Source organism: Rhinolophus hipposideros (genome assembly GCF_964194185.1).
Source record: "Rhinolophus hipposideros genome assembly, chromosome: 23".
NCBI lineage: Eukaryota > Metazoa > Chordata > Mammalia > Chiroptera > Rhinolophidae > Rhinolophus > Rhinolophus hipposideros.
This window is the reverse complement of record NC_138069.1, coordinates 26,533,831-26,642,971: the sequence shown is the minus strand read 5'-3', so window position 1 is coordinate 26,642,971 and position 109,141 is coordinate 26,533,831. Positions and strand designations below refer to the sequence as shown.

The 109,141-nt window shown below is 45.8% G+C and overlaps 3 protein-coding genes across 12 annotated transcripts; 1 reads left to right on the top strand and 2 right to left on the bottom strand.

Annotated features, from left to right (window-relative positions):
* Nucleotides 1-2,400: 2,400 nt before the first annotated feature.
* Nucleotides 2,401-19,694, bottom strand: CNOT8 (CCR4-NOT transcription complex subunit 8). Of its 3 annotated transcripts, none has more exons than XM_081035229.1 (8): nt 19,263-19,694; nt 18,527-18,645; nt 12,708-12,891; nt 10,329-10,522; nt 7,291-7,452; nt 6,290-6,434; nt 5,496-5,606; nt 2,401-3,945 (listed from the first exon to the last, which is right to left on the bottom strand). In XM_081035229.1, the coding sequence occupies exons 3-8, from the start codon at nt 12,822-12,824 to the stop codon at nt 3,796-3,798; spliced, it is 879 nt and encodes a 292-aa protein (XP_080891355.1). In that variant the 5' UTR covers nt 12,825-12,891; nt 18,527-18,645; nt 19,263-19,694; the 3' UTR covers nt 2,401-3,795. The 3 variants fall into 3 exon arrangements, with proteins under 3 accessions (XP_080891355.1, XP_080891353.1, XP_080891354.1); XM_081035227.1 differs by lacking the exon at nt 19,263-19,694 and adding an exon at nt 18,729-19,035; XM_081035228.1 differs by lacking the exon at nt 19,263-19,694 and adding an exon at nt 18,759-19,035.
* A 5,184-nt stretch (nt 19,695-24,878) lies between these two features.
* On the top strand, nt 24,879-48,453 carry FAXDC2 (fatty acid hydroxylase domain containing 2). 2 transcript variants are annotated; one of them, XM_081035203.1, is made up of 9 exons: nt 24,879-25,153; nt 35,724-35,771; nt 37,816-37,907; nt 38,039-38,142; nt 40,867-40,988; nt 44,249-44,454; nt 44,913-45,018; nt 45,442-45,608; nt 46,298-48,453. In XM_081035203.1, exons 2-9 carry the CDS (start codon nt 35,724-35,726, stop codon nt 46,449-46,451), a joined length of 999 nt encoding a protein of 332 aa, XP_080891329.1. In that variant the 5' UTR covers nt 24,879-25,153; the 3' UTR covers nt 46,452-48,453. The 2 variants fall into 2 exon arrangements, with proteins under 2 accessions (XP_080891329.1, XP_080891328.1); XM_081035202.1 differs by having other exon boundaries at nt 24,885-25,053.
* A 781-nt stretch (nt 48,454-49,234) lies between these two features.
* On the bottom strand, nt 49,235-102,946 carry LARP1 (La ribonucleoprotein 1, translational regulator). 7 transcript variants are annotated; one of them, XM_081035194.1, is made up of 21 exons: nt 102,188-102,946; nt 87,513-87,647; nt 74,187-74,267; nt 71,753-71,814; nt 71,435-71,500; nt 70,369-70,543; nt 69,361-69,489; nt 69,081-69,287; nt 68,818-68,980; nt 67,766-67,910; nt 64,200-64,374; nt 63,906-64,075; nt 61,554-61,946; nt 60,657-60,780; nt 60,348-60,469; nt 59,779-59,885; nt 58,760-58,911; nt 56,460-56,604; nt 54,832-54,941; nt 54,532-54,659; nt 49,235-52,942 (listed from the first exon to the last, which is right to left on the bottom strand). In XM_081035194.1, exons 1-21 carry the CDS (start codon nt 102,624-102,626, stop codon nt 52,733-52,735), a joined length of 3,438 nt encoding a protein of 1,145 aa, XP_080891320.1. In that variant the 5' UTR covers nt 102,627-102,946; the 3' UTR covers nt 49,235-52,732. The 7 variants fall into 7 exon arrangements, with proteins under 7 accessions (XP_080891320.1, XP_080891321.1, XP_080891318.1 ...); XM_081035195.1 differs by having other exon boundaries at nt 60,348-60,553; nt 69,180-69,287; nt 102,188-102,945; XM_081035192.1 differs by having other exon boundaries at nt 60,348-60,553; nt 102,188-102,944.
* Nucleotides 102,947-109,141: the final 6,195 nt, after the last annotated feature.

The window sequence follows — 109,141 nt, the reverse complement described above, 5'->3', positions numbered from 1 at the left end:
TATCCCTAATAAGTAACTGTATCACTAATACAAATCACCATCTCCTTACCCAAATGACTGTACTCACCTCTCAATATGTATCTCTAAATCTATGCTTTCTTTCCAGTCTTCATTTTTCACATACCAATGACTATTCTAAATTGCACATCAAATCTTGTCAAAACCCTGTTTAAAAAAAAAATCTTTGAGGGGCCGGCCCGATGGCTCAGGCGGTTGGAGCTCCGTGCTCCTCACTCCAAGGGCTGCCAGTTCGATTCCCACATGGGCCAGTGGGCTCTCAACCACAAGGTTGCCTGTTCGACTCCTCAAGTCCCACGAGGGATAGTGGGCTCCGACCCCTGCAACTAAGATTGAGCTGAGCTGCCTCCCAGATGGCTCAGTTGGTTGGAGTGCATCCTCTCAACCACAAGGTTGCCAGTTAGACTCCTGCAAGGGATGGTGGGCTGCGCCCCCTGCAACTAACAACGGCCACTGGACCTGGAGCTGAGCTGCGCCCTCCACAACTAAGACTGAAAGGACAACAACTCGACTGGAAAATAGTCCTGGAAATACAGTGTTCCCCAGTAAAGTCCTGTTCCCCCTCCCCGATAAAAATCTTAAAAAGAAAAACAAATGTTTGAGTAGTTTCCCCTTGTTACTGGAAAAAAGATCCTCTTGGACATGCCTTACAAGGCCCTGCTCGATCCCAGGCTTTCCTTTGCCTTTGGGTCTCCTGTCAAGACACTCATCCTTGCTGCTAGATTCCAGCCACACAGGTCCCTCAGCGGCTGGAACCCAGCAAGGACGCGCTCGTCACGTCCGGGTTCTGCCCACTGGTCCCTCTGCCTGGCCCACTTGTCTTCATCTCTTAGATCTCGGCTTCGATGTCCTTTCTCTAAACAGTCCCTGAACTTCAACCCCGAGGACATCAGTGTCCTACACTTTACAGCTCACAAACTGTATTCTTGGTAATTACCATCTGGCAACACAAGTAGCTTATCAACTCCAGTGCGGGCACATTGTCTTCCACGTGCTGGCTCCTCCCTAGCATTTACTTACAGTGTCTAGTAGGTGCTTAACGGGAACTAAGAGGAGCAGTATTTCCTTTTTGGGGTTTAGCATTTTTTAAATTCTAAAGCTAGGTCTCTAAAAATATAATAAAGCTAGGTCTAAAAACAACCAGTAAGTCACATCTTTGAAAATTAATTCTCAAACTCTTTCCTTCCTAGAGAGTTAACTGAATAAAGTATGAAATTGAAAGAATACTCATTAATAGCTTAGAATAATTAAAGGACTCTAAACTGAGCTCATTCACACCAGCACTAGCAGACAGCTAGGCTGTGCTTGGTATCCGACCTTCCCGGGTCAGCAGAACCCTGGAATTCAGGAACATGTGGCAGGACGTGTGGAGGGGCGGTCACCCCAGTTAGCCTTCTCTTGGTTACTCTCCAGAAGCGTCACTGAGTATAACCACACACTGTCCTACCCACTCTTATTTACACGAGGCCGAGTTCGTGACTGGGGCCTTCCTTTAGCACCATTTTATAAGCTCTTTCTCTCCAATGCAATGACCAGACCCCACTCAACACTTCATTCCTCAACCCTTCATCTCAACATTTCTCCTTACAAGTAAGTCTGTCGTCGATTGTAGCAAAGATAAATCCCTATTTTAATCCAAATTTGGAAGGACACCTGTGCAGGGTGTTAAGAACCACTGACCTACCTGTGTTTTGACTGCAAACCTTAGTGATAAATCTCTCTCTTCCTGTATGTGAACACCCCAGTCAAAATCCTAGCTAGACCTGCTACTATACCTGACGTATAACGCCCCTTTTTTGTGCCAACAGAGGTAGAAACAAAGCTCTGGGCTAAGTCCAAGATATTAGAAGTTTAATTTGTCTAAAAGAATTCCACTAATCAAGTTAATTCACCAGAGGGTGCCAAAAAAAAAAAAAAGACACATTTTAAGAAAGGAAAACTGTATTAAAATTGTAATACTCAGTATATATCGATAACAAAAGATGAATACAAGTCACGTTTGACTTCTGCAATGGCAAGAGATGCTCAAAGTGGTTACCATCAGCATCCAGACACTTCTGATTACGGCAAACTACTGCTTGAGCAACATTGACCAAAGTGTCCACTTGTATACATTTATTTGGCACCCCCGGTATAATGAAGTAGCCTCAGGAAATGCAATTAAAACTGGTTTCCTAGTAGGGACCAACAATCAGTGACAGGCGTGAAGTAAAGAGACGGTTCCATTTACACAGCTGCTTATTCAGAGACATTCTGTATGCAAGCCAACTTGTGGAAAATGGAGACAAAGAGTTTGCCGATAGTCAAGATGCTTGTATACCAACGGCAAACAACCATTTCTAGAGCCAGAAATTCACAGCTATGAAAGACCAAACCTTCATGCCAGTGGTTAAAAAGAAATCTTTATTATACAAAATTAAAAACATAAATATATTTACAAGCATCTTAAATACCAGCTTATAATACTTGACATTTTTTAATCATTTCAAATTGAGTTTTTCCATAAGCTTTTAAAATGCAAAACTATTCATCCACTTCAATGAGTTACCAGTTTTCATTTTCACCATTCCAAAAGAGTTTTTGCTTTTCAAAATTATCCACACTGTAGTTATTAATTTAAAAAAACAAAAAACGAAAATACAGTGTGCTTCTTAAATGACTAGTTTGAAGGGGAAAAAAAAAAAATCAGTCCTGAGCTTCCTATCCCAGTTGTGGGATATTACTCCAAGAGAACTCTATGAACCAAATTTCTCACTACCATTTATATGAACCACTAAAACTTTTTAAAGACTCACATTCCTGGTACTCACATTAATCCATTTCCCAAACTCCTCCTCACATTTCCAGAGAGGAAAAGCAGGAATAACAGAAGAGAGGTGGGGGAATACAGACGACCATCTGAAATCACAATAGACTTAGGACCCAAAAATCTGCTGTTACTAATTTCCTTCAGGACCAAATGCAGAGTATTATATTATATGAAAACAAAGTGATTTCAAATGACGCACGTGTGACAGCAAACAGTGGTACAATGGAACACAGAGACTGACAGACATTCGAGTGGTTAACTTAATACCCACTCTGGAGGTCCCTCCTGAATAAAGGGTAGACAGATTCCATAGAGTTTTGTTTTGAAGAAAAGTTTTCATTATCTGGTCTTCAAATGTCAGCACTGAGTACATAATTCATTTCCACATAATAGTACATAAAAAGACTAGCAAAGTGTGAGGAAAGCAAATGTCCTTGAGAAGGGTTCACTCCCTCTGCAACAACAAAAAAATTTAAAAAAAGAAAAAAAAAGGAAAAGACTCAACACCTATAACCCACACTTAACAAGAACACCATTTTGTTCCACTTTCCCTGGAAGCCCTCAGCTCAGCTGAGAAGCACAGCAATCAGTAAGTCTTCATCCTCAGAGATTAGCAACAAATTTAAAAGAAAAAGAATGACAACAGGTAAGAGTTATATACATTTTACTAGTTTGTTTCTCACTTGCCCTTGATATTTAAAAAGGTGTCAAATGAGCCATGGATGCTGGTGGCAGGAGGCAACTGGAGAGGAGAGGCCTGGGGAGGAGGAACAGGGTAGACTTGTTTATCGGTTCAGAGCAAACTCCCCTCTTCCAGATCTAAAATAAAGACATCTTTTGTCTTCAGTAAAACAAAAGTCTTTCTGCTCAATGCAGATGGTGGGTACAGTTTGCTCAAAAGCAGCGTTTTCCCTCGGGGAGGAAGGCAGTCAGTGCCGCCCCGGTCGGGCCCCCGTGCAGCCCCACTGTCACTGCTGCATGTTGTTGATGATGGCCAGGATGCTCATCTTCTCCTGGGCAGAGTCCACATCCTCGTTCTGCTTCTGGGCCACTCCTGTGCCCAGGCCATAGAGCCGCCCACAGTACTTGGCATCATCAATACTGTCCTCAAAAAACAACTGCAGAACAGGACAGAGAACCCATGGTGAGAATGACGCCAAGAGTCACGCCACGTCTCCACACTACCACATCAGCACCTCCCAGCTCTCTTAGAGCCCTGAAAATCTAGCCAACCAGAAGCTAATTCCAGAAAGAAAGGCTCCAAACCTTTTCATGCTCCTTTCTGAAGAGATGTCTACTTTCCATGGGTTCTTTTACTGCCAGGATCCCTGTGCTGCTGATACCGCTGCTGCTGCTGCTGCTTCTGCTATTTAGCACAGACGCCCCATCTCCTCCTCCCTTCTCTTTAATGGACAGTGCAATGATTAGGAGCTTGGGCTCCACATTCAGCCTGACTCACTGTGTGACCTTAGTCACTTCAACTCTCCTTAAGTCATTGTTCCCTATCTATAAAATGGAGTGACATAATAATAGGTTGTCAAGAGTGAGATAATGGACATTAAGTACGTATAGCAGGGTGTTATCGCCTCAGCCTTGGCACTGTCGAGCGGGATAATTCTGTGATGGGGGGGCCGGCACTGTCCAGTGCACTGTAGTAGTGTAGGTTTAGCAGCATCCCTGGCCAGCAGCACATTCCCCCCACAAGCCCTCACCCCCCAGGTTGTGACAACCAAAAGTATCCGCAGACATCGCCAAAGGCACCTTGGAGGGCAAAACCAGGGAGCATGATGCCGCCAGCTTTGTTCTTCTTTCTCCAGATTGCTTTGGCTACTTGGAGCCTTTTGTGGTTTCATACAAATTTTAGGATTGTTTGTTCTATTTCTGCAAAAAATGCCATTGGAATTTTATATTGATTGCACTGAATCTGTAGATCTCTTTGGGTAGTATGGACATTTCAACAATGTTAATTCTTTCAACCCATGAGCACAAAATATCTTGCCATTTATTTGTGTCATCTTCAATTTCCTTCATCAATGTCTTACAGTTTTCAATGCACAGGTCTTTCATTTCTTTGTATCCTGCAACTTTACTGAATTTGTTTATTAGTCCTAACAGGTTTTTGGTTGAGTCTTTAGGGTTTTCCATATACATTATGTCATCTGCACATAGTGACAGTTTGACTTCCTCCTTTTTGATTTGGATGCCTTTTATTTCTATTTTCTTTTTATTGCTCTGGCTAGGATTTCCAATACCATGTTGAATAAAAATGGCGAGAGTGGCCATCCTTGTCTTGTTCCTGATCTCAGACGAAAAGCTTTCAGCTTTTCACCGTAGAGTATGTTTGCTGTGGGATATGTGATAATTAACAGAACTTAGCATAAAATAAGTGGGTGGTCTAAAAAATGTGTTCGCATTACAGAATCAGAAGAAAAGCAAGTAATTACAAGGATTAGAGCTGTCAGGGACATGAAATACATGTCTAGACTTGGGCACGCTGAGTGGCCTCCATTTCAGAATGCTTCTCTGCTGCCCAAACTACATTTCATATATTGAACATCATAAAAAACAAACCACACACACACACACAACTGCTTTCAAAGCAGTCATCAACTTCCACCAACAGAAACTATAAATTTCCAACAAACCTCAGTCATCCCATCAGACTTACCTCTTTCATCCTGAAGAATGCCATTCCCGTCAGCAGTGAGTCTGAGCCTGCCTGGTGCTGCCTTCCAATTCTCTGCAAATCCAACTGATCAGCAACTTCCTGAAGACCTCCCTGGAAGTGTAAGGGAAGCAAACAGTAGTATTATAGACCCAACACTCTTCTACTAGTCAACTACCTCCATTCTTGAGTTTACTTCATTTGGTGAGGAGAAGTGGGAACAGGCCATTTACTTAACAAGCCTTACCCCAGCCCTCCAACTGATACACTGTGTTTTATTCCACTATGCACTCCTTTCTTTTCTATATTATTAACTTTGTCAAATCTCTGCCTCTTAAAAGTCCTAATGGCTGTAAAACAAGGTTGAGGAAATAGTAAATAAATGCCAATCCAATTCAAGACAGCAAACCTCTTATCACCAATTTATTAGGGCAGTGAGTTCTTAAATTGTCAAGAGTTAAGAACCCCTTTGAGAGTCTGGTACACAATAAGCCCCACTCCTAACAAATTGCACATATGCCTCAGGTTACCAACTGTTCCACTAGGTTCATGGGTCTTAAGCGAAGAACATCTGCCTCAGGATAAGAGAAGCAGAGGGCTCCCTCCATGCTCAGGTTAAAGACAGTTACACACGAGCCCCTGTGCTAATCTCTTCTATACACAACCTGTCAAGCACACTGCGGGCACCTAGCAGGCACTCCAGAACATACGCTAGACAAATACCAACAGAGCAAATTGACAAGTCTGCCTGTTTGGCTTTTGTGGTTGTTAGCAGTATTAAGAAAAACATTGTGTACCTTGAGATTTTTGCAACTCTTCATCAGGTATTTCACATCATAAATGGATGGGAAGAAAAGGTTCAGAATATGAAAGAATTCATGTTCCTCTTCTGGCAAACGAGAATCCGTAAGTAACTTGACCATGTAGCCAAAATCATAGCCACTACAAGGAGAGAAGGAAGCAATGGGGTGAAGAAGCAGCAGTTATCAGGCCCCAGCATTCAATTGCTTTATTTCTCAACATCTTATGTTCCTACCTCGGGTTAGGGATTTTCAGTCTTCCCAAGTAGTTTATCCTACTGTAATCTGAACTTTCCATTAAAAAACAACATCACTCAAATATATGGTGATGGAAGGAGATCTGACTCTGGGTGGTGAACACACAATGGGATTTATAGACGATGTAATACAGAATTGTACACCTGAAATCTATGTAAATTTACTAACAATTGTCACCCCAATAAATTTAATTTAAAAAAACAAAACAAAAACATCACAGACTAAAAGGTACTGAAAAGCACTGAAAAGGTAAAACATCTCCTAAGGGCAATCTCGCTTTCGGGTACATAGGAAACTCCAGGCCAGTCACGTAAAAGACGAGAAAAAGACAACCAAGTGGGTCAACTCTCCCCACCCTCCATCTTTCCACCTGGCATTTCCTCCTGACAGCCACGTGACAGAGCCTTATACTATGTGAGACAAACTAGTACAAACTCCAAAGGGTTTTGTTTTGTTTTGTTTTAACTTTTTCATTTATTTAAGTGTGTTTTTCCAGGACCCATCAGCTCCAAGTCAAGTCGTTTCAATCCAGTTGTGGCCTTGTTGTTCAGAGCACCGCGCTCTAACCAACTGAGCTAACCGGCTGTCCCAAAGTATTTTTTAAAAAACTGAAAGATGAGTAACAGTTTCAACTCCATAACTGCTAGTGACCAGCAGAACAGACAACAGGACTGTAAAAACAACGTAAGAATTCAATTTCCCGCTCCCCAATTGAGAGATACACATTCTCTGGGACTGACCTGTGAAATGAAAGCCATTTGACATTGTCACAGAGAACCACCCCTGATGTCATGAGCAGCTCCGCAAAGTGCAATGTGTCAATCCCTTCCTCTTCATGCTTCTGAAACTGCAGTCCTGAGTTAGCAAGGAGATCTATGGAATCCTGAGAGTACATGTCCTCGCTAAAAAAGAAGGTATTCGCTTCTTAACTGATGGATACTGTACAGAAGTAGTAGGCGACAATACATTACTATCACCTTATCATTATAGAACTGTTCTCGAAACACTTTCATAATTTAAGAATAGACCAATTAATTCTTTCCAGTATTCCAGCAAGCATACAAAGCAGATGACTTTATCTCTGTAACATACAGAAAAATGGGATTACCCCCCATAAAATGTCCTGATTATAAAAGATCCACATTTTCTCACTGTTTAAAGAAAAACAGAATCAACCAATACAAAAATGTTTCAGATAGCAGAAAATGAAAACAACTTCATGCTCTTATCATAATGCTAACCCACAGAAATAACTGTTAACACCTGGTTAGTATATGCTTGCAGACTATTTTCTCTGCCTAAACATACACACTTCCATCCCTACATCTACATACCATAGACCTCCTTCCGTATCAATACTCATAGATATACCAGTCTTTGTATCTCTGGCATAATATTCCACTGTAAAGATATACTCATTAACTTAAACACAGGAATATTTAGAATACTACATAAGTTATAACATAAATAAGTTATTTAGGGAAATAACTCATTTTCCACTAAATTTCACTATTTTCCTTTCCTTTGTTTTTCACATAAATTTAGGATAAACAACTGGAAAGAAAACCACCATAATCTTAATTTTTTCCACTAAATTAGAACCAGTGTTGAATCACTGTCTTTTGTTCTACTTCAAATAAACATTGTTTTAAACACATATACAAACCCTGCCAATAGAAATATTTCATTATTTTGTGTATTATATTATCATTATAGTACAAATAACAGGCTTTTGCAATGGAGTTAAAAAATGGAGTTAAAGGAAAAATCCAGATAATCTCCCAAAAATGTTCTTTGACCCTCTAAGATAACTCCAAAACACATCAAAAACAATCAAAAAATTGTTCCTGAGCTCTCAAATACTCCTGGTGCCCAGTTAAAGAAAGTAGTATTAAAGAATGGGGGCCCAATAAGAAGCACACTAATACCACCTCAAACAATCAGCAAAATGACAGTCTCCCCCCAACTTTCCCCTTAAAAATTACATCATCCTCAAAAACTTAAAAATAGAATTACCACATGATTGAGCAACCCCATTTCTAGGTATATACCCAAAAGAATTGAAAACAGGATCTCAAAGAGGTATTTGCACACCCATGTTCATAGTAGCATTATTCACAATAGCCAAGAGGTGAAAACAACCCAAATGTCCATCAACGGATGAATGGATAAAGAAATGTGGCATATACATACGATAGAATATCATTCAACCTTAAAAAGGAAGGAAATTCTGCCACATGCTACAACATGAATGAACCCTGAGGACATTATGCTCAGTGAAATAAACCAGTCACAAAACAACCGATACTGTACTATTCCACTTATACGAGGTATCTAAAGTAGTCAAATTCATAGAAAACAGAAAGTAGAATAGTGGTTAACAAGAGCTGGGGGAGAGGAAAAAGGAAAATGTTATTTAATGGGTACAGAGTTTCAGATATGCAAGATGAAAACGTTCTGGAGGTCTGTTTCACAACAATGCAAAGACAGTAAGTTTTGGTTTTCTACCACAAATTTTTGAAAATTGCGTCAAAATTTGCCCTCTACCAGATAAATAGGCTTCAGTGACAACTACCTTTGATTAGCACCCGCTCTATACCTTATCTCTATTATGAAAGATACTAAGAACCCTCTTTTACAGATAAAGAAACTAAATTACAGAAGGGAAAATAACTAACCCAAAGTCACCCAACTAAGAAATGGCAGAAGTGCAATTCAAACACTGATCTCTTAACTGGGAAATTGCTTTACTTTTTTCATTTTAAATAGCCTTATTCACATACTAAAAAATTCACTCACTTAAAATATACAATTTGGTAGATTTTAGTATATTATAGAATTGCAAACACCACCACAATCAACTATAAACTATTTTATCACCTCACAAAGAAACCCTGTACCCATTAAGCAGTCACTCCCCATTATCCGATAACCTCCCAACCCTCTCCCCACTAGCTCTAGAAACTACTAATCTATTTTCTGGCGCTATAGATGGGCTTATTTTGGACATCTCAAATAAACAGAATCATATATGTGACCTTTGGTGTCTGGCTTCTTTCCCTTAGCATGTTTTCAAAGTTCATGCATACATAGCTTGTATCAGTATTTCATTCTTTGTACTGTCCAATAACATTCCATTCCATAGATATACTGCATTTAATTTATCCATTTATCAGCTCACAGACATTTGGATTGCTTCTACCTTTGGGCCTTTACAAATAAAGCTGCTGTGCACATTCATCTATAAGTTTTTTTCATGGATGTATGTCTTCATTTCTCTTGCGTGTATGTCTAGGAATTGCTGGGTCATATGGTAACTCTACGTTTAACCAACAGCCATGTACGAGTGTTCTAATTTCTCCACATCCTCACCAATAGTTTTTATTATTTGTTACTTGTGTTTTTTATTAGAACCACCTAGTGGGTGTGAAGTGATACACACTGTGGTTTTGATTTGCATTTCTCACATGATGTGAGTATCTTTTCATGGGCTTATGAGCCATTTGTGTATCTCCTTTGGAGAAATGTCTATTCTGATATTTTGCCCATTTTTAATTGAATTACTTGTCTTTTTAATGTTGACTTATAAGAGTTCTTTATGAGTAGCTTTATTTTCTGAGATTCCTTAGTCCATGCTCTGCTTGACGCTCCTTCCAACGCTTCCTTACCTAGGTTCGATGGAAACCAAACTTAAAATGAATAAAATCAGTTAGAAATGACAGTCAGCACAAATGTAGCAGATATAAGAATAACACTGACAAATGTCTCTGACACTTACGTAAGGTTGAATTTGAAATTGAACTGCCAAGTGTTGATTCCAGAAGGATATTCTCCCTTCTCGTTCGTGAATGTAAGGCCAAGCTGGATAATTTTTAAAAGGTCAACATTGCACCGTAAAAGCTGATACTGGTAATCTATGGAACTACGAAATTCACCAATTGGTCGTACCACAACACCTGGAAATTCTGTGTCCTGGAAAAGGAAAAAAATCTCTCATCATAAGGTTTCACAAACCAGTGGATGCTGAATTGATCATTCATAAAACAAAATTTCTACCTCAATTTATAAAAGTTATGTGACAAGCCCCAAGCTTGGGCACAAAAATCTACCTTAAAATACTGATCTTGTTCACATCTACAGAAGCACTAAGATCATGAAGCTCTGCACAACACCTGAGAGATTCTACGCAGGATGTGAATAGAAGTGGGTAACGATAGGTAGATATATAGTCAATTAAGAACATTCTAGGGCAGTCGGATGGCTTAGTTGGTAGAGTGTAAGCTTTCAACATCAAGGTTGCTGGTTCAATTCCCTCATGGGATGGTGGACTGTGCCCCCTGCAACTAAAGATTGAAAACGACAACTGGACTTGGGGCTGAGCTGCACTTTCCACAAGTAGATTGGGGGACAATGACTTGGAGCTGATGGGCCCTGGAAGGGTGCACTGTTCCCCAATATTCCCTGATAAAATTAAAAAAAAAAATTCTAGGTTGAGAACAACATATGAATAAAAATACAAAAATAGGGAAGTGAAACAGCCATTCAGAAAACAACAACAAACAGCCATATTTAGCTTGAGTAAAGAACAAGATCAGAGAGAGTACTAAAAGCCAGGCCAAAGACAGAATTCTATAATCTCTACAGCAAGAGTCACAAGCTCCAGGCAGCTCATGTAAAGGAGTAAGGCAAACTGGGTATGAAAATGATTATGAGTAACAGGGACGGAAGGGAGTGAACTAGAGTACATGCCCCCTCTAAAAGAGGCTCCTGGGCCGGGCAGGTGGCTCAGGCGGTTAGAGCACCGTGCTCCTAACTCCGAAGGCTGCTGGTTCGATTCCCACATGGGCCAGTGGGCTCTCAACCACAAGGCTGCCAGTTCGATTCCCACATGGGCCAGTGGGCTCTCAACCACAAGGCTGCCAGTTCGATTCCTTGAGTCCCGCAAGGGATGGTGGGCAGCGCCCCCTGCAACTAAGATTGAACACGGCACCTTGAGCTGAGCTGCCGCTGAGCTCCTGGATGGCTCAGTTGGTTGGAGGGTGTCCTCTCAACCACAAGGTTGCCGGTTCGACTCCCACAAGGGATGGTGGGCTGTGCCCCTGCAACTAGAAACGGCAACTGGACCTGGAGCTGCGCCCTCCACAACTAAGACTGAAAGGACAACAACTTGAAGCTGAACGGCACCCTCCACAACTAAGATTGAAAGGACAAACAACTTGACTTGGAAAAAAAAGTCCTGGAAGTACACACTGTTCCCAAATAAAGTCCTGTACCCCTTCCCCAATGAAAAATGGAACAAAAAAAAAAAAAAAAAAAAAAGAGGGTCCTATGTCACCATGATACACAACTCCCTCTCTAGCCACTCAGTCAGGCAGGAATGCGGACCCTCTAATTGCCAGATTGCCCCAATTTTTCCAGAGATGGCAAAAATCTGGAATTTAAGTGAGTTCTTGATTTTTAAATGCTGGCAACAAATTTTCCCCCCCTTTCTTCCGCTTTCCCACCCCACTCCAGTTCAAGCCGTTGTTTCTCAGTCTAGTTGTATAGGACACAGCTCCCCTGCCCATGCTGGTATTGAGCCTTGCTCTCCCCCACGCTGAGGCAGTTGGTCACTGGTAATGGGTCAGCAGCTCACAGCAGCTCTCACCAGCTGCCAGCCACTCACACCAGCCGCCAGCCACTCACACCAGCCACCGACCGCTCATGGCAGCCCAGAGCCAGGGAAAGCTGTTGTTCACAATCTTAGCTGTAGAGGGAGCAGCTCACTGGCCCATGTGGGAATCAAATCTGCCACCTCGGCCGAGCGTGGTGCTCCAACCACCTGAGCCACCAGGCTGGCCCCTGGCAACAAATTTTTAAATTATTTTAAACACTATACATATTCACCATATCTCTGGGACAGATGTGCCCTATGGGTTGACATACTTCTGCTTTAAAGACTTTCGAACACAGAGTAACAGTACAAAAAAATCTAAGACATTAGAGGTTACATCCTTCTCAGACATTCGGGCTACCTTGAGGTTTCATAAAAGCCATGTAACTTTCCATCATGTCTAATTTACCGTCACTTTAGTATAATCATTTATTTCAAGATCTCACATTAAGTACTCCCTAAGTCCATACCAGAAGGTGAGTCAAATAGAGTAGAGCTCTTTACCATGGCAATGTAACTGTAACTGAGCACGATTTCTCGAATCTTCCTCATCTCTTCTTCTAGGTTGCTGGCCCAGACTTCACAGATAACCTGGCTGTTCTCTACAAGGGCTGCAGGCATCCTGAATCAACTTGACGTGTCGGTTTCAGCTGAGTATGTTAGAGGGCAAGCCAATGGTTGATCTGATCTAGATTCAAAAACACATTTTGCAATCACATAAACTTACACAGTGGTATAATATGTCAATAAAGCAAAGGCATCGAAACAATATTTTACCATCACTTCACCCATTTAAGCTAAAACATTAAAACTATTATATTTATTCTACACACACACTCTCAGTTCTTTAACCTAAAGAAATTAAAATTATTAAGAAACTTAATTTTTGAATGGCACCCAAATTAAAATAAGCAAGGGGGGAAAAAAGAAAAAAAAAACACCTAAAGAAACTTTCGCTCAAGTTTCCCTTTAGCACAGAAGTAAAATCACTACCTTACCCCAGTTTTCAACCCTCTCCAGATTACCTAAACTGAAGACTAAAATAGTCCCTGTGACCGCAAATATGTCCTTATCCATAACTTTCATAGCACTCTGTTCATACACCAAATCATGGAACTATTTCTAAAGAAAACACTCTGGCCAGTTTAAATGCACATGGGATTTCTGAAAGCCTGAAGGCTTAGTCTTTATACCTATATGATGAATATGAGCATGGGACTCCCCCCACCACCTTCCAAAAAAGGAAATTCTTTTTTCCTACAATTCAAAAGTCAAATAAAAATAGAGGCAATTCACAAACTTAACATAGTGCCTCTTTAGATTTGTGCAAATAGGGATTTAAGTGGTAAAACACAATCCCACTTGCTAATTTCAACCTTCACAACCATAAGAAAAATTTAAATTTGTTATAAATGCCTACTTTAAACACATAAATTGTAAAGAAACCAAGCAGCAATTCAACAATAAAGATAGAGAAGATGGCAGGTATCAACAGTTCAACCCAAATCAGGATGGTTTATAGTGTACACTGCGGGAGGAAATGGGAGGGAACAGTATTCTGTAAGACAAACCTCAGCATGGGGCAGCCTCAGAGCAATGCTATTATTACAATAAATTCAACGTGAGACGCTTACGCAGCTATGAAGAGCCGAAAAGGAGGTTATCATAAGGGCATTTACTTAAAAGACCACCCCACCAAATGGATCCTCAACACAATGTTGAATGGGCCCCAGTGTCTCCATTCACAGGGGAAATTCCTAGAAACAGTAAAACGAACGTGAGCGATTTCCAAAGGACAGAGGCAAGGAAAATCTTGGCTTTCTATCGTCAACATAGGCAGACACAGTAAGAATCTGGAAAACAAAACTAGCATTCTCAAGTGTCTTCAATTCTCTGAGAAACTGCTAAGAAATCAATCTGCCGGTTTGTCAGCAAACCCTCAAAGATTCCATTTATTCAGGGCAGGTTACACTTCAATGTATGTTTCCCTGAAGTTACCGCAGACTTACTATAATTACTCTGAAATTTAAATGGGCTGTGGTATCTTCCTAACAAATATAGGTGTACACTTCTTAAAGGCAGAATTTGTTTCTTATTTTCATTCTGTACGCAATGGGCATGAACGAAAGGCTTGAATGAACAAATAATGAACATCAGAAAAGGGCAGAAGTTCTGAATGAATGTAGAATTTGCTATCTGACCATGGTTAAAAAAATGTTGGGACTCAGAATTTTAGATTCTAAACCGTGCTTAAGGTTTTTAAATCATTTCTATGCCCATTAATAATGTTAAATTTGTACCACTTCACTTCCTTAGTTCCCTAACTGAAACAAAGCACTTCCTTTTTGATGTCATTTTGAACATCACCATAAATTACTTTAGGGGAAGTGAGTATATCACTCCTGGAGACATTTCCATAAGAGCAAAAGTAACAAAAGGGACGCAAGCAAAAATGCCTCTGGCCTCCACGCAGCAAAGAGCAGGCTTAAAAAGAGGACAATTCGGTATTTACACTAAACTCTTAGAACCAGGGTCTCCAGCTAAGATACTCTTAAGGTTGTGTCAAAAGAACTCAGGAAACAATCTGAAGAGGGTCCCGCTGATCAAAGACAGACAATATGAAGTTCATTATGGATAATTACTACAGTGTATTAAAACTTTCCAGATAGGTTTAAATTCATGAGTCCATCATGAACTAAGAAAATACACTTCATTGGTCACCGCTGGAGAATGCTAGTGAATCAACTTATTTTTAAAATACGTATCTTGCCTTTCCTATATAAACTGTACCTAGAAGTAACCAAAAGCTGAGGAAAAGTTTTTCTTTATAGAAGTTATACAGTTAACAAATGAACACAAAATGACAGACTATCACCATTTTGTGTCTCCTAATGAATTTATAGATTTGGGCAATAATCATATGGCGCTTATATGGAGTAAGCAGAAAAGGCAAACCTAGAAAGACAGAAAGTAGACTACAGTGATGGGATGGGGATAGGAATGGGTTAAATGAAAATGGGCATGAGGTATCTTACTGAGGTGATGGAAATGTTTCTAAACTCAATTACAGTAATGACTGCCCAACTCAGTAAATTTAGTAAGAATCACTGAATGCTACATTAAGACAGCCAAGTTTTACAATATGCAAATTATACATAAAGTTGTTAAAATAATCACAATAGCTGTCATCAGAAAAAGAGACAAGCAGGTATTATGTGTCTCTTAGACAGAACACAGGGATACGTCCTGAGAAAGAGAAATGTATCATGTGCGGACATCACAGAGTGCGTGTCCACAAACCTGGATGGCATACCCTACTACACACCTATTGCTCTTAGGCTACAAACCTGCATGTTACTGCACAAAACAAGATTAAATCAAGCACAAGAGAAAAGGATGCAATCAAGAGAAGCAGAAAACACCAGAAGTGTGAGGCTGCTGCAGGTGTAACATAACACACTGTTTTACAGCAAACGTTTTTTTTTAAAGTTGAAAGAGTACACTCTAAAATAACGAGGAAAAGTACGGCAGTCAGTACATAAACCAGTAACAGTCATTTATTATCATTATCCAGTATAATGTACCGTACATAACCATATGTGCTACGGCTGGCAGTGCAGTAGGTTTGCTTACACCAGCATCATAAGCATGTAACGCACTGCCCTACAATGTTAGGACAGCAATGACGCCTCTAGGCAGTAGGGATATTCCAGCTCCCTGACAATCTTATGGGACCACCGTTATATGTGGTCCATCGGTGACCAAAACATTGTTATGCAGCACATGACTGTAGTCTTGCCAAAAGAAAATCTAACTTGAATCTAACCACCCCTCTAGATTTAACTACCAATTTACAAGAAACAAAGAGGACAAAAGGACATGTTAAATGATACCACTGAAATGCAATCAGCAAAATCCAGAAACTATTGTGGAAAAAAAACCACAGAACCACCCAGCTTCTTCAGCAAATTGCAGGAAATTAAAGTAAAAGATTCTCAGGAGACATGTCAACCAATCAAAATGTATAGGCCTTAGCTGGATCTTGGTTTAAACAAACTGTTAGGGGGGGATAAAAACTATTTTATTTTTGAAACAATTAGAAGATTTTTGAGACAATTAGAAGTCTGAACAATGACTGGCTAGTTTTAAAGTTATTTTCTTTTTTGTTCTGAGGTTTTGTGGGTGGGGTTTTATTTTGTTTGCTTTTTTGGTGTTATACTGTAGTTATGGTTTTTAAAAGAGAGTCCTTATCTTTTAGAGATAACGTAAAATATGTATAGGTGATATGATACACAATGTAAGGTTTTGCCTCAAAGTAACAGTGGAGAAAAAAACTCCTCACAACTTTGTGCAATGCTATCTTTCTCTACATTTTACAAGAAACTGAAATTCAGAGACATTTTGAAACGCAGTATCACTTCCACTTTCAAGAGAATGTTTTATAAAAAGCTTAACACAGTTAAAAAAGTAACCATTGTTATACACATCTGACAAATGGGAAAGTCAAAAAGCAGACCACTGGCAAAAATAGGTTAAGATTTTTGCACCAAACCCTTATCTAGGAAAACTGTGGGGAAATAGGCAATAGCTTGCAAACCCCTAAATGCAGTGCCATTCAAAAACTGAAAAGGAATACTATGCACATTTAACTTAGCATAAATTACGGGATATGCTAGCCAAAAAAAGAGAAATAATAATAATAAACAATGCCAGCAATTCTGCCTGCCACTTTCCATTCAGTGAGCGCATGCTGCACAATAAGCCTGTGATGGAAACCATATACTGTTCCCTATTAGTCTTCCTCTTTTGAAACCTAGCAGGGCCCGCATTTCAGTGCACCTCACAGGGCAGAATGACTATCCATTCACGTTTGTGTATTTGTGAAATACAGCCCCTAGAGGTAACCTAATCACTTCGTCTGAGTTGCAACCAAAGAAACAGAAACAAGTTTCAAAGCTGAAGGAAAAACCAACTCTCCTGGATTTACTGGGAAACAGGTCAGCCATCTCCAACTTCCTAAGGAATTTCTGAGGATAAATTTGATCTCATGCAATGTTTGCCTCACAGGCTGATTTCAAATAACTCCACATGGGCTACTCCACTCCCTATGAAAGCGAAACACAAGCACTGATTGATACCTGTTGTTTCCCAGCACTAACCTGTGCAAGAAGGCCTCTCTCTCACACTCACTCACACACACACACACACACACACACACCAATTACTGAGGTGCTGATCTATAGTACAAACTGTTTCAGATCGTTCCTGACCACCTATAATGTAACACTACTCCAAAACAAAGGTCCTTATTTACCCAGGAGAGCTCTGAAGGGCAACTAATGATACAACCACCTGAAAGCTTTCTCCACAAGCAATCCAGACAGAGTACCAGGCTTTGCTTGGGGAAAAGAATGTCTGGTTTTCCTGGTTGGTTCCTAAGCGTGCAAGAAGACAGTAATTGCATCCTCTTTCTAGAGGACTGGACAAAGGCTTTGCAGCGCGTGGACAAGATGCAAAAGGAAGCAGCAGCACCTTACAAGTTAGAACTGGCAGCAACTTGGAAGAGGGTCCTCTATACACGGCCGCGGTGATCGCCGCGGCCGCTGTGTTCTCCTCCCCACAAAAACACTTTGCAAAAGGCACCACCCTGGACTGAACTGCAGTTCAAACAGTTCTTAAAACCACCCATGGGGCCTACGCCCGTGAGCTGGCTCCTCCAGAGCACCGGCTCAGGTTCGTTAAACCATAGAACAGCAGGGAAAAGTGGCAGAGCCACCAAGAAGGGAGAAGTCTGCAAGGTTCCAAACTCACGTACTCCTCCCTAGTTTCCCGTCATCATTCTCTTCCCATTCTGGATCTCCCTCCCACCTCACAGCCATCCCTCCCCTTCTCCTCCCCACCACCCCCCTTTTGTGTGCAAAGCGAAAATATTAAAATTACAGGCCTTACGGCCAGAGAGACCTAAATTCGAAGTCTGGCTGCCGGCTAGCTATGAGGCTTTGCATGTATTACTTACCCTCCCTCGTGCCTCAGTTTTCCTATCGTGTGAAATGGGTTTAATAGCAGACCCCTCGGAGGCCTGCAGTAGAGGTTAAACAGAATGAAGCATACTTAAGTTGCTTTGTAAAGTCTTGGCGCGCATGACTACAATATTATTATTGTGTGGTGGTGGTGGTGATTATTACTCCTATTCTATGGGCCTCCTTCTCGTCTCGCACAGCCTTCTCAACACGTCCCCACTCCCCTTCCTCCCACAGGCCCGGATGGCCTCCCACCCTCGCTCATCTCACGCTGCTCTCTTTGGTAAGCGCGGGCCTGCTTACCTGACTAGCAGGGCCCGCGAAGCGCGGGCTGGCCGGCTGGTAGGCGGACTCCGCGGCAGCGGCGGCGGCGGCAACGGCCCCTGACCCGGTTCTCTCCTCCCTTTGCCCCGGATCCGCTCCTAGGATACAGCGGGACAGTGAGATGAGCTCCCTCGTGCCCAGAACGGCTTTACGCACCGGCCACCAAATAACGTGACCGTACCACTCTAGCCACCCGATCCTCCCGACTCGCCGGCTCCTTGGCGTCACTCCCGACGCGCGCGCGCCTGACCGTGCACGCTCCGCCCCTTCTGCGCGCCCCGGCGATTCCGTGCGTTCTCCCAGCCCGTGAACTCGCGGGAGCAAGCACGCAGGCGCAAAACCAAGAAGGCCCCGCGAAAAAGGCAGGGCGGGGTGGCCTCGGAGGACGCAGGCGAAACGCGGCCAGCCCTAGGCCTGCGCGAGATTAGTTGCGTTGACTCAATTCAATCTTGATCCCTACTCCATTTCGCTTCTCCTTCCGCGAGCCCAGGGAAGGGGCGTGTTCGAGAACTAGCTCCCTTCCCGGGTGGGCGTGGCCCGTCTGACCAAATCCCAAATTACAACGCCCCCTCCTCCCTGCTTTGAAGAAGTTTAGACTCTCTAGTAGGAGCGGGCTTGGGGGAGGGTTGGTGGAGAGACATCCTAACCCAACCCCTCACTCTGTCCTAACGCGGCCCCCTGAACCCCTCACTTACAAACCTCACAGCTCCCTTACCGGCAAACAGTTAGGGATGGGGGCAGCACCCCCAAACTGAGCCTGGGTGACGTCCGCCAAGGCTTGCTTCCATCCTCCAGGCCTCGAAGCCGGGCGAGCGGCGTTACCATAGCAACCGGCCTGCCGGGGCCTTGCTCGAGTCACAAAGAAGACGCGGCCTCCTGTGGGGGAAGCACGCCTTCCGTGAAGCTCCGAGACCTGACGGACGCCAAGCGAGCTCGACAGATTTTCGTTCCAAGAGCTTTGGGGCCCAGACCTAGCCTAGGAGGTCCCTAAGGCCCTTAATTCCCTGTTTGGAAAAAGGGCTCTGCCTACGCCTGCCCTTTGTAGCGATTGCTCAGGCTCGAATGCAAGGCTGCCTCGTGGTCTCCAGCAGTGGGGAAGAAGACAAAGCACTGGCTTCCTGCACGCGGCTACCAATTCCCTGCGGTCCTCATTGTCACTCTCACTCCCCCCCCGACCCCCCCCCCCGGCCCTGAGAAGGTGCAGACGCCCCAAAGCAAGCTGCATGGCATAGTCCTGAATGCTTTCACCCCAAGGCACTGTGCCTTCCTACTTTTAAGCATTTCCCCCTAAGGGGATTCCTACTTCCATTTCCGAGCTGGTCTTCAGCGGAAGTTTAAAAGTGGATTCTTGAAAGCTGTTCTTCGAGGAGCTGGACCCCCACCCCAGCCCTCAGGGTAGAACATCAAATGCACTTCCTGAACTCCTCCCCTCCAAATGAGTGTCTTTCTCCTTATCTGTAACATAGGGATATGAATAACTATTTCACAAGGTGGTTGTATTAATAAATGGGAAAAACACACCCTCACTGAGGAAAATATATGTGTGTTCAATACGTAATTGTTTCTGGCCGTCTCTGTTATCTGTGAGATATTCAAAGTTTGTTAGCTCTGCGGCCCACTTAAAGAGTGATTCTGCTGAGCAATACTGGGATGACAAAAGCAGGCAAGACATTCCCTTCCCCGGGCCCCGTGGGGTTTCTAGTATCCTTTCACCCAATTGTAATTAGGTTCAGGAAAGGACAGCATTATCAGGAACTAGTCCATGAAGAGCAGCCTTCACAACCCCTTCTTGGAATTTTGTTTTTTTCCTCCGCAGCACTCGGGCCTGGTGTGCAGGGAAACAAACAGGAAACTCACCATCTCCATCCCCTCAACCCTTTCACCCAGAACAGAATGTTTATTTCTCAGATTATTGAAGATAAATGTAAAACAAACAAACAGCTTGTAGTTCAGGAGGTGTTGAAATGTTTGTCATAAACAGTGGATTTTATGCTGCACTTAGGCTATTGCAAAATTAGAACAATCACTGATTCACAATGGAAGGAATGCCCCAAATGAATGAAAGGGCAGTTGGAGAAAAATATATTCAATAATATAATTTCATACTTGAAAACAAACTATTGTGTTTGAACTACAAAGTATAGAAAGTAAGGCTTAAACATATCTTCTACGCTGGGAGGGTATAGGTTAAAAAAAAAAAATTGAGAAACACTGGTTATAAAATGAGTCTCTTTAAGAACCAGACAGGATGACATCCTTAGCCAGCCAAGCCTATTATTCCCAATTCTAAATAAATCTAGCAAGATTCATTTCTTAAAGTATAACATGGTTAGGAAGATAAAATTTAATATAAATATTTGGGTTTGAAATATTTTGAAAATGGGGAAAAAGGTAAACGCCTCCAGGTATATTTAGTACCACTCTAAAAGCACCCTCTGACCCCAAGTCTCAAAAACCTTTATATCCCTTAGAGTGCTGACACACTTATGTACCTGTCAATTAATTCCATTTTTAGAAAGCTCTCCCCATTCCTGCAGAAGTAGCCAAGGTCTGTCAATTGTATAGTGTTGTCTTTTATCAGATTATATATTTATCTTTACATTCAACTGAAGAATGCACCCAGCTGACTTCTTTTCTTGGTATAGTTTGGGGTAACTTCCTGCTTTCGCAGTGTGTTGCCTCTGCTTTTCCCACATAATAGATAAGCCTTCTGATTCTTGAAAATTATCAATAGATGATCAAACATCCCCTAACTATAAAGAAGTATCATGTTTCGTGACTATGCATTTGAGTATTATTTTGATTTGTTGATTACAACCTGAAAACCTTCTGATTGCTAATGAGATCAGAGTTCAATTTTTAAAATCCAGAAAGACATCAAATCTATTTTATTCGTCTCATTTTATTTTCTTTGATGTTCCTTCTCCCTTAGAGTCTACTAAAGTCACATTTCAATGTCTACCAATAATAATCATAGACCATCAAACTTCCAAAGCTGAGAGGATCCATAAAGATGTTCTAATGAATGCCTTCCCCTAATTTCACAGAAAAGTAAAGAATTTAAAGTCACCTAGCTCCCAGAGATTGGACCAGGACTTGAGGCTTCTGATTCCTAGCTCAATATGAGATTAGGTGTTCATAGAGTTTTGTTTATGGGCCATTTGCTGTGCGCAGGGCCACATGCTGGCACTAGAGGATGCTCTGGTGAATGAAATTGACAGTTCCTGGCTTTGTGGAGCTTAACATTTGGTGGCAGGGACTGACAATCAAACAAGTAAACGAACGCAAGTAAGAAATAAAAGGATAATGAGAAACCTTGATAATTATCATGAGGGTAATTCATGGAGTAAAGTGACAGAATAACTGGATTGGGGGAAGATAGGGGAAACTACTTAGATGTCAAAGAAGGCTTCTCTAAAAAGGTGCATTTAGGCAGAGCTGAAAAGGACAAGAAGGAGCCAACGGGGGAGGAGGGCGGGGGAGGGGGGGAGAGAGAGAGAAGGAATTGGGAGCAGTACATTTCATGCAGAGGGTAACTCATGAGTTTTGGGTGTTAGAGGTACTGAAAGGAGGCCAGGGCAGCTTTGGAGAGGTGGAGAGAAGGCACAGTAGAAAGGCTGCAGAGAAAAGCAGAGGCCAGGTCAGCCAAGGTCTAGGAGGCTTTAAAACTGTACTCTTTTCAAAGTGCATTGGGAAACCAGAAGATTTTACTCATAAGATGACCTGATCTATGTTTTAAAAGATTATTTTGACTTCTATGGACAGAGAATGGAGTAAAGGCAGAGACATTTTACTTTTTAAATTTGAATTACACTAAATTTGGTAAGAAAAGAAAGCAAGCTTCTCTTAGGCATGGTAAATATGTTGCCTATGGAAGGAAATATTAGGTGACAATTTAGGTAATTTTACTAGGTGATTCTGATGGAGTATTAATTGCATATATATATATATATAGACACACATATGTATATATATACACATGTGTATATATATATTTTTTTCCTCTTCCGCCATTTTGGAACTCTATCTGTAGCCACTACATCTTTTGATTATTGTTATTGTGAAACTCTCTGAGGCTGCTAAGTAAATATTCAGTACTTTACAAAGAAAGTTGATCTCTGCTATATAGATCTCTGCCTATAGGTGGGCAAATAAAAATATAGGCCAATGGAAAGAGAACCGATAAGTACATTAATAGAGATAGAAGTAAACCTTGTCCTTTGGGACTCTCTAGTCAGTTCTAAACTTCTCTTGCTTTCTCTCCCTCTCCCTAGTGTTACATACGACAAACCCAGCGTCCTGATGTTACAGCGTGATCTCAAAACCTTGGTGATTTTTTTTTTATATATGACCAGTATTGAGCATCTTCTTTTGAACTTCAGTAACATTCTGTAATATTCTAGAAGCAATGTGACCCAAAGGCTTTAGAATATCTCGGAAGTCTCTAACCAGATGTGTTCGTTTTGGGGTATGGGATAAGGGTTATATTCCAGACAAATTTAAACACAGTTATAAATCTCAACTCCAGATGATCAGACATTAAAACTGGGAGGGGCCTCAGAGATCTACTAATCCATCTCAGTCCATTTTACAAACTGAGACGCAGAGAGGCTGAGATCACAGAGCTGGGGGGTGGCAGTTCTCAGGCTGAACTATGACCTGCCTCCTTCCAGGATCCCAGGATCTCTCAAGAGTACTTTCTTTAAAGGAGATCAGCCAGGAAGGAGGTCTTACACAACTTTGAAATAGCAAGAAGGCTGTGCAATTCCTCAAAGAGAGGATGGAGAGAAAACCCAGGAGGAGTGGGGAGAGATTCTCATTTATGCGACTCTACTGAGGACTTGCATATGCCAGTTATTAGTGCCATGGAGATACATAAAGCTTCTATTTGATCTCATTGTAGAAAATATTACCCATTACTCTAGGGAGTGCTGACCACGTAAGCGAAAAACAGTTCAGTAAAAGAAAAGAACAAAAAAAAAGTGGCAGAATAGTGAACAGGACCAGGAAGGAAATTTGGGGTGGGAGCATCATGATAAGCAATGAGATGGAGGTAGAGATAACAGAAAATAGGGGGGAAAGTCTGCACGTGGCAAATGATCCTTAGAGCATTAAAAAGCAGGAAGTACTGAGGGTCAATTTCACTGGAGAGCAACTAGATTAAGGTGGGCCTTGGGAATTAGGTAGCGAGGTTTGATCAGTACACAGAGAAACTTGGTCCACCGGGGAATACATACATTATCTAAATACCTGGAATATTGAAAAAAATAATTGGTACCTCTGAAAGCAGAGATGAGGAAAAACATGAACAAGTTGTACAAAATGTAATTTGCTTGTGAGCAAGCATTAAATGTTTATTGAGCACTTGCACTGTGCAAGGAATAGGCAGGGAAAAATAATTAAGACATGGTCCTTTGTTGGCTAAGTAAGGTATGGCACATCTATACAATGGGGTAGCCTGCAACCATTAAAAAGAATGTGGTATCACTTAAAGGTACTATGTGAAACAATCTCAACTTCTGAGTGTTAAGTGACAAAAGCAAGGAACAGAATAAGCACATATGGGGTGCTGCTTCTAAAGGGAGAGACATATGTGTTTGTATTTATATAAACAAGCTCACTGGGGAGGAATGAAAAAAGACTTTTTACTGTACACTTTTTTTACCCTCATGTATTTTATATCAGATACCCATATTGCCTATTCAAAAATAATTTTTAGAAATTTAAAAATAAAAACTCAGTTCTTTTTCAAAGGAGCTCACCAGTTCATATCATAGAGATCACAGAGCTGGGGGGTGATCTAATTTCCTAATTTCATCTACTTCAATCGAAGTGTAAACTTAACCTCTGCAGATGTCCCTTTCCTGCATCTAGACTCACTAGTTTAGTTGATGCATCTCTCTTTCCTTGCCTGCCCGCCTCAGCAACAGAAGCAATAAAAAATAAAAAATAAAAATAGAGAGAGAAAATGAGGTCCTCTTGTCAGTGTAAACTTTTTATCCATTTGGAGTGCCTGCCTCCTGCCTTCCACATTATCTGATAACCACATCTCTTATTGAACCTGCCTCCTATAGGAAAAGCGACATTTTCTTAAGTTGAGGAAGATGAAGGAAGTTTTTTAAAAGAAGAAAAAAAGCCCAGAGTTTGGCCAAATGTGCTCTTTCAAGCTCCTGCTTAAACTGCCTATTTCCTCTCCGCTGTAAGGAGATGTCCTTTGGCAAGAAGGGTGTTTTTGTCTGCAGGCCACACAGGCTCATACTTTTTCTCTCATCACGTGCCTGGCTGAGCCAGTGGGCTGCTCTGTAAAACGATCACCAAGGCCAGTCTCCCCACCCACCCGAGTAACCACAGGGTTAGGCGTCAGCACAGCCACAGCGGCTGCCAAGGTAGGTGCTGACCGGGAAGAGAAAGCAGGCTTCAACTGTGGCCGGGACCTTGGAGGAGCCAGGAAACAGCCCGCTGCGGAGGTGAACTGGAGCTGCTGCGAAGGAGAGCTGTTTGCCAAGGTCAGGACAAGTCCAAGTTCACTTAAAGTTCGCTTAAAGAAGGGCAAAGTATATTATTTTCACCTCTGCCACTTCCTTGTCCTCTCCACTTCTAATAGAGGTGAGATCTGCTTCTGAACAATGTCCCAGAACGGTTCCTTCCTCCCTCCCTCTCTCCTTCCCTCTCTTTCTTCCTCCTTCCCTCCCTTCTTTCCTTCCTTCCTAATTAAACAATTTAAAATTTTTTGATTGCGGTAAGATTGCTTTATAACATATGTTTCAGCTGTGCAACATTATAATTTGACAACTGTATATATTATCACATGCTCACCACCAGAAGTCTAGTTTCTATCCATCACCATACAATTGACCCCCTTACCTGTTTTGCCCTCCCTCCACCCCCTTCCTCTCTGGCCACCACTGATCTGTTGTCTGCCTCTGTAAGTTTGCTTTGTGTTTATTTTGTTGTTCTTTGCTCATTTTTGTGTTTATGTTCCACATGTGAATGAAGTCATACGGTATTAGTCTTTTTCCATCTGACTTACTTAACTTAGTATAATACCCTAAAGTTCCATCCATGTTGTCACAAATGACAGCAGTTTACTTTTTTATGGCTGAGTAGTATTCCATTGTGTGTGTGGGTACACACACCACATCTTTATCCATTCATTTGTCAATGGACACGTTATTTCCATATCTTGACTAATGTAAATAATGCTGCAATGAACATAGGTATGCATGTATCTTTATGAACTGGTATTTCATATTCTTCAGATAAATACTCGGAAGTGAAATAGCTGGATCTTATTGTAGTTTGAGGAGTCTCCACGCTGTTTTCCATAGTGGCTACACCAATTTACAATCCCACCGACAGTGCACAAGTGTTCTCTTTTCTCTGCGTCCTCTCCAGCACTTGTTGTTTCTTGTCCTTTAGCTGACAGCCATTCTAACAGGTGTGAGATGGTATCTCATTATGGTTTTGATTTGCATTTCCTTAATAATTAGTGATGTTGCACATCTTTTCATGGGCCTGTTGGCCATCTGTTTTGTCTTCTTTGGAAAAATGCCTACTCAGATCCCCTGCCCATATGTTGATTGGGTTGTTTATTTTTTGTTGTTGACATGTATGAGTTCTTTATATATTTTCGATATTAACCCCTTAGCAGATATATGATTTACAAATATCTTCTCCCATTCAATAGGTTGCCTTTTCATTCTCTTGATGGTTTCCTTTGCTGTGCAAAAGGTGTTTAGTTTGATATATTCCCATTTATTTATTTTTGCTTTTGTTTCCCTTGCCATTGGAGTTGAATCCACAAAAACATTGCTAAGACTGATATCTCAAAGCTTAGCATCTGTATTTTATGGTTTCAGGTCTTACATTGAAGTCTTTAATCCATTTTGAGTTAATTTTTGATTGTGGCTGTAAGATAGTCATCTAGTTTCATTCTTTTGCATGTTGTTGCTGGGATGTTTTCTTAGTGCCGAGAGTCCCCTGCATGTCACTCACTAATGTCTGCATTCTCTGCGTGTGTTTGGACCTCCTCCCATCTACTTCCTCTGTAGTCTTATTTTTCTAGCAATTGACAGGTAATTCTGTCATATGGACTGGTTTTGGCTTCAAAATCATGTGAAGAAGAAACTCCCAAGTCAGAACTGGAAGAGGAAAATCTAACTGGAAGAGACTGGCGGAAAACAACTATGGTTGAATTGCTTCTACTCTAACCTGCCAGAGTCACCTGGAAGGGATGGGGCCAATTACCAAAGTCTTATAATGGTAAAGGCCCAGGATAGATGTGTGGCCTAGCAGCTGGACAACCAGGTCAAAGCTGTTTTGATGAACCATATTGGGATTCATCAATAATGGCTCTGGTTTTAGAATTGCTAGTGGCCTGGTGGGACCTATGGAAGATACTACCTATTTATGCTATTCCAAAAAGCACGTATAGCACCAGGCAAAGTGTTAGTTAGGAAGCTCAGATTTTGCCAGAAACTGTGTGGAGTTCAGAACAAGTCAGTTCTGTTATTTTGTCCTAACAAAAGTTACTGGGTGAGAGGAATATTCAGTCAGTGTGTATAAATGGGAGTGAACAGTAGGCCAGGGGTTTTGAGTGTGTTCATACAGGTCCTTTGGGGTTTACGGCAAGCAAGATAACATACAGACTTGTGGCTGCTTCAGTTTCGTGTGCAATTCCAACTAAATTTCTTTGATAGAAATATAAAGATTCAATTCAATTTGGTGTAACAGAAATGCCCTGAGCATCAGCTTTTGACCTTAGAATGGAAAATCGTTAGTACAGGGAAAGGTGCTAAAAGGTTCAATAGCAAATGTTGGGCAAAACACAACGTTTTTTTATTCATTTCCCCTTCTTTCATTTATTCAACCAATACTTCCTGAGTACGTGCTCTGTGCAGGGCTTGTGTTTGGTGCTGTGAATACAGTAAACAAGATTGGCACATAGTCAAGGGAGGCTGTAGGCTCTTAAGGGTTCAAGTACCCGGCAGTGAAAGCAGTGAAGGGAGCATGGCTAAAACAGTGCAAGGGGAGTCATTCTTGTCTCAGAGTTTAACCTTTCCCTTCGTGCATTTCATCTTCTTGAATGAATATCCTTTCCCGTAAAAGCGTCCCTTATTCACAGAGCTTGGTCAGAGCAGCTCCTCAAAACCCCTTTCACCAGAGGCGCTAAGCTGTGTGATTGCATTTCAGGTTAGTCTCAGCCTTGGAGGCTTTTTCTAAGAGTACAAACAGCTCAGAGTTCCAGTCCTCATGTCAGCAGCCCTCTCTCCCTGTATCATTTCCCATTTATGAAACAGATGTTCATAATGTTCCAAATGTTTTGTACATCTGTTCCAAAAACAGATGTAGCACCAGGCAAAGTGTTAGGAAGCCTGAGTTTTGCCAGAAAGTGTGTGGAGTTCGGAACATGTCAGTTCTGCTATCTAGACCTATCTCCTTAGCTATTACATGGAAGGAGTAGACCAGATGACCCATGAGGTCTCTTTTTTTTTCTTTTCCTTTTTCCCTCTCCTCTAAAAGTAAATAATTCTAATAATTTCACAAGATGTTTACAAAGAAACCCTGCACATTCACATAAAGATGATATGTCTTATACATATAAAATGGGAACATCCATCAACCATGCAAAATATCTAGGAACCTAGAATCTGAAAGGATCAGGCTCCAGACAAACAACATTTAAAATTAAACTCTCCCTACGCCTCTCACCCTCACCACATTTCCCTGTCCTGTATTCAGATCCTAGAAATCATGAATATCAGCTGTAGCCTCCCTGTGTCACTTACCTAGATTTGGGGATTCTGCAGTAAAAAGCTTATACTGTCAGAATCTTCTGCTTTCGAAAGAACCGCACTAAAAAAGTATCTAATTTCGATAATCTCACAATATACATCAAATTGCCTTTAAGGGGGAATCAGTTCATTGTTATAAAGTATTAGAATATTTACTTTTAGGTGTGTTTCACTTCTTTCTCTTCCCTGAATGCATTCCCATCATTAATGCCATTTCATGTTCTCCTCCTATATACTTTCTCACTTGGAAAATCAAAGGTACATAGCATTACTTTATTAAATAGAGCAAGAAGCTTGTCTTATTCATCTTCACATCCCCTGTGCCTCACGTTGTATCGGGCACACGATAAATGTTTCTTAAATGGATGATTAATATTTTAGAGAAACATGTTCTATTTTTCCTTTGGTATTAAACACACACACGCACACACACAATCGAGTCCATTATTTATGGCTAATAGAGACTGATGTCATTCCTTTGTGTCCCTTTACAGTCCTCATGCCTCCCCTGCATTCATCAACATCAGTACATTCTTTACTTTTTGCAGACTCAGTTAGTATAATGAGCACTGGATTCAAGTTCCTCCAATAAACAGCCGTGTAATTTGATTATCTCCAGCCTCCCATTTCTTCAGATGGATAATGGGGGAATAAAAGACCCCAAAAGGTAGAGAAAAAGTCAGAGAGAGGAAGCACAACAAAAATGTAGTGATTATAGTACCTTCACATGTTAAATATTTAATAATTATTGTTTTTTAAAACATTTCTTTTAAGTTTTCAATTACAGTCGAATACACTATTATATTAACTTCAGGTGTACAGCATAATGATTAGACATTTATACAACTTACGAAATGATCACCCCAATAAATCTAGTGCCCATCTGACACCATACAGTTATTACAATATTATTGACTATATTCCCTATGCTACACCCTACATCCCCATGACTATTCATAACCAATTTGTATTTCTTAATCCCTTCTCCTTTTTCACCCATGTCCCCTACCTCCCCCTCCCCCCACCCCATCATCTACCAACCATCAAAATGTTCTCTGTATCTACCAGTTTGTTTCTATTTTGTTTGTTCATTTACTTTGTTCTTTAGATTCCACATCTAAGTGAAATCATGGGTCATTTAGTTTTCTCTGTCGGACTTACTCCACTCAGTTGTGGATTTTCTTTGCCCACATGTCTAACTTGAGCACTATCATTGGCAAACAATGTTAAGGAACTTCTCTGGGTGAAGACACATCTGCCCACTATTCTCCCCTAGGACCTTTCTGACTGCCTCTGTTCACTAAAACTGAAAACATGTCTGCAGGCAGGTAGAGAGGCACAGCAAACAAGCTGCTTTGGCATAAAATATTCAGCAGAAGGATACAGTGCAGAATGACACGGTGTGTCTCTTAGAAGAGTCAGCTACCTAGATAAGTATCTTGGGAGAAGCAAATGGGAGAATTGGCTTAGCCAAGGAACAAATGGCATGTTAGGAAATACTTGGTTGCTTCTAATAAAATCAGATGTCAACAGATAAATGCTGTGACTTCTGCAGGTAAAGGGGCCTTTTCACCTTCAGAAGATAAACAGTCCCTTTCCTTTGGCCAGAAGGTTTACGTGGAGCAGAGGGTTCCAAGGTCAAATTTACATGCTGTTTCCATAACATGGACACAGCGAGCATCAGCACCCTACCTTGTGAAATCAACCAGAGTTGCCTCCTCCCAGGGTCAAGGTCTTACTGTACTGGTGTCACCCTAGTCTCCCTTACATTTTGTTCTTTTCTTTTTTTTTTTTCTAATTGCAATATTTATTTTGAGAAAATTGTACTTTCACATGGAGTCGCACAATAATACCAAGATCCCATGGTTATATCTTACAAAACATTTTGTTCTTAATTTTAATATCTGCTTCTGTTTATGTATAGTCTATCCCCAGCCTCCATCTCACAAGAGTTTGAGATAGCTTCCAATAAAAGGACATATACGATGTAACAGCTGCAAATAAATAAAAACTGATTAGAAGCCATCAGGCACTCAATAACTATCTTTCACACTATTTTGATGGGATGGGAAGGCTTGTGATCCATAGAGAAAAGAACCAAGTGCTTTACTGCTATTGCTTTGCTTTCAGACCACGTAAAATTGCTAACAAAACTGAAGGAAGGGGAGGGAGAGGAGAAGAAGAAAAAACAGGGTATTGGGCTAGCCAGGTGGTTGTAGCGCCGTGCTCCTATCGCCTAGGTCACGGGTTCGATTCCCATATGGGCCAGTGAGCTGTGCCCTCTACGGCTAAGACTGTGAACAATGGTTCTCCCTGGAGCTGGGCTGCCATGAGCAGCCAGAGGTCAGCGTGAGCTGCTATGTGCTGCCATGGGCTACCGTGTCCTGCCACGAGTGGCCGGTGGCCAGCGAGAGTGGCCAGCAGACAGCATGAGTGGCCGGCAGCCGGCGAGAGCTGCCATGAGCTGCTGTGAGCGGCGACTGACCGGCTGGGGCGGGGTGGGGGGAGCGCAAGGCTCATAATACCAACATGGGCCAGGGAGCTGTGTCCTACACAACTAGACTGAGAAACAACGCCTTGAACTGGAGTGCGGGGGGGTAGGGAGGAGGAAGAAGGGGAAAAAAAAGAAAAAGAAAAAACAGAGTACTGGTTCTTAATCATTATAGTTACCTTTAACAATCCAATGAAAGCCATGGATCTTTCTACCCTGAACAATGACCATGGAAAAACTGGCATACAATTTCAGCAGCAACAAAGACTTCTCAAAGCCCTTCAGGAATTGAAATTAATTCCATTTAGAGTAAAAGGAGAGCTAATAACTCTATGACTCTTCAATAGAATGTTTCCTGTGAATGGGCATTGACTTATAGTTAACATTTTTTTAATGTTTCTGAATAGGTAAAATATGCTCACGGTACAAAATTTAAAAGGGACAAAAGGCACATGGTAAAAAGATAGTCTTCCTTCTGTCCTGTCCCTCAGTTGCCCAGTTCACCTCACCAGAAGCCACCATTGTAACTATGGTTTCATAGCTATTCTTCCAGCAATATTCTAATATTCTATATTATTTTATGCATACATAAACAGCATACACATACACACACGCACAGTTGCATATGTTCCACACATAGCTTTTTTCACACAGTACTTCTGGAGAGTACACACAAAGCTGCCTTATCCCTTTAAGGGCTGCAGAATGTTTCATTACTGGATGTACTATAATATAGTTAACCAATTGTTTCTTAATGGAGTTTAGGTGGTTTCCAATCTCTAGCTATTAAAAACAATTTCACAATGAACATCCTTTTACATACCTAATTTTTTATATACGTACAGTGTTATATAATAGAAAAAAAACCTCAGGAAGTGCAATTGAGCTTTAAATTTAACTCCGAACTTACTGGCAGCCAAAGCAAAAGGGGTGGGGGGTGCAGGCCAAAATGGATTGCCTATTTCTTTTTTGCATTTCACAAGAAAGCACACACTGTAACTTCTTCCAAAGAGGAAAACTTCCATGCACTAAATTCTTCGTAGGAATTTTTCATCTGTATTCTCATAAAAAGTGCACTGCTTCTTTGGGAGAATTAAATAATGGAGTAAGGAGTATCTTCAAGGGCAGTTTTGGTATTCATATGGGAGATGCTACATCTATCTCATTTTTTTTTTGTTTTTTAAATACTGTACCTAAAACCCAGCATTCCTTGGGTAAGCTAAAACACAATCTGGGAGGGAAAGGTTCAGTTCTGAAGTTGGAGACCAGGAATCCAAGAACACAGAGAAAGCCTGGGCATTGTCCTCCTTTAAAGAGTTCTTGGGCATGCCAGATCTTCTGCCCTACTAAGTACTTTTTAGCTTTGGCCCAGATCTCAAGACCAGTACTTTCTATATAGATTTTGAAATGATGGGTGTATGTTATCTAGACATAGTTTCTCCTTCATCTTTGTATCTCCAGGGTTATCTGCACATAATAAGTTCTTTATCAATGTTTCTGGATGGCATGGGCAAGCTTCTAAAGATCAAAGACCATGTTTCATTTTGCTTCTTGAGCTTGTAGCAACGATAGTGATGATGATAAGCCACTGAGTAAGGCTGGGATGAGACTTTGACTTGTAAGTGAAGTTCCTGTGGCGTGACATAGCAAAAAGAGTCCTGGAAGCTTAACAAACAAACAAACAATCCCCTCAGCTTCCTTCCCAAACAGGCTGGTTATCTCAACAGAGCTTTTCACATTTCCTAACAGCACTGAGGAGGGAAATCCATGGTGATATGAAGGTCCTACCTGTCTGCAAATGGTTTGCAGACATTTAGACCTCAGTCTTTCCCAACTTGCAGTGTTTCCTTTAATATTTGCTTCCTTGTCGTGAAGACACTTGACAGACTTAGGCCCAAAGGTACCTAGCACCACTGTCTTCCTCATGCGTAATGATCTGTGCTTCTGGAGGCTCCAGGCAGCAGGCAAACTGCAGGACTGAACATGACCCTGCCTCATCCGAGAATCCTATCCCTGTGTGAGGGTGGCTTCTCTGATGGGGCCTTATGCGCCTTGATAATGTGGGTCTAACTCAGGATTGGGCCAACTGGAATTGCTCCGGACAAGGAAGGTGGAGAAAATTATTGTTTAAAAAAGAATTCTTTGGAGTCCTTACAAACCCAGATTAGTAAGGAATATGCGTTGTCCTCAGTGTGGGGCAGGGGTGTTTCCCATCCGTTTGAACTGAGATTTCCCATCCTGAAATGCTTGCTGAAGCCTTAGGTGGTACAGAACATGCCTATGGAGCACACAAGGGAACCTGATCGCCATACTGGGTCAGAACAAGGAGTGGGTGCCTGCAGCCTCACGCTATTACTTCTCTTTCATTGGTTTTCATGAAACCCACAGTGAGGCAGAACTCCACACCCACAAGCCACAACAGGTACCCCTGCTTCAGCCAGGCAATAGAGGGAGCCGGAAGAGGGAGCACGGATAGCAAAGCAGGTCCAGGTGGGGCTTGGGGTTTGGGGGGGGGGGTGGCAATAGAGTGGCTGAAATCCATTCCCTGCCTCCAGGTGAGGGCTGGGCAAACAACTCACCAAACATTCTGGTGCATTTCTGGTGCCTCTCTCCCTGACTGGGTATCAAGTGTCCCAGGACTTCTCCCGGACAGGCTCTTTCTGGAAGCTAACTGCACGCCTCCTGCTGTAACGTAATTCAGTGGATATGGTAAGCAGCTGGCGTATCACCTCCTTCTGCTGTGCGGACTCCTCAAGCCGCTGAAGGCACTTTCTAGGTCACCGTTCTCCCTTCTTTCAGCCTAAGTAACCCATAAGAAATGTGGGTCAAGGGAAGCAGTATTTCGTAAGGTAATTAGCTGGTAAACAGGCACTTAGAATAATAAAACCAGTACAATCATACCAAAAAAGAATAAAATGTCCTTAGAGATATGGGAAGCTGGGCCCTGATCCTGGCTTCGCCATCTATAAACGCTGGGAAGTCACCTGGCCTCCTTTGTCTAGGTTCCTTCATTCTGGTCACATTGCAGGACCAAATGATCTGTTATGCTCCTCTTCAGCCAAGTTATGACACTATTCAGTAGGGACAGTAACACATGCTGATGAGTATGTGGAAAAATCAGAACCCTTATATATTGCTGTGGAGAATGTAAGATGGTGCAACCACTTGGAAAACAGTTTGGCAGTTCCTCAAAAGGTTAAATATAGTTACCATAGGACCCAGAAACTTCACTCCTAGGCATATATCTTGGAGAAATAAAAATAAATGTATGTATGTCTACACAAAAACTTGTACATGAATGCTCATAGCATTTCTCATATTTACCACAAAGTGACAACCCAAATGTCCATCCACAGATGAATGGATGAACAAAACATGATCTATCCATATAATAGAATGTTATTTGGTAATAAAAAGGAAGTACTGACACATGCTACAACATGGATGAACCTTGATAACATTGGGCTAAAATGAAAGAAACCAGTCACACAGGATCACATATTGTATGATTCCATTTATATGAAATGTCCAGAATAGGCAAGTCCATAGAAATGGAAAGTGGATTAATGGTTGCCTAGGGCTAGAGAAGGGGATGGGAGGAAAGAAGGATTGGAAATGATAGCTGAGAGGGTGCAGGGTTTCTCTCATGGGTGATGAAAATATTCTAAAATCAATCGTGAGGAGTGCATAACTGTGTAAAATACATTAAAAGCCATGTAAATGTACACTTTTAAATGGGTATGTTGTATGGCATGTGACTTATATATCAATAAAGATTATTTTTAAAAAGTGTACGAACAAATACAAATAAGTCCCCCTAGCTTCACTAGCAGAGCACGTGGTCAAAATTTTGGATGTTTGCCATGCTGATGGATGAGAATATTTTATTGTAGTTTTAATTCACATTTCTTTTTATGGAGGAGGTTCAACATCTATTAAATTGAAAGTCCATTTATATTGATTTCTTTTCACCATATACTAAATTCCCATATATACTTTTAGGTGTATGTCTGGACTTTCTAATCTGTAATATATGTCTGCCTATTCATGTGCTAGCCGCACACTTTTAATTATTAAAGATTTGTAATAAAATGTGTAGTGGGATACTCAACAAAGTCAACTGTCCAGCAACTCAAGTGCCTGCCCACCAAACCCAGCCACTGTCCCAGGCTGTCACCTTCCCAGAAAAGTCATTCATTATTTCAAATATGTAGAAACACTTTAAGTTTGTTGCAAAAACACTTGAAAAGAATACCAAGAAATGTGATAAAGAAGAGACTGAAAAAGTCCTAGGTCACAAAACCGGTAAGTGACAGACACGACGGAGAGATGGCTTTGAGAAAGGTATCAGATTTTGAGGCTCACTGTCTTAATGATTTCTACCTGTAAATATACCTGTTGTTTGCATCACATCGAATAGCTTGCAAAATGCTTCGATTTCAGTCAGCATGACAAATCCAGCCCATGTGTGGTAACCTGACTTCACAGAGGTTAAGGAAGCTGTCTAAGTAAGTCAGGGGCAGAGCCCTGGCTTCCACCCTGGTTTCCTGGGACCACGGGTCATAGGCAGTTAGGGGACAGTGGGGGTTACAGGGACAGAGATTTCTTCTGAATGAGACAGGTTGTTCTGGGGCAGAGTGAAGCTATTAAAAAATAAAATAGATCTGTCACAGACCATACCTGAGAAAGCCAATTCCAGGCAAAGTCCCCTTGCCAACCCCGATTCAGAGTAGCGATGCCCAGAGCAATTCAGTCTCTGGAGGTGGGGCCCAGGTGGTTTTAATGAGTCGCCAGCATTAAAAATTACAGCTAGCCATTCCCCTTGACTTTCCTATTCCCTTGGTTGCGTGTGAAAATGACATCCAGACTCAACTGTGCTTTCTTTTTCCAGATGAAGGGAGAAGCTGGAATTAAGCTACATGATGAGAAGCCTAAGCAGGTAAATGCCAGCACAGCACCCACTAAATTGGTGAGAAATGTAGCCAGTGACTCTTTCCATGTGTGTGCTTGCTGCTTTTGCTGCATATCTGACATGTCCCCCAGGGTTTAGGGGTAACTGACACTTTGGTGATTTGCTCACTAAAGTAGCTGAGCTGAGACCACTTGACCCCAGGCTGCTTTATAACCAAAGCCCCTTTCCCCGCACCAGGGAGCAGCCCTGCATGAGGGTAGTTGAAAAACCCAATATCTGTCCTGTCACAGTCTCTTGGCCCTTGGAATGTCCCGCGCCTTGGGCCTTTGGAACCACACCTTTCTAGCACTGCCCTGGGGACAAGAGAAGCCCACTGGGGTCTGGGAACCAACTCCTGATCTCAGCTCGGCTGCCTTCTGCATTGTGAGCTCCCGCACCTCACAGAGGTCTTTGTCCTGTGGATAGTCCTTTCATTTGGGGTGCCGGAGGGAGAGAAAACACCAAAATCCCTGAAAAAAATCTAATCCTGTATGTGAAATGGAGGATTTCAACTTGACTTAGCTTGATGTGATTAAACTCAAATGAAAACTTCCTAGTGAGTTTGGAAAAGTTCATGAAAAGGGTCCTCTGAATCCTAGAAAAGGAATAATTTCAAAACCCCAAGGTAACCTGCCTGACAAGCTTGGGGTGGTGACCTTTGAATGGCCTGTGTAAGAGAACAAGTTCCTATCCGCCTGTGGATCCAGCCCTGAGGGAGAGGGAAGGAGGAAGGGGGAGGGGTATAGGGAGAGGGAGAGGGAGAGGGAGAGGGAAAGGGAGCGGGAGAGAGAGAAGCTCATTTCTAGAGCTCAAGACCCCGATGAACACCAGCCCTTTAAAAACTTTTCACAGGCCATGGAAAATGACCTACTTCTTTTTGGTCTTTTGATCAAGAGTAGAATAGGGTAGGCCAAGAAGAAATGATTCAGTGCAGATTAAGGTTGCTCTGAATGGGTCAATCAAAACAATCTGCTCCTTCAGACCTCAAAAGTCTGGATTAAAACGTAGTGTCTATGCCGTTTGATCAGCTCCCCCAACACCATCCTGACCCCTCGAAAGTGGCCCAGCTCTCTAAGTGTACGTCAGCCCACCACAGAGCTATAGGGACCACCACCTCCAGTTCTCTCCCATGGAAGAATCTGAGCAGGATGGCTTCCTCTGGGCTTAGAAACAGGATGGGAGGGCCATTTGTAGTTCCTGTCCACAGCACAATGAAAACCGGTGACTCACCTGGAGGCCAGTGTTTTCCTTCTCCAAGTCTGGGAGCTCATTTGAGCATCACACTTGCAATAACCTCTACTTTAGGCTCTTGGAGAAGAACAGAGAAGGACCTCCCAGCAACTGCCAGTGGTCTGTTCTTTGTCCTTAGAACCGCTTATCATCCTGTCCAGTTGGCTGATCTTGCTGGAAGGCAGAGGAATCATTAAAAGTCAGAACATGTGTTCATTCACTCTTTTCTTCAAGGGCAAGAGGGTGACAGGGATGGGAAAATAGGCCAGGCTCATGAATACAATGAAGTCCCTCTGTCCTCATGACGGATTCTGCAGGTTCTCTGTGATGGCTGTCTCAGCCTTGCCCGCTCATTGGAATTAGCTGGGGTGCTTTTAAAAACCTGGAGGCCCAGGCTCCACCCCAAACACTCTTATGTCATTGGGCTGGGGAGGGACCTGGACGCCTGGATTTTTAAAAAGCTCCAGGTGATTCCAATGTGTACATGAATGAGTATCTCAGTTCAACAAGAAGACAGATGTTGGAAGGCTCGCCTGCCTTCCTCTGGGTGACAGAATTACCTGCCAGTGTCTCTGGAGTCAGGTTGGTTCCTTTCCCTCTCCCAACCTTGACCTCTCATTTTCATAAACACACCCATGTACAGCCCTAGAGCTCTTGATAAGGACGAGCCTCCCACAGAAACTGGGAAAAGGTCGCTGATGTGCAATGCTGGCGTGCTTATCACACCTGTCAGGCCTCAGCTGTGAGCTGCGAGAGACGGCAGGAGGCTAGCTGGGACCTGACACTTTCTTATCCTCCCCAGGAGGGACATATCTGGGGCTCCATGAGGAAGACTGCTTTCATCCTGGGCTCTGGCCTTCTCTTGCTTGTGGCCTTCTGGAACTCAGTCACATGGTGAGTCTGCTCGACCAGCTTGAATTCAGCACCTGGGGACAGTGTGGTGGTGGTCTGGAGGCAAAGCGTGAAGTAAGGGGCTGTCCGCCCATCAATCTTCACCCAGAAACCTGATTGATTTCCCTTTCAAGGCATCTTCAGAGATTTTGGGGTGCTTCTGGCCACTTCTGGCAAGCTGAGTGGGAGAGGCTGCTGTCTACATTTGAAGGAAAGGAGTGGATCCTTTTCATAATAGGTGAGCCTCCCAGACCACCAGGGCTTAGGGTTTGCGTACGTGATCCTAGTGTAACTTTTTCTATTGTTCTCTACCTTGGGACTCTCAGCTCATTACAAGGAATAAGGATTTAAAGTTTAAGACAGTGTAACTCCCAAACTGCTAAGCTTGTGGGCAATCTAGAAAAGATGCAGAAGGCTATCCAAGAAAGAAGTTGAGAAATGGAGATCGCCCTCTCCCCAAAAATAGAAAAACGAAAACAAGAAATAGTTTGTGTGAAAATGAAGGCATGTTTCAAGCAGTAATGCTGCTTCTAGATGTCAGGTGCACAAGCGCAGAGAGCCGTTGTATGTCATGTGAGGCTGTGTCCTTGTACCTGGTGCCATCTAGCTTTGGAGGCTGGACAGCAAGTGGTCACTCAGGATTTACTGACAGCGTGAATGGCTTGAAACAAGCCTAAGAAAACAGAAAAGCAAAAGCCATTTCAACATATTTATAATAGCATTATCTACAATATTGACTGTCCTCAATCATACATTTATTCATTCAAAAGGTATTTATTAATGTTACTCTGTGCCAAATTTGTACCAAGGATAGAGAAATGTTTTAAGATAAAGTGTTGGTCTACCCCATCAAAAAAACCATGTCACAATCTAAACGGGAGATAAAAAAGGGTTAGTTGTCACAAAGCAAAAGTACAAATAAAATGTCCCTGACGATTGTTTTCAGCTGGAAGGACAACTCTGAAAATTAAATACAAATAGGTTCCACGGAATCTTAAGTAGCCATTGAAAAGAATAATGCCGACTGCAAATGTATATAGGGAAAGTGGCAGGAAAACATTCTATATACTCCTGTTACAGTGAAGGGAAAACTATCTGTCACCAAGATGATAAGAAAATTTCAGAGAGAGAAAATATTTGCAATTTTAAGTGTTAGAGCTTGAAGAAAGTTCAAGGCCATTTTTTGTGGTTTTCATTTTGTGTTCCTCAAGGAACCCTTGGATTTCCTAGTAGGCAACCACCAACCTAACAATTTTTTTAAAGTGTGTTATGTCTGAACATAAAAGTAAATGCGTGCTCACTGTTAAAATAAAAACCAGAAAATTCAAATAAGCATAAAGCTGAAAAAGTACCCCTTCTCTCACATCCAAGAAATAAGCACTGTTAATATATTAGTACAGATCTTAAACTGGATATATGGTTGAACTTATAAGACACCAAATTTTTTAAAACTTTTTTTCATTAAATAGATTGTGCACCTTTTCCATGTCAATTAATATAGATTTACTTAACATTTTAAGCTGCCCAGTCCATTCCAATGTACGCAATTACTCTCATCTATTTAGTTCATTTCCTACTAGTAACCTCCAGGATATTTGTGCCAATCATATTTCCCCACAGTGCTGGCCAAGTATTTTTCAGGTATCAACTGCCACAAGGCAGTGTGGTTGATGGAGGAGGGACACAGAGACACAGAGTTGTCAAATGTCCTTGTCCCTTGGATATTGAATTTAGAGGAGGAGGGAAAACATGGACAAAGAAAGTTAATAGATCAAATATATGGTGATGGAAGGAGAACTGATTCTGGGTGGTGAACACACAATGGGATTTATAGATGATGTAATACAGAATTGTACACCTGAAATCTATGTAATTTTACTAACAAATGTCACCCCAATAAATTAAAAAATAAAATAAAATAAAAAAAGAAAGTTAGTACAAGAGTTACGTAACATTGTGTTGTCACTTGATTAACTGCCAGTTGGGGTGGACAAAGTGCTTGTTTGTTCACAGTAGGACATCAGCGATACTTGGAATGACTTCATGGGAAGATGGGATGTGAGGCAAAAAGCTCTCTAAATGTTAAGTCTTGATCGGCATTTGCTGACATATCCTGCAGAACACGGTGCTGTGGGATGACTATATATTATCCAAATAGGGACATTTGTGAGAGTAAATGACGTGTTAATAATTATACTGGAAAGACAGATGTCAATCGAAATAGTCCTGGGCAAACAGAGATGCATGGCCATCCTATTCTTAGAAGGTGTTCTGAGAAAAAGAGTTCTGGGGTTAAAAAAAAAAAAAAAAAAAAGCCTGGGAAAGGTTGAGTTTAACAAAGTCAGTTTCTTTGCTGCAGGAATTCTCAGAGCTGTTAACACACTAGTCCCGACCATGACTCTGCAAGACAGTACAGTAGAAAGGCTGTTTAACCAAGAAGCCCCTTGAGAGAGAGTTTCCTGCTTTGGGAAATGCTGACTGGACACCTGAAGTCACACTGCTCAGTTAGTAGGATAACAGGCATTAGGTTCCCCGACTGACTCCTAGTTCAGTGCTCATTGTGAACCATAACATACAAAGCACTTCCTTTGCTTTTCCCTTCCTTGGAAATTCATAAAGGATTCAGTGGGCACGGACTTCCAACTGTCAACCTAAATTCGTTTATATTTTAGAGCATATACTTTTTTGGGGGGGTCTCCAACCATCGAGAAGATTCTTGTCCCCCTTTTACAACTAAGAAAATAAGTAGAGACACTCCTTAAGTGACTGTCCAAGTTTCCTCAGCTAGTTTGTCATCTAAGACTAAAAGTAGATCCCCTGGCCCTGTGCACTAAGACCTCCGTGGCAAGGGACTGTCTCCAGTGTCGCCTCAGTTACCATCAAGTGTGTGTCCAGTTAATCCATATGCTGAGAACCTGAAGTCACCCCGATTAAACAACCTTCTTCTCCTTTCTAACCTTAGCTGCCACCCAGGTGCCCAGTATGTGCTTCTGGGGCTTAAATGGGCTTCTACTGGTGGTTGACACAACTGGAAAACCCAACTTCATCGCCCGCTACCGAATTCAGGTTGGCAAGAATGAACCGGTAAGTTGCTGCAGTTCCTCCTGGTCAAAGCCCAGAAAGCAGGAACTAAAGCCACATTCAAAATTGTCATCACTGGCCCCGGAGAGACCATGGCCAGGGTGAGCCAAGTTATGTGTACAAGGCTCCCCCGCTTTAGAAGGTTAGGGAGCAAGTAATTGGGCCCAAATCTCAGAGCCAACCAGCCAAGACTACTGTTGTGGTCTTCTTCTGATACCCAGCCCCCCTCGGTCGCTGCCTGGCTACCCCCCAGCACTCTGGTCAGCATTATAGGAACAGAAATGATCGGCTCAGCCTGGCAGTGGGCTGAGTCCCGAAGATGTCAGGCAGCTCCACTCTCATCCATGGGAGCAGGGACAGCAATGGCCGGATGCTGAAACCATGGTGACAGCTGTCATGAGTGACGGAGATAGCTGTGAAAACAATGGTGGATCCCCTATGCCAGATGGACAGTACGGATTCGGAATGTGTGAGTGGTGGTTGTTTTCCAAGCAGGTCCTCCTCCCCAGTTACTCAATTCAACCAATCGTACTTAGTTTATCCCTGATAAACAAGGCCTGGACACTGCTGGCGATGAACTCCTTCCTGGCCCAGGAGTGGCCCCCGGAAGGGAGCCCCAGAGCTTCCGGAGCCTGCCTTACCTGCTTGGTGCTCTGACAACCTCCAGGAGACTTTTCTTATCCAACAAGGAAGAAGTTGATTCTTCAACCCACGTTCTTTGCCAGCTCCACCCAAATCACATCCTGGCTTCTTGCCCAGAGAAGAACATCTCTCAATGATCTGCCCAGGTGCCGGGGTGAATCACCTCAGTTCTCAGGGCATTCTGCCCCAGCCCAGCATTCCAGAAAGCAGAATGGGCGAAACATAGTGCCCTTGACCCACGCTTTCGCAAAGCCCCTTCTTGAACCAGAACTGTTGCTCTGGTTCAGAGTCCCCCTCACGTGGGACGAGTGGCCGGCCAGGGGGCTTCCTCCAGGTCCAGCTTGGCAGGCGTGGAATGGATCCTAAGTGTCGAAGCCAATGCTTGGCCGTTAGAGCCCTTGATCTGTCAGACCAAGGCAGTCTCCTTCCCAGAACCACTGACAGATGTTTACATCTGCAAGGCCAAGTACTGTAATAACCTTCATGGTTCACATGAGGAAATGGAGGCTTTGAGCTGTGACATAGGCAGAACCGTGCTTCACACTCAAGCTTTGTGATGCCAGGGCTCATGCTCTTAACCACGAGGCCACATCAGCTCTCCAGATACGCACCTAGCACAACAACACTTCACAGTCTACGACTGGAGAGCCACACAGGGAAGGTGTTGCATTCTGCAGAAGCTGAGGTTCAGGAAGGAGCAGTGACTCACTCAAGGTCAGACTGTGACTAGGAAACTGAGTAAGAGCTCGTCTCCCCTGACTCCAGATCCGGTGCTCCTACACTGGCTGCATCCTCAGGTGGACATACAACTAAGATGGAACCCCCGGAGGCCATTTAGTCTTTGGCCAATTCCAGGAAGGACTGAGCCCTAACCTAAGACATCAGAAACAGATCCTCTATTGGGACCTGAATGCTGCAGCAGATGTAGTATCTGTGCCTGCTCTGTTGACTCGCCCTCTCCTGGAGAGCTAGGTCACACCTCCTCCCCTAACCAACTCCAACAGGATGGCCTTGTTTCCTCTTCACTACATTGTAACAAGAAGAGAACTTCCACCGCTTTTCACCACATCGGCCTCTGAGCCTGAGCCGCAGCTGCACACACACGTTCTGCCTTCCCGCCTGATCCAACAGGTGAATTCTTGCTGCTGTTACAGCCATCACTCCACTCTCTGTGTACTACACCTCATTACCTCGTTTACTCCTTTTACTCCGGGGAAGTGCTCCACCAATTCTCCCTTCTCTTTCATGTATCTTTTTTTTTCAATTTTTTTCTCCCTCCCCTAGATTATTACTCTGGATTACCAACATGCAATAATTTTTCCCATCTTAAAGCCAAACCAAACAAAAACCCTTGCCTCCATCTCCCGTACTCAACTACCACTCACATTGTTGCTCTTTTCAGCAAAGCCCTTTGAAAGAGTTGTCTATACAGTTTCCAATTCCTCTCTGTCTACTCTCTTTTCCCCAATATTTTGTAATTATAAATAATTGTAAACATATACACAGTTGAAAAAGTAGTCTAATGCTCACTCATTTACACATCACCTAGATTCAATTTTAAATATTTTACATTTGCTTCATCAGTATACAAAAATATAACTATCTATGCCTCTATAATTGTTTTGCTTAAACATTTGAAAGTTCCAGATATCATACAAGTTCACCCTAATTCCTTCAGCCTGCATTTCCTAAAATAATCACAAAACCATCATCTCTGAGCCAGTCAATACAGGTGGTACCTAGAAAAGACAGAGGAAGAAGACGGCTTGAATGAAGTCCAAGGACCACCATGAACCCAGGCTCATCTTGGGACAGAAACCCCTCCAGCTTGCAGAAAACTCGGAGGAATCCCTTCTGACCAATCCTAAACGTCATCGTCCCAGGAAGTGGTCATGGGGCTATTCCCGGGACGCTCAGCACTCTGATGAAAGCGTCAGGGGATTACTGATTCTTGGGGAAATACTGGCTGCAGCATGGAGATTCAATGGGGTGTGGGCATTTGGGGCCAGCTCTTCAGTGACCCTGGAGAGAATGCTCAGGCAGGCCCCTGTCCTGACAGCCTCACTGTGAAAACCAGAAGACCAGGTCACAGGAAGTTAGGAGGGCAGATAGGCAGCTACCTGGCTCACGTCCTCCTGTGCTCTGGGCCTAGTCCAGTGAGGCTGGACCACATGAGGAGGCAGATGGCCTTATGTCCACATCTGACCATGGTCACGGTCCTCTGGATGAGGAGGGGCTAACAGGCTGAAGAAGGATATCACCCTTGGAAAAGGTGCCTTTTCCAAGCACCCTAGAGGCTCCCCAAGGGGCCTCTCAGGAATACGTTGGGTTTGGCCAGAGAAATGGGGCAGTGATGATAGTTGCAGAACCAGGAAGGATCAAGCAGGCTCAGGCAGAGACTGAAGGCCGCGGGATGGGACTTTCCAAAGGCAAGGGCATCAGCAGATGTCCCACCCCAGGGCTGGGCAGCACTCAAGGACTGCCGGCTACGGCCAGGCATCAATCCTAGCATCCACCCCGGAGTGAGGGCTTCCTGTGAGCACGTCACAGTGGAGCCTAGTTTCTAGAAAGGAAAGACCTATTTCTCGCCTCTTGTCCGTCTCCCTCCTTCTCTCGGGCAGGTGGACCCTGTGAAACTACGCCAGTCCATCCGTACAGTTCTCTTCAACCAGTTCACGATCTCTCTCCCCATCGTGGTCTTCCTCTACTTCCTCCTCAAGTTGTGGGGAGACCCCTGCCGCCGAGAGCTGCCCACTTTCCACTGGTTCCTCCTGGAGCTGGCCATCTTCACGCTGATCGAGGAGGTCATGTTCTACTACTCACACCGGTGAGCGGGCCCTGCCTGAACACAGCCGGCTCCTCACACCCCCACGGCTCTTACAAAAGAGAAAACTGAGGCTGCTCCAGCCCGTCCTCAAAAGCCTCCCAGGGAGACAGCTGTCCCCCAGCTGACAACGGAGACAACCGAGGAATGCCCAGAAAAGTCTTTTCCATTCACGTGTGTAGCAGGGCTTTTCCCATTCACTTCCTTAGTGAAGCCTTTCTGGGCATCATACCCATTTTATAGCTCATACAACTGAGGTGGAGAGAGGCAAAGTAACCCGCCCCACATTATGCAGCCTAAGAGGTGGGCTTAGAACTCGATGGCAGGTCTGTCTGAATGCTGATGTGTTTTTAACTTCGCTCCGGAGATGTAACCCCCGGTCCCCACCTTTGGTTTCTTGTGGTCTGGTGGGGGAGAGAGGAAAGGAGCTTGGCAGATTTTAACTATTAACTCTTTTCTAGGCTCCTTCACCACCCAGCATTCTATAAGAAAATCCATAAGAAACACCACGAGTGGACAGCTCCCATTGGCGTGATCTCTCTCTACGCCCACCCTGTCGAGCACGTGGTGAGTAGAGCTCCACCCCAGAGGCAAAGGGTGCGGGGCCAACCACCGTCCCGTGGTCTCCTGCAGAGAATGACCCCACTGGCCCCTTCCTTCTTTCTGTCAAACAGCTACCTACCACTTACTGTTGTTGACTTAGCATATACCAGGCTATGCTAGATGTCCAATGTAAATTATCTTGTTTAATCTTCCCAGCAACCTTTTTAATCCTCATGTTACTAATGAGCAAGTGGAGGCTCAAACCATCAAAATGTGTCCCAGGTCACAAAGGTGACCAATTTCAGCAAATTAAGGTCCTGAAACTCTTCCAGCTTCTCCCAATCTGAGTCAAGGAAGTCTCCCTGGTACCATGCTGGGCGAAGGGAGCACCCACCGGGTCCTGCCCGCCTCTCTGAGGCGCCCCTTCTAACAGCCTTTTCCATGCAGGTCTCCAACATGCTGCCGGTGATAGTGGGTCCCATAGTAATGGGCTCCCATTTATCCTCCATCACCATGTGGTTTTCCTTGGCCCTCGTCGTCACCTCCATCTCCCACTGCGGCTACCACCTGCCCTTCCTGCCCTCACCTGAATTCCATGACTACCACCATCTCAAGTAAGGTGCCTCCCCGCGGTGGGTCCTTGGGCAGTAACCTCCACCTTCACTCCTGGGGCTTCTGCTAGCAGACACTGGTGTCTGTTTCAACGTGGGCGCTAGTGGAGGAAGTCTGGAGGTGGGGAAAAGAACGACCACACTTCCAGACTACCTTGCCATTTTCCTTCTTTCTGATACTGGATCTCCTGGCAGCTGGGTTTTTAACCTTTATTTAGGTCCAATGTATATGTATATAAAAATCCTGCATGCAGTTCAAGGGGAGTTGTGCGCTCTCTGAAAGCCTCCAGGCTTTCTCAAGTGTGGTCTGTGAAACTGCACCAGAACCAACCTGAGATGTGCTTCTCAGATGCAGGCTCGTGGGTTCCACTCCAAGTATGCGGAACCCGAGTGTCTGTGGAGGGGGGAACAGGGCCTGGAAACCTGCATTTTAGTAAGTGTTCCAGGGGATCCTGATGCAGATGGTCCCTGAACCTGCCAAGCTCTGCCGCAGGTTCTGACTTGTGTGCACTGCAATCACACAGAGCTTTCCAAAGGAAGATGGCAAAGGTTTTCAGTCTGGAGCAGCTCCAGGAATGCGCAACAATTCCGAGTTATTCTGATGCATGCGGTCAGCACGGTGGGCGCAGGTATGGGGTAGGAGAGGCCTGAGAGCAGCATGCCTGCCTTCACCACCCTCCTCTCTCCTCCAGGTTCAACCAGTGCTATGGGGTGCTGGGAGTACTGGACCACCTCCACGGGACTGACACTTTGTTTAAGCAGACCAAGGCCTATGAGAGACACATCCTCCTGTTAGGCTTCACCCCACTGTCCGAGAGCATCCCCGACCCGCCGAAGATGGAATGAGGGAGGGTCGGAGTGCCATCCTGGCTGTCCCCTCAGCAGGGGACTGCTAAGGTAGCCTGAGGCTTCCTGTTCGCTCTTAACGACTTGCTCCTTCAGCCACGCACTCTAATGACAGCACCTCTAATGACAACACCGAGGGCAGGGGGGAGGTCGGCTTCCAGGAAATTCAGGGCCAAGGATGGGGCCAGGGCTCCCCCAACTTTCCCTGTTGTCCCTCAAGGGGACCATAAGTTAGCTTAAGGAAGAGGAAACAAACAGCTCCCCAGAATGGAGGCCAGAGGGAAGAAACCTCCTGGCAAGTCCCCATGGTCCTCTGCTGTAAAAGGGAGGGGGGACCCCAGGTGACTCCTTGTGGAGGCAAGATGTAGAGAATGACAGAAGTGGCAGCGAGACTAGAGGTTACATGGCTCCCGAGAGCTCCTTCGGGTGCCGGGTGAGGGGTAGGGGGGAAGACCACAACACATCACTTTACAAACCCTTCCTGTTCCAAAAGGCTTTTCTCATACCCTACACTCAGGCCAAGGCCTGGACACCTGGGTAATAGTTATGGGGGCCAAGTCCCCATTGCCCACCCACCACACAGAGACAGAGGCTCCATTTTAATTAGTATGACCCACTGCAAACATCACCCCTCTGAAAAAACACCAATTACAGGAGTTATTACCTATATTACAACTGAGATACTAAAGAAGTGCAGACTTTCATACGTGGGAACCTAAGGCCAAACCCTGTGGGCCTGCTAAGCTGGGAGCCCTTTTATCCAGAGGAAAGAAGGGTCAGAGCTGTTGACCTTTGGGGACACTCAACTGAGGCCCCCAACTAGCCTCTGAAACAAGACTAGAGGCTAGCACCCTCTTCCTCCTATGAGAAGGCAAGGAAAACTTGGCTGAACAAAGGGCCAAATCCTCATTTCCCCCCAAATGATTAGCCAATTGTTTCAACACCCTTTATTCAGGATGATTATAGCAATGCTGCCTTTTCAAATGAAAGCTCATGAGGAATCTTACCTAAAACAAAACCAGAGCTGCTAGGGTTGAAGCAGTCCCCACCCTGGCCTTCCCTCAGCTGCCACTGGCATTGCCAGGATCCCTGTGGCTCCCGAGGACAATTTGAAGGCCACCCTCATCAGATACTAAATTCTTATGTATACTTGGGCCTATTCCTGAGCTTTCAGCTTCCTTATGTCATAAGAATCCACTGTAGTTTGAACGTACTACTTTAACGTTTGATATTGCCAAGTCTCCAGGTAGAACCATCAAAAAGTACTTCTTCCCATTAGCCCTAGGACCACAGAGGACCTGCCCAATAGGCCGACTGGGTGCTTACCAGGCAGTGTCCTCCCTGGCCTTCCAAACCCCACCTTTGGTGTTGGTGGACCTGGCCCCTCCCTAGGACGGCCTGTGCCCTTAGCTTGAAGTACAAGGTCCAGTATATCGATGCTCTAATTTATGACAGCTGCTGGCTTGCACCCACAACCTGTTCCTACAAATACATTTGGACAATAGCCCATCTTCAGTACACTTAAGGGTAGAAAATGAGGGGCTCAGAGAAAGAGGAGGAATGACAACACTTTCCCTTTAAGGTCTTTAGATGTTGAAGTTACTGCAGAGAACCTAGGGGGATAAGAGGCTGTCCTCTCACCTCTTCTAGCAGGTGGGTGGTGGGGCCCTGGCAGAGAGGCCCATTCCTACCCTCTTCTGCATCAAACAGAATTGTTCTGAGTTTGGTAAACAAGTAAGGCCTAGAAAAGGTTGAGATCTCAAATCCCCAGCAGAAGGAAATGCGCATGTCAAGGGAGGAAGCATGGAAAATAAAATGGCCTCCTTTTAACTCCATTAGACATCCCCCCCCCCCCGCACTACATGACTTGTTCAACATTCCCTATCATGCGGCACCTGGGAGCTATGGCAGCACAATTGCAACAAATCAGGGGCCTCTTTCACAAGCATTCCTAACAGATTGTGGAAGTAAAGTTGAATAAACTGTCTTCCTGTACAAATCAGTCTGCAGAGGCCCTGGCCACTATCTTCTAAACTTTTCTTTGGCCTGTGCAAGCCATTGGAAGTATCTAAGTATCTGCTCACCTGATGCAAGGTGGAATTCTCTGGAAAACCATTTCTGATGAGATGCCTGGGAGACAAACAGTTGTCCGATAAATGAGTAAATAAGGCAACACCTAATGTTTGGCTTTGTAATTAAACATCTAGGCCAGACTGGCATTTGGAATGTTACTACTGCCAGCACCTGGCCTCATGGGCTAGGCCAGTCATAGGGGAGGGGGCACAGTGCTCACTATTCCCCCGGACCCCCTCACCCCCCAGCCCAACCCTCAGGGCTCTGTGGCTGACCTGGATTCCAGAAGGCCAGTGTTGAACTGTTGTCTGTTCAGTGAGAGGCTGTGCCGACCCTCTTGTGACAATCACAGCAACTTCCATCTTCTTGGCTGTCTCTTCCCACAATGCTAGGCCTCCCGGCAGCGCAGGACACCCTGGAATTCTAATAGGTGAACGGGGTCTGCTCTGTGGCACTGGCTGTAGCTCCCACATCTCAACACATGAGGCGAACACGAGTTCAAGGCTGGCAGCTCTCCAGACCCCTGAGGAATTCACCTAGCTGCACGAGCAGCGGCTAAGGAGCCCCTGCCTCCAGCAGACTCCCCAGAAGCCCAGTGGCAGAGTCCTGCAAACGGTTCCAGGGCTTCCATGTGCGGGGCAAGGTTCCTCCCTGTCAGGCTCCATCCCTCACACCCAACAGCTGTACCCCAAATGGGAGACCAGCCAGGATTGTGCCTTTTCAAGTTTTTATTTTTATACATTTTTTTTGTATTAAAAAGAAAAGCATAATTACCACAAATTACAAAGGACTAAAGCAGGACTAGAATAATGAATGAAATCACTTCAGCCTGAAAAGCAGATACTCTCAATAATATTAATGGTATAATACAAGCTCATTCAAGTATTTTACATTTTATTTTTGTCCTTTTAAATGTGATATCCTAGCACATGGTAAAGATAATGTACTATGAGCATAAGGTAGAACCTTCTCCACAAAAGCCAGATGACAAGTTTTCCTCTCCAGTGAGAAATGGGCTGTAAGTTCCAATCTTCTCTGCCTCTGCCATCAACATGGCTGAAGGAGAGGGTGGGGCTGGGGCAAATCCAGGGACCCTTCCACACAGGAGGTACTTTGGAATCCCACTCAGGAGGGCGCCAGATGAACCAGACCAGTCTACCCAGGATTTTGGCAAAAAAACCACCCCACCCCTCCTTAGCTAGCTGTCTTCCTTGCCCCTCCTCCCCACCTCCCCGGGCCTTCTGAGCAGCTTACTTTCTTTTGTATAATCAATTAGGAAAGGGGAAAAAGAGCTACAATGGAACAAAACAAAACGTAACAACTTTGACATGGGGGACTCAGCAACTGGATCTGAGCCCCAGGGGTCCAGGATGCGGCAGGGTTGGGCAGACCCTCTCTACTGGTAGTGCATTTGCTCCCAGGTTTAGGAGAGGGAGAAAGAGAAACTTGCCCCTTGGCAGGGTCGAGGCACACAGACCTGATGTTTGATGCCCAAAGGTTGTGTTGGCATGGGCCAATCCTGGAAGGGTACAGGTTGAACAGGATTTTGGGCAGGCTGTTGCTTTGTCTCAGATCTTGGATCTCCATGGGAGGATGATGGGTGTAAAGTGGCAATCCCTGATGGCCCCTGCCACTCCTGGCATGTTTGTCACAGATACATCGGTCCTAAATTCAAGTGTCTTCAGAAAGTGAAGATGTAAACTACTCTTTGCAACATCAACTCCTAACATGTTACAAAAAAATAAAAGAAAAAAAGTCTCCTTCCTCCCCATCGTCAGTCTATGCTGAGATGAAGTCCTCACCTCTTCACCCCAAAGGGGCTTCCTCTTTCTGGGATGTCTATGGGAGGATCAGGGAGAAGATGGCAGCCCCCTGGCCTGGTAGTAAACTCTAGATTATAACAGCCTTTCCCCACACCCCCAAGGCTTCCTTGTGCCCCCAAACCCAGCAGAGGACAAACACTGAGGTTTCTGTGGTGCTGGATACAGTACAGGGCCGAGCGACCTGAAGGAAAGAAAGGGGGAAACAAAGCAAGGATGAGGCTGGGGTGCAGGAGTTCAGTGTCTGACACGATGTGGGCAGGCACCAGACTGGGCAGGGAAAGGCCTCAGCTCCCAATGTCAGAGCGGAGATCAGACACTCGTTCTTGGCTTTGGAGACAACTGGGTCACAGGAACTGAGATGGGCTTCCCACATACTAATCACCGGGAGGGCAGAGATGGGGAGGGTGTAGGCCAAAAGCAGTAAGGTGGCTAAGACAGACGCAAGCCCTTGCCAGCCTGGGACACCATCTCCTACTCGCCCCCCTTTGAACAGTTCAGAAAGAGGGCCAAGGAAGTGTCCGCGATGGAGCGCCACCACCATGAACTTCTCTGTGCTTCCTGGTCCCCACTGGGGGTGAATGCACCGTCACGCCCGCACCTGACACACAGCCCAGTCTGTGTGGGTCAGTCCTTCGTCACCCTCCCACGCTTTAGGTGCCTAAAGACTCCAGCCATCCATTGTCATTCACAGCCCAACTCAAGCAGTCCATGGCTGGAGAAGAGAAGTCAGGTATACTCTATGTCCACATATACCTTCCTGCCGTGGGGCTTCTCCCACCGGCAGGGTTCCCCCCAGCCCCCACCTCCTCCTCATCCCTCGTTCCCAGGCAGGGTCAACTGGAGGATGGGCAGAGATGACTCGCAGAGGGGGTGCAATATGGGGAGACCCCACCAGGGGAAAAGAATGGCATTTTCCTCCATCTTTTATGAGACAAAGCCTCCTTGAAGTCTCAAAGATCTTTCAGGGCAACACAAGAAACATTTCCAAGCCTCCGTCCGCAGCCAGGTGTTCACCTTTCCCCTGAGGTGGGGAGATGGTCAAGCTGAGGACAAGTGTGCCCCAGATCCAGGCCAATACTCTTCTCCAACAGTTTGAAGCAAACTTGGCCGTGGGGTTCCGAGGGTAGGATGAACGGTGTCACGGCAGGACAGGGCCTGGCGTGAGGCGACAGCAAGCAGAGTGACGACACGACAGTGGCAGCAGTGTACAGACACAGGACGTCAGCTTCAAACGATGCAACAGCAGGGATATTTTGGGCACGGCTCTCACCCAAGCCGCCCCTAACTCTCTTGCCTCCAGGCAGGAGGCACTGTACATGCAACTCAGTCCAGAGAAAGATTCTAGCCCATCCAGCCCAGGCACATCCAGAGAAGGTGGGGGCTCTTCAAGTTGACTCCACCGAGGAAAACAGGCATTTGGGTATTTCAGATTCCCGCTCCACAATAAGGCAACTTTTAAAAAAATATTATTTCCAAGAACAAACAAAACAAAACGAATTCCAAGGGTAGGGGAAAGACATCACTTTCTGTAGATTAGGTGGGGGTTTCGGATTTTTTTTTTTTTTTTTGGTCTTTTATGGTCGATTTTGTGGTTTTTTTTTTCTTTCTCCAAGGATGAAAAGGTCAGAGAAAAATAAAATAAATCATCTTTCAATAGTCTTTTCTGGTATAAGCAGCGTCTCTCTGGGCTGGGGAATAAGGGGCGTGGAGAGAGGAGAGTGGGGCAAGGCCCAAACCTTCCCCCGCCTCCACTTTTAGATCCTTTGGTTTCCTTCTCCCGGTGATGGCAGAAGGGCATGGTGGGGACAGCAGAGAGAGAACAGAACACCGTGATGGCAAGCCCCAGGTGACAAAGGAGCTGGTGCTCATGGGGCCCAGGGGCGCTGCCAGAGCCTTCCACGGGACAGTACTGGGCAATGGGGCCCACAGGGCCTTCTTGTGGGCTGCATAGTTGGCTTGAGGGGGAGCAGGAGGCTGTGGGGTGGGAATCAGGGTTGCGGCCTACCAGCCGCGGGCAGGGCTGCAGAGTGATTTTGGTAATCCAGACAAACTATCAATAATTTAAAACTTGATATATATATATGTATATGTATATATATATATATATATATATATATAAAAATCTCTCCCATTTCCCTCCCCCCTTAGAAGAAGCTAGGATGTGAAGAAGAGTCATGGAGAGAGGAGGGGGAAGAAGATACATGGCGGCTCCTGCCCAGGCTCCCTCTGATAACCCAGATGGTGTACACATTGCTACTCAGCACAAAGGCCCGTCCTAATGACTTGAGGCCTGGCCCTTCTCTGTCCGCTCTCCTGGGACTGGGCACCCCCATGGACTCTTGCCCACCCCCTTCCCCCGAAACCCCCCTAGGGCTAAGGGGTTTTTCACTTTCCCAAAGTCTGTGTGTCCGAGTGCTGGTTTGTCCATTTGGCATCGTCCTGGATGGGCTGGCCAGTGGATGGTGTGGGGGGTTGGCTGATCACGGTGGTGGGCCGGCTGGAAGACTGGGAGGGGCATCGTTTCCTGCCCTCACCTCCACCACCTCCTGCTGCCACTGGGTGTCGCTTGTGGATGCCCTCTTCACCCATGGGCGGCTGTAACAGAGAAGGGAGTCATAGGTGACTACACCCACCCTTGCCAGGGCTGTCTAGCAACCTCTTACTTCTCACCTCCAAATGTAATGCAGATAATAAGTTTAACCTTAAAAACGAACTACTAGTTTTATTGAGCATTTCTCTATGCTAAGATACCAAGCACCGCATTATTTATGCATTCACTCATGGCATTTACCCCACCCCCCCTGGATGCAGACGTAATCAGCTGATATTATAGATGAGGAAACTGAGGCACAGAGAAGTAATTTGCCCAGGGTCCCATAGCTGGTAATTGGAGTGGGCCCACCTATAGCTGAAGCCATGCCTTAATTCCTACGAGTTTCTGTTTCCATTATGAGAAAGGATCACTGCTCAGGAGATACATGGGAATGTGGCACCAACATGCTGCGAACACTCAGCTTACAAGGCCCACAGGCTCCTGGGGACTGCCTCATGCTCTTAGGCCCTAAACAGATACTGATCTAAGAGCCAGACCAGGAGCCAGTCTGGCCACACCACTACCAAAGGTCCTGTAACCTCGAGAACATTTCCTTTCTTTTCTGGGCACCAAAGCTGAGCCTATCTTGTTCCACCCTAACTGGTCTTCCTATTACAAGGGTTCTCTGCACGTGTACCCCACTCCAACCTCTGAAGGAAGGAGTGCTTAAAGAAGAAAAAAACCGTCTCATCTTTATATGGGAGACCTGGGCAGTGTGGCCACTGTCTTACTGGGTGGCTATGGGCTTTAGTTTACCCAGTGGTCCAGCAATGATGATAAGCCCTGCCCACTTCACCACTTTATAAAGGTTAAATGTGTATAATGTAAAGTGCCTAACACATACTAAACATTTAATCAATGACATTTTTTAACATAAATGTGGACTATTATTGCTATTTACTTGTACGTCTTTTTGCTAAAAAGTTTCAAGGGAATAAGATAATTGGCATATCCCTACTACACTATAAACTCTTTGAAGGAAAAAGAGTCTCACTCATCTCTGGAGTCCCTGAAGCATCTAGCAAAGACAAGTCCAATTACTCAAACACTTCCCTTGAAACAGCCAGTGGCAATAACCCCAATCCACCACTGGATGTCACTGTGGAGCCACTGCTCCACGAAGCAGGGAAGGCGGTCGGGGGTGGGGGTGGTGGGAGGGGGGCAGCACCGGTGAGGTGCAGGGTCGTGGTCACAGGGGTGGAGGAAGAATTGAATATAATTTATAAACTTCTGGGGTTGGAACTGGCCTCTTCCAGAAAGCAAATACATTTTACCTTGGGTACCCATCCTGATCAACTAGGAGAGGTTAACCAGGGCACAGAAACAAAGAGGGTTATAAGGTAAGAAGAACATTATGAAGGTTTAGCCATTTCTACCATGGGAAGGGGAGTCAGACACAACCATGTAACACCTTCCAATTAGCCTTTACTGTCCACTTCTCACCCCCTATTTTATATAAGAAACCAGGCCCAAATGGGGGGAATGGTTCAGGTGCTAGTGGCACAGATGGGGCCAGAACCCAGGTTTTCTGATGTCTGGTCCAATTTTCCTTCTAAGACAACTAGGGTGAGAAAGAGAGACTTTCACTTACATCCACTCGGAAGTCTTCGAGACGTCGGAATTTGCCGAGGTATTCTTGAAGTTTGGGGTCAATGTCCAAATTTTTGGCTTTGGAATATTTCAAGAAGGCCCAGAATTTCTCCAGCCCATAAAGTTGACCTGTAGGGAAAGAGGAGAAAGAGGTAGAGAAGCTGGGCCGGTGAGGATAGGTTGAGAATAAAGAGCTTCAAGGGAAAGAGGAGTGGTGTGATAGCCAGACACAGTCCAACTGGGGAGTGAGGGAAGAAGTCCTACAAGACCAAGGTTCTCAGAGCTCCAACTCGACTCTCACCGGCTTCATAGTCCTTCACGGTTTCCTCCTGAAAATCCTTGAATATATCCAGCCGGAACTTCTTTTCCAGGCCATAACTGTAGTATCGAAAAAGGCACTCCAAACCATATCTGTAGGAGAACACAAGTCAGTGAAATCAGGACCGTTTCTTCACCTGTAAAACGGAAATGTACCTGCATAACGATGAGCTGCAAAACAGATTAAACACAATAGATTATCAAGGAAATGGCAAATATTATTTAAGAAAGCTACCATTTAATGCTAGTCTAAGTGGGTCCAACATTACATGTTTATAGTTTGCCAGGGGTCAGCAAACTCTGGCCAATTGAATACTGGGCCTCTGCCCTATTCACCATTTGTTTACTACAATTTATTTGCGAGGTGTCATTGGCTGCTTTCTGTTACAGAGCCGAGTTGAGCAGAGACCACAAAGCGTAAAATATTTATTGCCTGTCCTTTTACAGAAAACGCTTGCCAATTCCTGGCATAGGCTCTCTGCTAAGCCATCTGACCATGCCAATGAATATCTGACTCAGAAATTTCACTTCTAAGAAGATGTCAGGAAAATGGCCAAAAATACAGATTTAGATTTTATAGATGTACCAAAACTGTTCATAGCAGAATTATTAAACAAAATCTAAACGTCTGAGAATAGAGAAGCAGTTAAGAAAACCATGATAAATCTGTTCAGAGTAATATTAAGCTATTAAAAATTATAATGTAAATACTCACTGATGGAAACGGATAGATGTTTATGATATATTACCAAGTAAAAAAGATGTTTCAAAGTGTTATATGTAGAATAGGCCCATTTTTGTAAACAAGTATGCAAATTTTACATCTACACATGCAAAATTTGGAAAGGCAAACACTTAAAAATTATTTTAACAACATGGAAAAATGTTCACACTTATAAATGATAAGAGTGAACAAAAAGGCATTCATAGGATGATCCAAAAAACATGAAATATAGCAGAACATCAACACTGGTTGTCTGTGACCTGAAGGATGTTTTCCTCCAGCTTCTTTAGGCATTTCTGTACATTTCAAGTTACTTACAGAGAGCACAGTTTACTGGAGAAAAAAAAGAGAAGTTTTTACAAGTGTCTATAATAGGAGACAGGTTAAATAAATTACAGTACATCCATATAGTGTTAGATCATACAGACTATAAAAAGGAACAAGAAAGTTATTTATGAATGGATATGGAATGATCTTTAAAATACAGCATTACATTAAAAAGCAAGGTGCAAAAGCATATGAGAAGCCATCTTTTGTGTAAATAAAAAGGGTGCGGGAGACTACTTAGGTGTATGTCCTTGCTTACATGGGCAAATGTTTTCACAAAGGACCCACAAGATTCCAACAAAACAGGATGTCTCTGGAAAAATGAACTAGATGGGAGGGGACAGAGATGAGACTTCTCACTATATATATATAAAATCTTTGAACTCTTTGAATCTTGAACCATGTGAATATACTACTCATTCAAAAACAATAAATTTTTAATAAAGCATATGAAGTATATACACAAGAGACTTCCAGTTAACAGTTGTGGAAGGAGAACCACCAGGGACCCTTCACCACCTGCCAAACACCAGCCAGAGCCCTCAGCCCAACCAGCTCACCTGTAGCCTTCTTTAGCATCCTCCAGAGCTAGCTGCTTGAACTCCTCATACATCTTTTTGTTGAAGTGATCTCGGAGGAAGAAGGACCAAAAGCGGAAGAGAGTGTTCATCTCCTGAGACTGGCCAATGCCTAAGCGTTTCCGCTCTGATGGGGGAAGAAGAAGGAACGACATGTGTAAGCTGCCTGTGCTTTGGGGAACAAATGATCCTGGAACTCAAGGGTCTTGGTCTTTTCTCCACCACCTCCCAATTCCCTTATCCATCACCTGCCTCTTCAGTCTTTTAGGAAATGTTTACTGAGCACTTAACAACTCTGTGTCAGGCCCTGCTACCGGGCACTGCCTAAGCCTCACCAGAAACAGGTGGTATCACCTTCTGAACCAGGCCATCCTGGTCTAGCTCTTCACCTCAAAGTGTATCGCTCTTAAGTGTATTAGAACAAAGAAAAGCATGAACAAATAATTTGTGCATTCTAACAAATGATTCTTTCATTATTCATTATCAATTATTTCAGGAGTCCTACAATGTTGACAAGTACAAAATTGTAAAAACAAAACAATACACAACACCAAAGTGCAAATAATTGAAGAAAAGATAGATTTGAACATTAAAACATTAAAAAAATTAAAAACCTTTGTGCTTCAAAGGACACTCAACAAAGGAAAAAGACAACCCACAGAATGGGGGAAACATTTGCAAAAAAATTGTATCTGATAAGAAAATATAAAGAACTCTTACAACTTGATAATAAAGACAAATAATCCAGTTAAATAATAGGCAAAGGACCTGAACAGGCACTTCTCCAGAGGTGGCAGACAAATGGCCAACATAGAAAATTGCTCAACACTAGTAACTATCAGGAAAATGCAAACCAAAGCCATAAGGAGGTATCACTTCATACTTTCCAAAAGGCTATCATCACAAAGATAGGCAATAATAAGTGCTGGGAGGGTGTGGAGAAATCAGAACCCTCATACACTGCTATTAGGAAAATAAAATGGTGCCACCACTTTTGAAAATGATGTAGTTCTTCAAAAGGTTAAACATATTGACCATATGACCCAGCAATTCCACACTTCCACCCAAGATAAATGAAAACCCATACACACACAAAAACTTATACACCAATGTTCATAGCAACATTATTCATGACAGACAAAAAGTGGAAACCTAAATGCCCATCAGTTAATGAACGGACAGACAAAATGTGGTCTATCTATATAATGGAATGCTATTTGGCAATAAAAGGAATTAAGTGCTAATACACGCTACCTTGAAAATATTATGTTAAGGGAGAGAAACCAGTCACAAGGAACCACATATTGTGTAATTCCATTTATACGGAAAGTGCAGAAAAGGCAAATCCATAGAGGTAGAGAGCAGTATAAGCCTGGGAGGAGTTGGGGGAGTGACTGGTAGGGGCACAGGGTTTCTCTTTGTGGTAATGAAAATGTTCTAAAATGGATTCGGGTGATTGCTTTGTACACTTGAAATGGGTGAATTATATGGTATGTGAACTGTTATCTCAATAAAGCAGCTATTACACACAGAGAACGAGGGAAAAGGGAAGGTGCTGGACCAGCATTTAGAAGCCATGTTTTGCTAAATGAAAGGGGATGGGGTGAGTTAACAGCAACAAATGAGTATTAAGATTGGTTTTGAGCATCTTTACAGTCAACCTGACATAAACCCACAGTTAAAAGGCGTCTCATTTTATGATAGAAGGAAATGGGTGAGAGCAGCTAGAGAGGTTCTTTCCTTCCACTTTCTAGAGCAGGGGTGAGCAAACTGTTTTCAGTAAAGGGTCAGAGAGTAATTATTTTAGGTGTTGCAGGACACAATGGACTCTGTCATAAATTCTTTTTATCTCTCCACAACCCCTTAAAAATGCTTAAGGCTGTACGAGAATAGGCTGCTGGCTAGATGTGGCCCACAGGTCATAGTTAGGTGACCCCTGTTCTAGACAATATATGCTATCTCATGCATACCTTTTGTGATGAACAGTGGACCAAATGGACAATGGCTGAGTTGGTGGTCTTCCAGAACTAGGAAAACTCTTGGTATTTTTTATATCAATAGAGGAATATCAAGGAACAGGAATGTTCTGATTACCAGATTCTTTCAGCCTCCTGTATTCCAAAACTACCTGGCCTAGTCTAACTTCATTCCTTCCGGCTATAATGTTACATCGCCTTCTTGTTCTGAGGTCAGAGGAAATAGTCACCTACTCCACCAGCACTTACACTCTGGATCTAAGTGTTGGCCCCAGAGGCTCTGTCCCTTCCCCCTGTGCTTCTTACCATTAAGGCAGCGCCTACGATACTTGTGGTAGACGTGTTGCGTGAAGCCATTTTCCTTGAGCAGCTCATGGGAAGGATGCTGGAACTTGGGCAGCGACTGAGGGGTACAGCCATAGCTGCCAACCGTAGGTGTCCCTTCTGAGGGGCTGGAGCTAGAAGCCATGAAAGACACAGTGTCACCAGGTTCCCCAGAGAAGCTGGCCATCAGGTTAGCAGGGGCCCCTCTGATCCCTTCCATCAGCCAAGAACTAGCCTCTCACAGGGCAACAAACCAGGAGACCCATGTACTGTGCCAGGCCCTTCACTTATATCCACAGGTCTGGTCTGACCGGCTCTTTGCATTAACCTCCGGAGGGTTTTACAAAGAGGCGAATCAGATTCACAGAGATTGGGAGACTCATCCCGGGTAACGGAGCTATTTAAAGGCCGAGAGCTGTACAAGGCCCAAACTTGAGTTTTAACCATTTATTTATCACGAGTTAACACTGACCTTTCCTAAATAAGCTATTATGGGTTAATCTATCTATGTTTTCCTTAAATCATGCCTCTTTTCAGTCTGTACCATCCCTGCAGGGAGAATACACAGGTCAGTGGCACTCAAACCTTGCTCTGGAATGGGAAACACTGGGGCCATTTTATTGAAAATAAAAATAAGGGAATCTGGGTCCTACCCCCAGACGCTGAGTTTGTAGATCTAGAGTGGGGCCCAGGAATCTGCATTTTTATTCAACTACCTAGCTATCCTGAAGTAGGCAGCAAGTATCTTCAATAAAAATCAACTCAAGGATACTTTCTGAGAATCTGGACCCATTCAGCTTTGACACTACTAATTCATAAAGAAGTCTTCCTCTTCCCAGGCCCTGGATTAAGCTTTCTAGGCTACTCCTATTTTTTTAGATTTAGATGAAGGTCCCTTTCTTTAATTTTCTTACCAGAGTTTGTTCTTCTTGGTTCCATCGATTTCATGGCTCTCCCACCTACCCCACAGCCAGCCTGACAGCCTCCCCACAGCCCCTCACCTGATGGAAGCAGTCCGGGGCCTGTGTTCTCGGGAATCCATCACCCAGCCCACGTGACTCTCTAAGGGCGGGTTGGAGCTGTGTCTTGTTTTCCTTTTCCGAGGCATCTACAAAGGTCAGTCCAGGATTTATTTATTGTGCTCATACAATGTGAGGAGCATCGAGCATTTTGAAGGCCTAAGATCCACTCACGTGTGTGTCTCATTTTACAAGTTATTTTCATCTCTATTCTCTCACAATGTCCACAGCTGTAAGCTAGGACCTGGTATGCCTATTTCAGAGATGAAGAAATCGAGGCCTGGGAGTGAAGGATTTGCCCAACAACCTACACCTGGTAAGTCCTCCTTAGGCCTCATCGTGGCTACATGGGGCCATCACTCCCTCAACCAGTCCATTTTGTACATGTGGTCACTCAATCTCAATCTCAGGTGGGCCCACCAGCCTAGGAACACAGAACAGGTGGGGCACCTGGCACCTTCTTGGCTTAGACAAGGCAAAAGAGAGCGGCACAGCACTGGGATGCAGCGACGTGGTCCAAGACTCCCACCCGCCCGGCAGGAGGGCCTCACCTTGGCATCTAGTGTCCGTCCTTCCTTCACCACCGGGTAAAACCGTGATGTCTGGCTTGAGTCTTTGAGCTGCGGGGTCCGGGGAGTGCGGGGGGTCCTGGCATTGCGGTAGTTTGGCGACTCTGGAACAGTGGTTGGTAGAGAGCGGGCGATAGCAGAGGGCTCAGGAGCACCAAACAACTTGTTGGCCAGGGCATCAGTGGGAACTGCAGAGGCAGAGCGGGGTCAGCAAGTAGGGGGAGGCCCGTGACTGTCTTTCTTTGGGAGGCCCCTCCCACCCAGGCCAGGGTCCCCAGTGTCACCCCTCACCTTGTTGGAATCGGGGTGGACCAGGAGGGACCTCCTGGTTGGGATCCACTGGGGGCTCAGGGGTTAGTGTGTCAAACTGCTCCCGGCTGATCATGTTGACTTTCTTGAAGTTCTCGACTTCTTGCTGCAGAGGATACAAGATGGGTGGGGAAAGATGTCACAAGACTGCCCTAGCCTGTTTAGAAATCAAGATGTGCAGGAAGTTGGAGAGGGCAGCTCCCACGTCCACATACATGGAATTCTGGTCCCCAGGCTCTCGGCTGCCCCATCACCATTCCTCAACCCCAGTTATCGGGCACAAGTGTGCTAACATAGAAGGGGTTAGTATGTGCCCAGCCCTCTGTGAAACAGGACTGAGATCAGGACTCCAGTTCCCCAGGAATTCACTGCAGACTCCCCCTGAATCACTTCCTGTCACTCTCCTCCCCTCCAAACACACTACTTACTACACAGGCTTGCCAAAGGCCCACCCACCATTACATATATCCACTCCGTGAAAACCTACAACAGTGGTTTGACTGTTTCCAAGCATCAGTGATTTTCTAAATAGACCTATCTTTTCCCCATCTCCCATGCTCCAAGCAAGCTTTTTAAAAGGCTTTCCAACTTTCAGATATGCCCTAGTATTTAAGACTAGAAATCCTTATTCTATGCCTACAGAAGTGTCTAGCTTACTGTTATGACGTTAAACGTGGGTGCTCAGGTTGCACAATAACCACCCTGTACACTGCCAAGTTTTACAAAGTGTTGACACAGCGCTTCCCACTCTTGTCACCCCCTTTTATACTGCGGACACCGAGGCTCCGCGCCCAAGCCCACACCGCTCGTCAGCCCTCCTCTTCCCCACTCGCTCGAAGCACGCCAGGCCCCATGCTCACTGCTATGGCGGAAGCTCACCTTGATCTGGGAGTACTCAGGTTCAAACTTCGCAGTCCACAGGTCCTGCTCATAGTAGAAGAGCCCGTCGTTAATGACCTTGGCCAGCTCAGCACTCATCTTGGCACGCGAGGTGTGGTTGCCTGTGCGGTCTCCCCCTGGGTGCCGGCGCATGTATGGCGGCGTCTGAGTGACAATAAGGATCTTGTTGACGTCCCGGTCATCAATCTCATAGTCAGAGTCCTCATCAGACCAGGCGGTGAAGGTGTTTTTCCGCCCATCCATCTGCTCCATCTCCTCGTCAAACAGGAAATCCAGTTCCTCTTGCTCATCCTGATCCTTGGACATCAGCTGTTGAGAGGGCAGCTGCTGAGGCAGAGCGGTCTGGTGGAGGAACCTGGGCTCCTCTGACTTCTAAACCGGGACAAACGAAGGGGAGAGAGAATCACCAGGGGGTCCTTAGCCCAGTTTCCACAGCTATCCTCCTACAGAGGCCTCAGCCCCTCGACATGAGATTGTCGCAATGGTGGCCCCTTGTCACGCCAGAAAGTCACATGTGTCAGCCCTGGAGGCAGCTTCATGGACAAAGGATGTTCCATAGGATCCCAGGTTTCTCTACACACAGCTCACATGACAGCCATTCACAATGAGATGACAAGTTCTCTACACGTAGAGCTGTGCTCCATTAACCTTTATACTCTACACAGCCCTAGCCTGGGCACACAGCGGTTCAGTAGGTTGAATCATCTATTTATCCATCTATCCAACATTTCCAAAGAAAGCTTCTTGAGGCCAAGGAGCACAGCTGCCTTGCTTTCTATTAATATTATATCCACAGTACCTAGACTGGGACCTAGCAATAGAAAATGTGTAACTATTTGATGAACGAGCAAGTACTCACTGGTATCAGACCCTGTGTGAACAATCTAAAAGCAGAGTAATGAATAAGACAAAGTCCTTGAACTTAAGAAGCTGTTTAGCGGGAGAAAAAGTCTACCAACCAGCCAGCCAAGTGCAAGGTGGTATGGGAAAGACTATAAATAGGACCTGTGGGAGTACATAGGCAGAGGGGCACTACACCAACAGAGGCAGGAATGAGGACAATCAGGGAAGACTTCTTGGAAGAAGCGACTACTAAAAAATGAGCATAAGGCAGCTAAAGGGAGGGACACAGGGTGTGCTAAGCAGAAAGAATTTTATGTCCCAAAGGCAAGAGAAACACGGGGTTTTCAGCAAAAAGAAAAACTTTCAGAGTGTCGATAGGCTGAATTAATTTGAGATTTTGGGAAGAAGCATTTGTCAATTCTCTCATGTACATAGAGCTTTCCATATAAACTCCACACCTATTCTCTTTTAAGGTTCCAGATGTGATGGTGGGAGTGGCAGCTAAGCCGGGCTCCGGCCTTTACAAAGCCTTTGTAGTCTGCAAGCCTGGACCTAATAGGCCCTTGTTCACCCACTACCGTTCTCCTCCTGACTCTGGCCTCATCTCTGACACTTCTTAGAGGACCGCAGCCAAAACAGACGGGGAAGTTGGGGTCAAAGCAGGGAAAAGGAAGGAGACAGAGATGAGGGATGTGGTCACAGTGGTACAATGGAAAAGGGAGCACAGAATTCCAAAGACCCAAAGTCAAAGGTCATCTCTGAGGCCTCCTCACAAGCTCCAGACCAAAGAGGGTATGGAGAGTGAAGACATAAATGGAGCAAAAGTCCGCTCCTAGACAAGGGGGCAGTAATTTCACTTTGAGAGTGAAATGCTTTTCTAACAGTGGACTCAATTTGTAGATTGCTTTACTATTTCTACATCAGTCGGACTCCTCTTTCCTTCCATCTGAAGAGAGGGAAACTGAGGCCCTGAGATGGAAAAAAAGCCAGTGTCCCAAGGTCACCAGCCATCGGTGACAGGAGACCTGTGTTCTGGCGTACAGACTCTAACTCTATATCCAGGCTGTGCATCTGTTCCCCCTTCCTTCCCTCTTCTGAAGACCTGAGGGGTTGATACAGGTGCAATGAGCAAACTCAGGGGAAAGGCACTTAAAATACAGCCCTAGGGATTAGATGGGGCAAAAAGAACAGCCAAGCATTGAGAAATTTGGGACACCACTGCCAGAGGCTGCGTGATCTCCTCCTGTGAAAAATGCCACTCAGGAACTCATGCAGCTAGGGTTGTCCTGAGGGGTGGTCACCACTGAAAATGGAAACGGGCCACACCAAGCCCCCTACAGTCACTGGTGATCTTAGCTCACAATACGAGCCCGAGCCATGGGCTTGCCCGCCAGCCCCTCAGAGCCCAGAGCTCTGTGTCTGTGATGTCCCCTCCAAGCACTCAGCCTGCAACCCTAGAACCCAGGGCGAGGGACAAACCTCACCCACCTTGGGTCGTGCTGGAGAAGGCCGAGGCCTCTTCTTCACTTCGATCCAGTTCTCGGAATCCAGGTCAGGCAGGCTGGCAGACAGGCCCTTGGGCAGTGTCTTTAGGTTGCTGACCTCCTCTGTTTTGGTTGGCACTGGGGTGACTGCACGAGGAGAGCCAGGCGCCGACTCTGAAGGGAGGAAAGGTGACAGCCTTATCCCTCCAGCCCTCCTCCTGATGCCAGCCCCGAGGAGGACTTCTGGCCACAGCACAAGGACAAGTGGTCGGCATCCACATGCTGACAGGCTACGTACCTGTCTCCTTCTGGTAGTGCTGGCGGGGCACAAACTCAGGGCAGTTGAGAAGCTGGGAGAAATCGGTCTGGGAGTAATCTACTATCGGGGGACCAGGAAGAGGCCACTTCTCCGGTTCCTCCCTCCTGCGGACTTTCTCATCAACGATCTCCACCACTTTGCTGTCTTTTAGGGCCTGCAGGGGAGAAAGAAGGAGAGGATTTAGAAAAAAAGATTTGGACAGACTACGATTTCGAAGCTGGTAAACGACCGGGCCCCCACAAGCTCACGTATGAGTCCAGAGCTAGAATGAGTAGTAGAACATGGGTACCATCTTCCACGACTGGTGGACAAGAGAGATGTTCAAACGTGTAGGAGGCACCTGCCCTTTGACCTTGCCATTCTACATCCAATAATCTGTCCCAGAGAAATAATGCACAAACAGGTGACAATATGTATAAGATCTGCACAAGACTATTCATAACATTGTCTGTAATAGGAAAAGCTCCAGAAAGTTCCTAACTTTCCACCACATAAGCAATTTAAATAAATTATAGCACATCCATGCAATGGAATACCACTCAAAAGTTTTAAGTTTCACACATGCTGAGGTGGAAAGAGTCACAAACACACACACACACACACAACAAAAAAACAGGTCTATATCCATGAGTGTAAGATCCCATTGGTGTTTGATTTTTAAGTAAAAACACTATAATACAAATTTTTCTAGAATTCACAGGTAAACTATTATAGGTGTTTGTCTCTAGGAAAAAAGGGTGAAGAGTGGCAACAAAGTTTTCTTTTAGAAGTCTTTTAAATGGAATAGGACATTTCAACATATCAAAACATCCTCTGTTGGTGAGGCTGGGGAAAGCGGCACTGTCATATTCTGGTACAAATGCAAAAGGCACAACCCATAGAAAGAGAATTAGGCAATAGCTAGAAAAATAATCTATGCATTTTCCCTTTAGTTCAAACATCCCTCTTCTAGACGTTTACACCAAAGATACACTGGCAAAAATATGAAAAGATATATATGCAACTGTAAATATGAATGAGGAATATTTATTACATACTACTAGGTTGGTGCAAAAGTAATTGTGGTTTTTCCAATTATTTTTAACCTGTTAAACCGCAATTACTTTTGCACCAACCTAATACTATGCTCCCAGATATATTAAGTAAAAACACAAAGCAGGTGAAGAAAGAGGAAAGAGACAAATATGTAGAGGCATGTGCTTATTTTTTAATGGAAGAATTCAAAAAAGGCTACCTATAGGGAAAAAGGTAGAAATGAGAGAATTTTAAGTTGGACTTCTGTGAATATACCATGTTGACTTGAACCATGTAGATGTTTTACATAATGTAAACTAGAAAGTAGGAGGAAAAAAGTAATCCCTAAAACTTCAGAGAAAAATTAAACTAATGTAACTAACATATATCCAGTTAAAGACCTAACCACCTAAAGATTATTTCAAATAAGTTTAAAAAGCAGTCAAAAATAGTACGGGGGTGCGGATGAGGGAGAAGGTGAGTGGATTAGAAAGCATAAATGGGTAAACCACAATATTGCCACGAGGATATGAAAGACAGTTTGGATGAATATAATCAATAATGTTGTAAAGATTTTGTAGGGTGTCAGATGGGCACTTGTCTCATTAGGGAGCCCACTTCATGGACGGTGTAGATGTCTGACCACTGCGCTGTACATCTGAAGCTGAAGCTGGATAACACTGAACGTCAACTATAATTTTATATATATATATATATATATACATATATATATATATATACATATATATATATATATATATAGTCACGGGATGTGGAGTACAGCATAAGGAATAGTGTCAATGGAATTGTAACAGCTATATAGGATGTCAGAGGAGTATACATTGAGGGAGGGTGGTTATCACTTTGTGAGGGGTGAAATGTGTAACGATTACATTGTTTTGTACACCTGAAACTAAAATAAATAAATAAAATACAGTAAAATGACTGTATGAATACAAAAAAGCACCTGTTTTACTCGTAGAGATATAAAACTGTGTATAAAATGTAGAGTAAAATATATGAATAATTATATCGATATCATTAGGAATTAGGACTTTTGGCATGGGAGAAAGAAGTAGTTATAAATAAAAGATCATTTAAGTTAAAGTAAAGACCCTATAGTCCTGAATTTTAATAGAAAATATCAGTATAACCTCACAATGTATTTATTAAAAGAAACAAAAAACAAAAAGCTCTAGAAACAATCATCAATCAAGTATCAATGAACACTCTTGTAACTCAAATGTGTGCTATCTAAATAACATTTCCCCAAAATAGAGGGAACTAGAGCTCCTTAAAGAAATGGCCAATTACAGATCTTGGGCAGGAAATGCACAAGATGAACTAGGGTCCCACTGATCAAAATACAGCACAATTTGATTGAGCCTATCAACTGCAATGGGTTGAAATAAAATACGTTTGAATCCTTAAGTTGGTGATGACACTAAAACAAACAAAAAACAAGCCCAAACCTCACCAGTCACCTTTGAAGATTTGGGATCAACTCATAATTCTAAAAAACTGGTTAATAAAGGAAAAGATCAAGCATTTATCTACCCTTCAAACTAAATACAAACTAAATGCCTCTTGGTAACTGAATAGTTGATTTAACAAAGATCCTCCTAAAAGAGGTATTCCTGCTAACAAATGAAGACAAATTGTCAGAATTAGAGTATCACTATTTTGCAATCCCCAATGAAATAATAGGCACTGTCAATAGAAGCTTATTATCACAAGAGGGAGAATCAAATGAAACACTATGTGCCACCTGAGAGAATATATCATTATCTATATTCTTGATAAGGAGGGGGGATCCAAAACCCGAATCTGGTTTTGGGCCTCTAAATCACCAATTTACAAAAAATTTGGAGTACAGAACGTGTTAAATGACACCACTGTGTCCTACAACATATACAACCCAGTTTATTCAAATAATAAAATGCAAGGAAGCCCGGGGTGGGGTGGGGTGGGGGGGAGAGTTAAGACAACACATGCATCTTATTTGGACCCTGATTCTCAAACCACTGAAACAAATTTCTGACTATTTGGTGAGCTTAAGCAATTAATATTTTTACATGTGATAATGATATTGTGATTATGTTTTTTAATAGGTCTTTTTTAGAGGTAGATACTGAAACATGGATGAAATGTCAGGTTACCTGATCTTTTCTTCAAAGTAATCTGGGAGAAGAAACAGATGAGGGGGAAGATGGAATAGATAGGCTATAAACTGAAAATTGCTTAAGGCTGGGTGATAGGTTCATTTTACTATTGTCTACTTTTGTAAATGTCTTGAGACTTTTCCATAACAAAAGGGGGGGGGGCAGAGAGAGACCAAGAGAGAGAACAAAAACAGAAGGTAGAAGAGGGAGGAATGGAGGAAGAGCGGGAGAGGCTGGCCTAGCCTTGGAACTTTAGCAGAGGTAATCAAATGGGGGCTCTTCCAAGGTTTCCTGCCTTGGCTCAAACTCCAGCTCCGTGAGTAGGACATTTCTTTTCCCTGCACCCCAGTCCCAGGGAGGGAGACATACCGCAAAGATGAGTGAAATGTCAGTGGTAAGGGCCTGCACTCGGTGGAAAGAAGCAATAAGAGTGATGGGAAGGAAACCGTCGGCATCCATTTTCCGTCGCAGGAAGAAGTCTCGCTCTAAATTGTCCACGCTGAAGTAGTACTCACTAGGTGAAGGGGAGAACAGGTATAATTGCTGCATCACTTACAAATATGCCTTCCCTTTTCTACTGTACACCCCAGCAACCTCACATAGCCTCTTACCCCATCTCTTTTGCATAAACAGTTTTAAGGGTTGAAAGAAATGATGTTACTTACCCTCTCGTAGCTCCCTAACCTTGGGGTCAAACCATTCCCTCTGCCCTTCAGCCCCTCTGCAGCTCTGACAAGCTCTCCTTTGGGTCAAACCATTCCCTCTGCCCTTCAGCCTCTCTGCAGGCCTTACAATCTCTTCACTTCCTTTTCCAGTCCGAAAACATTTAGCACACACTGCTGCCATGATCTACCTCCTTATATGGCTCCCCCACTGCACTGACAGACAATGTATTGGCATGGTTAGGAGCCAAGGGTCTGCAATCAGACAGAAATGAATTCAACTATGTGCCTTGTCACTTACTAGTTGTGAGACTGGGCAAGTTACTGGGCCTGTATGCTCATCTATAAAATGGGGATAAGACCCAGTTCAGAGGAATTAAGTGGGTAACTGCAGGATTAAATAAGAGAATGCCTATCAAGCACATAGCACTGAGCCTCACCAATAGTGAGGAGTCCATGTTTGCTAGCATCCTGACAATGCAGCCATTACAAACAGGAGCACACAATGGAGCAGAGTCTAGACATTTTCTCCCCATCTTGTTGGTGGTAATTTATAATTTTCTTAAGGTAAATATGGTATTACTTCTGTAATAAACAATAATTTATGAAAAATTAGCTTAAAAGATGAGAGGAAGTTATTTTTCTCAGCTCCAGCCAGGGCAGCAACTGCTGCCAGCACCAGAAGGGCCCGTCTGCCCTCCTCTGGCGGCTACCAACCCCTCACCGGTCTCTCTAGGAGGAAGGCTCCCGCCTACTCACATCTGGCGCTTAATGTAGTCTTTGAGCAACTCCTGGTCCACGCTGTAAAGCTCGGTGCTGCTAACATTGTCAAAGTAGTAGGTGATGTTGTTCATGTACTTGGGGGTTCGAGGCCCCTCTGCACCATCGAACTTCCGGTAGCCAAACTGGTAGTCAAAATGGGCTGCAGGGAAAACGGATGCCATGACGGAGGTGATACCTGCCTGCCACCCCCGCCGCACTCCCTTGGACATCCCGGAGCCCAAAGGGGCCTCCTCACGTACTTCGAGTGCCACCCCGGCCGCGTCCCCGGCCGCGACCACGCCCCCGTCCACGGCCGCGGAAGGAAGCCCGTGCCCCACCAGCCCCATCACTCTTCACACTCGATGTCTCATCCTGATCGTGCCAGGCAGGTTCCTGTTTGGTCTCTGGTTGCCAGGCTGGGGTGGGGGGTGCCACAGGCACAGGCACGTAGGTGGCAGGCTCAGAGCCTATGGGGAGAGAGGGCACTGGGTCAGGCCTGAGCGTGACCCTCATCGCCCAGGCCCTCCACAGTAGGCGTACCTTTGATCTCCGCGCGATTGGCAGGGGTGTGTCGTGGCTCTGGCGGACGAGCAGGGCGGGAGGCCAGTTTCTCTCTGGACACTTCAGGCTTCATGTCTATTTGCAAGGGGACCCACTTGTGTTTGTTCCCTGGAGGGCAGCATGAGCACATGAGAAAGGCTTGAAGGAGTGGTCCCTCCCAGCCATCCCTACCCTGACTGTCTTTCCCCCTACCCAGGGCTTTAGGCCTGAATCACAATCTGGTAACCTTGGGCCAATTCCTTTCCCTCACTGGACCTCATTGTCATCTCTACAATAAGGAGGCCAGAGACCTCAGTGTGACTATCAACATCGATTTTTCCGTGGTCAGAGAACCCGCTCCTGGAGCCACACATGGCTGCCCAGAATCCACACTGTATTCTCCAGGCTCCTGTGAGTCTCATGCCAAAGTGCTGGCTCTGAGAGCTGAGTCAAAGTGGTCAATTCCAGGCCGAGTCCCTAAAAGGCAGGGAGCCACTCTCCCTCTCTGCCCTTCCTGCTAGCTGAAATGAGAAGCCAACAGCAAGTCATCTTGGATGAGAAGAGCCAATGCACGACAGCAAGATGAGAGGAATCAAAGGGTTGCCATTCTGGGCCTGGCTTACGTACACTGAGCTGTCAGGTGGGAGAAATAAACTTCCATCTTGTTTAAACCACTGTTACTTTCTATCTCTATTAGAGCAGCTGAACTTGTAACCCTAACCGTTTCAGCCAGAGCAATGGGAACTCTTGTCTTTAAATGAAATCTTTCACGGGATAGCTGAGGTGGGGACCTCACCTGTCTCATGCATTGCTGGAGCCCCACTGCTGAGAAAAGGGCTGACCAAACGCTTGTTCAATAAGAAACTAACGGACAGGACAGACCTGGCCCAGAGGCCTTCACGAAGCAGCCTCCCAAGGACTTGGCAGGGGCTCCTGAAATGCCTCCACAGCCCTTGTGTGCTGACCATTTCAGTTCTGCCCTGCCACTTTCTCCCCCAAGTCACTCACCTTTCTTCTTCTGCCCCCCTCGCTGGCAGTCCTCGTCCCCATTCTTCTCCTCCCCCGATTCATCCGATTTGGTTTTTGGGCTCTCCTTACTATCGCTCCCCTCTCCTTTCTCCTGTTCCTTCATGTCCTTTTTGGGTGGCAGCTTACGGGCAGGTTGAGACTTGTGGGACTGCGGCTGCAGTGGGGAGTAAAGTAACAGTGAGGTGTGGTGAGTCTGAGAGCCTCTTGGGATAGGACGGAAGGGAACTCCCTGTCACTAGAAAGACCGGGCAGAAGGAGCTGGAGCATGCGATGGCAGGTCGGGCTTGATATATTCTAAGGTCCTGTTTTCATGTCTGAGATGTTTCAATAAGAAGCGTGGCCACACAGCAGGAGGTAGGAGACAACCTGTCTCTCCAGCTTCCTCAAGTCTAAGTGAGAGAGACAACCCCAAGACAGGGGGGCTGGGGCCAAATCCAGGTAGTCTGTAGGATGGAGGAGAGGCTGGCCCTCGGCCGTCCGCACTAACCCCGTCTGCAACCTGAAGGACAGTGGCCACAGCCAGGGAGAGACCTAGACCGTCAGCCCAGAACAAAAGCACCGGAAAAAAGAGGACTGGCCAGGAGCCCTTCCGCTGCTGGGACTAAGCAGAGCTGTAAAAGCTTCCCCGAGACATGTGCTCTAGAGGTGGGGACCTGGCCCATGACCACTCTCCTGCTTCACTCACTGGCAATTCAAGTGTAGTGACCGAAAACACTGGCTCTGGAAAATACAACAAACTGACTTCCAATCCTCACTTGGCTATCAAGGAAGGGCTAATAATTAACTTCTCCCAGCCTCAGCGGCCTCATCTGTAAAATAGGTATTAAAGGACCTACCTTGGAGTCACTGTGAGGATTAGATGAAACGATGAATAGACAGCACTTGGCAGTCCCTGACACACGGTAAGGGCTCAAATGGTGATTCTTAACTATTTCAATGTTGCGCATACTTCTTAAGGTAAGACCTGAGGCTCTGAAGGCTTGAGAAGCCAAATGTACACATGTAGACAGAGGTCAGTCTTGCCCTTTCCTCCCCCCAGACTCACCTGCACACTCTTGTGGGCTATCTCTCCAGGTGTGGGCCAGTTGATTGCATCTCCAAAATCACCAACCTGCAAGGCACATTCTATAAGGGCCCCGGGGTGACACTGCCTCTGCCATTCACTCAAAATATAGCTCCACCAAGAGATCAGAGGACAAAATCAGGCTGTCCACTAGGACCATCCATATTGGAGGCCCAGAAGGGGCTCCCCTGCTATTCAGAGGATCCAGAACTACCTGGCAGCTCAGAAGCACTCACTAGAACAGGAAAAAGGCCACCACCTCCAGGAAGTCCCCTTGGATTGCCCACTCCTATTCCTTACCTTGCTGCCTTTGCGCTGTTTAGGAACTGCTGCTCTTACCACCTTGGCTGGAGCAGAATGTTCTGTGGGAACAAGGGAGAGAGGGTTATGCAGAGCTCGTCGGAGGGGGCCACCACCAGCTCCCCACCCTCATCACCACTCCCACTCCAGCAAGTATCCTGCAGTTTCCCAAGGGAGGATGACGAGGTGGACAGTTAAAGAACATGTGCTCAAACACCAATAACAATTTTATCAGCCTCTTTCTTAAGAAATCATGGAAAGCGAGCTCATGGAAACAATCGGCTGCTACAACTCCAGGAACTTGACTCTGAGGTGGGAAGGCTCTCATAGCCTTATACCCTCTTCTAAAAAGGGCAAAGAGGCTGGAGAGGGTAAGTCCATGGCAGACTGAGTCCATGCCAGTGTTAGTTTTGTAACTTATGGCTCCCGAATCACAGCAGATTCCATAAAGGTCTAAAAGATCCTCTTTGGCTCTAAAAATCTAGAAGTCTGTGTGTGAGCAGACCTGGACTAGTTATCACGGGGAAGGCAAGATAAAAACCCTAACTGGGAAGTCTAGAGACCTCTTCTGGGTCCTCACACAGTAGGGCCAGCTCGGTCCTCAGTGACCTGTGGTCCATAGGAGACTTAGCCACTCAGGAGAAATTCCGTTTGCCTTCCAAGTTTCCAAAGAAAAGGTGAGACTCCATTTGATTCAATGGGTCCACCTTTAGGAATTTATCCTAATGACACAAATTAGACAAGTGTTTAGAATTATGCACAAAGTGCTATTTGTAACTTCAAAATACTGAAAACAACATACATGTCCAACAGTAGAAAACTGGCTAAATAAAGCTTAACAACTTTTAGAGCAGTCATTAAAAAGATAATGATCTCTATTCATATGAAAAGATAAACACAATAAACAAGAAAAGTTACACTCCTATTTTTGTAAAATAAAAATGTATATATGCACATATACATAGTAGAAACTGTGGAAGGACATAAAGCTAAGTGTTATCAGGAATTAAGTAGTACGTTTATAGTGATTTAATTTTGTTTGGAATTTTCCAGCAGTTTCAAAAAAAGATAAGACATGGGCTTTTAAAAAGAAAACAGAGTGTGTGTGTGTGTGTGTGTGTGTGTGTGTGTGTGTGTGTGTGTGTGTGTGTGTGTGTGTGTGTGTGTGTTTAAAAAGTGGCTCTAACAGATCTGGTCCCTTCTATATCTACACTTGTTTTCTCAACAGTTCTGAAGACCAAGGGCCTCAGAAACCCATGGGAAAAGATACATCCTGGGGCTCTGCTCACCCACTTCTCTCCCATCACTTTGTCTCCACTGTTGGCAGCCAGGCCAGGGCAAGAGTCTCTAAGCAGAGAAATTTGAAAGGCTGGTCCCAAAAAGGAATGTTCTACTCCTGATCAGACCCGTGTTCCCTTACTGAATAGAGTCCTTGCCTGACTCCTAATGGTGAAGCTACTGCATTATTCACTTCAGCTCCATGCCCCCAAGACACCCCACATGCTTGAGAGGAAAAGCTGCAGAATCTAGCCCACAGCACCCGCAGGCCCATTGAGCTGCTTACCCCAGACTGACTTCCTTGCTAATCTTGGGTTGGCCCAGAGAAGCCTGATACCAACCCAGCACCCTGATCAGGACCCCAGCCAGCCATCACAGGATCATCTCCCCCATGAGACCTGAGCTATGGTGGTCATCACTTATCCTAGACCCATCCTCCAGGAGGAGCACAGGCAAAGGGCCTGCAACATCAAGTTCATTAACAAGAAGCTAGCAAAGGGAATCAGGTTCAGTAGATGAGGTGTTCCTAAAGACTGTCCTTGAAAAGGTAAAGCGAAGTTTTTCAGGTCATTGTGTTTCTTCTAATAAAAGCTTTTTTAAAATTGGGAAGAGTCAGCTCCTATGATCACCCTGCCTGACAGTTTATTCACTGAGATCACAGAGGGACATGGTAAAGTCCCGAAAGTTCAGTCTTCAATTAATGGGAGAGCCCTCCTGCTACTAAAAGATCCCTGCACCCTGCTTTTGCTCTGCTTCCAGCTAGGGCCTCAGGCTGCCCCTGCCCCAAGGAAGAACAAAGTCCCCTGGACAGAAAAAAAAGACCACTAAGGAGAGAGAACTATTTCTGCCTTTAAGCAATATTCCTAGATCGGTTAAAATCCTAGAAACCCAGGAAGTCTCAGATGAGCTGTTACTAGGTCATGTGGGAGGCTGGGGAAAAAGCTATAGGGTTTCTGACTTCAATTACACACCCCTTTGTGGGTCCCCTCCCAGCCACCCCCCTTTATCAGGCACCCCATCCCACCCCTGTCTCCACAATATACAGGGCATGGCATCTGAAAAAGATCCCAATGAAAACCAATCCTTTGCGCAATTGTCAGTCCCCACATCCAAAACCATCCTAACCAAATAGGGAAACAAGCCCCCTTCCTCTGACCTCTGAATTCTGAAAGTTGCTCCAGCTGCCCCTGACCCAAGTCCAGCTCAGGAACCACATAAGTCACCACCCTGTACCTGCCTAAGAAAACAGAAAATGTTAGAGCAGCAAAAAGGACCATGGTTCTAATGTCCTATTTGCTGGTAGGGACCTGAGGCCCCCAAATGGGAATCCCCCAGGAAAAACCAGGACGGCAGTCGGAAGTCTCAGCCCCCTGTGTCTAGTACTCACTCCTCCAACACTCCAGAAATCCCATGTCCACTGGTGGGAGACTGGGTCCCAAACCTTCCTGGTACAATCTTAGCACACTTCTCTGGTGTTTCCCTGGTGAACAGTTACTGATAGCAGGGAGAGGTTCTCAGGTAAAGAGGAAGGGAGAAACAGGATGAGGCAGGCCCTGAATGGGGCCCCCATTCTCTGTGGGGAGCAGGGTGGCAGACAGAGGCCCTCAGAGTGTTTTGCTCAAGTCAGGGGCTAATGGGTAGCCAGAAAAGGTGAAAAGCCACTTTTTGTCCCCCAGAACCACAGCCAGGAGCCAGCACTGACTCCAATTCCAGGGGGTCAAGGAGCGTTCTAAATGATCCCACATGCATTTTTGTATTACATGCAGCACACCTGAATCTGTGTGGTGGGAGAGGCGTGTGTGTGTGTGTGGGGGCACCAGGAGACTTTCCGTGATCCCGTGTCTGCACGGCTAACTCACCATTTGTACTTAAGATTATTGAGAGCGGTGGGAACAGGCGAGTTAAACCATTGCAGCTAATGCGAGATGGCAGGAAACAAGGAGCTGGGCGTGGAGGGGCAACAAGGGATTCAGGAGTGGGGTGGAAGGAGCAGAGAAGGCAGCTCCCCAGTAAAGTGGGCTAGCTGACCAATGTCTAACCTCTGAGATTCTGTCTCTCTGTGCCTCAACTTTCAAATGTGTGACACCCTTCATTTGAACACCAACTAGGAAAGCAGGACAGCCTGTCCTTAAGCACACAGACTTTGTTATCTAATGCACTTGGGTTGGAGTTCCTGTATACTCTGCCCCTTTGAACTTCAGTTTCATCTGTAAAACTGAAGTCTTAATTATCTCATAGGGCTGCTGTGACAGTTAAATGAACAGAGCATAATAAGAGTGCCTATCACACAACAACTGCTAAATGCAGTTGACCCTTGAACAACACAGGGGTTAGGAGCACTGATCCCCGTGGAGTAGGAAGTCTGCATGTAACTTCTGACTTCCCGAAAAACTTAGTCATCCCTCAGAATCCACGGGGATTGGTTCCAGGTCCCCCACAAATAAAATCCACGGTTGTTCAAGTCCCTGTATAAAATGGCACAGATCAATGCATACAGCCGGCCCTCTGCATCTGTAGATTGAAGCAGTACAGGTATTTTTGAGAGAAAAAAATCCATGTATAAATGGATCTGTGCAGTTCAAACCCATGTTGTTCAAGGGTCAGCTGTAAATGCTAAATATTACAATTCAGATGCACAAAGGAAGCTTAATATTTCCAAGTAATCCCATCCTCATCGTTAAAGAGAGAATGAAACCATCGAAAATCTCTCAACGTGAAAAGAATCAGACTGTGTGGGAAAAAAAACCTCTTGGGGATCAATTGGTTCAATTCACTGATACAGATAACAAATGAGTCCCCTCCCAAACCTGGCTCTTCTTTTGGACACTGCCCTCCAGACACAGCCTGGGCAATAGGGTAGGTTTGCCCAGGAAAGAGGAAAAGAAGGGGAATTTACCACTGGTACCCAGAGAAACTTTGGCAGAAACCTCGACCATGCTAGAGGAAGGAGAAGCATAGGGAAAACCGAAGTTCCCTGGAATTGAGGGACCAGTGTGGGTGAATGGCAAGACAGGGCTGGACTAAGGAGAAAGGGGAAGCTGGCACCAGCTCCTAGAGATTGTCATCTGAAAAGGCTGAGTTTACCCTGATTGCAAAGAACTTCTAGAAACCTTGGAGACCAAGGCGATTTGTTAGGCTTTTACTCAAGTTCACACTCATCCACCTGCAGTCCTGTCCCTGGCCATCTGGTTGACCTCCTTGGGGGCGGCCTTCCCAGATGGCAGGTGAGGTGCCCCTGCTAGGTGCTGTCACAGCCTTCAGGACATTAACTGCCTGGTTACATGCTCCTTGAGGGCAGCAACCAGGCTGCTTTCACAGCAATAATCCCAGTGTCTAGCTCAGGGCCTGGTAACACAGCTAACATTTGTTTAATGAATAGCAAGTTCACACACCAATCTCCTCTTTGATTTCACACCAGAAAAAAGACTTTGCTTTCCAAGTGCTAATTCCCGGGGCTATAGCCTCAATGCCCAGGCCCAGGAGCCTTCCCCAGCCACCCCAGGCCAGAGAAACAAGGGTCCTCGCTAGGTACTACTAGTTCCCAGAGGAACCCATGCCCCTGTCCTGCCTTAACTAAGAGGCAACCAGTTACCTGAAATCAGTGCTGGGTCCTAGTCCAGACTCCACTCATCAGTTGTATCGCCGTTGGGACACTATCTACGCCCCTCCCAAGACTCACCTTCCTCAATGGAACAAAAGGTGGTAATATTCAGTCTAGAGGTATGAGGGGAAAGAAGGCAAGATCTCAACCACGGAGGTGTCTCATCAAAGCAGGAGAGATGCTAGCAACAAACTGTAGTTGTGAGAATATTAACAAGGGCAGGTAATATATAGAGAGCACCTACCAGATGGCATGCCATGTACTGTTCTAATGTTGAGTTCGTTCCTCTAATTGGTCTCATTTTACAAATAAGGAAATCAAGGCACACGGTATAAAGGTTTTTTGCCAAGATCACAGCCAGCAAGCAGTAGAACAGGATCTGAAGCCAAGCAGTCTGACTCTAAAACCTGTGCTCTTGACTGCTGGGGGGCGGGGGTCCAAGTTACATCCTGATCATGGCCAACAGGGCAGGCCCTCAATGGCAGGGCTGCAGGGGTATCATTCTACACTGGGAAAACCAGGGCCCAGTGCAGGGAAACCTAAGGTCACAGGGCAGAATGACTGACACTTCTAGGACTGGATGACAGCAACATTTCTTCCCTACCCAGAAAGCCGCAAGGGAAACAACCACTAAGCACACCCAGCTGAAGTCCCCAGCAGAAAAAAGGCGAAAGACAAAAGGCATTGCGTCCAGCCCACCTGACATGGATTCTGCCCCCACCATCTGCCTGAACTGCAGTCCAAACCCCATCTGTGGAAGGCAGCGAAACCATCTAAGGGGATGGAAGGCAGGCAGGAGAGGGAGTCTGGATTATCACCCACCTGTGCCTGTTCCTTCCAGGACAACTTGGGGCAGAGTCTGAAAAGCCGGGTGTAGTCTCGGCTGTCACCCAGCGGGGAGGAGGAGGGGGAAGCCACAGAGAACAAGCTTGGGGACCAGAGGCCTTTCACCCCATCCCCGACTCTAACACCTCTAGGCAGGAACATTCTTCTACAGAGTAAAAGGAATGTCGGTTAACAGTTCTCACCTTGTCCACCAGTCGTCCCTGGTGCCCTGTGCCCCCGTTGCTGTTAGCTACCACCTCTCAGAGGCCTCTCTCTCTGTCCAGCCCTCCTGCCCCAAATTCCCCCCAACTTGAAGATGAAACACAGGAGGGGGCCTGAGGGCGCCCCTGTGGGGAGGGTGGGCAGAGAGGGGAAAACCTTCAGAAGGTCAGACCATCTTGAGGCTCCAGTAAAACGAAGCTGCCAGCCAGCAGCCAGGTCAGCAGTGCAGTCTGTGCCCCTTGGCTTGGGAGGAGGGGCAGCTTGGGTCACATGATAACCCAGCCCGGCTCAGGCCCAGCCCCAGTCAACTATCTTTAGCCTGTAGTGACTCAAGCAGCCAGGTGGCCACACTCTCCCGGCAGACATGGACCCTGCTGCCCTCGGGTGGCTGTGGCCACCTCCACTCCTAGCACAGGTCCCTAAAGTCCTGCCCCAAAGCTAACTGTCACCACAGCTGAAACACATCAACAGCTAGTGAATTCCCTGGCCTGCAAGTGCCAGCTCCCTAACCCAACATTTCTGAACAGCACATTCGGTTCTATTTAGAACAGTAATAATTATGACCACCTCTTACTGAGTGCTGAGTAGGTACCAAAAACTGGTCTAAGTTGCTTTCTGTGTGTGAGTTAATTTATTGCCTCAAAAATACTATTATTCCAGTAGTTTGGAAAATGAAACTGAGGGAATGGACTTGCCCGAGGTCACACAGTATATATTCTGTGTGATATTATTCACAGATCTCAGCATAAGTTCTTCCAAGCCGGCGCTCCCTGACTGCCTAATGTAAAGTGCTGCCCAACTAGCAACTCTGAACTCTGGAGCAAGTTCTAATTCAGTCCATGATTTGGAGTCTTTGGAACATTTATCACACCCCTGAAATGACTGCATTTGTGTGTATCTCAACCCACCAGGCCAATCAATTACTGAACCCATACTATGTCTTTGCAAGGTGCCCAAGTTTTTTACATGCAGTAGCTATGATTTTTCACAACCCCTCTAGGAGACAGGTGTGATAATTCCCAGATTACAGATGAGGAAACTGAGGCTCAGAAGATAGGCTAAGTGACGTTCTGAAAGTCACCATGCTAGTAGTGGGTAGCAGAGCTGGGACTGTAACCCAAGTTCAGCATGACCCCACCCCTAGGCTCGATTAGCCCATACCATGTCCTGTGTAGAGACCGACTGGGAGCTCCATGAGGGTAGGTCTACCTTGCCACTGGCCCCGGGGACCCAGGATTGAAGCTTGTGTATGGCAGCCGCACAGCAATATTTACTGAATGAAGGAGTTTACACAGGTCTGGGTGCTTCCAAAGGAATTTCCAGAGCATTCTCTTCTGGGAAGAGAGAGAGGTTAATTGTCCCTTTGCATTACAACTGAACAGCTGTGCAGTCTGGCAGCTGCAACCTCATTGGAGACCAGACCTATGCCCTGTTCTCCTCAGAGATGGAATCAGCGTGCTTCAGTCCAAACACCAGGGGCCAGCTGTGGGAAACAAGAGGTCACAGAAGGTGTGCAGACAGAACAGCAGAGCGACTCCCCAGAGGTCCCAAACCTAAGCCCCTAGGCCCCAGGCTGTACCATCAATCACAAGACCTGACAACCGTGGAGCTGGGAAACAGGCCCCAGCTAAGGGGACAGCACCCACTCAGGAGAAGTGGAGGCTCCAGCCTCAGACCCAGGCTTAGTGCTATCAGGGCTCCTGCGTTTTCAAGAGAAGTAGAGAAACAAAGTGGATATCAGAGAAATCTCCTGCTTTCTAAATACTGTTCATCAATTCACATGTTATAAACCCCTTCTACAAGCCACATTCACCCTGGGGGCTCTCGTGGGCTCTCCTAGGCCTGAGAAACAGGCCAGGCAGTCCTCAGGCAGCTGGGCCCTGGCTTTCAATAGCCGCTCCTCTCAGGAAGGTTCCAAGGCACAGGGAATGCACTATTGCCCGCCTGACTCCACTGTCCTGCTACAGGACGCCCCCCAACTCAAACCTGGTTTCCCTGGTCCCTGTGGTCACTCACTGCCTCGGGGAAGGCACTCATTCTTCTCGTCCTAAATGCATTCTTAGTTGGAAGAGACTGCTGACTCCCTAAGAAATGACTTTGGATTAGCTCTGTTATTGAAGAAGAGAGGCTGGAAGGGACTTGCGAACTCATCCCATTGTACAAACAGGAAAGCTGAGGCCCAGGAGGGCTCCGGCCGTGCCCAAAGTGACCAGTGAATTGCTGTGGAGCTAGCACTGAACATCCAGTTCCTGCCTCCAGATCCAGCTTTTCCTGGAGGTGGGAAAGCCAACTTCCCCCCTCAACAAATATGCTCGGTGCACCATGACACCCACTCCCAGCGTGAGAGGCAAGGCCTCAGGGACCCAAGCATTACGGGAACCGTCCCTGTTTTTAAGAAAATGACTTCTCACATGGAACTGGACATGACGGAAAAGAAGGGGTGCTCTGGATGCAGTGGACCTGGGAGGGGTACCCACTTCCACCCCCAATTTGATTTCTTCACACTTCTCCAAGGAAGGCCGAACCTTAGATCTCTGGAAGACGTGGGGGAGGCAGGCCTGACCAGCCATCTACCCAGTGTGGCAGGTGGGGCACCCTCACTAACCATTTCCTGCTGTCTGAAATGACCAAGACCTAATGGCTCCAATCCTGCAGGCTGGGAACACTTGATAGCTGAAAATACCACAGAAAATGGGAAGGGCTTGCCAGGTGTCCTAGAAGCAGATGAGGAGCTGGAGTTCTGGGGTGGAGACCAATACCCCCAATCCAATTCAGCCAGGTTGGCCTTGCTCCCCTGAAGGAGCTGATTTGCCTCTCAGTGAATACGGACCAGCCTTGGAGGCCCCTTCAGCGCCTCATGGTGCTCCCCAACTGGGAAAGAGCAGAGCCCCGAGATACCGTGGGTGTGGAGACAGGACCTGCCCCACCTGTAGACTCCCCAATCCTGCTCACACACCAAAAGCACCCTTCCCCCTTCAGTAAATGTAGAGGGCGATCTGACCCCTACCCCCAAACCCACCCCACCAATTTCTGAGGCTGCTGGGCTAAGAGCCAGGACAGAGGAGTTAACAGCATGGCCTTCACAGCCCACTCCAGGAAGTTCTAAACACCATCTGCCATCAAATAAGTAACTCACAAGGCCAGGGGAAATGGTCAAATCGGACCAACCGCTCATGTAGCCTGTAACTTGATAGGCATTAACTGGGCCACACAGGAATGAGGACCAAGCTAGCAGCTTCATAAGGAGGCAGAAAGGCACCTTACTTACATGGAAGCTCCTAGAAGAATCAGACTTAACCTCTGGTTTTCTGAAACTATGAAAGGGGCTCAGAACAGCTGCTACTAGCTCACAGGATTTAAGCAGCTGAAATGAAGTCATAGTTAAACACAGAACTACCATAAACTCATGATAGTTATTAAGATTGTTAATCTCTTTGAGGCAATTCTTGAACCTGGTGCTAACAAAAAAGTGGAGAAGTATGGTGGCTAGATTTAGCAAATAACGCAGGACACCTAGTTAAATGTGAATTTCAAATAAACAACAATTTTTAAAACTACACATGTCCCAGGCCATATTTGGGACACATTCTACTAAAATATTATTCACTGTTTATCTGAAATTCAAATGTAACTGGGCTTTTTGTATTTACTAAATATGGCCACCACAGGATGGAAGGACCATTGCCTCGTGCTCCCTGACAGTGGGGTAGTGAGAACCTACCATCTGCCAGTCCTAACATTCTTTGATTTAATCCTTATGCTCACTGACCACCAGAACCACAACTTTAGATGAAGCCAGCTTTCTAGGCTGCACTTCTTAAGCCAGTAGTGGGCACATGGGTTCTCCTTTTTATATTTTTCTTTTATTTAACATTTATGTTCTGTTGTATTGACTATTTAATAGTTTCTTGAAAAATAAATGGCAGAGCTCTTCTGATGGAAATGGAACTCAAGCCCCTTTCCCACTTTATCTCCCATTCATCTGGAGTTCCTGTGCAGAAGCCAATTATGAAAAACCCTCACTTTACAGCTGTGGAAACTGGGACCAGTGAGCTAGCAGGCTTGCAATACCACTTCTGTAATCTGGGGCACCTGGGGCGGGGGTGGGCAGCCGGTTAAAATGCACCTTGTAAAGCAAGGTGCTTGCTTTCCCCCATGCTCCAGAAATCAGGTTGGGGGTAGGGGGCAGAGCTAGGGCATCTGCAGCTTTAAGGGCAATGCTGATGCCAACTGATGTTTGAGGACTGAGCTGCCAATGAGTGAGACTACCAGGAAGGGATCCTGGTCTCCAGCGCCCAGTCCAGGGTCTCATGCTTGCAGACAGGAATTAAATGGCTCACCAGAGCAAGAAGTAAAACGTTTTAATCACACACACAAAAAGCAGCTAGACGGATGCATGAGGAGCCCACCCCCTCCATTCACCCACCAGTCCAAACTCCAGCATCAGGTACCAAGATTGGTCAGGTCACGAAGCCACAAGCTAAGAACTGACTCTGGGTGCTGAACACACATTGTGATGTATAGAAGATGTATTGCAGAGTACACCTGAAACCTATGTAACTTTACTAACAATTGTCACCCCAATAAACTTAAAAAAAAAAAAAGAAGCCACAAGCTGAGTGTCTTAACAGACGTGAGGTCACAAAGGATCCCTCTGGGCTAGCTAGGCTCAGGGTTTAGTTTCACAACAAGCTCCAAACTATGGTCTTGCCAGAGGGAGAAGAATGAAGGCTCTAAAGACAACTGTCTGCCTGCCTCCTCCTCACAGCCAAAGAGCCTCTACTCTTACCCTAATCCAGTTTGCTCACCCAATGCTCTGAGGTCTGGGTCAGTTAAATAATAATGGCTCAATTTACTAAGCACTTACATCAGGCCTCCTGCTGTGGGCCTTTTGTGCATTAGGTTTTTCAATCCTCACAACTGCTACCCGTGTTGTAGAGGAGACTCAGAGGCTAAGTGGTTAGCCAAAGGTTACACAGCGAGAAGGTATCCATCTGACTCCAAGGATCTGAAATCCCAAGCTACCCCAGGCCTCTCAGCAATACTGGAAACAAACACTAGGTTCTTTGGGTCCCCAAAGGGGTCCAGCTCAAGCCTGCAGGTCCTACAGGAGACTGAGGCCACTGGCCCCAGAATCCACTTCTCTGAGCCTGTTAGTTCACCTCCCAGGTGGGGATAACGCCACTCAGCAAAAGGAAGAAAGGCAACACAGAGCCAGGAACCAAAGCACTGCTTATGGCAAAGGCAATGCTCCAGGGCCTCCTGCAACCCAAATGCCCAGGCTGTGGCCAGTACCAAGCCCAGGAGAATTGTGAAGCCTCAAGCAGATCAAAAGGAGAGGATGGAGTACAGAGCAGAGCCTCTGGGACAAAGGACAGGCAGGAGAGGGGTACAGGAGGTGGAAAAGCCAGGATTTTGTACAGGCCCCGTTCCAAGGAACAGGAGAGAGCTGAACAGAGAGCATCAACCACCCACCCAGGTAAATTACCTTTCCTTACCCTTGGTGACCAGGGCTAATCAGCTCCTAAGGTACTTCCTCACCCACCATAGCACCTGTCTCAAAAACAATGTCTGATACAGGAAGGGTTGACGTGGTTCTCCACGTCAGAGCACAGAGTGTAGAAATGAGACACAGTGAGCTTCCGGACTTGTCCCCAAAATACCAACTTATTTTATGAGATCTCAGCCCTGCCACTCCATCATGAAACTTCACCATAGGTGAACTTGGCTACTGAGGGGTCTGTGTGCCAGGCACTGGGGAAGTAACAGTGAACAAGCCAGTACCTATCCTCTGAGGTTGTTTATATAAGAGCTTAATCTTCAACTCCACCTGTGACTGGCTGAGGATCAATTTGCAATGTTGTTGTGGGCAGAAGGGACAGCAGCCACGAACGTATTTGTATTTCCAGTCTGGCAATGACTGAAAACTGCTCTTCATCTCAACAACTATTTAGCCCATATTATGTACTGTGGATACAGAAAGTGGGTAAGATTGCCAAGGGTCCAGCCATGAAACTCGTAGCTGACGTGAGAGCTGACATGGGTGGTGTTAGGTTCAACATTCTGTCCCTCCAGGGGCTACTATGTCCTCACCTCAAGCAAGCCTAGAATGCTGAGGTCCAGATGGTACTAGAGGGATTGAGGCAAGGCCCAAAGAGGAGCAAAATGCAGAAACACAGGTGAGAATTAAGAATGGATGCCTCTGTGGAAAGCGCACTGGACGAGGAGTCTGGAAAACTGCCTACTTCACTAAGGTCAGCCCGGATCATCCAACTGTACCACCAGCAACTGGGTGGTGCTTCTACGGCCAGGGCTTAGAGTCCAGGCTCTGCTACTTCTACCTTGGTGACTCTGGGTTTCTGTAAATAGGAATAGTTTCCAACCTGATGGGACTGTGTGGATTAAATCAGTGGATATTTGTAAAGTGCTTGGGAAAGTGCCTAGCACATAGGAAGCACCCAACACTTGTTAGCTATTATTGTGGAAATTTATTGATGACTGAGTACCTGATTAGGACCACTGACAAACTGTTCCACGCTACCCCAAGCTCAGTGGTGAACCCCCCGTTAGGTATCTAGTCCGGGATGTCTGCTCCATGGCTCCCACCCCTCCCAGAACCACTCTGAAGAGCTCATCAGTAAGACAGAGTGGACGGGTGGGCCTGTTTTCAAGAAATGTAGAGCATTTCTGGGCAACACCTCCTCCATTTGGCCAGGCCATCCCTGGCCTTCTCAGGGTGTGTCGAAGGCTGGCCCAGTGTGGGGGAGGGAAGGGAGCTGAAGGCTTGTGTCTGCAGGACCAGGAGCAACAGCATTTGCTCTGGATCTGCCTTGATGCTTGTGCTGCCAGGCCTAGTCTTCTAATATGCAGTCGTGCAGCACTAACTATTCAAAGGGGCTCCTGTTTCTCCTTGAAGGGACATGGCAGAATGAAGCAAGACCTAACATGGACACTGTGATCCCCTTGGTGCCACGTGGGATACGCTGGCCAAGAGACAACCTCAGTTTTCTATAAAATGAGAAGGAACCAGATGGTTTCCAAAGCCCCTCGGGACTTTGGCCTTCCTCAAGTCTAGGATCTCCAAAGAGCTGTCACCTCAGAGGGGCAATGGTAGTGATGATACAAGTCAGGAGGAGAGACAGGGAAGGCCTGGAAGGCCAGAGAATATCCCAGAGCAACTACAAACCCAGCTGCAGCCAATAGGGAACTTCAGCAGCCTCTCTACTCCCAGCCAGCAGTCTGGTATTCTCAGGCTGCCAATGCCCTCACACCCCTTTCCCCATGCTTGGCAAGAGGGCCTCCCACTCAATGGACATACTGCTGTGCCCACAGGTCATGGAGAGAAAAAGCCAACAGAATCAAATTTAACTTTTTAAAAAATGTTTATGGAGCTATTTATTATTGAGCCCTTAGTATGATTTGTCACTGTGCTAAGTGCCTCCCTTGCAATCTTACCTAATAGGAAGACTGATGCTTATCTTCTTTTTACTCTGCTGATTTTTTTCCCTTATTAGTTATACTTTAAAGGGTGGGCGTGGGGTGGGGGGGATAAACTGGCTTTGCCAGTTCTTAATTCTGACCCTGGGCTGGTCCCTTAATCTCTGTAGGTCTATGGAGAAGGAATTTCTCCATAAAAGGGAGCCAACTACTACCCACTTGAAGGGCACTAGTGAGGTATGAATAAGTCCCAAGGGCTATCCCAAGGCAGTACCAACCCTTTCAACAGAGGGCTTAATGAGTAAGACTAGACCCCAGGAGAAATCAGAATGGTGGCTTAGAATGCTCAGCTCTGGCAGGTGCCATCTTGGACAGTGTCCCATCTCAAGGCAACAGAGCTCCCGGAGGAGCACAAAAACCAAGGCACCATCTCATTCCCTGGAGCAGCCCCCTCCCAGCCTGTGGAAACTGTTGCTGGGCGCTACAGGGACAGGGAGGAAGACCCATCCCTGGATCCCCCCAGCCTTCCAAACCCCAGTCATCCAAAATCTGGTCCTCTTTACCTGAACACTAATTCAAGGTCTGCCGCTCACCCCCAACCCTCATATGAAGGGGCTGGGGGTGGTCAGCAGCAAGCTACTGACACATACACCTAGAAGGCAACTACATTTTACAGGCTACAAAACTAAGGCACAGACTTGGGTGTGGGGGGAAAGAAACAAGGCTCCTACAAATCTCAGACCTGCTAAGGAATGAGGTTCTTGCCACAAAAGTGGCCTGGTGTGAAGCACACATATTCCTGCACTCGGGGGGCAGGACTGTTTGACAAACTAATCAATTATGTAGAGATTTCTAAGTCCTGACCTGATGCAGGCCAACCCATGACCCTTCTGACACCCACTCCGGCCCTGCTGGTCTTTCCCCCTCTGCTGGCCAGCCCCCACCAGGGATGTGGGGCACCCCAGGGCAAACCCATGTGGGGTACTTTGCCCACCCCCAGTGGTTTCCTCTTTGTACCTGGGCTAGTTTCAAAGCCGAGACTAAGTTCTTAGAAGGCAGCTGAGTGCGGCGCACGCAGTGAGCACAGAACTGGGGCTCAGAGCGCTTGTTTTCCACACCGCATCCATGTCCAGGTGCCTCGTCAGGCGCTTTCCCGTGGGCCTGCGACCCTTGGCAAAGCAGTGCGTCTGGGCCTGGCACCTGGTCCATGCGGATTCTGGACTGGGCTGGGTGGTCTCGGATCAACTGCAGGGGCCGCGGGGGCAGTGACGAAGCAGCAGCCTCACAGGACCAGCGCTGGCCAGCTCTGAAACCTTCGTGGGAAAATGCTGCCTTCCTCACCAAGGCTGCTTTGAGGGTTACAAGCTACGTGCCCTTGAAAGCTTATGTTTCTTAGTGGGGGGGGAAAAATACAGCTCACAAAATATGATCCCATTTTTAAAAGGTGTGTGTGTGTATACTGCGGGTGCCAAAAAAATATATACACAGTTTAAGCGATGTTATCTGTGTGTTACTTAGTAGTTCGCCACAATCACAAGTGTCTGGACGCTAATGGTGACCACTTTGAGCACCTCTTGTCATTGCAGAAGTCAAACGTGACTTGTATTCATCTTTTGTTATCGGTACATATTGAGTATTACAATTTTAATCCAGTCTTCCTTTCTGAAAACGTATATACATTTTTTTGGCCCCTTCTGTCCGTGCACAGACACACACAGTCTAATATAATAGTCAGTAGCCACATGTGGATACTGAGCACTTGGAATGTGGCTAGTCCAAACTGAGGCGTGCTTTTAAGTGGAAAAGACACCTAGGTTTCAAAGACTTATTTCAAAGAAATGAACTATTCACTAATGATTTTTATACTGATATATGTTGAAGCAACATCTTGGGTTATATTATTTAAATTGATCTCACCTGTCCTAACTTTTTGAACTATGGCGACTAGAAAACTTAAAATTGTATATGTGGCTCGCATTGTGTTTCTATCAGGCAGCACTGGTCTAAAAAGATAGGGTTGCTTTGTAGTATTTATGGTGGTTGGTGGGACGAGTTATGAAAAGGATTTGTTTTCTCTTTGCTAAAACATATTTGGACATTTTTCTACAATGAATTACACGTGTTGTTTGATAAGTTGAAAAGATTTCCCCTTCAAAGGAAGTTAAAAGGCCCCAACACATAATAGTGTTTCCCATCCCCCTTTGGTAACCCAAGCTACCCCCCACCCCCACCCCTCCCACTGGCCAGGAGGCCGTGCCTGAGAAACCACAAGGTCAGCACAGCTCTTTCCAGCAGGCTGCACGTGGCCTAACAGAGCTAAAGAGGAACATCTCTGGGGCAAGAGGGGCCAGGCCTCTCCAGAAGGATCACAAGTTCCAGGGCCTGGCTCATACTCACTCAGGGTGGCCAGAGGGGCAGAGCTGGGACCTCCAGGCTGGGCCACCAGGCTCCCGTAGAGATTCCTGCTGTCTAAAGATTGGTGTGGGTCCTCTCCCAGAAAGTTTTCCGGTTGGGTATATATACTTCTGTGGTCTGGGAGAAGGCAAAGCCAGATGATAAGTAAGGAGAACTCAAGTCAATATGCCATCTACTGGAATCCCAGCTACTTACTAACTACTGCACAGCCCCAAGCAACTTCCTGAACCTCTTAGAACTTGTTTTCCCACCTGTAAATTGAGGATCCTAACTGTAGCGAGATCCCATACAGCTGTTTTGAACCAAGATAATGAGTAAGATGCAGGTGGTGGCTCCGAAGTTTGAGAATCACACAAGAAGTGGAAGGTCTGGCACAGTCTGGCCTGGCTCTCCTGGGCATCTGTCCTCACCAGGCAAGCTACCCACGAGGCAGATTCTAGGGTACGTGGCTAAGCCAGGGACATGATAACGGCCCATCAGTTGATAGATGAGCAACTGCATGCATGTGCATGGGATCCAATCCCTTCATAGAAGTTGTGAAAAATGAAGGTCCAGCCAGGGGAAATGAAAGAGCAGGACTGAAATCAGCACTTGGATCCCCAGACTTTCACCTAAGGCAGCTTGTTCTGACCCCACCCTGAAGATCTTACCTGAAATAAAAAAAGTCACCGCAGTTTCTGACAAGAAGTCAGGAACAGAAAAGCCAGATCAGGCTCACCCCGCCCCTCCAGGCCCCAACACCCATGCCTCAGCTCCTGCTGGTGTCCCCAGGACATTCACCCACCTCCATTTTAGGGCATGGAGCATGGCACAGACCAAGGGAAACTGGTCCAGACAATGAAACACAAACACTTCTGGCTCTGGGGCCAAGAGACCCAGAGCCCAGGGAAAAAACACCTGCCTGCCCCAGTCCACCCTTCGGATTAATGGGCACAGTGCAACTAACCTGATTTCTGGACAGTTTGAGAAGAGAGGAAGAAGAAATGGCAATCAGAAAAGTTCCTCTTTAGGTGGCCTAGTCTTGGGGAAAACAGCTTAAATAAATAAATAAATAAATAAATAAATAAATAAATCAGGCCAAAGCCACTATGCCTTCATCCATTCCTTCCCATCTTTTTCCTGGACTACTGAAGAAGTCTCCAAAGCAGTCTCCCTTCTTCCAGCCTGGTTTCTTCCTGTCCCCACCCCAGTCCATTCTCCACAGAACGAAGAAATCCTGAAGCAGAAATAAGATCATGCCACTTCTTTCATTGTTTTCAGAACAGAATCCAAAGTTCCTAAACTGGACTTCAAATGCCTCTTGCTTTTCTGATTTTTTGAGCCCCTCACCTCTCACTCATACAAACCTCAGTAGGTTCCTCGGAGAATGCTAAATTCAAGTACTCACCAAGTAGTACTTGATGTTCCTCCGGGCTAGAATGCTCGTCACCAAGCTTCTTATCAATCTCACCATAGAGGCATTTCCTGACATCTTGACTAAAGCTGCCCCAAGCCACACACCCCAACACTTGTCTGTTACATTGCCTCACTTTGTTTCTTTCACAGCACTTAGCACTATCAGCAACTGCCCTGTAGTTTTCAAGATGATTGAAAATCGATCCTCTTCTCATTGAAAGGGGCCTGTGTCCCCTTCCCGCCATTCTCTGCAGGATCTGTGGCCTCTATCAACACAATATGGTGCCTGTCGCTGTGCTAGCGCTCAGGCCCAGAACCGTGAAATACTGACAGCATCCACTCCGTCTCCTGGAACACTCTCTCTGGGATCCCTAAGCCACTGAGGAGTAAAACCTACTACTCCGAAACCACCACGCTGGAGGGGGCATCTGAAGGCACTCACTCCAGTTCCAGCCATCACTACCAAACATGTGACTGAAACTGTGGTGGCCCTTCCCAACCAGAACACGTGCCACCTCTATCACTGCCACGTAGAAAAGAAGAACTGCTGGGCTGAGACCTGTCCAAATATTGACCAACAAATCAGCGACTCAAACGGTTGTATTAAGTTCTGGGATGATAAGCAGAACTACACTGTTGGCTTACTATTTCTCCCCAGGAGAAGGGAAACTATGAGGGCAGGTCCCTTCAGTCTTGTTCCCACCAGGACTCCATGGTCTAACATTTAGTAGGTTACTCAAATGAACGTTTGAAATGAATGGCTTTCACTCTGGTAGCAGCTAAGCGAGTTCCTCTCACACGAAGCTTAGTCTCACGCCCTGGTGCTTCTCTAGACACACCTGGGGACTCAGAATCCTGTCTCTTGAGATGGTCAGCTTCCCTTCTACGCAGCCAGTTGGTTGATACTTTGACCCTGGCCTGCCCCCAGACCAAGGTTCTATTTTAGGGCCAGAAGGGGGTTTCTCAGGAAACACCTAATCAAACCAGGTACAGGATGTCAGAATCTTCTCAATAATGTTCCTGCCAAGAGATGGGCCACCAGTGTTTCCACACCGCTCCTCAGCACTCACCCCCTTCTGGGGCAGCCCATTTTAGTCAGAGTTTCCCAGCAGGCTAGGGCAGAACGCGCCATCCTTGGGTAGAAGTATCCCACAGCCTTGGCCAAGCTCTTGGGGATGACTCACTGGAAAGCCGGTCCAATCAGGGGGGGAAAACAATCCCAATTAGATGACATCTTTCTTGCAAACTGCAGCCTTGACCTCCAATCTGATATATAGAACTTAATCTTAGTGGGAAAGGATCTTGAAAGGTCTTCAAACTCAATCACACCTTCATTTTCAGAAGAGGGAAAGGGAGTCCAGAGGTTCGGTAAGTTGCCCGAGGTGTCTTAGCAAGTGAGCCAAAGAGCTGGGACTAGAAAGCTGGTCTCCAGTTTTCCTGCCCTGACTGTCTACTCTACCCTTACACAGGGCTCACACCAACAACTGTGTGAGGAGCAGGCCTGCCTTGGACGAGTCTCTCTCCAGTGTCTGTGGCCCCCAGAGAGAATTTAATGTTCCAGTGAGTTCCAATGCCCAAAGAGCACGGCCACGATACACAAGGCCTCTAGCCAGAACCTTTCCCCTTTCCACCCCAAGATATAAAATCTGCCTTAGCCAGGCTGATGCCTAACAGAGTATTTGAGCTGGAAGGGGCCTTAAAGACAGATGCTATACCCATTTTACAGATGGAAGAAGTGGAGAAAGGCTCACTGGGGCCTAACATAGCCCAGTTTCCCTAGCAGCCCCATCCCTTAGCTCTCAGTTCTCTACTGCCGCTCTGGGGCCTGAGGGTACAATGCCCAGAGGTGTCCTATCTCCCCATCATACTCATTCTCCCCTCTAGGAGTTGCAATTCCTGCCCTAGGCCTTCAAGTCTTCCCCACCCTCTCCTCTCAAACTCTTCTCCCACAGGATGCTGCTCAGTTTGTAGTCAGGTTAGATGCTGTCCCCTCCCTTTGTACGATATAAAACATACCAAGTTTGAGCCTGTAGGCCTCATGCTGGTGTCATGTCTAAAGGAGGACTAGGTTTCGCTACTGAAGAGCAGTCATAAAGAAACAGAGGCTCAGTTTGGCCAGGTCGTCTCATTCTTTTCCCATAACAGTTATATTATTTCACATACTGTCCTACTCACCCATTTTAAAGTATGCAATTCAATTGCCTTTTTTTTTTTTTTGCATATTCAGAGTATTGCTTTTTAAAGAAAAGCTGCAGATCTCTAAGTCTCCAGATAAATTTTCTTGATTTAAAAATATAGGTGATTGAATTGTTTTTAATGCAAGGCCAATCAAAACCTGTCAGTAGTAGACTGGACTGGGCCTGAGGAGGCAGGTGGAGGGTGCCCACTTGTGACTTCTGTCTTTTAGGATATAAGCCCCATCATGGCAGCAATGTGTCTTGTTTACCCCTGAATTACGGGGCCTGACACCTAACAAGTATGCAAAATTTTCTGAATGAACAAATCTAGCAAAGTACTCTGCAAATTTGCAGCTGCAGAGCCCAAAAGCAAATCGCTACCCAAACTGTTTAAATATCATCACGTCCAAGAATTCAGTTCCTCCTGTAGCAACTGAATCCATTTAGGGGCACTGCTGCAAGTTACTACTTGACCAGAGCCAAAACCTACTGACCCTCCACCTCTCCCCTCCCACCTACCATCAGTTTTACCCAGAGGGCCACATGAAGGGTCACATTCAAATGCTTTATTTGAGAACAACCAGTATCCACCCACCTCCAGCTTTGATTCTCTGGCAAAACAATCCTAGTTCCTTCAACCATTCCCTCCTCACAGAAAGGTGCATGAGTCCCGGTGAGCCACCTCGTCTGTGTGTTCCTGATTTCCTGTGTCCCTCCCACATTCCCTAGAAGCAGCACCCAGCTGCTCACCGCCAAACCTTGCTGTCACCATATCCAAACTCCACCTCCCATACTCTGCTCTATTTCAGGCTACTATTCCCAAATCAGGCTACTATTCCATCCACATAATTGGTTTATCTTCCTCATATTGCTGTTTATACACAGAACAGGAAAAGCAAAGAGACCTCCACACCCCCAAAGACACCCAAAGCTGCAGAAAGACACCAAAGATGGAGTGGGAGGGTTTCCATGCAAAGCCATAAGCCCATCTCTCACTGACATTCTATCACCAGGACCTTCCCAAACACCACGTGGGCTTCTCACTGCAAGATTATATCCCCAAGTGATTCCTTAAATTCCCCTCCTCTATGGAGGTGCATGACAGCCCATGGCAGGGTCAGAAGAGTTGGCCCTAAGAAGTGGCATGGGCTGCATTCCCATGTAGGCTCAGGACCAAACAGAGGGGATGGAGGGGCAAGGGCCCAGGCCAATAGGAAAGCTGGCTTTGGCACCTGATGTCTGTAAGCCAACTGAAGACCCGGGACAAATTCAGGTCTCAAAAAGAATCATCAATACTCTTACAATTATCATTTATTGTTCATTATTCGCCAGACTCAGGCTGAGCACTCATATTTATCCAGCTCACTTTCAACACCTGTATGTGGGCATTCTACATGTAACTCCATTTACTGAGGCCCAGAAGTTTCCAACCTGTCCAAGGATACTTAGTTGGTAAGTGCCATGTTTCCCTGAAAATAACACCTCACTGGAAAATAAGCCCTAGCATGATTTTTCAGGATGACGTCCCCTGAACATAAGCCCTAATGTGTCTTTTGGATAAAAAAAATCAATGTAAGACCTGGTCTTATTTTCGGAGAAACACGGTGGCTGAGTTAACTCAAACTGGTTGGCTGACCCCAAAGTTCCCGTATAACCACCCCACTCTACTTCTCCGGAGGTGGAGTGAAAACCGAATTGGAATGGGTGCCAAGAGACGGGGGACCAAGTCTCAGCCCTGCTTTGAACTGACCGGTTTTGAGCAGTTACTCCCTTTCTGGGCCTTTCGTACCTAACTTGCTACATTCAGGGTTTACAAGGACTTCTGGGGTCCCTTCCAGCTCTACACTCCTTCTCTGAAAGGATGGAAAGAAAATTCAAGCCCCTGAGGGCACAGCAAGGGGACAGAGTTGACAACTGGGCGTTGGGCTGCAGCAGCCTGACTCTATAGCCCAGAATTCTCAGGAACTCACTATAAAAGCCAATATAAGGGCAACTGCAAAACCCCTGTCCTCAGCACAGGTGTAAAGCAGCTGAATTCAGCAGAGGGAGGCGGCTCTGATGGGAGTGACACCTTGTACATACGGTTATCTATGCAAGAACCCGCAAAGCCCAGCTGAAGAGTAGCTGGTAGCAGGCAGCCTCGAAGTGGCCCTCCCCTAGTGGAAAGGGGGACTGTCACCTGGAAGCCTGTCCCCCTGCCACTACTTCCCGGCCCTCCTCCTCGTCCCACCTAGCAAGCTGCAGCAGGGACAAGCAAGCTGGTGGCTCTAAGCGTAAGCGTGAGCTCAGCCTAGGCCAATCCTTCAGTAATTGTGCTTTTTCTGGCCAATGAGATGCATTCCAGCTCACCTGGCGTTCGGAAAGGTCAGAGAAATCCCATAAACCAGAGCCGCTCCCTACCCCTCAAGGGTGACAGCTGATAATTGCCCAAGACCTACAATTCAGGAATGACTTGGAAGTCTGTTCCCAAAATGGGAACAATGTCCCAAAGAGTCACGACAGGAAACCCTAAACCATCTATTCTTAAGCTAAGAGGTTCTGCCACAAGGCCCGAGTAATCTTTCAAAAGGAAAAATCTGACCACGCAACTCCCTCACTTAAAATCTTCAATGGCTCTCAAGTGCCTTCCTGTTAAAACCAGAATTTACTTTTCCAGTCAGCTAAACTACAGCCACAGGGAATTATTGTTCGCTGAACCCTAGGCCTTTTCTCAGGTAACTCCTACCTATCGCTCCCATTTCAGCTTAGCCATAACTTCTTCCAGAAAGACTTCTCTGACCTAGACTGAATTGGGTACCTTGCCACATTCCCAAAGAACCCCATCCCACACTTTTCTTACATAGCACCATCCGTACAGGATTGTATGTGTGCCCTTTGCCAACATGGATTTTTATTATTCACTGTGGTATCCTGTATGCCAGATTAAAAATATGCTGAAATGTTGCTGTTAAAGTGTGAGATTCATCCATTTCTTCACTAACTACTCACTAAGCTGCCTACTATGTGCCAAGTGTGTTGTAAGTGCTGGGAACACAGCAGTGGTCAAATAGCAAAGCTTCCGACCCAATGATGGTAAGAGCTAAGAACAAAAATGAAACAAGCTAAGAGAGATGGGGCTGCAGAGTATGGGTGCTGGCTTACTATTTCATGCAGGGTGGTCTGGGAAGGCCTCTCCATCAGTGTTATTTGAACAGGAACCTGAAGAAAGTGAGGGTGTGAGCCATGTGGCTGGGGGTGGAGAATTCCAGAACAAAAGCCATGAAGCAGGAGAGTGCATAATGTGCTCCAGAAAAAGCAAGGACCGATGTTGTTGGTAGGGAAAAGTGGTGAAAGGTGTCGGAGCTTGTGGGGAACCAGATCAAGCAGTGTTAGAGGGCACGCTAAGGGCTCCGGATTTCACTCCCCTCTGAGAAGCCAGGAGAGGGTTTGCAGCAGGAGTGAGAGGAGACCAGTGAGGAGGGTGCTGCAACAATCCAGGTGAGAAGCAACGGTGCACGGCCCAGGCTGGCAACAGAAGAGGTGGTAAGAATCATTTAGCTTTGGATGTAGTTTTTAGGAGTCAAAAGGGTGTAAACTACAGAGAAACAGGCAAGGATGAGCCCAAGATTTTTAGTCTGAGCAATGAGAAGGACAGAGTTGCTTATTAACCCTCTCCTGAGTCTTCACTTTCCTCACCTGTGAAGTGGGGATAAGCGCACCTGCTGAGCTGATTAAATGGGACAGAACTCGGAAAGCATCCAATAAATGGTAATTACTGTGTTTCCCCGAAAATAAGACCTAACTAGACCATCAACTCTACTGTGTCTTTTGGAGCAAAAATTAATATTAAAGCAGGGAAGACAAAAGGCTACCTCAAGGTGCAGTATACCCGGAGGGTAAGGCAGCTGCCACTACAAGTTTGGACGGTTAATACAAAGCACCCTATGAATAAGGCTTCTGATGGAGTTATCTGGGTTTACCAATAGTACCCCAAACTGAGATGGGGAAGCCCCTCACCACACATGACAGATTTATATGGCTGGCTTTACAAGATTCATCAATCTAGACCCACACTCTTCATCCCCAACACCGAAGGCTTTGCCAGTCCAAAGGCACAGCCAAAAGAAAGGTACTACATCAAGACTGTCTTGGTTCTGGGAAAATCCCACAGGGAGACTCTCCCTAAGCTATCGCCATGAGAAGTTGGCCAGTTGACCCTGGTAACTACTACAAATAGAGCTACTTGAAAACGAAGCTACCTACCTCCTGATTACCAATCTTCACTTAGAAAAGGAATAGATAACCCCTCAGAATAGGTGACTACCTCAAACTACACACATCTAGCTTTGGAAAACATCTTCTGGAATATAAACCCCTTAACCATGTGTTGGGCTACCCCATACTCGGTATCAATTTGATTCTCAAAACCACCTCAGCATGGGTTAGTCCCATTCTGTGAATAAGAAAAAGAGGTTATGAAAGCTGTTTAAGGTCACAAAGTGAGAGCAGAGAGAAGCACTTTGCCCATGTTCTGATTTTAATCCCATTACCTATCCCCTTTGCTCCTTCACCCCATTGTTTCCTATCCTTTCATTAGCCAGGTGCCAAAACTTATTTTCTATCATGAACCCCCAGCAAAGTAAGGCCATCCTCTCTCCTGGCCACTCCCTAAGGTCACTATGGACCAGCCAGAGAGGCTTGTGAGCCCAGACTGAGGCACCTGTGAGCCCTCTGGAGGCCCCAACACTCTAATTACCCCCTTTAAGCTTGTCTTGGATTTTGCAAACGAGGGAACTCCCATCTGCCAAGCTCTCCATTTTAAAGGTTTTTGTGGTTTCAGGCTCGGCTGCTCCTCCTCTTCCTACCCACCTCCCAAAGGGAGGAAACCAGTGCCGGGTAACAGCTATGAAGTTTACTCTAGCTTAGGTCCCATTGCAGAGGGGTCGGTTAGCTGAGATACTCTGTCCCTCAGGGAGGGCCAGGGTTCAAGACAGCTGAGACTACCCTCCACCTCCCACAGGCCTGGAACCACCTCCTAACCACCCCAGAACCTCTCCCTCTCAAGCAGACACTCACTCCAACACCCTGCCTAGAAGAAGGGGCGGGGGAGTTGAAGGTTCGTGGTGAAGGCCTTCCTCACTTGGCCCCTTCAGAGGGTGTCCAATTGTGTGCATTCTTCACAAGAAGAGAAAGTGATCTGAACTATACAGGAAAAGAGCTTTAAGCCCTAATTAGGCAAACCTAGCAGTTCTTAGCCAAGGTGCATAATATAACCAGTTATGGAGTTTAAAACAAACAAAAACAATCATAATTCCTTTATCAGCCCTGACAAATTCCTTAATAAAGCGATCAGATTTCCTCAACTGCCACCCAAATATCGTCTTATAACTCGTTTGTTTGAATCAGGATCCAAACAAGATTCACACAATTCATTTGATTGATGCCTCAACTCTTTTCATCTACACCGCGTTTCCCAAAAATAAGACCTAGCTGGACAATCAGCTCTAATGCGTCTTTTGGAGCAAAAATTAATATAAGACCCTGTCTTATTTTACTATAAGACTGGATATAATATGTAATATAAATATAATTAATATAATTAATATAATAAAAATACCGGGTCTTATATAATTTTTTGCTCCAAAAGATGCATCAGAGCTGATTGTCTAGCTAGGTCTTATTTTTGGGGAAACATGGTAACAGTTCCCTTTTTCAAATATGCCATTTATTGACTGATAACATAATCTGTCCTACAGAATTTCTCATGTTCAAAAACTGGAAAACTGCTACCTCACAGTCAGTCAATTTGTTCCTCTATCCCCAGAGGTCTATGATTCTATTAGGTTTGGGTTCCATTTTTATTTGGTGGGGAGAACTTTTCCAACAGTGCTGTGTATTTCCCATTATCACATTATAAGGCACATAATGTAGTTGCTCCATAGTGTCTGACAAGGACCCTCAAGTGAACAGCCTAAGTTCCTGAAGCCAGAAGAGTCTCTCCAGCCCTCACAGAGCTTGGGTTCAAAACTGGAATTCTTACCCACTACGGGAGATATAAACATACATATAACAACCTCTGCTTTCGTTCCTTTTTATGGGGAAGGGGTTTATTGGAAAAAGTGTTTTTGATACTAAAAAAAACTTTGACAACATTTAGACTGAATCCAATTCCATTGTTTCACAGATGAAGAAACAGAGGTACAGAGTAAGCGTGGGGGTTGCTGGTGTCCACGATGCTGGTCATGAGCAGAATCAGAAGTGGAACTAACAAATTCTAACAATGGTGATAATTTTATTATAAAGTTAGAAACGGGGCGGCCCCGTGGCTCAGGCGGTTGGAGCTCCGTGCTCCTAACGCCGAAGGCTGCCAGTTCGATCCCCACATGGGCCAGTGGCAGATGGCTCAGTTGGCTGGAACACGGGCTCTCAGCAACGGATGGTGGGCTGCGCCCCCTGCAAGTAACAACGGCAAGTGGACCTGGAGCTAAGCTGCACCCTCCACAACTAAAACTGAAAGGACAACATGACTCGGAAAAGTCCTGGAAGTACACACTGTTCCCCAATAAAGTCCTGTACCCCTTCCCCCAATAAAATCTTTAAAAAAACAAAACAAAAAAAAGTTAAAAACAGCAACTGTTAAGTAGATTGTTAAATAGGTAGCATGTAACAGATGCTCTGTGCCAGGCATTATGGTAAGGGCTTTATAAATATTATCTTCTTTAATTCCCACAACCTTCTGAAATAGTAACTCTCATTATTCTCATTTTGAGAGCAACGGTGGCTCAGCGGGGCTGAGTAATTCACCCAAGATTGCACAAGTTATAGATGCAAAACTGTATATATACAAATACAGAATTATTACGTTGTACACCTAAAACTAATATTATATGGCAATTATACCTCAATTTTTAAAAAAGCAGCAGCAGCAAAAGAAACAAAGCTGAGGCTCAAAAGTACAGCCTATATGATTCCAGGGCAGAGTTCTTACTTCCATCCAGTCTACTTTCTTGTGGTAGGGGAGGTGCCAGGGCCTGAAGTAGCTCTGAGGTCCTCACACAGTGAAGACTGAGGCTCAGATCCACACAGATGCCCCACCTAGTACAAGGTTGTGTGTGTGTGAGGGGGAGGGGGGCGACCTGAGGAAGGAGAGTGGAGGTTTACTTGAGGCCAGTTCAATGGGGCAGAGAATCCCCGGGGGTTGCCATGGGTTAGGTGAGATTATAACCCCCTTTTTTTTGTTTTGTCTTGTGCCATCAGTTAGCTACACTTCAAAGGTAAAGAAAGAGCGATGCCCAGAACATAAACACTCAAGTCTCAGACCCTGCCCCCGACTTTCCTTTAAAAAGAAATCTGCTCTCTTGCAAGAGAAGTTTTTGTCCTTGCTAGGCTTCTCCACACTTGGACTCAGCAGTCTCTCTCATAAGTTTTCACCCTACATAAAAACTTTCAGTTTCAAATAATAAAGACTCAAAAAAAAAAAAAAAGAAAAAGAAAAAAAATCAAGGAAAAGACTACAGCACTGGTTGGTTGGTTTTCTTACTATACATAAGTTAATTTCTACACAATCAACCCACTGATTCCCCCTGCTGGGGTGGGTGGAAGCTTGTGATGATACACTCTCAAATCTCAACCCACTGCTAGTGCGCCAGCCACAGCAAACTTTTAGTTCAGTTAAACTAGCCTTTCCCCACAGCCCTGAAAGCACCTGTGCACTCTCCCGAAAGGTAATCTTAATGAAAGGCACATAAACTAATTAAAACATTTTAAAAACATTCATCATACCACATTCCACAGCAAAAATAGCCAATTCTTTGGGTTACCAACTTTTAGGATTATCCATAACATGCCTTTTATGCCTGTGGATAAGCAAGTCCATTTTTAAGGAGATGATCCCATATATTTCATGGAGTATTGATACAACACCAACAATACCACAAAAGGAAAGGAGCACTGCATTCCCCAACCCCTCAAAAGACAGGTGGGGAAAACAAAGACCCAGAAAAAGTTCCGGAAAGTCCCAGTCTCAGTCTCCAAGACTTGGTATAACAGCTAGCTACCACATGGCCGGCACTCGGCTATAAAGATTTACACATATCACAATAAATGCTCACAACAGCCTCACGTGGCAGATAAATCATAATTTAATCCCCAGTATACAAATGGAGAAGCTGAGGCACAGAACAGTTAAGGAACTTGCCCAAGGAGGCACAGTCAGCAAGTGGTAAGAGCTGGCATTTGAACCCATGCAGTTTTGACCCCAAAACTTCTGCTATATATACACAAATTTTTCTTTTAACAAAAACATCTTGTGTCTCTCCCATTACACTTAGAGTTGTGGCTAGGATAAGGAAAAAATTTTAAGCGTTTTCAAAATATTCTAGGGGAAGCAAATACAACAAGCCAAAATGCAAATCCCATGATTTGCAACTACAAAGGTAAGACGTGGAAGCTTAAACCAGAATAGAGAACCCTACAAGGGTGGATTATCGAAAAACATCTTTTATTACTAGTTACTGCATGTGTCCCTTACAGAAGTAAAACACTAGCATCTGAGCCAAAAGGAGGGCTAAAAATAGGCATTTGCAACAAGCTTTGGAAAGGTTTTCGCTTGCTTATGAGGCACTCATTTTTGTAGACTCTCAAAAACATATGCATTACAGAACACAAAAATTCCCAAGACCACATTGCCACTCACTCCATTGGTGTCACATTTAAACTCCTCCAAGCTGCAAATAAAACCAGGGCTAGAAAAGGGCCTTAGCTATCCATGTAGACTCCAAAGATAGGGCCCCCATCGAACCCTATCAGACAGACAGACAAGTCAATCACAGAATTCTCCCTCAAAAAGCATCCAAGCCCTAACTACAGGCTTAAAAAGAGAAGCTACTGGACTAATTCAGTTAGTCTGTCAAAGACTATTCCAAAGGTTCAAAACCAATGAATAGAGAAGACACTTTCTTGCCTTAAGATTCCAGAAAAAACAACAGAACAAACCTACCAGACTCAGAATTTTGCTTTGGGCACTTAATGCAAGGTGGCATCTCCACTAGAAGCAAAGGTGAGATGCCAGCCCAGCTTTCTTATTCATCAATAACCCCAGTGACGCACCCTATCAAGGGTCCCTGCATTTGCACAAAATGCCAGCTCAGGCACCCAATACCACCTGATGTCATGGCTGATTTAAAACCCACAAGGCAGGCTCACCATTGGCTAAGCAGCAGCAGCCAGGGTGAGTAGCCCCATTTAAACTTCTGAGGAGTGCTCTCTCCTGGGGATGATTATACCCCTTTGAGTTTTAAGATGGGGGAAGGACCAAAGAGTGTCTTAAAGTTGCTTTCCCTCCTTCAGTGGGTGGATCAAGAGGAATATGCAAGAAAATGGAGGTTTCAGCAATGCCCTTTGCATAAGAGGGCTCTGGAAGGGAAAGGGGGGAAGGGCAGAAGGAAGAGAACACGGTTTGAGGTACTATTAGTAAACCCCAAGTGTCTCCTCCTCCAAATGAAGCAACCTTAAAAGAAATAAAAATTGCAACACGCCATTTTCAGAATTGGCTGTTCTGGTTTTCCTACGATTACGAATGATTCTACTCCCTTGAATGTGAAGGTATTAAGCACCCCCCTTCAACTTTCCCCATTTCAATGGTTTAAACCAGTCAGCTTCAACCAGCGACTGCAGAAGGGGAGGAGTTTTGCAAAAAGCATTAGGGCTATGGCCACAAGCCATCATTCTAGCTTCAAACGGGTTTTGGTATTGGTCCACTTCAAAAGGACCCCAAACCGAAGAATCCAGAACCACTTTGCCCTGACGCGCCGGCAAACCGAGGAGAGAGGGCGCGCCCCTAACCCAAGGCGACGGTCTATTCTCCGCAAAGGGAGACCCAGACGAGCCTCCATGTTTTTCACCGCCTGTCTCCCCACGCTGACACGGCTCCGCTACGACTTCCTGCACCCCCACCTCCCCAAAAGACCAGGCCCAAAAACACCAAAAAAAAAAAAAAAAAAAAATCACAAAACAAAAAAAAAAAAAAAAAAAACGAGGGAGAAGGCGTGGAGAGCGCGGCCGTGCGGTCACATGCCGCTCCCCGCGCGGGGAGGCACCACGTTGTCCCGGCTGCGGAGGAATGCCGGGAAGGGGGGCCGCGCACTCACACTCGCGCACACGCACACTCCGGGCCGCGCCGCCAGCCCGCACCCGCCTTCCACCCCCAGCGCCGCGGCGGGCGCGGAATGTACAGGCCGAGCGGCCGCGAGCAGTCTGCCGGCGCGGCGCATGGCGCCCAACTGTCACCCGCCCGCCCAGCCCGGCCACTCCCTCCCCCGCCGCCACACGCCCCTCGCGCCGCCGCAAGACCCCTCGCTCGCTTCGTCTTTTCCGCCAAGCCCTTCACTGGATTCCCCGCACACTCGCCATCTGGCTCCCTCTCAAGGCGGAAGGTCCCCGGGATCGGGGAGGGAAAGCACCGAATTCAATGACACGTTGGGTTTCCTCTCCTCCCCATTCTCTTCGTAACCGACCCCTCAACGCGTCGTCAATGGCGATTCTACCGCCTACTACCATATACTTGAGAACAAAACTTGTTAACTTCTAAACGTCGAACCCGTGTAGTTGATATGAACTCATCGCTGGGCGCTTCGCTGCCCGTGACATATGCTCATTAAACATTTACAACATGGGGACGATCGCAACGCTCCCGAAACGAGGAGCGCGGGGCGGGGTGGGAAGAGGGGGCTTCCCGAAGGTTTGGGCCAGGAACCGTCTCTCCCCCCGACACGCGGCGGGGGAGAGCATTCTTTTCACCGATTGCAGCGCCCGCCCGCTCCCGGCGAGGTAGGCCCGGACCACGCCGTTGCCCACTAACCGCTGCGGCCCAGGCGGTGGCCATGGCCTCCTGGAGGCCGGGCACTCGGGCAGGGACGGGTTCCCGAGTGTGTCGGTGGGGAGGGCACAGCGACCCGAATTAGCCAGGAAGCAATAAAAAAATAAAAAAAAAATCCCGAGTCACCACCACCAGCGGCGGACCCCAGGCCCTGGAGGCCGCTGGGGGAGGGGACGCCTGTGTCCCCGGAAAAGGCCCCCGGACCCTGCAGAGCAAGCAGGAAGACCCACCTGGAGGGGACTGTCCGTTCACGGTGGCCAGGACCGGCGGCAGAGCGTTCTTAGTCCACGGGTTCACCTTGGGCGGAGGGGCCTCCACGAAGTCTCGGCGCCCGGCACCCGCGGCTCCGGCCGCTCCTCCACCAGCGCCCGGCTCGCCGCCGCCGCCCTCCTCCCCGTCGCTGAAGGCCAGGCCCTCGGCGCCGGGTGGCTGCGGAGGCCGCGGGCTCTCGCGCTCCAGGTGCCCGGTAGCCTCCTTGTGTGGCTTGGCGCAGGGCGGCCGAGGTCTCCGGGCGCCGCCGTCCGACTCCCCCCCTCCGACGTCGTTCGCCCCGGGCTCGCCCTTGCCTTCGGGCGGCGGCGGCAGCTTCTTCCTCACCAGCCCCCCATGCTCTTCGGCCTGCAAGAGCGGGGCGCCCCCCGGCAGCAGCGGCTCCACCTGAGTGGCCATCTGCGCGCCCGCCCCCCCGGAGAAGCCGGGCGCGCCCGAGGCGGCCTCCCCCGCCTCGAACTTGGCTCTCAGAGCGCCCGCGACGCCTTCCTCCGGAGAGCTGGGCCCCAGTCCCTGCGGAGAAGGGTCGGGGTTCACGCTAGGCGCGGTCCCACTCCCGGCTGGATGCAGCCGCCTTAGATCCCAGGCCGCTGGCGGGGCGGGGGGGGGAGGAAGGCCCCCCACTCTGCGGTCCAGGCCTCCTTGGAGCGCGTCCCCCCCCGCCCGTTCCTCGCAAGGCACCCCCACCCCGAGCCTGGCAGGCTTCTCGTCCCGTACCTCCCTCCCCCCCGCCGCCGGGGCGGCCCGGGCTTCCCGGCTCGGGGGCTGCAGCAATATGGACGGACGGGGGAGAGGCGCGGCGAGCCGAGCCGACCACGCGATCCGCGGCAGGCGGCGGGCGGGCGCGCGCCTCACGACGCGGCGAGCGAGGGGAGGGGCGGAGAAGCGGGGGCGCGCCCGCTCGGGCCGACCCTTGGCGACAGGCGGGCGGGAGGAGGCGGGAGCGCGCGCGCACGGTCTCGCTGCCCCGCCCATCGCCCCGCCCCTAGCCTCCGATTCCTCAGTGCACCTCCCAGGCTAGGGGGCGAGAGGGTGCTCGGACCGGACGGGGGCGAGCACGTGCCTGATGCAATTCGGTAGGGGGGGGCAATGAAGGAGGCAGGAGAGATGTGGGAGGGGGGGGGTAAAAAAGGGGAGGTGTCTTAAAGGACCAGCGCTAAAGAGCGGCCGCAGGTGGAGCACATGGAGCGGGCCACGCGGCCGGCAGGGCCTGCTCGCGCTCTTTAGGTTGGATGCGCCAGGTTCGGGAGAAGGAACCATTAATGTCACCTTCGTCTTACATCCACCCCGAAGTAGCGCGGAGGCCGCCGGTTCCCTGGTGCCCTGCGGGCCTGGCCCTCCCGAGCACCGTCCGGGTGACCTTGGGCGGGCTGCCCTCACCTCTGCTGACTGTGCTCGGCTCCTCCCCGCGGCCTCGGGAATACTGCCTGGAGAAGGGTTCGACGCCCGGCCGGGAAGTCGGGCCCTTAACCCTTGGGGGCAGTGGGCGCCTAGGAAGTGGGAACCGAATTAACAACAGATCCCACGTCGGCCAAGCCCCAGAAACTGGGCATTTATGGGCAGGAAATGTCTTTTATTTCAAGTGGATTTCATTTTTTCTAAAGAATTGCTTTGGTCGGAGTTGAACCAACGCCCAATTGAGACTTGAGGTCTGAGATTTTATCCTAGCCCTGGCGTTGCCCCTTATCAACTCTGCAGCAGTCATTTCCTCAGTGGGCCTCAGTTTCCCTATTGTAAAGCGAAAGAGTGGTGTATGACTGGTTTCAAAACTTAGTGCACAATTCAATAAATATTTACTGACCTCGTACTGTGGGGGCCTTTGGGTTCTAGGAAACCGGGTTTGGCAATAAACCAGGCAAACAAAGTCCCTATCCTCGAGAAATTTACATTCTAAGATAGACAAAATTAAGTGATTAACAAGTCCTTGTCTAGTATCTATGAAGACAATAATGACTACAGTAATAGGTTAGATTAGATCAGTTACTTTAGTTTGAATGATGAAAACTGAACGCATATTCCAAAGCATTTGGAATCAGGTCTGTCTGGGATTAGACCCAGAAATCTGCATGTCTAACAAGACCTCTTGGGTACTTAACCCACCAAGTGGTTCCACATTTTACTTGGAGAAGTCCGGGTTTCTGGTGGTGATCCCACCTGCTCAAGACATAACAGCCCAGAAATCTGGCCATCTCCAAGACAATGATTAGAACCCACAACCTGCTGGATAGAGAAGGTTTATTGAAAAGCCTCTTGGAATTGCCCCATAGGACAAGGCTAGTTGTAGGGTTGTTGTAATCAGGACAACTGGAGAGAGATGATGGCAATGTGATGTCTACGCCCAACTCTTCCAGAACTCGGACACTGTACTGTGTGGCCAACTCTCCACACTTCCCTGGGCCTTCTTTGCTGGTGGAAAAATGGGGGTAAATTATGCCTGACTTGCTTCTACCTTGAGCTATTGTGAGGAGTCAAGTGAGATAATGTGCGAGTCAAAGAGCTGTGTAAATTATAAAAACTGAGGCCAGTGCTTCAAAAGAGGTATCAAGAAAGATAATGAATAAAGGGATCTCAGTGAATTTAAGCAGGATTTTCCATAATTGCTTAGTATATAACTTTAATCAGATGATAAATTATTGCACATTGCCACTGGAATGCATTCTTTTTTTTTGTATTTATCGATAAATAGTTCCTGAACTAGCCTCTCTCTAAACTTTGTTAATAGGGAACATAATAGTCATTTGTTGATCATTCTTTTCTACATTCCTGTAATGGAGGCAGAAGGAAAAGTGCCCCTATACAACTTATGACGGCATCAGGGCTCTGTGTGTTCAAGTAACCAATTTACACCACTCAGCAGTCAGTCTGAGCTGAACAAGTGCTGCCAGGCCCTGCTGTATGGAGGCTGGAGGGGCACTGGCATTTGCACACCCTGGGCATGCCCTGCCCCAGGGAGGGACTCAGCTCCTAAACACCTGTGTGCGCTGGGTAAACTGGGGCCAGAGAAGATAAGAAACCCAGCAAACTGGGGCCAAAGAAGATAAGAGACAGGTGTGAGACTACATCTTACAATGAGCTGTTAGAGCAAGAAAAAAAGAATCTTGATGATTCCTTAATCTCCTTGTTTTGCAGATGAGAACACTGAAATTCAGAGAAGTAAAGTTATTTATCAGATGTCACACAGCTAATCCATGGTAGAGCCAGGTCCATCACCTGAGTCTCCTGATCCTAAATCCAATAGCTTTTTCTACATAAAATGATGGAATTGGGATTTGAAATCCAGGGTTGTGTTTTTTTATTCCTAACCCACCATGGCGTTCTATTTGCATGGGTTCAGTTCTAAATACTAATAATGACCAGATAGTTAAAAGTAGCTTTTATTGTATAGCTACTGTATGCTAGATTCTGAGAAATACTTGACATCCATTATCCCATTTAATCCTCACAACAACCCAATGAGATAGGTATTAATTCTTCCCACGAATATTTATTGAGTTCCTACTATGTGACAGGCACTAGGCTAGGCCCTAAGGTATCTTCAACTACAAACAATTACAAAGTTCAAAAAGGAATGTAAGGTGGATGCCTGGGTCCCAGGCAGCAGCTAAATATCAGAGTGGGCTTTTTCAGGGCAGCCTAATCCCACAGGACTTGTTCTTACCCACCACACCACACAGTAAGACCTGTCTCTCTTCCCTCCATTGCCATCAAATACATAGGCCTGGGGAAGATAATTAAAAGTGTTGAGTCCTGTCTCTCCCAAAGGTAAACTCTTGGGGGGTGGGGGTGGGGGGCAAGTAATTAAGCAATAGGTGACCTCAGGCCGAAAAGAGATAAGACAAGATAGGCTTTAGGCAGAAAGGGACAAGGATCAGACTAACTTGTGCTGTGCCCAAGACCTCCACACGTCATGTACTGAAAACATGCAGAAACAGTGAGAAAAATCAAACTTAAAAAATAAAAATTATAAAGTGGGTCCAAACACCTCTTTGTAATTAATTATGCATTTGTTTGTTCCTGGTGCTGATAATGTCCTAAAAAGAGACAGAGGAGGCCACACGAGGGACTAGAGAGCCAGGAGACCTGGTTTATAACCTTGGTCTCATCTCTGACTTTGATGAATGACTTTGGGCAGCCTCCTTCCTGAGCTTCCATTTCCCCATCCACAAAATGGGAAGCATAATAGCTGCCCATCTGGCTTATGAGTGTGAAAAATAATACAGTTTCCATGAAACTTTATTCTGTCTTTTCCGGGGCACAGGTAAAAGCAGGGTGGGGGGAGGGTGATTGCTTGAGTTGTCTATGCTTATTAGGAAGGAAAATTTAACACACTTGGATGTACAGTTTTATTCCTTTTTGAGTTTGATTTTCCAAAGGACCTTGTGATTCTGGGAGAACTTGGGCTGTACCACTTATCTGCTTGTGATATCAGGGGCCTCTTTATACCGACATGAAGGAGTGGGTGGGGTCAGCAAAGGCAGGTACCTTGGCCAAAACAAACAGTGCCAGCTGGGGAGTGTTTTTCCAAACCCTGGAGACTCTTGGGCCTTCTGGCACATGCCAAGAAACTTACTTCAGTTCATGGGAGGAGGCTCAGCCTAGATCTCCTCGTGGGAAATAGATGTAGACAGCAATAGCTAATGTGTAAGGTGAGGAGTAGGGGAGGGTGCTGACTGCTCCCATAATACCTGGTTAACCTCCAGGGCAATTCTTCTCTGTAAATATGATTATCCCCATTTTACAGATGAGGAAGTAGGCTCAGAAGCCCAAGGGGGATGGTAAAGGAGCAGGGTGGGTTTACAGTGAAGAAGGTCTGATAGAGAATTAACTTCTAACACATTCACTACTCTGAGTTAGAGACGGGCACCATCTCAGCTTCTTTTCCCTCCATTCTACCCTAAGCAGTCACTTTCCCCAGCCTTGCTACCTACACTGGCGTTCCTGCACTCCTCAAGTGGTCTCATGATAAGATTTCCCACTAACTATTCTCTGCTTGAGTCAGCTCTCTGACTTGGATGGACTTTGATGGTCCTGCCTCTGCTTAAAATTCCCCCGTTCACATCCCTCCCTGTCCCTCTGACTTCCAGCCATACACCCTAGACTCCAGCAACAGAGAACCACTCACCGTTTCCTTCACTCGACAAATAATTTGTTAAGCATTCACAATGTGCCAGATACTGCCTAGGCCCTGAATATGGGGAGCTGAGCAAGACACACATATTCCCCACCTTCAGGAAACTCCCTGTCTAATCCCTTTTGGGCCCCCCATGCTTTCCTGCCTCAATTCATGTTATTTCTCTCACTGTGACAAAGCTGTTCATACACATACACTCATATATACAGGGTGCCAAAAAAATGTATACAAGTGGACACTTTGGTCAACGTTGCTCAAGCAGTAGTTCGCCGTAATCAGAAGAGTCTGGACACTGATGGTGACCACTTTGAGTATCTCTTGCAATTGCAGGAGTCAAACGTGACTTGTATTCATCTTTTGTTATCGGTATATATTGAGTATTACAATCTTAATCGTTTTTTTCCTTTTTTAAAATGTGTATACATTTCCTTGGCACCCTCTGTGTATGTGTGAATCCCATTTCATGACTTTCGGCAAAAATTTAACCTCTCTTTAAGCCTGTTTCCCCACCTATAAATTGGAGATGATAATACTACTTCTCTCATAGGGCTTCTGTGAGACTTAAATGAGATAACGTGTGTAATTTAATAGCACAATGCCTGGCACATAGTATGTGCTAAGTAAATATTACGTTTCATTACTTTTATTATTGCCAATAATACCTTTCCATTTCTACTTGTCCAGAATTATACTTGTCCTTCAAGTCTCAGTACAAAATGCCGACTTCTTCACAAAGTCTGATTGAATCTCCACAGGTAGGGTAGATTTTTTTCCCATTCTTAACTCCCACTGGCAATTTCCCTAAAGCATGTAATATTTTTTACTTTCTTTCTACCCTCACTTATGGTTACTAATGAGTATGTCTTATCCTCTATTTAGATTATGATATGTTTCTTGAAAGCAGGGATTATACATCATTCTTCTTAGTATCCCTTGTAGAAATCATCAGCAGTGCTTTCTATACATCAGGCCCTCTGTGTCTTTACGGGACAAAGAAATGAAAATGAATGAATGAATGAATGCAGGATCATTTCTGATCATCTGATCACATCAATGTTTTGGTAACTAGAGCAACACGGTCAAGTGCTAAATCACACACACTCACACACACACACACACACACACACACACACACACAGTGGTCCCCCCCTTATCCAAGACGGATGCATTAAAAGATACCCAGTGGAGCCAGAAACTGTAGATAGTACTGAACCCTATATATGCTGTGTTTCGTTTCTATATTCACACATGTCTATAATAAAGTTTAATTTATAAATTAGGCATAGTAAGACATGAACAACAATAATAATGAAATAGAAAAAGTATAACAGTACACTATAATAAAATTTATGTGACTGTGGTCTCCGTCTCTCTCCTTTCTCTTTCTGACAGCTGATCTGGTAACTGACATGGCTACCAAGTGACTAACAGCTGAGTAGCATATACAGTATGGATGTACTGCACAAAGGGATGATTCACGTTCCTGGTGGGACAACTCAAGATTTCATCATGCTACTCAGAATGGTACACAATTTAAAACTTATGGATTGTTTCTTTCTGGAATTTTCCATTTAATATTTCTGGACTGCAATTGACCGCAGGCTAACTGAAACTGTGGACAGTGAAACCATGGATCGGGGGAGGGGTGCGGGAAACAACTGTATATATATATATATATATTATGTATAATGTATTTAACAAATGTATTTATTATATATAATAGATTATAGATATACTTTTAAATGATAAAACATACAAGTAAAATGTGCTAACTTTAGCAAAC

What these genes read in the sequence shown, in the direction of transcription:
- CNOT8 (XM_081035229.1), bottom strand. Translation starts at nt 12,824, where the DNA reads ATGCCTGCAGCCCTTGTAGAGAACAGCCAGGTTATCTGTGAAGTCTGG. An exon ending in AATTTCAAATTCAACCTTAC is followed by an intron (nt 7,453 to 10,328) that starts GTAAGTGTCAGA and finishes CTTCTTTTTTAG; the next exon opens with CGAGGACATGTACTCTCAGG. An exon ending in CATTCTTCAGGATGAAAGAG is followed by an intron (nt 3,946 to 5,495) that starts GTAAGTCTGATG and finishes CCTGTTCTGCAG; the next exon opens with TTGTTTTTTGAGGACAGTAT.
- FAXDC2 (XM_081035203.1), top strand. Translation starts at nt 35,724, where the DNA reads ATGAAGGGAGAAGCTGGAATTAAGCTACATGATGAGAAGCCTAAGCAG. An exon ending in ATGATGAGAAGCCTAAGCAG is followed by an intron (nt 35,772 to 37,815) that starts GTAAATGCCAGC and finishes TATCCTCCCCAG; the next exon opens with GAGGGACATATCTGGGGCTC. An exon ending in AGGTTGGCAAGAATGAACCG is followed by an intron (nt 40,989 to 44,248) that starts GTAAGTTGCTGC and finishes TCTCTCGGGCAG; the next exon opens with GTGGACCCTGTGAAACTACG.
- LARP1 (XM_081035192.1), bottom strand. Translation starts at nt 102,626, where the DNA reads ATGGCCACTCAGGTGGAGCCGCTGCTGCCGGGGGGCGCCCCGCTCTTG. An exon ending in ACATTTCACTCATCTTTGCG is followed by an intron (nt 64,375 to 67,765) that starts GTATGTCTCCCT and finishes TCTCCCCTGCAG; the next exon opens with GCCCTAAAAGACAGCAAAGT. An exon ending in CTGAGTACTCCCAGATCAAG is followed by an intron (nt 60,781 to 61,553) that starts GTGAGCTTCCGC and finishes TATCCTCTGCAG; the next exon opens with CAAGAAGTCGAGAACTTCAA.